This window comes from Schistocerca americana, chromosome 5 (genome assembly GCF_021461395.2).
Source record: "Schistocerca americana isolate TAMUIC-IGC-003095 chromosome 5, iqSchAmer2.1, whole genome shotgun sequence".
Classification (NCBI taxonomy): Eukaryota; Metazoa; Arthropoda; class Insecta; order Orthoptera; family Acrididae; genus Schistocerca; species Schistocerca americana.
The window spans coordinates 16,612,917-16,757,095 of NC_060123.1; positions in this window are offsets into that span (position 1 = coordinate 16,612,917).

Sequence of the window (144,179 nt, forward strand, 5' to 3'; positions counted from 1 at the left end):
AAGATTTCAGTGAGCCAATTTTCCACACCTCGTTTTCCTTATCTCTTCTCTCAAATGGCACAGGAAGATGCAACAGTATAAAGCATTGATAGTTGCAACCTTTAGCAAGTAATCCACCATAATTACCCCTTTTGCACCACAGGAGACCAATGCCGTCACCGTACCAGCTGATTTTTGCAAGTGGATTGTTTTTATTTTTTGTGTATGTGTAGGATGTTTTCATTGCTGTGACTCTTCTTCTGTCTCAGGATCAAAGTGGTGAACCCACATTTTGTCCATTGTGACATACCTTGCAATAAAGCCATCTTCATTCACTTCAAATTGGTGGATAATTTCTTCACAACACTGCACGTGTTCCTGTATCTCATCTGCACTCGAGTCTTTGTGGACCCACCGAGATGAAACTTTCAGCATTCCCAAAATATCCACAACAGTGTCATGAGCACACTCGTGGGAGATTCTAAATGTGGTTCAATGATCCTGCAAAACTGTATCGTGAATTGTAGTCACTGTTTCATCAGTGGCAGGCTTTCCATTCCTTGGTGCTTCTCTTGCACTCATTCTTCTGTGTTTGAAGTCAGACGCCCAGCTTTTCACTGTTGCACAAGACGGAACACTGTCCGTAAGTGTATTCTGCGTGTCCTCCACAATTTCCTTGGACATAATTCCCTTCAAATGAAGGTATTCAACCACTACACAGTCTTTGATTCTCCCAATATTCACCACTTTGCTTACAATGCATCTTAGTGGCTACACTAATGAAGCTGGAGCTGCGACATTTGACTTGCATACCCATAAAGGGTCACCATAAAAGTAGGTGGTTGTGTTTGTGTGAGACATTACAGTAACTATCTGGGGCTAGAAACTGTTGAGCCACCCCTCATATGCCAATCGGGCAAAATTATGATGAGAACTGAGGCAATCATCCTACCAGTGCACTAGGGTGAAGATGCCCATTTGTAGAACACTGTGTTCTGCTTTGTCAAGAAGTCCATCACTGCTTGCTGCACACCCTCTTGCAACAGGAGTCATTGATCCTTCAAGGCCTTTCTAAGGGACCAAAGGCATGATAACCACACAGGTAGAGAGATCAGGACTGTAGGGTGGCTACTCGAGTGTCTCCCACTTTAGCTGGCGTCTGCAATATGGGGATGTGTATTATCCAACTTGATGCACCATTACACAGTGGTGGTTTTCAACAGATGTGCTGCTTCATACACATTGTTCAATCTATGATGGATGTCTACCAGTGTTTGGCCTCCAGCAGCTGAGAAAAGAACAACAGTATGTGATCCTGTTTGGACGTATTTGGTAATAACGCTGTCGTAGCTCAAATTTGTACATGCACTTCAGAAAAGCACAAATACCACACATTGCTTACATGTCAGTGCTGCTGTAACCACACTGGAGTCATGCTATGTTGCTTTTACTATGGGAACTTTTTGATTGTCCATTACACGAGGTTTGTCCGGAAAATACGTATAAAAGTTGAATAATGTCTTTATGTTACAGGTTGCAGTCACCCCCGGGTGGGACTACTGCTGTAATCAATCCCATCAACGCTCAGTTTGGGTCAGAGCACTCTGCATGAAGGTGGGAGTGTGCGGCAGCTTGTTGACAGTTACCCTTTTTCACCTGCCATCGGCATGGAGCTCTCTCTCATTGAGGAATAGCGCGTCAACATTAAGTTTCTTGCAAAGGTAGACAAGAATAGCCATGAGATTTTTGAGGGTTTGTAACAGGTTTACGGAGACAATTCTCTGAGGAAACCAACCGTGAACAAGTGGTTAAAAAGATTCCGGGATGGCCAAGAAGAAGTGAACGATGACTCTCGCCCAGAACGCCCATCGACATCGAGTTCCGATGCAAATGTTGAACGAATTCGGGCTTGTGTTCTGAAAGACCGTAGATTGACAGTCAGAATGATTGCTGATGAGCTGTCAATCCCCAAAACAATCGTTCACGAAATCCTGACACAAAAACTTGAAATGAAGAAATTGTGTGCGAAAATCGTACCGAAGCTCTTGACGCCAGAACAGAAAGCAAAGAGGGCTGAGTGCTGTGAGGATTGGTTGGAAGCAGAGGAATGAGGGGACTTTCTCAACTGAGTCATCACTGGAGACGAGTCCTGGTTTTACAGATTCGATGTGGAGCTCAAATCTCAAAGCAAGGAATGGAAACTAGCAGGAGAACCGAGAACAAAAAAGTCGTGAAAATCAAGGTCCGATGTGAAGACAGTGTTGATTGTTTTCTTTGATTCTAGGAGCATTGTCTCTCCCAGCCAGAGAGTGAACAGAAATTTTTACGTTGAAGTTCTGACACGTCTCAGAGCTCATGTGGCCCGAGTTCGACCGGAGTTGGCAAAAGGGGGCAGGTGGATCCTTCATCACGACAGTGCGCCCCTGCTCACATGTTGCTCATTGTGCCCAAGGGTTTGGCCCAAAGCTCAATAACCATGACAGACCACCCGCCTTTTTCACCTGATTTAGCCCCGTGCGACTTCTTCATGTTCCCGAAATGCAAAATGGTGCTTCGGGGGCGGCACTTGGGAGATGTGGAAGCCATCAAGGCGGAAATGACACGGCAACTGAAGACTTTCAGCAATGTTATCAACAGTGGAAATGGCATTGGCAGAAGTGTATAACATCTCAGGGCGAGTATTTTGAAGGAGACCATACTGTAATACCTGAATAATTGTGAAATAAATTTATTATTCAACTTTTATACATATTTTCTGGACAAACCTCGTAGATTAGGAAATGAGACACTGAAGATAATAGAAGTGTTTTGTTATTTGGGTAACAAAATTATTGATGATGGCTGACACAGAGGATATAAAGTGCAGGCTGGACTGTCTGATGGAAAGAATATCTGAAAAAGAGGAATATGTAAATTTAAATGTTAAGGGGTCTTTTCTGGAGGTGTAGCCTTGCTCCCAAACAAGATGTGAACAACAAGCAGTTCAAGCTAGAAAAGGATAGTATCTTTTGAAATGTGTCTCTAGAAAGAAATTTGGATGATTTTGTGCATAAAATGTAAAGGTAAACTCTGTCCATTGGTACTGGCCGACCACCGTGTCATCCTCTGCCAATGACGTCCAGCACACCACTATCCTGCCTGGTCAGTTTTCTTGACCCCAAGCCCTGATTGCTTGAGTAGCTTCTCAGCTGGCATCACAAGGGTGAATGGACACTGTTCCAATCCTCTCACCCAGGAAAAATCCCTGGCAGTACTGGGGATCTAAACCTGTGTCCTCCCCATTTTTTTGTTTTTTTTTTTTTTGTTTGTGGCTTTAGGGCGCAAAACGTCTATGGTCATTAGCGCCCAGCCCGTGACGTAGGAAACAGGAAAAAAAACGAAATTTAAAACCAGCAGCAATGGGAACAGTCATAAAATTTGAGAAACTAAAGGCAGAAGGAATGCTTAAAAATCCACTATAGAAAGGGGTTGGTTGTCCCCAAAAAAGCTTCAAATGACTGACGTCATTTCACTGTCACTAATAAACTGGAGAACGCGGTCGGCTGAGCGCGTGTCATCTGCTAAAATCGACGATAGATCATGCGATAGCTGTAGACGGGAGCGTAACGGATTAAAATAGGGGCATTCAATTAAAAGGTGTCTGACCGTCCACAGCTGAGAGCAGTGGGGACAGAGTGGGGGAGGATCACCGCTTAAAAGATGTCTATGGCTAAAAAGACAGTGCCCTATCCGGAGTCTAGCTAAAATTACCTCCTCCCGACGACGCGTTCGGGAGGAAGAGGTCCAAGCGCAAGGAAGGGCTTTCACTTCCCGCAATTTATTATGGGGAAGTGTTAACCAATGCGCATGCCATAAATGAGCAACTTGGCGACATAAACCGCTCCGTAGATCGGTAATGGGAAGCGACTGAATAGCTGGCCGAGGAAGAGAGACTGCAGCCTTGGCCGCTATATCGGCCGCCTCATTCCCACAGATACCAGCGTGTCCCGGGAGCCAGAGGAACGTCACCAAGACGCCCCCCAGGTGGAGCAAGCGCAGACAGTCCTGAATCCGGTGGACCAGAGGGTGCACAGGGTAAAGAGCTTGGAGACTTAGGAGAGAGCTGAGAGAATCTGAGCAGATTACGTACTGTATCCGCTGATGGCGGCGGATGTAGTGGACAGCCTGGAGAACAGCGTAAAGCTCCGCAGTATAAACAGAACACTGGTCAGGAAGCCGAAAGTGATTTGGGGTGTCGCCAACAATATAGGCACTCCCTACACCTAACGATGTTTTCGAGCCGTCGGTGTAAATAAATGTGGCGTCCGTCATTTGTGCACATAGAGCAGCAAATGCCCGACGGTAAACAAGTGTAGGGGTACCATCCTTGGGAAATTGACAGAGGTCTCGGAGCAAGTCGATCCGGGGACGGAGCCAAGGCGGTGCTGTACCCCAAGTTGTCAAGAAGGTTTTAGGAAAGCGGAAGGAAAGAGAATGGAGCAGTTGACGGAAGCGGACTCCCGGGGGTATTAGGGAGGAGGAGCGGCCTGCATACCCTACATCAAAGGAGGCGTCGAAAAAAAGGTCATGGGCTGGATTAGCAGGCATGGAAGACAGATGGCTAGCATAACGACTCAGAAGGACTGCCCGCCGATTGGACAGCGGAGGTTCAGCAGTCTCAGCATAAAGGCTTTCCACAGGGCTGGTGTAAAAAGCTCCAGACACTAAACGTAATCCACGGTGGTGGATAGAGTCGAGACGCCGAAGAATAGACGGCCGAGCAGAGGAGTAGACTATGCTTCCATAATCCAATTTCGAGCGCACTAAGGCGCGATAGAGGCGGAGAAGGACCACTCGGTCCGCTCCCCAGAAGGACACGGAGGGTGTTAAGGGAACGCAGACAGCGAGCCGTAAGATAGGAAACGTGGGAGGACCAGCACAGTTTTCTGTCAAACATAAGACCCAAGAATTTAGCGACGTCGGAAAACGGAAGGTTGACAGGACCTAGATGTAAGGAGGGCGGAAGAAACTTCTTACGACGCCAAAAATTAACACAAACGGTCTTACTGGGTGAGAAACGGAAGCCGGTTTCGATGCTCCACGAGTGGAGGCGATCGAGACATCCTTGAAGACGTCTTTCAAGAAGGCTGGTCCGTTGAGAGCTGTAGTAGATCGCAAAATCGTCCACAAAGAGGGAGCCCGAGACATCAGGAAGGAGACAATCCATAATTGGATTAATGGCGATGGCAAACAGTACAACACTCAGCACGGAGCCCTGGGGTACCCCGTTTTCTTGGGAGAAAGTACGGGAGAGAGTAGTGTTCACCCGCACCCTAAATGTGCGCTCTGCCATAAATTCGCGAAAAAAAAAGAGGCAGCCGTCCCCGAAAGCCCCAAGAGAACAGTGTGCGGAGGACGCCTGTCCTCCAACAGGTATCGTATGCTCTCTCCAGATCAAAAAATATTGCTACCGTTTGGCGTTTCCGGAGAAAATTGTTCATGATATAAGTGGAGAGAGCAACAAGATGGTCAACTGCAGAACGATGCTTACGGAATCCGCATTGGGCTGGTGTTAAAAGACTGCGGGATTCCAGCCACCAAGCTAAACGGTAATTCACCATACGCTCCAAAACCTTACAGACACTACTCGTGAGAGAAATGGGGCGATAACTAGAGGGGAGATGTTTGTCCTTTCCAGGTTTCGGAACGGGAACGACAATAGCTTCCCGCCATCGCCTGGGAAAGGTACTGTCGGTCCAAATTCGATTATAAAGGCGAAGGAGGTAACGCAGACTATGGGTTGATAAATGCAGCAACATTTGGACATGGATACCATCCGGTCCTGGGGGCGGAGGAGCGAGAAGAAGAGAGGGCATATTGGAGTTCCCGCATGGAGAAAACAGTATTGTAGCTTTCGTGATTGTGAGAGGAGAAAGCAAGATGTCGCACTTCCGCTGCACGTTTCTTCGGGAGAAACGCTGGCGGGTAATTTGAAGAGCTCGAAATCTCAGCAAAGTGCTGACCCAATGAGTTAGAAATTGCGACAGGGTCCACTAAGGTATCATGCGCGACAGTGAGCCCAGAGACCGGGGAGAAACTAGGCGCGCCTGAGAACCGTCGAAGCCGACTCCAAACTTCCGAGGAGGGAGTGAAGGTGTTAAATGAGCTAATAAAGAATTTCCAGCTTGCCTTCTTGCTATCGCGGATGACGCGACGGCATCGAGCACGGAGCTGCTTATATCGGATACAGTTGGCCAAAGTTGGATGGTGACGGAAAATGCGAAGAGCACATCGCCGCTCACGTATTGCGTCATGGCATGCCTCGTTCCACCAAGGAACTGGGGGGCGCCGGGGCAATTCGGAGGTGCGTGGTATTGAACGTTCCGCAGCGGTGAGAATAACGTCGGTAACATGTGTGACCTCATCGTCGACGCTGGGAAAGCGACGGTCATCGAATGTCGCTAGAGACGAAAAAAGTGTCCAATCGGCTTGGGCAAACTTCCAGCGTCGCGAGCGCATATATGGCAGTTGAGGCTGCAGTCTAAGAACACATGGAAAGTGGTCACTCGAGTGTGTATCATCAAGGGCGAACCATTCGAAGCGCCGAGCTAGCGGAACAGTACCGACCGCAAGGTCCAAATGAGATAAATTTGTCATTGAGGCAGACAAAAATGTGGGGACCCCAGTGTTGAGGCAGACTAGATCCGCTTGGTGGAAGACGTCTAGCAATAGGGAGCCACGTGGACAAGGATGCGGAGATCCCCAAAGCGGGTGGTGGGCATTGAAGTCCCCAACCAGCAAACAGGGGGGTGGAAGCTGATCAAGAAGATGAAGGAGATCAGCTCGTGCCATTGGTGTGGACGATGGAATGTATACCGTACAAAGAGAGAACGTGCATCCAGAAAGGGAAAGACGGACGGCGACAGCTTGGAAGGAACTGTTTAAGGGGATTGGGTGATAATGGAGAGTATCATGGAGCAGAATCATGAGTCCTCCATGGGCTGGAGTGCCTTCAACAGAGGGGAGGTCATATTGGACGGACTGAAAATGAGGGAGAACAAAGCGGTCATGGGGACGCAGCTTTGTTTCCTGAAGACAGAAGATGACCGGCGAGTAGGATCGTAAGAGGATCGACAATTCATCCCGATTGGCTCAAATGCCGCGGATATTCCAGTGGATAATGGACATAGGGTGAACAGAAAATGGAGGAACGTGACCAAGGGTGCTGTCAACTCAACGACTGCTCAGAGCTTGTGACCGACAGCATGGAATGGCATTCAGTCGAAGGCAGAAGATCCTGATCCATAGGTTGTTCAGGAGCAGCTCCTGCCACCAGCGATCGGCCGGTTGACCGGCCACCAGCAGTGCGCCTCGGCGACACAGAAGACGGCCGAGGGCGATTTCCGCCAGGTGGTGCTGTAGATGGGACACGCCTTGGCGGAGAAGGAGAGGAACTGTGTTTCTTCGTAGCCTTCTTGGAAGTGTGATGTTTAGATGAAGGAGGAACCGATGGTTGTGAAGTTGCGGTACGTAAAAACTCTTCACGAGAATGCTCTTTTTTCGAAGACTTGGCGTCTGACTTTTGGGCTCGAGATTTAGCAGAACCCGACGAAGGGTGAGCCATTGAGTGGGCAGGCGAAAGTGGTGAGGTTGAACGGGCGATCTTTGCGCTGGCCGATCTGACGACCGTGGTACTAAAGGTGAGGTCGCAAGTCTGCGTGGCCGCCTCCTTTGTTGGCCGAGGAGAAGCAAGGACAGTGCTGTATTTTCCTTTCTGAGGCACGGTGGGCTGTCGACTGGCGAATAATTTTCGAGCAGCAAAAGTCGACACCTTTTCCTTCACTCTTATTTCCTGGATGAACTTTTCGTCCTTATAAACGGGGCAATCTCGAGAGGAAGCAGCGTGGTCACCCATACAGTTGATGCAGCGAGGGGATGGAGGTGGACAAGCACCCTCATGGGCATCCTTGCCACACGTAACACATTTGGTGGGATTGGAACAGGACTGGCTGGTGTGATTGAACCGCTGACATCGATAGCAACGCGTAGGGTTTGGGACATAAGGGCGAACGGAAATTATCTCATAGCCTGCTTTGATTTTTGATGGGAGTTGAACTTTGTCAAATGTCAAGAAGACAGTGCGGGTTGGAATGATGTTCGAGTCAACCCTTTTCATAACCCGATGAACAGCCGTGACGCCCTGGTCAGACAGGTAGTGCTGAATTTCTTCGTCAGACAATCCATCGAGGGAGCGTGTATAAACGACTCCACGCGAGGAATTTAAGGTATGGTGCGGTTCCAGCCGGACAGGGAAGGTGTGGAGCAGAGAAGTACGCAGCAATTTTTGAGCCTGGAGGGCACTGTGTGTTTCTAACAACAGGGTGCCATTCCGTAATCTGGAACAAGACTTTAAAGGACCCGCAATTCCGTCTACACCTTTCTGAATAATGAAAGGGTTGACCGTGGAAAAGTCGTGACCTTCGTCAGACCGAGAAACAACAAGGAACTGTGGCAACGATGGAAGAACCGTCTGTGGCTGAGACTCAGTGAACTTACGTTTGTGAGCAGACATAGTGGAAGGTGAGGAAACCATTGCGGAAGAATCCCCCATGATTACCGGCGTCTCCGATGGCGTGCTCCTCCCTTGTGGGGGCCCTCACCGAGGGCACACCCGCCTTAGGTGATTGTTCACGCCTCAGGTCACACCTCCCGACAAACGGACGGAGGGACCAATCGGCACTTTCGGAAGGTATCAGCTCGGGTAATCACCCCTCCCTGGGCCTGGCCGTTAGCAGGGTGTACGTACGTGTCCTACCTGTCTACCCGGGGCAGGGAATTACGCGTTACCCCGTCACCGGCTACGCAGTGAAGTGCGTGGGTCGGCCTTCAGACACGCACAGGGAGGAAAAATAGAAAGGGAAAGGAAAGAAGAGGGGGTCTCAAATGCCGCAGCGGAGAAAAGGGCAAGGAGAAGAGGGAAGGAAAAGAGAAGGACAGAGGAAGGACGAGGACTTGTAAGTGTAGAAAGCAAGGAATTTGGAACAGTTTCGAGCGTCCGTCTCCGGACGTAGGCACAAACCATACTCCCAGAGGGGGAGAAAGGGAAGGAAAGAGCCAGAGGTGAGGGGGGGGGGCAAAGATGGGGGACGGGGAGGGATGTGGAAAGGGAAGGGAAGGGAAGGTATGCAGCCCGGAAAAGAAGGAGGGCCACATTAGCTCGGGGTCCCGTGCTCGCTATGCACGTGTCCACAAAAGAGTTGTGGACCCCCTGGGGGGTGTGTCCTCCCCATGATAGGCAGCAGCAGTGAACACTAAGATACAGAGGTGGTCAATAAGTGGATGGATGACTAGGACTGGTACTAGATACCCTCTGTGTGGCACCTAGAGGTTGCTTATGGAATAATTTGTAGTTGCAGATCAAATTACTAAGGAGATGGTACTGAATGAAATTGAGGAGAAAAGAAATTTTCAGCACGACTTGACTAAAAGAAGGAACTGGTTGATAAGACATACCCTGATGCATAAAGGAATCATCAATTTGGTATTGGGGAGGAGAAACTGTTGAGGGGGGAGCAAGGGGTGATACAGTAAGCAGGTTCAAATGGATGTAGGCTTGCATCAAACCAGTCTTTGGACTGAAGACCACAACAAAAACAGTTGGCTATATGTAGGAATTTTCTGTGGTCAGGAAACCAATGAGAAAGGATTTTCTGATAAAGATAACTGCAAACACTATACATTAATGTGATGTAAAATGTTTCTTGAGCTGTTTATGAAGCCAGAGAAATCCTATATTAGTTCTTTTGGCATGAAAAGCCTGTAGAGGATGATTAAACTACCCCTACCTATGAGTTTTATGCAACTTGCAATGCCTACAAATGTCATGGGCAAGATTTTCATTTCTCTCACTCACTGCATGCAAATTACTAGTCCTACATAAAAAATGAACAGGATCTTAGGATCTTTTTGTGGGAAATTTAATGTAGTCATTTTTTTGGGGGGTGGGGGGGAGGGAGGAGGAGGAGGAGGAGGATTGTCATACTGTGAGTTCCTTCACTCCATAGATTGTTGTTTTTATTTTGGAATGTCATGAAAAAACCCAAGTTTCATCACCAGTCATGATTCTATTTAAGAATTCATCTTCCTCATCACTGTATTCAGTGCTGAAATGTCAAAACCCTGCCAAGGCACATAATTTTGTAGGCATTTTTGGAACACAATTCACAAAAATTTGAGCAATTTATCAGTGAGTCATAAATACATTCTTATTGTGAACCATCTGTTTTCATGAATGTTCTAATTCATTTTCTCACACATGCCATCAGTGACAACAGAAGGCTGTCCAACACATGCTTCATCATGAATGTTTGTTGAACTGTCTTATCCACTTTCTCACCATAAATATCTACAAGTTGATGAATTTCAGTTGGCTTAATGTTCTGTGTGTTGAAACACAACATAACATAACATAACATAGCACACTTCACAGTCACTGGGCTCAGAGGTTGTCTTAAACATTTTGAATGATCACTAACAAATAGAAATACAACAAAATCCCGCTCCAGTGTCGACTGTGGAAAGACAATGAATCAGAGAAATGTGTGAACCTACAACACAAGTGCTGCAGTGGCAGTAGAATGATTTGGTACTTACTTTCAGGATGCTCCTCATACTTTGAACTTCAATAGAAGTGCCCGTCACCTGTTAATGTAAATTTTTGCTTATGATGGAAACTGTTTAAACAGTGTGTGTGGGTAGCAAGGGGGGTTATTTAACAGTTGAACTATCTTTGGTTTGTTTATCTCTCTCTCTAGTCATGACAGGTAATGCAATTCAAGGACAGAGGTACTTTCTGACTTACCTTAGTCAAGCTCCAACTATTCTGTCCTGTACAGCTACTTGCTTTTATCCTGAGGTTGTTACTCTCTGGCCTGCTTGGGCATGAAACTACTCCTAAAAAATTGTATACATTGTGTAAAAAAAAAAAAAAGAAAACTACATTTACAGAGAATTTGTGGGGTCAAAGGTGTGCACCATGTTCCTGATATGGATCCATTAAAGTTTTGATGTTAGTAATGCTCAAGAGATGGTGTGATTATTGTTATACGGGCATTTCTGAAAATATCGCCCGTCTACATTATGGCACAACTGGAATATGCTTGCTCAAAACAACCAAGTGTGAATAATGACAGTACATTCAGCTGAACTGGTAACTCGTTCTTCTGCAGTGCTTAATACACCAACATTGTCTCCCCCTATAATGAAAGAAATTTAGAGGCAGTCACACAAAAAAGCTTCTTTTTCTCTCCTAAACACTCGAAAATTGTGTGTATGTAGTTTTTTTGTTTTGTTTTGTTTTGTTTTAATACACCCTGTATATGAAAAGAGCTGTTACCATTACCTACACTGCTTAAATGGTGTTAATTTGCACACAGATTTCTGGTTGTTCCACTGGAAAGCTTACCAAGACATTTACAGTATAAAGCCGATACTCACTTGTAACTTAAAAATGTACACAGCTCAAAGGTAGTACAACTGCAACTCTGTAGAATTACCATGTCTTTCATGCAGTACAACATTTTTAACCATGCAATTATAATATTCATGTAACTGATATTATTTAAAGATGAGGCTTCTGGGATATGCTATGAAGTAATTACTCCATGTTGTACAGTAAAACAAAACAGCCTCACTGTTAATATTTCTCATATAGGTAATGGAAACAAAGGAACCAACAAAATTAATAAGAACATTAACATTTTTTTTAATTCATCTATCTTTTACAGAAAAAACAGTAAATTTCCACCATAAATGTTTTGTAGGCACGTTACAACATTAACAAACACTGCATTATAATTTGTGACCATACATGATATATATTTTCACTGAAAATGTCTTTAGTAACAATGCACTACACTTGTTACAAGAAACATTGTGTCCTGTCTTATTAAGTGGTCTTTGTTTTACTTCTTTAATTATTTGGCACTTCAGTTCCATGGAACACTATTTAATGTGCAGCTATATACTTGATTATTTTTATTACTTAAAGGTTCATTTTATCATCAACTTACAGAAACAGGTTAAGAAACACTGATGTATGCCAATGGTCACTTGGTGGTTGTCTATTATCTACCTGCAGTCTGTCACTGCTACATAGTGTTGAAACCATAGGCTAGGTGGAAGACTCACTGGATGAAAAATTGTTAGAACTACCTACCTACATACATGGGTGAAAAGCAGTTCTGCTGGTCTCAAAAAACTTTATTGTGCGCTTCTGTTCCAAATGACAACTTAAATGAAACTTCATATCTACAATAATTTCACCAATAAGGTGGGCTACAAATAGGTTGTAATATTCTGACCTGAGTAGCTCTTCAGCAAGTAGAGCTACATAATATGTGCTACTGTTTTTATATGAACACTAACACTAGTCACGTTTACAATAGAAACAATAATTAAGTCCAATACATTTAAAATTGTATGCCTACAGCAAGCAACACTACAACCAGAATGTACTGCTTGTTGAAAATGAAAATTCATCAAAATATTTGTACACACTGAAATACCTTACATTCATTCTCTCTTGCTGCAATAATGCTAAAACTCATAGCCAAAGGCAATTTTACATTGTTGAGGGGAACTAGAATAGTTAATAAATATAACTAAATAATATCTGTATTCATTTGAGTTTGTTTCACTAAGATCCAGATTATGTTGTCACAGTGGATACAGCAACTTATGTCCCCTTGTTCTCGCATTAACCAATTACAGTTTTCAATTTTGGCCAATCGATACAAGACAGACTTATAACTCCTTCATGTTCATTGGTATTGGCAATAAATTTATTAGCTGTTAATCATTAGCTCTTATCTTTGATGACAAAACAAAACTCAAGAGTTTGTAACCTTCATTAGTGTACAACTCAATGCATTCTGTGCCAGCACTTAACCATTAAAACAAAACCTCTTTCAAATTTTGTTTACATTCATTGCTATTCATTTTGTTCTAAGGCTTGTGTGTAGTGCATCTGTAGGCCTTATCAGTTTCAATATTAAAACTGTAACATTTAAGTATTCAGAGCATTTACCTCAATTTGATCCCATAGATTGCCACTTTACTGATGTGGCATTTCATAAATTAAAAAGAGCATCTCTCTTGAAATACTTACAAACTGAATACTGTTGAACAACACGTATGTACATTTCGACACCAGTTATACAACTGAAAATATTTACAGATGCTCCTAAATTTTCTTTTGCAACCTGAATACTGAAACATGTTCTAGGAACTACCTTAAAATGTTAAAATTCTACAAGAGGCTCTACACTAGAAGACATTCTATTTCATGTTTATATTAGGGCAGAAGCAAGATAAGGTGCTTTCAGGGAACGACCACCAAATACAAGGAATTACCAATATCTTGCAGGTTCCAGTACTGACCACGGTCTTATTATCATCCAGTTAGAAGCATTCACAGCAGAAGCACTTCCACTACAATGGTTGTGCCAAGTATGTTCCTAAACCCTGTTGTTCTCATTTACTTTTATGTGGTTTATATTGTTCATTGATAAACAATGGCATCCTAGCAGACACTGTATAAATAAATTTGTTTGGACCAAGTACAGTATAACAGATGTTAACTCTTTATTAGTATTTCTGTCACAACAATAGAAGGTAAGTAAGGTTGCTCCACACCAAAATTATAAAAATGTTTACTGCCAACGCCAGTTGTTCTACTCCAAAATCAAACTAAATTGTCAGGTCTTCTGTGTGGTTCCTGCCAAGCAGAGTTCCTTTATGTTGGGAGCATACATTTTACTGAATTTTATGAAGCAGTGCTTAAGAGACAAGTTTTCTAGAACTTGTGATTTAGTGGAAAGCAAAGAGAAAACTAAAAGTCAATGCAATGAGAAATTAGAATGTGTGAGAATCACTCCAGTCAGGCCAGTGGCTATATAATCTAGGTGGTGCATGGAACTGGGTTCTCAAGGCTGAGAAGAGACAGCAAAATTAAGTGAAATGTTTATGTTCCTTTGAAAGATCTAGTGGCACAAAGTAAGGATTACGTATACCAATCAACGACTATTTAAGACCATGACAGTTGGTCCTCTTGACTAGAGGCACAAGAGAACAAGCCACACACACCAGAAGAAAGGGAAAAAATATTGTGAACTGCCATGCCAGATAGACAAATGTGTAAATTCGTTATCAGAACACGTAACAGGTATTGCTAACAGGAGTGTCTAAATCCATCTCAAACCTTAGAGGAATTCTTGCCTCAGTGAGTAAAACGTTCAAATGACTGCATTTGGAATTAATTATCTTTAAAGACATATTTTGCTCACTAACTGGGAGTTTTCGTTAGGTCAATACATGCCTAAGATGTCATTTTTCATGAGCAACACTGTGTTGATCACTAACTGCATGAACAAAGAACAGCTCTCAAGCATACTAAACATCAATGACCCACTGCCTACTGGAATAATGAAGCTTTCTTTATGGACCACATTTTGATCACTTGGGAGAAGCAATCACTAGTTTATAAATATCTCACTTCACCTCATACAATTTATAACTTTGGCATTCTGCTGTTATTAGTGCATTGCTTAACAAATCAAAGAAGTAAACAACAGTTAGCCAAGATATGGGACCTCTTTTCCTTTCCGTTTTTTATAATACCTGCCACTCTGCTTGTGTCACGTTAATAGAAACTGACAATCATAGCACCCGCAATGGTTCAATTTTCACTTTCACAAAAAGAAAACCAGACTGTCTGTGGGTTCAGTGATCAGCAGGAGGCAAAACCTTGTTAGTGGTCTGGCTGCGAGACTCGAAAGCATTCTAACCCCCGTGCTTACATCACCGGGTTTTGAGAGAACTGTCGGGAGGCGGCAGTGTTCTGCTTGGCAGGTCCTGAAACACACAAAGTGCGGCAAAAATTATTATTGGGACAGTAATGCATTAAGTCACTAGAAACTGCTGTCAGGTAGAACCACTGTACTGAATGACAACCAAAAGCATTTCTATAAGTATTGCATATGAGTGCAGCTTATGGACACGAGTTCAGAATCCCTTTCTTATGTGCAGGAATTTACACTAGATTATAGCGCAACAGCTGTAGGGACATAGATTAAGTTTGTTCATTGTGGATGTTTATTCAGTGTAAATACAGAAAATTGCAACACTCTTATTTCATTCTTTTCAACAGAACAACCAAAGGAAATAAAAAATCTAGCTGAAGAAGTTAATAAATTACACCACAAAATTCAATTCACTTCACTGTAGAAATGAAACACCAGATGACATTAACAAAGCCTTATATAGAAATGCTACAATTACCAGTGTTACCATACATAACCCTTCTTGCTATCCAGATCAATATAAAAAAGCGTTCTTCAGAAGAATGTTTAATCACATGCTTAAAGACCCAATGGATACAAGTGAAAGATAAAAAGAAACAAAAATTGTAAAATCAGCTGCCTCCAGTATGCATACAATCCTGCTGTAATACATAAATTAAACCAACCAATTTCTGGACAACCACCCCCAAACAGGAAGACCATTTTTTTAATAAGCTGACCTTCCTTATGGAAGATTTCATACCAAATTGCCAACCTCTTCAAGTTGTATTGTAAACTTGTTGCGCTTGGGGCACACAATACTCATTAAAGCCTGTACTATGGTAAGTTAACGGGCTTCATCTTATGAGAAAGGATATTTGTATAGATATTGACCGCGTGTACCTGAATGGAGGCAAATCAGACTTACACCCACTGTGTAATAACAATGATACGTCAAGCAAGTTCGAAATGCAACTACATGTCAGAACGGACAAAAAGCAACACAGAAGATGTTACCAATTTGTTCATAATATGGTCGCCAGCCTAATTAGGCATTAACTGAGTTTCTTTCCTGTACAAGTTGATGTACATTCATGCAAAACAACATGTAGTAACACTGCATAATATAGTGAATTTTAGAACCAGAAAAATCTATTGAACTGATAATTTCACTTTCTGTACTTATATGGATAATCCATATATACATAACACTACACTATAATGTCTACTACAAAATTTTGTACTGTCTATTGATCTGATTAAAATCGGGCATAGGTTACCCTAGAAATAGCAGTTTCGAGCCACAAACAAAATGTCAGTTTTAATAAAGATAAAACACTGATAAATTTTTTGCTTTTATATTGACTTTAACTTTTGCTGGTCAAATAAATTTAGAACACTTCAGAATTCAAATGAATAAAAAAAAAAGAAAAGGGGTGGGGGGCCTTGAAACTGTTATGATCACTGTATGAAAAAAAATTAATTACTGACACCATTATGTGCTCAAGATTTCCAATATATGAGTTACTACTCTTTTTATCTTATTTCCTACTCATTTAAATACCTTTATATCTGTCTTGAAATAATTAAACTTCATTACTAGATCAATATTAAAGTTATCTTCCAACTTTGTCAGACCTTCGTTATTCATTTACTGGTTCATTAACAAAACAATTCTTTAAACACCATTCTAACATAGTTAGGTCTGCAGGTAATTATTATTAACACAAACTTTAATTTTTCATCTCGGGACACTCGGATTGCACAACATTTGGAAAGGACTCTGTCTAGTTTAGTTGTGAGGATAATTAAATGATAGGAAAGTTCTGGTAAAATTTAAGTTGTTATTGAACAGTATGGAACAAAAGTAACACTGGTCCATACCAATACAGTACTAAAAGTTTCAACCTGTTTGTATCGAAGCGGCGGTTGGCGGGCGGCGAGGCACAGAGCACACATACAACCACAGCTATGGCTCTTGATGTATCGGCACTTTATTTCTTCATAGCGTCGCAGTACTTTTCCATTTAGTGCCTATGGAATTTTGCCATGCTGTATAGGCATTGGAACGGCATACCCAAGGCTCAATGAAACTACACTCCTGGAAATGGAAAAAAGAACACATTGACACCGGTGTGTCAGACCCACCATACTTGCTCCGGACACTGCGAGAGGGCTGTACTAGCAATGATCACACGCACGGCACAGCGGACACACCAGGAACCGCGGTGTTGGCCGTCGAATGGCGCTAGCTGCGCAGTATTTGTGCACCGCCGCCGTCAGTGTCAGCCAGTTTGCCGTGGCATACGGAGCTCCATTGCAGTCTTTAACACTGGTAGCATGCCGCGACAGCGTGGACGTGAACCGTATGTGCAGTTGACGGACTTTGAGCGAGGGCGTATAGTGGGCATGCGGGAGGCCGGGTGGACGTACCGCCGAATTGCTCAACACGTGGGGCGTGAGGTCTCCACAGTACATCGATGTTACCGCCAGTGGTCGGCGGAAGGTGCACGTGCCCGTCGACCTGGGACCGGACAGCAGCGACGCACGGATGCACGCCAAGACCGTAGGATCCTACGCAGTGCCGTAGGGGACCGCACCGCCACTTCCCAGCAAATTAGGGACACTGTTGCTCCTGGGGTATCGGCGAGGACCATTCGCAACCGTCTCCATGAAGCTGGGCTACGGTCCCGCACACCGTTAGGCCGTCTTCCGCTCACGCCCCAACATCGTGCAGCCCGCCTCCAGTGGTGTCGCGACAGGCGTGAATGGAGGGACGAATGGAGACGTGTCGTCTTCAGCGATGAGAGTCGATTCTGCCTTGGTGCCAATGATGGTCGTATGCGTGTTTGGCGCCGTGCAGGTGAGCGCCACAATCAGTACTGCATACGACCGAGGCACACAGGGCCAACACCCGGCATCATGGTGTGGGGAGCGATCTCCTACACTGGCCGTACACCACTGGTGATCGTCGAGGGGACACTGAATAGTGCACGGTACATCCAAACCGTCATCGAACCCACCGTTCTACCATTCCTAGACCGGCAAGGGAACTCGCTGTTCCAACAGGACAATGCACGTCCGCATGTATCCCGTGCCACCCAACGTGCTCTAGAAGGTGTAAGTCAACTACCCTGGCCAGCAAGATCTCCGGATCTGTCCCCCATTGAGCATGTTTGGGACTGGATGAAGCGTCGTCTCACGCGGTCTGCACGTCCAGCACGAACGCTGGTCCAACTGAGGCGCCAGGTGGAAATGGCATGGCAAGCCGTTCCACAGGACTACATCCAGCATCTCTACGATCGTCTCCATGGGAGAATAGCAGCCTGCATTGCTGCGAAAGGTGGATATACACTGTACTAGTGCCGACATTGTGCATGCTCTGTTGCCTGTGTCTATGTGCCTGTGGTTCTGTCAGTGTGATCATGTGATGTATCTGACCCCAGGAATGTGTCAATAAAGTTTCCCCTTCCTGGGACAATGAATTCACGGTGTTCTTATTTCAATTTCCAGGAGTGTATGTCTTCCAGGAGAGCCTCCTCGCTCCAGAACGTGTTGCTCAGACCAATGCCAAACTCCAACTACTACTGCTGAGCCCATTGTGCCCGCGTGCATTTTCCCGCGCTCGCCTGCCATCCACCTTTTACCGCTCCTTTACAGACAGGGTATTCACCCAAGGTTTTGCATTCTACATATCCTAATACATTGCCTATGTATGGACCAGATGCACAATTACAATTGTAACATCTTACAACAGTCTCAACATTTGTTACACTTCAATTCTATTACAATATTGCTTGAAATTTGACATATACATTAATATTCACATTAAAAATTGTTTACAGTTTTCTTAACACAATGGCATGAAACAAGAAAACAAATGAAATCAGAACATCAATTACTCAAGTTTAACGAAAAATCAGATGGAAAAAAATATTATTTATGTGTACAATAGTACAACGTCGTTGTTGTTGTTGTTACAGTATGACATAAAAATAAGCTTCTTCACAACCAACAAAATACAGAATAATATCATCCACAGTACTGAAAGCACTAAGCAAGAATATCAAAAGTCAGGTATGTCCAAACTTCTTCAATTAACAAACTGGTAGAAGCACAGGGATGCACTCTGTCTTAACATCCAGAATAAATCCGACTTTGCAGAATGACTTGCTGGGCAAGAATTGTGGCAAACAGTGTAGAAAAGAACCAGGCAAGAAATTTGACTTTCTTGAAGGAACTGAAATATCTTTCAACACAGATACAGCACCAGTCAGTCTACCTACTCAATGACAAATCTTGCCTTCACAATTATGAAGACTTACTATTTAAAAAAAAAAAAAAACCCTGCCCCCTCTCAATCTCTCTTTACATCTTACCTACATTGATATCACTATAAAAAATCTACCAGAAAATAAATCTTGCATGATATATCTAAGCCTTCTTCTCTTGTTTTTAAAAGTAAAGTTCATGTACGTATCAAGGGCTGCAAATATTGGAACTTCACTCTATTTTTGGGCATTCATCTTCAGTTTCGATTAAAGTATTCACCCACACATAACTTTTATTGTATGCAAACAAACACAATAAAATTGTCTCTGAGCAAAGTATGTAAGATCTTCATAACACGCGTCAGTTGTACAGTGCATGCTCGATGCTGGCTAAGTTTAGTAATCGATTGTGTGTCTGAAGTAGTGATGGAAGGAATTGACACTGTGAATGCTGCATGCAGGGCTATGTGAGGGTCTTTTCTGAGCAGCACATTGCAAATCATCCCAGATATGCTCAATGTTCAAATCTGGGGAGTTTGGTGGCCACTGGAAGTGTTTAAATTTAGAAGAGTGTTCCAGGAGCCACTTTGTAGCAATTCTGGACATGTCAAGTGTATCATTATCCTGCTGGAATTGCCCAAGTCCATCGGAATCTCCGATGGACAGGATGCTTATGTATGTGTCACCTTTCAGGGTCATACCTAGCCATATCACTCCAACTGCACGCCCCCTACACCATTACAGAGCCTCCACCAGCTTCAACTGTCCCCTACTGACATGCAGTGTCCATGGATTCAAGAGGATGTCTCCATGCCTGTACGTGTCCGTCTGTGCGACACAGTTTGAAATGAGACTCGTCCAACCAGGCAACATGTTTCCAGTCATCAACAGTCCAATATCGGTGTTGATGGCCCCAGGTGAATCATAAAGCTTTGTGTCGTGCAGTCATCACGGGTACACAAGTGGACCTTCAGCTACAAAAGTTCATATCGATGATGGTTCACACTCTGACACTTGTTGATGGCCCAACATTTAAAGATTTGCAGAAGGGTTGCACTTCTGTCACTTTGAACGATTCTCTTCAGTTGTTGATCCTGTTTTTGCAGGATCTTTTTTCGGCTGCAACAATGTCGGAGATCTGATGTTTTACCAGATTCCTGATATTCACTGTATGCTCATATGGGAAAATAACCACTTCATTGTTACCTTGGAGATGCTTTGTCCCACTGCTTGTACGCCCACTATAACACCACATTCAAATTCACGTAAATCTTGATAAGATGCCATTGTAGCAGCACTAACCAATCTAACATCTGTGCCAGACACTTGTTGTCTTATAAAGGCATTGCCGACTGCAGTGCCATATTCGGTATGTTTACATATCCCTGCATTTGAATATGCATGATTGTGCCAGTTTTGTTGGCAATTCACAGTATATACGTATCCTGTGAGAAGATAATGATATATTACCAACTGCTGGCACAACCAATCCACATACTGTGATGGAAGAGGTACATTATAGTGAATGTGTTGTGTTGTTGGGCGGTTGATGGTATTCTGGGACCATTTTTTCCTCAGAAAAAAACCGTTACTTTGATATGCTCAGGCTGTTACTATGACTGGCTGACTCCTGAGACACAGTCTTTTTCCAGTAATAGGGTGCACTGCCACATTGGGCTCAAACTGTTGTGGACCAGGTGTTATGAGGTATGCTGAATTGGCAGGGGTGGTCCTATTCCCTGGTGTTCTAGGCCACCAGGCATTAGAAAGATGGGCTTGTTTCTATCAGCATATATGAAGGACAGAGTCTACCAAGCAGCTGTCAACCACATCAAAAATTTTATGAAAAAAATCATTTCTGCCCTTGCCACAGGTGATGGAGACATAATGTGCTGAATGTGGATAGATCCTGATAACAGACTGGAAATGTGTGCACCAGTGGTGGTGGGCACAATGTTGAAATTGATTAACCTGCATAAAATCTTTGTGACACTATGTCACATAAGCCAAACATGGTGTGAATACCTTAGGTCTAATTAGTTTGGATGCTGTAACTTTTGAGACACACTGTATATCCTCTGCCCATTGCAGGTTAAAAACCTTATTGTGCTGTCAGAGCCCTTGATATGTTTCCAGAAAGAGGCAAAACCACCATACATCTCAAGTCACCTACTGTCCAGTTTATGTGGTATTTGCTCCACTGACAACATGTACATTTTTATGCCTCAGTAGTCTTCTGCAAGGGACCCATTGCATGGAACTTGCCATCACAGTATTTGGCTGAAAACTAGTAGACATGGGTCTGCAGTGATCCCTGTTGTGTTTGGGACTGACTGTCAATGGAAACTTATAACGTTCATCTCTATGACTAACTACGAGTTAGGATCTTAATGTGGCCACTTTTATTATTATGTGGTACAACATTCCTTGTAGACAAGCTGGATAGTCTTCACTGATGCACCAACAAATTGGGCAACTTAATTCGTTGGCACATCCAAAGACAATAGCTCTAATCTGTGGTTTCAATCCATTGTACTACACTGATTCCTTATAATCGACTGGCACATACACACCTCTTCAATGATGTGGCTTATGTCAGCAGTGAAGGCTCAGATAACTGGCAGGTATCAGTTCCACTCCATCCACAGCATTTCAAAGGGGCCTGTGTGCTCTTTTAAGATGGTGAACTTATAAGGCTGTTTACACAATTTTTTAAGTACACTCTAAGGAAAGAAGAAAGTTGCATCACACAGGAATTATCCAAAGGGTTGAAACGAGTAGATGTGATGTTCATGTGCAGAGAAACAAATGATTACAAGTTCAGAACACTTGGATGAGTTATTCAACAGGAAGAGCATCACAAACTGAGGGAGTCATTAATGCATTGATAACCTGCAGCCCACACGCAAGCAGTAATTCGGTTTGATACAGTTGTTGGATGTGCTCCTGGGGGATGTCATGCCAAATTCTGTCTAAATTGTGGACTGGAGCACTGAAATCCCAATATGTTTGGAGGGCCCTGCCCATAGCACTCCATTCTCAATTGGGCATGGCAGGTCTCGGAAAGCATAAAGACAAGCAGTAGAAGCTCTTCTCATATGCAGGTAGGCATATCTGACTGAAATGTTAACTCAATGTCGTCTGCAATGAAGGGCAATAAAACGGGGTGTAGCACATTGTTGACATAGCACTGTGGATGAAAACTGAAGGGATCTTGCTACAAAACTAATGGCACCCCAGACAAATGCACTTGATTATCGGGTCATCTCCAGGAACTTCTTTGGACTGGAATTTCAATGACGGGAGTGGATTGAACTGAGACCAATGGCCAGCAAAGACATGTCTGCAGATGCTTTGGACAGCAGTGTGATACCAACCTGACTATTGCCTGATAACCAGGAGTGATTGACTGGGATTCCATTTGTATTTTGTAGAAGGACCTCTTTTTGGTTTTCATCTGTGGCTTTCTTACAGCATACAACAATGTTCTAAGTACCATTATGTTGCCTTTCATAGCAAGCCATCCTTGTGAGGAGTGGCGCCTTATATTGCCCCGGTGTATCGGGAGAGTGACTCACGCCTGTACAGTGACAGACGGTCTCAAACAGTTCAGTCGAGTACGTAGTTCTAATTTTCACCCACCAGAGTCAGGTAGTGCGCAGACTTTCAAGAAACAGGTCAAGAGAATGTTTTTGGGAATTTTTCTGTTTATTTCTTAATGGCTCTTTTGTTTGTACTGTTTTGTATAAGCTTATAGCAATGTGAATGAGGTCTATAGTAAATATGTAGATCATTGTTCTGCTGATGTACACTGTACAGTGGGGAGTTAAGTATCATAATATGTTAAGTAAGTTTATGCTGAAAGGAAAGCCAATTCGAGTGCAAATGAAAATGGTTCATACTTTGTTAATAATGTAAAGTATCACAATGTTTAGTATTTATTTTGGGAAAGTCATGAAAAGCGTGGACTAATGTGGGAGAATAATGTTTTTCTATTGGCCTTAAAAAAAAACTGACCAATCAGAAAGTACCATAGTATTCTTTATGCATCTTTTCTCTTGGATATATAGAATGCTTACAGCAGTGTAAGGATTCAGAGCCCTGCCTTTAAATGGTATGGTCACATGTAGTATGAGATGCAAAGGGAGTTACAGTTTGCCAGTTTTTAAATGTGTAGCACAACTAAAAGTGTAGGCATATATATTCTGGTGTGTTTTTTAGAAAGTTCAGTTTTCTAAGTAACTTTGCGTATGAGAAAACACAGTAATTCCACGTGGCAGATTGGTGGCTAAAATCATGAGTGCATTGCACACTGATAATCTTAAATGGAAATGCTTGCCATACTATTAAGAACAATCCATGCTTAGTAGCTCTTCAGATTTCGGGAAATATGTCAACATAAACTTGCTAACATAAATGAAAGGATCTGTGCATGACAATGTTGAGATTAGCACGGGCTTGGCAGTGAACGTCTACATTATCAGTGTTCAGAATTTACAAACGTTTTTCCAGTATTTCCATATTTCATTCAAAATTAAGATTTTTTCCTGATACATAAAATAGTTAAATTGTATGCAGCCTGATGCGAGTTGCAGTACATTAGGTCTCTGCTCGGATTTCCTGCTGGCGAACTGCTGCAACCAGTTGACAGGTAGGTGCTGGTACAAAGGATCTGCGCCACCAAACTTGGCTTACATTTCAGCAATATAATGCCAGCATGTGCATGGTAAGAATTTCTAGAGCTTCTTTCATGCTTTCCAAACTCTACCTTGGCCAGCAAGGTCACTGAATTTCTTTCCAACTGAGAATGTTTGGAGCATTATGGGCTGGAGCCTCCAACTAGCTTGGGATTTTCACAATATACTACACCAACTGGACAGAATTTGCCACAATATCCCTCAGGAGAACTCTGTCAATCAATACCAAGCTGAATAATTGCTTGCATAAAAGCCGGAGGTGGAACAATGTGTTATTGACTTGCTCAATTTGTGAAGCTCTTTCTGTGGAATAAATAATCCAGTTTTTCTGGGAACGTAATGATTTGTTTGTTGGTACTTGTACATCACTCCTACTGGTTTCCACCCCATTCAGAAAATTCCTTTGTAGAGCCTTTTTTATGTCTTAGAGTGTACAAACTGCATCTGAACATTTGATGAATTGTCTCGGAAAGAAACAAGAGTTATGAACAAAATGCTTTTATCGGCCTTCAGAGTAATCACCATTACCTACAACAGACTTCTGACCTCAGTTGTCAAGCTGTAGGAAATGGTCAGCCAACACTTCTTGTGGAATCACTTAAAGCACCATGGGCACACAATGCTGGATGTCTGCATCATTGCCGGAGATGATACCTGATGTTATCAGTACTATCCACAGACCTTGCAGCAGTAAGTGATATGGTGTTCATTGTCTTCCCAACATCCCACAGGTAGAAATTCATCATGGATCAAGCCCTTTCCATCAAAAATTGTGATTGATATGTCTTAATCCCAGAGTTTTTTATCAAACTTCTTTTGGGAGGCAGGGAAGATGATGAACACTGTTGCTTGATCTGTGGATTGTACTGGTGGCTCCGCCTCTCATCTATAATAGCGCAGATATCCAACAATGCATGACAACTGTGTGTTCAGTGACTACACAAGAATTGTTTGTAGACAGTTTCCAATAGCTTTACAACAAATGTCAGAAGTGTTTTGTAGCTAATGGGGATTACATTGTAACTTGTGTTCCCTTCATTTTCTGAGACCATTCACCAAACTTTCCAGATACACCTTGTACAAGAAGCAATACACACATTGTTCTCTTACATATACCATCAAGTAACATGTGTATGAAGATAGGTCACATTTTGTCCAAAGAATGTGCTGCTGAGAACTGGACAGGCATGTAGAACAGGTTGGACATGGGTTAGCTTTGAGGCAACAGTCATTGTTGTCTCCCGGTATTGGCATATTAGTTGGGAGAGAATAGTCCCATGTGAGAAGGCTTGACGAAAGAGCATGTAAAAGGCACATTATAAAATATGTGAGGAGGGGAGGCAAATAACCTAGAGTAGCATCTATCGACCCACTTCACTGAGTGGTCAGCACATCTGACTGCCATGTCACACATTCTCTATGCTCAGGGAGTGGGTGATATGTTGTCCTTATCATTGATTCATCATCGCCAGCATGAAAGTAACCCACCATGGGGTCAACAGAAAAGACCTGCAACTTACCCAGCAAGTGACTCCTAGGTATCAATGTCCATACGATCACTTCATTCCACCTAGAGCAGTAGAAAGGGAAACGTATCAAAGAGGGAGCAATAGCCAAGTATGCTAAATGTGATGGGCTATACACAAATAAGGATATTTTTTCAAAATTTAAAAGCTTTTGTCCAGATTGGTCACCAAAGTCTGAACATTATGGCCTTTGCTCAGAAACATACAGTGATCAGAAGTCCAAAGTAGCAACTGGAATGATATCTTATCAGTGTACATCAGATATGAGGCTCCTCTGAGATTGTTTATGGAGGTTTTTCATTTTCTCCTACATAAAGGGTGAAATGAACTCCACTGACAAAATTCAGGTGGTGGTTCAAGGAGGTTTTATGAGTATTTTGGTACAATGGACCCTTGGTCTCCTGTGGCTCACTGTGGAGTAATTATGATTTATTTAGTTTGCTACCTTCATTTCTTCTGAAAATACACTGTCCAGACACGTTAATGTGACTACCCGTCAAAACCTCGAATAACCTCTTTTTGCGGTGCACACCATTGCGAGACATGCAGGAAGAGATTCAATGTAATGATCATATGGCATTAATGACTGGCAGACCCCATCTGGGCTTGATCAGTTGCCTACTGCAATTCTTTTCGTTTTATGCTGCTTTTGAGACTTGCTTGTTGAAAACAAGAACAACACAACACCCACTTTCCGAGGAGACAAAAATCCTGTATCCAGCTGGGAATCAAACTGCCCCCCCCCCCTCCCCCACGTGGCTGTGAGGTTCTGTTCTAACAGGGGTGTGGAGCCATACTGATTTCATTGCCAATTCAAGCTGTTCTAGGTTTTTCATGTGAGGATCCACGGGGAATACAGCCTGGCAGAGGGGTTCCCACAGATTCTCAATTGGTTTACATCCGATGACTTCAGTGGCTAGGGGCATATGATAAACTCGTCCTGTTGCTGTTTGAACCACACATGTACACTGCAAGCTGTGTTACATTGTACTGCTGGTAAATGTCACTATGCTGAATAAAAACAAACTGTGTGTATGGGTGAACACGGCTCTCGAGGACAGATGGATACATCTGTTGATCCATTGTGCCTCCCACAATAGCATCAACACCCAGGGAATGCCACAGACCCCCTCCCCTGGTGTGCCCCCTTCTGACAGTTGTTGCAGTGTGTTTTGCTTTCAGACATTTAACAATGTGCACGACAATGGCCATCTGTCATTTGAAAAGGCTCTCGGTTCATCTGGGTGGTCAGTTGTTCAACAGCTGCATGTCTCTGCAGCTGACATTTACCCCTGTCATCTACAGCCCACGACTGCACCACAGTGGCCTCAGCACCGATTCTGAATAGCGCCATTTTGCTGAGCACAGTATACTTTAACCACACTGACATGCGAACAGTTTACAGACTTAGTCTTTCCAAAATGCTTCCACCCTTTCCCCAAAAGCCAATGACCATGCACATTTTGACATCATCTTGTCTCCTACTTACAATGACAGCTGCACTATTTTCTGTGGCTCCCAACATGCTTTATATACCGTTCACTGTGAGTGGTTACTGTATGTCGATTTTGGTAACATTAATGTGATGGACCAGACCGTGTATCTACACAATAAAGAAAAAACCCAGTGTAGCATACCAACTGTATTCCGTCACAAAATATGCAAGTTTTTTTCCACAGAAACTGAAAATTTCTAAAGTCGTTCCCCTGCTGAAAAAGAGTGATAAGTTTAAAACAGGAAACTATAGACCTGTCTCACTTCTCCCAACTTTCTCTGAGGCTTTAGTGATGCTAATGAAATGTAGAGTCACACATTATCTTAATTGTGGAATGTGATAAACAGTAATCAGCACGGATTTCTAGCTGGGAGAAGTACCGAAACAGCTGTACTGGAATACACAAAAGACATAATTAGTAAATTTGGAGAGGGAAAAAGTGTTGTCGCGATAAATCTAGATCTGTCAAAAGCCTTTGACACTGTTGACCACAGCATACTTTTGGAAAAGCTTGAAGCTATAGGTATCAGAGGACAGGAAAAAAAAGTGGCATGAGTCTTATCTGGAAAGAGGATGCAGGTGATTGAAATTACAGCACCAAAATATTACACTAATATCAGATCCAAAGAAGTGTATTAGGCCCCTTGCTGTTCCCCATTTACATTAATTTTATTCGGGTGTCAGAGAGAAAAGCTAGAATTGTGTTATTTGCTGATGATACTAGTTTAATTGCTTGTTATATGAAGCAGTCATTGCACAGTACTGTGGACTATCTCCTACAAGATACACAGAAATGGCTCAGTGCAAACAAGCTAACACTGAATGCAAAAAAAAAAACAAAAAACTAATTACGTGCAGTATGGAAGAATAAGTGAACATGACGACCTACATCCCACTATGTAGGGAAACAACCTGAAAGAGTACAGTGTGCAAAATTTCTGGGTATGCACATAGTTGAGAAGATAAACTGGAAGGACCATGTGGTGAGCTTAGCACTAAAACTAAATTCAGCATGTTTTTACTTAGAATAATTGCAAGAGTTTGTAGTAATGGCTGTACCAGATTAGTATATTTTGGCTATTTTCAGCCAATTGCGGCCTATGGGACACTATCCTGGGGAAAAACAAATTGTCGTCTAAATGAGATTTTCAAATTACAAAAACGTGCTATTCAGTTAATGACCCAGAGCCCACATCAAACACGTTGTAGGTTCCCTTTTTAAAGCATTGAAAATTTTAGCAATTCCATCATTATACATTCTGAAATGTCTGTTTGTGATCAAAAGAAATCAGGACAAAATGAAAACCAGTACCGATTACCATACACGGCAATGTACAGATCTCCCCCTTACAAGCTGTAACAAGGACCCAAAGTCAGAAACATGTATGTAATCAAGGCATCAAACTTTTTAATGCACTACCAAAACATATCAAAGAGCTGGAAAATTAGGATAAATTTAATACTGTTATAAAGAACCACATGCTTGACAAATGTTATTACAGCATAGGTGAATAGCTCTGCGCAACTGTATATGAATTTAATTTCATCTGACAAATGAAATTTCATCAAGGAATATGCCTGTCCAGCACATAATTCCTTGTGTTATAAAAACAGTTAATTGTTGTATATTGTATTAAACATAAGATAGATTCATATTAATACCGCACAAATGTGATCATTGGGATGTTGCATTGGTCTTCAGTCCTGAGACTGGTTTGATGCTACTCTATCCTGTGCAAGCTTCTTCATCTCCCAGTACCTACTGCAACCTACATCCTTATGAATCTACTTAATATATTCATCTCTTGGTCTCCCTCCATGCTGCCCTCCAATACTAAATTGGTGATCCCTTGATGCCTCAGAACATGTCCTACCAAACGATGCCTTCTTCTAGTCAAGTTGTGCCACAAATTTCTCTTCTCCCCAATCCTATTCAATACATCCTCATTAGTTATGTGATCTACCAATCAAATCTTCAGCTTTCTTCTGTACTAACACATTTCAAAAGCTTCTATTCTCTTCTTATCCAAACTATTTATCATCCATGTTTCACTTCCATACAGGGCTACACTCCATACAAATACTTTCAGAAACGACTTCCTGACACTTAAATCTATACTCGATGTTAACAAATTTGTCTTCTTCAGAAACACTTTCCTTGCCATTGCCAGTCTACATTTTATATCCCCTCTACTTTGACCACCACCAGTTATTTTGCTCCCCAAATAGCAAAACTCCTTTACTACTTTAAGTGTCTCATTTCCTAATCTAATTCCCTCAGTATCACTCAACTTAATTCGAATGCATTCGAACATCCTCGTTTTGCTTTTGTTGATGTTCATCTTACATCCTCCTTTCAAGACACTGTCCATTCCGTTCAACTGCTCTTCCAAGTCCTTTGCTGTCTCCGATAGAATTACAATGTCATCGGCAAACCTCAAAGTTTTTATTTCTTCTCCATGGATTTTAATACCTACTCCGATTTTTGATTTTGTTTCCTTTACTGCTTGCTCAATATACATATTGAATAACATTGGGGAGAGGCGACAACCCTGTCTCACTCCCTTCCCAACCACTGCTTCCCTTTCGTGCCCCTCAACTCTTATAACTATCTTGTTTCTGTACAAATTGTAAATAGCCTTTCGCTCCCTGTGTTTTACCCCTGACACCTTTAGAATTTGAAAGAGAGTATTCCAGTCAACATTGTCAAAAGCTTTCTCTAAGTCTACAAATGCTAGAAATGTAGGTTTGCCTTTCCTTAATCTAGCTTCTAAGATAAGTCGTAAGGTCAGTATTGCCTCACGTGTTCCAATATTTCTACGGAATCCAAACTGATCTACCCCGAGGTCGGCTTCCGCTAGTTTTTCCATTCATCTGTAAAGAATTTGCGTTAGTATTTTGCAGCCATGACTTATTAAAATGATAGTTCGGTAATTTTCACATTTGTCAACACCTGCTATCTTTGGGATTGGAATTATTATATTCTTCTTGAAGTCTGAGGGTATTTCGCCTGTCTCATACATCTTGCTCACGAGAAGGTAGAGTTTTGTCAGGACTGGCTCTCCCAAGGCTGTCAGTAGTTCTAATGGAATGTTGTCTACTCCGGGGGCCTTGTTTCGACGCAGGTCTTTCACTGCTCTGTCAAACTCTTGACACAGTATCATATCCCCCATTTCATCTTCATCTACATCCTCTTCTATTTCCGTAATATTGTCCTCAAATACATCGCCCTTGTATAGACCCTCTATATACTCCTTCGACCTTTCTGCTTTCCCCTCTTTGCTTAGAACTGGGTTTCCATCTGAGCTCTTGATATTCATACAAGTGGTTCTCTTTAATTTTCCTTACATTTGTCCTCTAGCCATCCCTGCTTAGTCATTTTGCACTTCCTGTCGATCTCATTTTTGAGATATTTGTATTCCTTTTTGCCTGCTTCATTTACTGCATTTTTGTATTTTCTCCTTTCATCAATTAGGTTCAATATTTCTTCTGTTACCCAAGAATTTCTAGCAGCCCTCATCTTTTTACCTACTTTATCCTCTGCTGCCTTCACTATTTCATCCCTCAAAGCTACCCATTCTTCTTCTACTGTATTTCCTTCCCCATTCCTGTCAATTGTTCCCTTATGCTCTCCCTGAAACCCAGTACAACCTCTGGTTTAGTCAGTTTATCCAGGTCCCATCTTCTTAAATTCCCAACTTTTTGAAGTTTCTTCAGTTTTAATATACAATTCATAACCAATAGATTGTGGTCAGAGTCCACGTCTGCCCCTGGAAATGTCTTACAATTTAAAACCTTGTTCCTAAATCTCTGTCTTACCATTATATAATCTATCTGAAACCTGTCAGTGCCTCCAGGCTTCTTCCACGTATACAACCTTCTTTTATGATTCTTGAACCAAGTATTAGCTATGATGAAGTTACGCTCTGTGCAAAATTCTACCAGATGGCTGCTTCTTCCATTTCTTCCCCCCAATCCACATTCACCTACTACATTTCCTTCTCTCCCTTTTCCTACTACCGAATTCCAGTCACCCATGACTATTAAATTTTCGTCTCCCTTCACTATCTGAATAATTTCTTTTATCTCATCATACATTTCTTCAATTTCTTCGTCATCTGCAGAGCTAGTTGGCATATAAACTTGTACTACTGTGGTAGGTGTGGGCTTCGTGTCTATCTTTGCCACAATAATGCATTCATTATGCTGTTTGTAGTAGCTTACCCCCACTCCTATTGTTTTATTCATTATTAAGCCTACTCCTGCGTTACCCCTATTTGATTTTGTCTTTATAACCCTGTATTCGCCTGACCAAAAGTCTTGTTCCTCCTGCCGTCGAAATTCAGAAATTCCCTCTATATCTAACTATAACCTATCCATTTCCCTTTTTAAATATTCTAACCTACCTACTCGATTAAGGGATCTGACATTCCACACTCCAATCCGTAGAACGTCAGTTTTCTTTCTCCTGATAATGACGATCTCCTGAGTAGTCCCCACCCGGAGGTCCGAATGGGGGACCATTTTACCTCCGGAATATTTTACCCAAGAGGACGCCATCATCATTTAACCATACAGTAAAGCTGCATGCCCTCGGGAAAAATTACGGCCGTTGTTTCCCCTGACTTTCAGCCGTTCGCAGTACCAGCACAGCAAGGCCGTTTTGGTTAGTATTACAAGGCCAGATCAGTCAATCATCCAGACTGTTGCCCCTGAAACTACTGAAAAGGCTGCTGCCCCTCTTCAGGAACCACACGCTTGGCTGGCCTCTCAACAGATACCCCTCCGTTGTGGTTGCACCTGCGGTACAGCTATCTGTATCGCTGAGGCATGCAAGCCTCCCCACCAACGGCAAGGTCCATGGTTCATTGGGATGATGATAAATAAAAGTTGTAGCTGCGAGTGGATGAGTGTGTTATGCATTGCAAGGCAAAACACAGACAACTGAGCACGGTATAGCAAGAGCCAACGCTGCAGCACACTACTGGAACAGAAACCTTTCATCATTTGCCACTATGGAAGTGTTTAGAGTACGTGAGCTAAAGTCCTAAACGAACATAGATTAGATTAGATTAGATTAATACTAGTTCCATGGATCATGAATACGATATTTCGTAATGATGTGGAACGAGTCGAATTTCCCAATATATGACATAATTAGGTTAATTTAACAACATACTTAAGTTAATATAACAACTTTATTTTTTTGTGTTTTTTTGTTTTTCTTTATTTTTTATTTTTATTTTTTTTTAATATATTTTTTTTCTTAATTTATATCTAAAAATTCCTCTATGGAGTAGAAGGAGTTGTCATTCAGAAATTCTTTTAATTTCTTCTTAAATACTTGTTGGTTATCTGTCAGACTTTTGATACTATTTGGTAAGTGACCAAAGACTTTAGTGCCAGTATAATTCACCCCTTTCTGTGCCAAAGTTAGATTTAATCTTAAATAGTGAAGATCGTCCTTTCTCCTAGTATTGTAGTTATGCACACTGCTATTACTTTTGAATTGGGTTTGGTTGTTAATAACAAATTTCATAAGAGAGTATATATACTGAGAAGCTACTGTGAATATCCCTAGATCCTTAAATAAATGTCTGCAGGATGATCTTCGGTGGACTCCAGCTATTATTCTGATTACACGCTTTTGTGCAATAAATACTTTATTCCTCAGTGATGAATTACCCCAAAATATGATGCCATATGAAAGCAATGAGTGAAAATAGGCGTAGTAAGCTAATTTACTAAGATGTTTGTCACCAAAATTTGCAATGACCCTTATTGCATAAGTAGCTGAACTCAAACGTTTCAGCAGATCATCAATGTGTTTCTTCCAATTTAATCTCTCATCAATGGACATACCTAAAAATTTGGAATATTCTACCTTAGCTATATGCTTCTGATTAAGGCCTATATTTATTAATGGCATCATACCATTCACTGTATGGAACTGTATGTACTGTGTCTTATCAAAATTCAGTGAGAGTCCGTTTACAAGGAACCACTTAGTAATTTTCTGAAAGACAGTATTGACAATTTCATCAGTTAATTCTTGTTTCTCAGGTGTGATTACTATACTTGTATCATCAGCGAAGAGAACTAACTTTGCCTCTTCATGAATATAGAATGGCAAGTCATTAATATATAATAAGAACAACAAAGGACCCATGACTGACCCTTGTGGAACCCCATTCTTGATAGTTCCCCAGTTTGATGAATGTGCTGATCTTTGCATGTTACAAGAACTACTTATTTCAACTTTTTGCACTCTTCCAGTTAGGTACGAATTAAACCATTTGTGCACTGTCCCACTCATGCCACAATACTTGAGCTTGTCTAGCAGAATTTCGTGATTTACACAATCAAAAGCCTTTGAGAGATCACAAAAAATCCCAATGGGTGGTGTTCGGTTATTCAGATCATTCAAAATTTGACTGGTGAAAGCATATATGGCATTTTCTGTTGAAAATCCTTTCTGGAAACCAAACTGACATTTTGATAGTACTTCATTTTTACAGATATGTGAAGCTACTCTTGAATACATTACTTTCTCAAAAATTTTGGATAAAGCTGTTAGAAGGGAGATTGGACGGTAATTGTTGACATCAGATCTATCCCCCTTTTTATGCAAAGGTATAACAATAGCATATTTCAGTCTATCAGGGAAAATGCCCTGTTCCAGAGAGCTATTACACAGTTGGCTGAGAATCTTACTTATCTGTTGAGAACAAGCTTTTAGCATTTTGCTGGAAATGTCATCAATTCCATGTGAGTTTTTGCTTTTAAGCAAGTTTATTATTTTCCTAATTTCAGAGGGAGAAGTGGGTGAGATTTCAATAGTATCAAATTGCATAGGTATGGCCTCTTCCATTAACAGCCTAGCATCTTCTAATGAACACCTGGATCCTACTATATCCACAACATTTAGAAAATGATTATTAAAAATATTTTCAACTTCTGACTTTTTGTTCGTAAAGTTTTCATTCAATTTGATGGTAATACTGTCTTCCTCTAGTGTGGATGTGTAAGCCCTCAGCCTTCGTGCACTAAATTCTTCTCGTATCAGTATCACAGCCTTCGCCATGGGCGTAATCGTGGAATGCAGTAAGGGGTTGGCTGTTCGACCACAAGAAACGGCAGCCTGCCCTGAGTTGCAAGGGGGCTGCCCGCTTGCTGGCGGAAATTCACGGCGATCGTCAGCTGCACTGTTTTGCTGCTTTACCTACAACACAGCCTATTGTGGTCGTGACATTTCTTATACCTACTAAATGTTGCAACAATGTATTTGTATGATTTCAGCTGCTACAACTGCGACTCTTTGGCATCACGGTAATAGGGTACTGCATTTTTTCGCTTGTTTAAGTCCACAGTTTTATTTTTCGCTATCGATTTGTTGTAGTACCTTAGAACATATTCTGAGGTCAAACAGAATGACCTCAACGCCAGCCAGCATGTATTTCGAGAATACAGATCATGCAAAACCCAATTCACTTAATAAGCACAGTTGTGCTTGTGAGTGAAATGCGTTTCGGAAATCAGTAAACACCGTTTTCCCCCGTCTGCCTTGATCCGTGGCTTTCAGACTGTCGTTGCACGTAATCGACGTTTTCGGAATCCGTGCTGCTTAGCAGGGGGGAGGTCATTCAGTCTGAGATACCTCGTTACGCCTGAGTTCAGAATTATAAATTTTCTGCTTGCACCAAGATTTCGTGCCACCGTGAAGACCAGCCTAGACTTCAGGGGGGCTCTAATGCCACTCTTGATTCCTTGTGGATGGCTTGGAAGTTAATGCTGATAATCTCTGAGAACTGTACAAAGTCGAATGTGTGCATACAAGATGCGCTGATAAAAAGTAAAACATTTATCAACTGTCGGCTGCTACTTGGATAATCAGCACGTGGTGATTACCGACGCAAAAGGTAACACAGAGTTTGACAGTAGGCGTACAAAAAATATCTCGTGACCAAAGACGTAAGCGTAGCTATGGCGATTAGCGCGTTAAAAGTTTACACAAGTACAGATGGAAATTGTGCTCGAATATGTGATACAAATAAAGCAATATACTGAGTTTCTGATGCGAGTTGGGCGTTTTGCTGCCCTGTAACTAGCAACACCAATTAAAATAAATCCTCCTCCCTTCCCCCCCCCCCCCCGCCCCCCACCTCCATAAGCATAAAAAAGCAAATGTCGGGCTTAAGTTACGTTGTGCTAGACGCGACAGTTGGCTGCGACTGCGACGCTGCCCCCTCCTCTTTTCACGTGCGTCTCACGGGCCCCGAGGAATCGCTTCATGACGTCATCAGTAAGGCTGAAAGCGTGACAGCGCTGCCTGGTGACTAGACCCCGCAATCATACACAAATCCACAAGGCATCAGCATTCCATGTTCAAAGAATATCCGCGTTTCGAAAACTACCAGCGATATTGGCTTGCATAAGAGACGACGTCATGCCATGATATGACGTCATGATTCCTCGGGGCCCGCGAGACGCTTCTCCTCTTTTCCCACCCTGGCAGACGGCGACACGGCCGCAACACGACTGGAGTCGTCGCTGTTTCCCAAGCTCCGGTCGGCGGCGGCGGATTCAAATACATAAGGAAAATAAGAATTCCGATTTTCTTGCTGTAAAAAATACTGTATGTTAATGCAACAAAGTTACATCGGCTCCCAGAGTTAATTTTTCGATACAGATTCTCCTTTTACTTTAAAAAATTTAAAAGTATCTCTTCCGGTTTTGCGTGTTTTTTTCGCTGTATATTACTTCTCTGTTAATTGTGAGGAAAGTAAAAGGCACAAAAAATTGATGTTTCAGTATCTTACAGTTTCACATCACAGCTTGATAATGAGGTGTCTATTTTTCCGATATTCGTCACAGTTATTCCGATACTTAATTTACAAGTATCCTACTGCATAAAATTTGAATTGTGTACAGTGAAAAATGTGGTCGCTGGCTACTTTACGTATAGTTCACGTTAGGTCATACATAGTTGCCGATGAAAAGAAGCTAACATATCGAAATTATTTTTAAAGTTGAGATCAGAATGACATCGATCTCCGTTTCCGAGATTTGGGCTCATATCTCCGGGAGCGTCACGACTAGCCGCCAGTTCTGTCGACGCGCAACGAGAATCGTGTGGTCATCACACGATAGAGAATGCATTTGTTTTGTTTCGCTGACACATTTGGACCTAATGAAACCATTTTATGTCATATTTCTCCGGTATGAGTTACTAGTATTTCTCCATATGCTCTTGACAATTTCATTTAAAATGCCACGAAATGTAGGTTTCTTAAGGCCAAGTGATCAAGCAGAACCCATTTTCTTGGTTTTGCTGGTGGCATCTGAACCTGTTCCAAGCTTTCTTTCTCGTTTATTTCTCTGATACGAGTCCAGAATATTCCTCCATCTATTTTTGCACATTTCACCTAAAATTCCAATGAAAGATAAGTTTATTAACAATAAGCGCACGCTAGCGTCATTGCATTGTTTCAAGTTCTTGACAACAAGATAGGGTTACACCTTAAACATTTCTAGAATTTTGATTCTGAACGTCTACAGTATACACTGGCAGAAATGTGGAAGAAATAATGTCCGTGCTTGTTCACAAAATTTCCCCAAATTATACTTGTCAGTTTCTCCCATGCAGAAACTTTTGGAAAAAGCTAAGGCAACTTTCATAGCCGACTGAATCTTTATTCCCATCCAAATGAACTTCCATATTCTTATATTCTGACAGTATACATCGTTATGGATGACATGAACATTTAATCTTGCCAAGCTGCACTCAAAAGATGACTCCAGGATTTACAAAAGACGAATATCAATTGTGAACTGTGTCAGACCAGAAGGGCCTTGTAAAACAGTAGTGCACTTTTGGCACAAGTTTTTTGAGCACCATCTTCTACCAATGAATTGAAGTGAATGTGACAAATTACTTATTGCAGCATACTGTTTGCGCAATCTGTTGAGAAACGCCTTCCCCAAAAACGAACATCTATTGATTACAGAAAGCTGTACAACAATCTGGTGGTGGTTTTTCACAACTAGAAGGTATCATCAAGACACCAATCTACCGTTTACTTTCAAAGTGAAGGTATTGTAAAATGTAACTTTCTCGTTGTACTTTAGATTGTTCATTTTATAATGTACTTGCCGTTTTCAATTTTTATCGTCACAAAAAAGAGTAATGCGAAAATTGACCTTCAAGTTCATTTTCATCATTCTAATTCTACAGCTGCATGGATTATACTGATTTTCATAACAGGCCTGAAAAATTTGCATTAATGGGAAAATATTATATATTTCACTCACCTGCCAGTTTCAACTGTGCACCAATTTCTTCCCAAATTCTCTGAACATAGTGTCTCTACATTTAGGGTTCTTCAAATCGTAAAGGCAAGGATGTTGCGAGACCAGCTCACAGAGCATCACATCCTGTGAGTGGCTCATTTCACTTTTCCTTGACTGGCTCGATATCTTTCTGGCAGCCGTACGTCTTTGTGTCGTGCGACTTCCGTCGCAACACTGCTCACTGGTGCAGTGCTGCGGCAGCAGCCGCAACAGTCGCGACAGTCGCGAGTCGCATCCCAAACTCGAACTGCGCATGCGCCAGCAAGCAACTTCTGACGTCACGTAGCGACCCGTCGTAGTCGCTAGTGTGCGTCGCGTCTTGGACAACGTACCTTTAGTAGTCTAGCGATAATGAGCGTGCAGGAATAGTAGAAGTCGCGAGTTCGAATCTCGGTGCCTTTCTTTTTTGTATTTTTAAGAGTAGTGTGCCATGTTTTTGTCTAAATATACCACTTAATCTTTTATAACTGGGCTACCATATGCTCTCAACCTAATAATGCTTTTTCTCTTTCTTCGATTCCGCTCCTCAATCGGAAAAAAACGGAACGCTTGTTTTTCGTCTGTCTGTTGCAGATCCTTTGCTTCAGGAATGGGGAGATGTATCAAGTTGAAATTTTTGTCACATACTGAGGTTGCGTTCCATTGACGGTGTAAAAGATACAGACCTAGAGGGCATATTCTGTTGACCTACAGTTATCATAATTGGCAAGAAGCAAGGTTTTATGGTACACGTAAAGGAAAAGTCCGAAAACTGATAATTTGTAATTACATCAAACGAAAATTGTTATCGAACATCGAACTTGAAATTACATCAGTAGTTATGCGTTCATGTTGGCTGGGTCGCAATACTAAACGTCAAATATTGCGCAAGGAATGGCTGTATTGCGTTTGGGAATTTAGCCGTCACCAGATATCCAGATGCGATTACTGCATGTGCATAAGTGGTTCAAAGTTGCACGTGAAGCAAAAATACGCAGTCAGCCTCAGTTCAGAACCACTAATTACTTTAGTAATAATACTTAAATATCTTCAACATTTCGCGGCCCCGTCAACAACTGTATCATCATCATCATCATCATCATCATCATCATCATATAAGACTGATTATGCCTTTCAGCGTTCAGTCTGGAGCATAGCCCCACTTATAAAATTCCTCCATGATCCTCTATTCAGTGCTAACATTGGTGCCTCTTCTGATGTTAAACCTATTACTTCAAAATCATTCTTAACCGAATCCAGGTACCTTCTCCTTGGTCTGCCCCGACTCCCCCTACCCTCTACTGCTGAATCCATGAGTCTCTTGGGTAACCTTGCTTCTCCCATGCGTGTAACATGACCCCACCATCTAAGCCTGTTCGCCCTGACTGCTACATCTATAGAGTTCATTCCCAGTTTTTCTTTGATTTCCTCATTGTGGACACCCTCCTGCCATTGTTCCCATCTACTAGTACCTGCAATCATCCTAGCTACTTTCATATCCGTAACCTCAACCTTATTGATAAGGTAACCTGAATCCACCCAGCTTTCGCTTCCATACAACAAAGTTGGTCGAAAGATTGAACGGTGCACAGATAACTTAGTCTTGGTACTGACTTCCTTCTTGCAGAAGAGAGTAGATCGTAGCTGAGCGCTCATGCATTAGCCTTGCTACACCTCGCTTCCAGTTCTTTCACTATGTTGCCATCCTGTGAGAATATGCATCCTAAGTACTTGAAACCGTCCACCTGTTCTAACTTTGTTCCTCCTATTTGGCAGTCAATCCGTTTATATTTCTTTCCCACTGACATTACCGTCGTTTTGGAGATGCTAATCTTCATACCATAGTCCTTACATTTCTGATCTAGCTCTGAAATATTACTCTGCAAACTTTCAATCGAACCTGCCATCACAACTAAGTCATCCGCATATGCAAGACTGCTTATTTTGTGTTCACATATCTTAATCTCACCCAGCCAGTCTATTGTTTTCAAAATATGATCCATAAATAATATGAACAACAGTGGAGACAGGTTGCAGCCTTGTCTTACCCCTGAAACTACTCTGAACCATGAACTCAATTTACCGTCAACTCTAACTGCTGCCTGACTATCCATGTAAAGACCTTTAATTGCTTGCAAAAGTTTGCCTCCTATTCCATAATCTCGTAGAACAGACAATAACTTCCTCCTAGGAACCCGGTCATATGCCTTTTCTAGATCTATAAAGCATAGATACAATTCCCTGTTCCACTCATAACACTTCTCCATTATTTGTCGTAAGCTAAAGATCTGGTCCTGACAACCTCTAAGAGGCCTAAACCCACACTGATTTTCATCCAATTGCTCCTCAACTAATACTCGCACTTTCCTTTCAACAATACCTGAGAAGATTTTACCCACAACGCTGATTAAAGAGATACCTCTGTAGTTGTTACAATCTTTTCTGTTTCCATGTTTAAAGATTGGTGTGATTACTGCTTTTGTCCAGTCTGATGGAACCTGTCCCGACTACCACGCCATTTCAATTATCCTATGTAGCCATTTAAGACCTGACATTCCACTGTATTTGATGAGTTCCGATTTAATTTCATCCACCCCAGCCGCTTTATTGCACTGCAATCTATTGACCATTTTCTCCACTTCTTCAAATGTGATCCTATTTCCATCATCATTCCTATCCCATTGTACATCGAAATCTGAAACATTACTGATCATATTTTCACCTTCATTGAGCAACTCTTCAAAATATTCCCTCAATCTGCCCAAGGCATCAACAAGATTCACCAGCAGTTTTCCTGACCTGTCCAAAATACTTGTCATTTCCTTCTTACCCCCCTTTTGAAGACTGCTAATTATACTCCAGAATGGTTTTCCAGCAGCTTGACCCAAAGTCTCCAACCTGTTTCCAAAGTCTTCCCAAGATTTCTTCCTGGTTGCTGCAATTATCTGTTTGGCTTCGTTTCTTTCTTCAACATAACTTTCTCTGTCTACCTGAGTTCTAGTATGTAGCCATTTTTTATACGCCTTCTTTTTCCTTTTACAGGCTGCCTTGACTGTCATTCCACCAAGCTGTTTGCTTCCTCCTACTTTTACACACTACTGTTCCAAGACATTCTTTAGCCACTTCTAGTACTGTGTCCCTGTACCTTGTCCATTCCTTTTCCAATGACTGTAATTGACTACATTCAACTAACTGGTACCTTTCTGAGATCGCTGTTATGTACTTGTGCCTGATTTCCTTATCCTGAAGTTTCTCCACTCTTATCCTCCTACGTATGGACCTGACCTCCTGCACTTTCGGCCTCGCAATCCCAATTTCACTGCAGATTAAATAATGATCAGTGTCATCAAAGAATCCCCTGAATACACGTGTGTCCCTCACAGCCTTCCTGAATTCCTGATCTGTTATTATATAGTCAATGACAGATCTGGTTCCCCTGCTTTCCCAAGTATACCGGTGAATGTTCTTTTGTTTAAAAAAGGAGTTTGTGATTACTAAGCCCATACTGGCACAGAAATCCAAGAGTTGCTGCCCGTTCCTGTTGGCCTCCATATCCTCTCCAAATTTACCCATAACCTTTTCATACCCTTCTGTTCGATTTCCAATCCTGGCGTTAAAATCACCCATGAGCAGAACACTGTCCTTGTCCTTTACTCTAACAACTACATCACTGAGTGCCTCATAAAAACTATCCATCTTATCTTGATCAGTCCCTTCACAATGCGAATATACTGACACAATCCTAATTTTCTTGCTGGACACTGTCAAATCTATCCACATCAGTCGTTAGATTACATACCTTATTGCAACTACGCTGGGTTCCATTTCTTTCCTGATGTAAAGCCCTACACCCCATTGTGGTATTCCTGCTTTGACTCCTGACACGTAGACCTTGTATTCTCCCACTTCTTCTTCTTTCTCACCCCTTACCCGAATGTCACTAACAGCTAAAACGTCCAGCCCCATCTTACTTGCAGCCTCTGCCAGCTCTACCTTCTTCCCAGAGTAGCCCCCATTGATATTAATAGCTCCCCATCTCATTACCATTTGTTTGCCAAGTCGTATCTTAGGAGTCCCTGGTTTGTCAGTTAGAGGTGGGACTCCGTCACCCCCAAAGGTCCGAGGCATTTTGCTCTGATTGTTGCCAGCATCATATTCAAGGTACCAGGGAAGCAGGTTGCTAGCCTTACTTGCCCCGAGTCCCATTGGGTTTTACCCCTAACGGCTGAGGGACTAACTGGTGGATTTGATAGTCTTTGCCGTATGAGCACAGAGGTGACCACGACTCAGAATATGTCCGAGATGCCCAGCCTTATTCCAAAGTAACTGGTATCCCGACTGTCGGGGCCACTTACTTGGCCACTCATACGTTGCCCGTGGTTCATGAACTAGGACATGACTACAGGAACCCACACCATGAACCACAACAACTGTATAATTAATATTTATAACAACTGTATAAATATTAATTTTAATAATGAACAGCCTTAGTTGCACCGTTTATCTAGAATTTACCTACGTTTCAGTCGGGATAACCCATCCTTCTTCAGAATAACATTATCTACTGTCTGTCCATAGTGGGCATCGTCAAGTTAAAACTACAAATTCATAAATTATCGTCAGACTGTAAAACTTACGGTACCTGGCACTGTCTCGGCCCCACGCGATGCGGCAGCCACGAGTGCTGTGCTGTACTGGAACTCCACTATGGACAAACAGTAGGCACTGTTATTCTGCAGAAGGTTGGGTTATCCCGTCTGAAACCTGCGTAAAGTCTAGGTAAGCGGTGCAACTGAGGCTGTTCATTATTAAAATGAAAATAATAATACTGGTCACCTGCTTCCTGCATGACTTTGTCACATTTATACTATTAAAATGAAAACATTCTCGAAAATCTCTTAATCCCTGGGATCGGTATCTTGCCAGGACCAATGTCGATAACATGTGAAAATAATCGAGATTCTCTATTCCCGGAACGTATGAACTGTCTACATACATAATTAAGTTTGTACAACATCCTCACTGAGCGAGTCCATTTTTTCGTTTTTTTTGTGTTATGCTATGTACCTTTTTTCCCTTTCGAAAATGTGTCTGAATGGCGCGTAAGATTTTGCAGTTCATGGATGACTGACATGCAATGATTCAAACCCATTACATTCTTATACCTTATCTTAATAACAATGCTGCAATGAGACTGAAAATTGAAACTTATTACAAGGTCGCCACAACTTTCCACCAAGTGAAATTCCCTTTTTTCCAGACAAGTTTTAGCATTTTTCCCTGACAAATTTTGAGGTATCAAGTCTAAGTGCAGACCTAAGTTGTAAAAAAAATGTAATGACTTCTGTATTTCTGAATGTGTGAACAAAAATCTTAAGTACTAACATCAAAATGTTGTGTAATGAACTGCTTTTAGAAGGAGAAAAGAAACCCAATGGTAGATATGTTTCATTAACATCACTGATTTTATTTTCATAAAGTGAAACACATTTGGTGACAAAAATATGCATTTTCTTGGAGTTGCGAGACACATTCCTGAAAGCAGTGAAGGTATTTAAAATAACCTCAGAAAAGAGTAGGCCTCTTGAAAGAAATGTACAAGGTGGGGAAGAGATGTGTCAACCAACACTGTAGGTGACTGCAAATAAAATGTTGCTTCTACTATGTTCGTAAATGTCGGTTATTACCCACTGCGTTATGTCTGAGATTTTTTCCTTTCATAGTGTACAAACTGCCAGCGATTGTCACAATTTTTTTTCTTATCGTCCATACTTTCAAATATATAAACTACACTACTGGCCATTAAAACTGCTACACCACGAAGATGACGTGCTACAGATGCGAAATTTAACCGACAAGAAGAAGATGCTGTGATATGCAAATGATTAGCTTTTCAAAGGTTGGCGCCGGTGGCGACACCTACAACGTGCTGACATGAGGGAAGTTTCCAACCGATTTCTCATACACAAACACCAGTTGACCGGCGTTGCCTGGTGAAACGTTGTTGTGATGCCTCGTGCAAGGAGGAGAAATGCGTTCCATCACGTTTCCGTCTTTGATAAAGGTCGGTTTATAGTATCGCGACATTGCTGCTCGCGTTGGTCGAGATCCAATGACTGTTAGCAGAATATGGAACGGTGGGTTCAGGAGGATAATACGGAACGCCGTGCTGGATCCCAACGGCCTCATATCACTAGCAGTCGAGATGACAGGGATCTTATCCGCATGGCTGTAACGGATCGTGCAGCCACGTCTCGATCCCTGAATCAACAGATGGGGACGTTTGCAAGACAACAACCATCTTGACGAACAGTTCGACGACGTTCGCAGCAGCATGCACTATCAGCTAGGAGACCATGGCTGCGGTTACCCTTGACGCTGCATCACAGACAGGAGCGCCTGCGATGGTGTACTCAACGACCAACCTGGGTGCACGAATAGCAAAACGTCATTTTTTTGGATGAATGCAGGTGCTGTTTACAGCATCACGAAAGCGTGTATTCGTCATCGCCATACTGGTGTATCACCCGGCGTGATGGTATGGGGTGCCATTGGTTACACGCCTCGGTCACCTCTTGTTCGCACTGACGGCACTTTGAACAGTAGACGTTACATTTCAGATATGTTACGACCCGTGCCTCTACCCTTCATTCGATCCCTGCGAACCTACATTTCAGCAGGATAATGCACGACCGCATGTTGCAGGTCCTGTACAGGCCTTTCTGGATACAGAAAATGTTCGACTGCTGCCGTGGCTAGCACATTCTCCAGATCTCTCACCAACTGAAAACGTCTGGTCAATGGTGGCCGAGCAACTGGCTCGTCACAATACGCCAGTCACTACTCTTGATGAACTGTGGTATCGTGTTGAAGCTGCATGGGCAGCTGTACCTGCACACGCCATCCAAGCTCTGTTTGAGTCAATGTCCAGGCGTATCAAGGCCGTTATTACGGCCAGAGGTGGTTGTTCTGGGTACTGATTTCTCAAGATCTATGCAGCCAAATTGCGTGAAAATGTAATGACATGTCAGTTTTAGTATAATATAATTGTCCAATGAATACCCGTATATCATCTGCATTTCTTCTTGGTTTAGCAGTTTTAATGGCCAGTAGTGTACTTGCGAAGTGCCAAAATATACTAGAATAAATAAAATTTGTATCAAACGCCGCACTGTACAATGTACTTGCGGTGAGACAGTCACGATTCCCGAAATACATCGCCTGTGGCCGAGGAGGTGCACCACAGTCCTAGGTCCATGGTAGTACGCCACACACACAGACCAAGTCAGAGGACAGAGCCCGCACATTAGTGGGAAACTATGGGCTTTGGATTGGCAGGCCCTCTCCATTAGAGATGGCCTGCAGTTTTGGCCCGCCACGGAAGTCCATTCGTGTGGCCAGCCATTCACGTGTCACAGACACCACGTCGATGAAATGAGACCGCGGTGATCACCCACGCAACAGATAACTTGAGCAAATACTCTGAGAGTAGTCAGCAACTCACCGTAAGGATGATCGCTCAGGCACATAGAAAAGACGATCACACTCTATAACTAAAGGTTTGGCCACAGCCTTTGTCAGAAAACGAAAGTGTAGACACAACTCATGCACACACGACTGCTGTCAACAAGCTCTGAGAATCACATCCAGACAGACGACTGCTCTCATCGGCCGCTGCTGCGCTAGCAGTGACTGCAAGCTGCGGGAAGGGCAGAGGCAGGGATGCGCCGAACGTACACGGCAACGAAGCATGGCATCTCACTGAACGAACAATTTCATGCTACTCAGACAAAAACGAGATTTTTTCCAGAAGTCGTGACAACCCTGTATTACTTTCTCAATATCTTTTGCCACAAGAAATTCCTATTATTGCAATGAGCCTCATGGCACATTTAAGGGGTGCTGTACCGCCGAAAATGACATTTTTACTTTTATTTAAATTATGAAAATATTAATGCTTTATTTGGTGTTTACTCTATTCGAATATTTATTATTATAAATAAATATTTGAATATAATCACGCACTGACATTTCTGAGAATTGCTGCACAAAGTGTTCCACATCATTCCTGATTCATGGAAGGTTGTCTCATCTGAGAACACACATCTCAGAGTTTGCATTTTCTAAGCATCCATACGCAGACGATTGTCTACGACACGATGCCTGTCGCTCAGGTCCGAGTCTCACAGGATGCGGTTGCCGGTGCGCACTGACCAGTTTTCGTCCAAAGCTCTGGGCGAGTTCGTTCGTTCGTTTGTTCAGAAGAGGAGGGCGACCGTGTCCGCCGGTCTTCGATTACAGCATTGAGGCGCACGTCCTGGAATTTCTCTCAAACGATTTTACAGAAACAATTCGGTACAAAAATTTTGTTCGTTTTATAGCTTTATATGTCAGCTTCACGATGACATGCCAATCATTTTATTAATGGCCAGAATTATTGTAATATTTGCTTGCAAGGAAGACACCACGCGAAATTCGAAAAAGCATGCAGTGAAAAATTGGGGTCGGTATGATTTTGCGTCTGGTGGATATTACACAAGATGTTGCTGTTTATGAAATTTGGCTGACATACTGAATTTTTCTTTATACTTGGTTTGAGGTCTCGAGAAAATTGATCTGACGATCGCGCGCATTTGCGATCTCACGCGAGGCGGACACAGTGAGATATACACAAGATTTCTCATATATTTTTGAGATATCGGCAAATGATAGCATGTAATGGGGAAAGTATTTTACTGTACGGTTGTTATGCAAAACTTCATTGCCTACCCTGTTATCCAACTTACTACAGACTTTTTCGATGAAATAACGCAATTTTTAAGGGTGTATCGATAACTGGTGAAAGGAAAAATGCCATGGATTTTGAAACAATGTCCCTGAAGTCACTACTCATTTCTTTTTGTACCGTGGATGTGCTTTTTCATAGGCTACTGACCATATTTTCCTGAGTTCCCCACTTAATAAACTTAATTGTTTGACAATCCTGTCGCAACTGCCTCTACATTTAGTGAGGTGACACTGTGCAAACTCCGCCGCGTTTTGGCAACAGAACCGAATTTTAACTTGGCAAAATGAGAAGTGTGTAGGGTTTACTCAAAATTCGCCATTCACGACGCTTCGCCGAAAGTTACAAATGGTTAACAAAAATACTAACCACAGCAGAGGTGAGAGACCTTTTTGAATGATCACCTCATGAATCGGACGTCAAGACCGTCCCGGTGCCAGTACACAGAATATCGAGTACCAACTACAATAATTGCTACCCAGCTTGCCTCAGGGGATGATAAAACACGATGGTGACACCTTTTCTAGTGGCATCAGATCGTGCATCGAGGACAGAGGAAGGCATACTGATAAGAGAGCTCATAATGCCAAATTCTTTATAAATTTGACTCCATATTGTCACCACAGAAATACAACCACATATCCTCTCAATCCATAAGGTTTCATTTGTGTGTGTCTGGCATTGTATTTGCTACTAGTGAATGAGTTTCCCAAAATTTGAAATGGTTATGTGGAAGGTGGTATTTAGCAAGTTATGCAGAGTTCTTCGTCTACATCCAAACAGTGGCGATCTCAGCGCTGTTCTTAAGTGAAACATGTCCTCAGTCCTTGCCTGTCGCTTCCTGATACAGCTCTTAGCGAACTGCTGATTAACTGGTGCCGCGATTCCAAGACCAATTCCCAGAACGACGTGATCATGGCAGCAGTGTAAGTGCCTGTCGCCAAACCCAGATCCCCGTAAGGATGCCTTCTCTCCTTGCTGCGCAACGAGCCAGCCACGGTGGCCGAGAGGTTCTAGGCGCTTCAGTCCGGAACCACGTGGCTGCTACGGTCGCAGGTTTGAATCCTGCCTCGGGTATGGATGTGTGTGATGTCCGTAGGTTAGTTAGGTTTAAATAGTTCCAAGTTTAGGGGGACTGATAACATTTGAGCTCAAGTCCCATAGTACTATGAGCCATTTGAACCACTTTTTTTTCTGCACAACGAAATCACTATAGTATCCTCTCGTTTTCCTGTGAACGAAGAAGACCCATGATGGATTGCTGGATAATACATTCATCTTCACATAGCGGACCTACTACTGTGCTCTTGGCGGAACACACCCTTGCTTAATCTTGGGGGCTAAATAGACACTTGAAAAGAGGCAATATCGTTTTCTGCTGCAGAAGAGAGGGGGAAAATTGTGAAATCGAAAAGACGTCCTCTCCAGGGTTTGGAATCTTTTCAAACTTTATCGGACGCAATACAGAGCTGCGAGTTCTACCACCCAGTTGGTGTGATTGCACCATAATGGGGTTGCTTTGCTTTCAGTAATAGTCGGTTCCATCAGCCAACTTGATGGAGATTTTGAGAGATTTCTCACATTGAATGATGCCCCTGGAGTCCAATTTCCAACCAACCCGAATAACACATTTTGAAATCTATGTTTTATTCAACTGTAGTTACGTCATTCTACATAAAAAATAGAAGTAATGCAATAAATTCATTGAAGTTATCAGAGGTGAACTTTCGTAAGCGAGCAAATTGTCGTAGAAGTCATCAAAGTTGAATAAGGTTTTTTTAAATTTATTCTCTGTTTATCCTCTTTGTGGAAGTTAAAAATAGCATTTTTTTGTTCGTTACTAACCACAAACCAACAGGACCTTTTTCAGTCGTTCTGAATTTTTGTATTTGAGATTTTTAATTAGAATTAGCCTACCATTAAACAAGTGTAAAAAAACCATTTCATAGCTTGTTGGGTACTCAGTAAGCAAACAGAGTGGACATAGGAAGGGAGTAAAGAACAGGGACATGAGAGATGGGATGATTGAGTGGAACAAAGGGAAGAGACTAATGTCACAAGGAAGAGAGAAACAACATTTCAAAATCCGATCAAAGAAGAAGAAGAAAGCTTGTGTTTCAGCCACAGACGAGAGGGCGCTCTTGTAGAAGGTTATGACGAACTCAGACTAAACACCAGCAGTCAGTGGAACCACTGATCCAATTTCCTTATCCTGAGTTCTTCAGGCAAGATAGTTTCAATGTTCGCAAATGTGGTCGAGATGTGCAAATGTATGATAGACTCAGGAACGCTCAGGACCACCCCATCTGGCCTGGCTCCCCGTTCTAGAAACATAGACCTCATGAAATTAGGTGATCACAGTCAGCCACAAGATTTTCTGTACAATCCTAGACAACCCACACCTCCTTATACACCGACCTAGCATCCACAAACAAACTTCGTCATCTTTGGAAGATCGACGAAGAACTGCAATGCTTCGACTCTATGGGCTGTAAGTGGACATACGAACAAATACTTGGTAGAGGACTAAAAAAAAATCGATGAAGTCAACCTCCTGAGGAAATTGTGGTCAACTTTGACCGTGTCACGACGTGTGCTGGTAACGTATAAGCAACTGAAAAACAAATTGGGCCTGTGCGACAGTCCTGAGTGTGAGTTTTGTGTGAAAGGTATGGCTGCGATGGTCTCCTGAAGGACATACATAGACTCCCCTGTCTCAAGAATATTTGTGATTTTGTACAGTATTATATATAAAGAATATTGTATCTCAGTATAGATTTCACAGAATATTTTAGTTAGTACAGTGCGTCATGAATGCCTTTGTAAATGGCGAACGAATAAATAAAGGTATCAGTATCAACTGCTGTGACTCACCTCACGGGTTGTCCAACAGCAACGGCTGGGGGCCAGATGTGGCGTTTTGGCCCGTGCTGGACAGCCCTGAGTCGTCTCTGCCTATGGCGCTCAAGTACTACTCGTTCTCTTCGCGAACTGCAACACAGGAGCACAAGCAAATAGCATCAGTACGCTGTATGTAGTGGACGTAAGCAAACACCGTCAGAGAGCATATTTTTACAAGGCAAAAGTGCTATTAGGCCGCCTCAAAAGACACTACCTGCTGCCTTTGCGGGTGGAACATCGAAAATGAAACACTTGTACATTCGATAAAATTTATATTTTTACATTTCAAGACGGATACAATTATCGAACATGGTTGTAATGACGAAGGTACGAGCACAAGTACACCTATACTCAGCAAACACCCTAAGGTGCATGGCAGAGGATACGTCCCACCGTACTAGTTATTAGGGATATTTCCCACTCTATCTGCGGAAGGAGTACTTGCATAGTGACTGTTTAAATGCATCTGTGCGTGCTTTAGGTACTCTAATCTTGTCTTCACCATCTCTGTGGGAGGGGCACGCAGGCGGTCGTAATATATTCCTGGAGTCATCACTTGAAACCAGTTCTTGAAACTCTGTAAATAGGATTTCTCGGGATAGTTTGACAGGTGTCACGTATAATTTTGGTATCTGTATCGCAGAAGTCTGAGCTGCGGGAGGGCGCAGTGGAGCAGACAGAGCTTAAGCTCTGGTAGAGACAGGCAGTCACAGTTCAGCAGTGTTTGAGTAAGGATGCAGACATTGTTGTGTTACAATGAGGAAGCAATGGCAATAATATGTTTCAATTTGTACAATCAATACGTGAAGCAGCAAGTGTAATGGAATGTCCAAGGTAGAGATAATAATGACGTTACTTTTCCTTTTACTATAACTGCGTCATCGAACGAAGTTGGTTATTGAAATGAAAGTTGCTAGATTTGCGGGATAGGAAAGAGTATTCTTTGTATGTTAAGAAGTACATTAAATTTAAAATATGCCCTTAGCACCTTTTCACAGTATACAAAAAACAGGAGTGAGGTCATTTATGCGCATATTTCATTTTCTTACCAACCTTTGTCTTACAATTCTTTTTAATGGATCATACAACCAGGTGTATTCGATAAACAGTTCTATCTTCAGTTAACGGAGAACTCATTGTACCTTTCGAGTGTGTGTGTGGATACAGTAATCTGCAGCTTTAGCACAGTGGCGCGCAAGACAGAGCAGTATTGCAATACGTTATCCAGATTTGCGCAGAATAGAGGTAAGGAGAAAAATTATGTTTTTTTTTATTTATTCAATCAGGGCCAACTTATGTTATTCAGAGACAGTTTTTGTGATTCATTTTGCAAAACCAATTACTCTAGGTTTCATGTCAAAGTTAATTATTCAGACAGTTTACACTGTTCAAAATTCTTGCGGTCAGATTACTAACGTTTGCAATATGAAAGCTCCCCTTTTCATTAGGACAATTAATTGTTATTACAATGCAGCTTTGCCTTCTCATTGCGACAGTTGATTTATTATTACAGCTCAGAGCTTACAATCAGAAACAGTACGTCAGTTGCTATATTTTTATTCATTCAGGTAACTTTCAAGTTTATGTCTACCTGGAAGAGTCAGCCAGTTCAATTTCTTCAACACCTCTATGACGCTTTCTCACGAACCGAAGAAACCTGTGACCATTCGTGTTGTCCTCTGTATGTTCAGTATCATCTGTTACAGGTCCCACACACTTAAGCAATATTCTAGAACAGGTCGTACTAGTAATTTATAAGCAATCTCCTTTGTAGACAGACTGCCTTGCCCACGACTGGGTCTCTGTGATCGTTCCATTTCATATCGCCCCAAAGTGTTACACCCAGGCATTTGTATGAATTGGCAGATTCCATCAGTGTCTCACTGTTGTTATAGTCACAGGTTACTACGCTTTTTTCGTTTTGTGGAGAGCGCAGTTTTGCATTTCTGAAGATTTAAAGCAAGTTGATAATCTTTGCACCACTTTGAAATCTTATCAACATCTGACTGAATATTTATGCACTTGCTCTCAGATAGTACTTCATCATAGATAACTGCATCATGTGCAAAAAGCCTGATTTTACTATTGATATTGTCTGCAACGTCATTAACATACAAAATGAACACCAAGGGTCCCAACACATTTCTCTAGCGCACACCCTAACTTAATTCTACGTCTGACTGACATCCAGGATAACATTGTGTCCTCACTACCAAAAATTCTTAAGCCCAGTCACAAATTTCACTCGATCTCCCCCCCCCCCCACCCAATACGATCAAACTTTTGACAATAAGCGTAGGAGTGGTACTGAGTCAAATGCTTTTCGGAAATCAAGAAATGCTGCATCTACCTGATTGCATTGATCCAAAGCTTTCAGCATGTTATGTGAGGGTTGGATTTCACATGATCGATGTTTTCGAAATCCATGCTGGTTTGCATTGAGATGCATCACGATTTTGGTACGTATTTTGTTTTTCCAAGAAAACGGTATATTGGTACACAGTCAACACGGTGAAACACAACTAGCTGTTCAACCACAACAAGTGCTGAGCACTACTGCAAGGGACTTTTGTCTAATTCCGTATGTCTAGATTTCCAGAAGGCTTTTGACGCCGTACCTCACAAGCGGCTTGCAGTGAGATTGCGTGCTTATGGAATATCGTCTCAGTCATGTGACTAGATTCGCCATTGTGGATCACTTCTACTACCCTTCTTGTAGGGGTGTGTGACCTGAGCCTTTTTCCAACAACGGGGCACGGCTTTTTGTTCGAGGGATCTACGATAGATTGCAATTAGCTCCTTCTTCTAACTCCACCACAAATTCAGTATAGAATCTGACAGTCATTCCATCGGGCCATGCAGCTTTGTTCAATTTTAACGATTTCAGCTGTTTCTCAACACCGCTGACGCTAATAACTACTTCACCCATCTTTTCAGTGGTACGAGGATTAAGCTGGAGCAATTCTCTTGGATTTTCCTCTGTAAAGGAACATTTGAAAACTTTAATGTTGGTCGGAGTACAAGTGTTTCTGAACAATGAGTACGCCGAACTATGGGCCTCTGCAGCTGACGACCCGTGCATTTGCCAGTGTTAACACCATGACATAGGCAACTACGACTGAAATGCCCACGTGACCATCGGCACTGGACGCATTGGCATAGCGTTGCACGGTCTGATTAGTCCAGATAGCGTTTTCTTCGTGCCAATGGAAGTGCAAGAATCCTTCCTCATCCAGGGGAAAGCTCTTTGACACCCATACTGTGGTACGAAGACAAGCTCCATTATGCTCTGGGGAACATTCACGTGAGCATCCACGGATCCAGTAGAGCTCGTGCAGGGCACCATGACGGCCAAGAAGCATCGTACACCCCTTCATGGTGGTCATGTTTCCAGACAGCAGTGGCATTTTTCAACGTCACAGGCCAGAAATATGGCGGAGTAGTTCGAAGAAAACAGTGTCGAGTTCCATTTGATGTGTTGACCCCCAACCAGATCTGAACCCAATCGAAAACATCTGGCATGTGGTTGAACGTGGCGTCAGAGCTCATCGCGTCCTTCCCTGGAATTTGGTGACTTGGTCGTCTCCAGCGGCCTACGAAGGCCTCACTGCTTCCATGCCGCGATGCGTCGCCGCTTTCATCCGTGCCAAAGGTGGACATACCGGCTATTAGGTAGGTGAAGCATGCCTGCGTGTATCTGGTATATGAATTCACAGACCAATCAATCTTGGAGTCCTGAAAATCCTCGACATGGAGTGTGTAGTGCAACACGAATTTTTGTCAGGGAACTAACAACTTGGCGAAATGACGTATGGTTATTTCACGTACAATGATGTGAGTGTACATACCGCCAATGCGCCTTTGACGCCATTACGGCAGGTTTTCTCTAATGGAAACTATCGTCGTCCATAGACCTCCTTTTACTTTTGTTGATTTTCAGCTTAAAACCTCTTTTACGCTGCTGTTCCAAGTCCTTTGCCGCCTGCCAGAATTGTAACCTCATCATCAGACCTTCAAGTTTTCTCCCTGATTTCTGACCCTATTTCCTCATTCTCCTTGGTTTCTGTTACAGATTGCTCAATGTACAGACTCTAATGTTCTGAACTGTAAGAAAAGTATAAAGTATGAATTTCCAGGTAGTAATTATGGTCCAGTTTGACTCCTCAAAACTCTCGCGTACCCATCTAACAGACGTAATTTTTTCGCTTGGGACATCGCATGTAATCAGCAATGTGTCACAGGTACGTAAATCTACCTTGTTTCGTCTCATTATACTCATTGCCTCTTATATCCTTTTCCCACTTTCTTACACCTCTTATCTTAAGGAACTACACCGAGTGCGTGGATTCTGTAAATCGCTATATTTATCCTTAATCACGCCCATGGATACACCTCTATGCTATCCACTGCCGAATTCTCATCATACTCTTCGGCCCTCGTCTTAAATTTTATGAATGAAAGTTTATATGCCTTGTTTTAAGACGAAATAAGATTTATATAACTGGTTTGATTTTCCAAAATTTTAGAACACGTTCAAAGTGGATGCTGTTTATGTTTCTCAGTACTGTACATATTTAGAAGACCCAAAAATTGTGCAAACAATGCCTCTGGAATGTCGAAGTACAGCTCGTTGTTGGAGCGCTACATCGATAAAAATACATCGCTGATTCCTTGCGAGGAAATAAACGATCACTTATTCGAAAGTATAGGTTCTATCAGCATATTGCAACTTGTCGTAAACGCGTTCTAGTTCACAGTTACTAGAAACAAACAATAAATTCCTGCATTTCTCGGAGGCACGCTGACACTGCGATAAACAGCTTTCTTTAAGATAATGATACCACCTACTGGGATCATATAGATACCGGAACAAGGGAAGCACTGATTAGCGCATGTTGTAAAATGTATGCTACAATAAGGCAAAGCGACTTTGATTCCCTGAGATGGAAAGAAATAAAGCCTTGTATGGAGCATACGCGCTACATAACGACTGGGGGCGCTAGCTGTCAACACAATTTACGGCTTTCCTTGGACTGAGTGGATTTTTTCCCATTCGAGCGCCACAACAGCAGATTCCGAGGGTAATTCCAGTAACGGCTGTTACGTAAACACGACACGTCTGTTTATAGTTGCGTCCTTGACCGGGTTATCCCCAGATAATAGCCCGCTTTTTGCTCTTAGTAATTCAAGTAGTGTCCAAGAGTGCAATGTAAATTCGACAACGAAAAATAGGAATTTTAGGACATGAGTGAATGACTGTCAAAAGTATCCACAACTAACTACGAACAGCTTGGAAAACAATTTTTATCTGTAATTATTCGGTAACGGTAACTAGCAAGGGGAGAGGCCGATAAGTGGGTCGCCTGTTTTGATCAACTTTCTGTAAGGACGTTCTGTAATGAAAGTAGAGGGAAACGTGTTTCGGCTTTTTGTTACACACTATTTTTTTTAAGAAAATCAAAGTTGATGACGGAAAATCGTATTTTCAGTCCTTTACAACGAAACATCTTCTAAGCGCATACATTTTTTATCAGTATAATATGGGATACAAAGTCAATAATGTTCGAGTTATTAACGTTTTTGTGCTCGCATGCTGTAGGTTGGGCACCTCTGATTCGGTGATTTGGTATTAGATTGCTGGACGGTGTTCGATTCTTGGCTGTAGCTTTTTTAGCTGTATCTGATAATAATCTGATAACTGGAATACTTTTCTTTCCCCTTCCTGAAGTAAAACATCGGGAGATGTGATTAATTAAGTAAGTATATGTAATGTACTGACACCTATTTTCAATGTGATACAGACTGTAAAAATAAATCTAAAGAATATTACTGTTAATCGTAGATGATCATCTATTCGAGGGCCTTTTTGCAATGAATGAGATGAAACTTAGCGTAAGGACAGGCAAAACGTACTTACTTATGGCACCATGCGCAAAACACGCACAGGATCTCGCCACGTTGACATATTTTCCGGTACACTGTTCTTGGAATACTTATCCGAGTCACCTTGCTAAACAGAGATGTGTCAGATATCGATTTAGATGCGTGCAAAGCGTCTATAAACATATCTAGAAAGACAGGCGCGGACAACTAGTTATGGGCGGAGGCATGAATTTTGATAGCATACGTCCTATCCTATAATTCTCTGCTCTGCTGTGATGTGATGTGATGTGATGTGATGTCGCAAGATTTTCAAGTCGTGCTCCTAAATTCTTTACTTGTCCGAAAACGTTGCTATCACACGGTTGACAAAGAAAGGTTGTAACCTCCCCACCGTAATTTTAAAATAAAGAAAATGAACAATACTTAATAGAAATGGGAGCCAAGTGTAACCTCCCTACAAAAATTTTAAAAGAAAAAGGACGATACTAATTAGAAATGTTGATGGACATGGCTCTATGCGTAACCTGCCTACAATCAAATGTACTGACAATGGCAACAAATGTGAAATTCGCAATCTGACTCAATTATAAATCCTTCAAAAATTAAAGTCCATTCAGTGACAAGAAAATTCAATTAAACCGAAATATCGGTTTTTTGGCCCTGTGTAAAAACAATCAGAATTAAAGTCTTACCTCAGAATAAATGGATGTCACATATCTGCTCTTGTTGTTGCGCACCACTTGGAGGAACTACATTGCAAATAATAATATTCTCCTTTTTTTTGTAATTCTAGTGAAATTTTTCTTCAAAAAGAAGTGGAATGAAATGGGAAGTGCAACGAGATCTTTAGTTCAAAAAAATTAAACTTTTGAGAAAATGCTTTTGAAATAAAAAATTATTATTGGGAGACTTGTTGGAGAATAATTACAATAAATAAAATTTTTCATTATCTAATGATTATATTAATTAACAGTATACCTTATTCCTCATCTTGACCATTGTTGCCGACCGCCTACATCACACAACCGCACTGGGCTGCTACTACTGACCGACCGCTCTGCATGACGACTACAGACTGAGTACTGCTCTCAACTAGACAGAGCTACAGACTCGCAACGACTGAACTGACAGACTCGCAACGACTGACTGACTGCTACTCTGCATAGCGACAACTAACTCGCAAAGACTGCTACTGACTGAGAACCGCTCGCAACACTCGCGCGGTCAAGCGCATACTCTCTGGTCACAGATGCTACAATGCCTCGCCATCGCTGCTGCGTTACATACGTGTTTCATAACCCTCCACTCGGGGGGTAAAAATTTGGCAGCGATGGTGAGTCATTTGGACTTGCCAAGCGCGGCAAAATTTTTCTTTAATTAACAAAATCCTACAACTTACAGAATATTTAAATGTTGTGCACACGCACTAAGTACAAAATATATCAGACAAGGACAAAATGTGAATACTAAACATAGTAGCAAATCAGAAAAAAAGTATATACAAACTTTTTGACAGATAAAGTGCACAGGCACTGAAAATTCTTTAGCATATGCAGAACAAATAAACAGACTGGCAAGAATAATTAGATGTAGTACATAAAGTAAATGTTGTGCACACGCACTAAGTACAAAATATATCAGACAAGGACAAAATGTGAATACTAAACATAGTAGCAAATCAGAAAAAAGTATATACAAACTTTTTGACAGATAAAGTGCACAGGCACTGAAAAAATTCTTTAGCATATGCAGAACAAATAAACAGACTGGCAAGAATAATTAGATGTAGTACATAAAGTAAATGTTGTGCACACGCACTAAGTACAAAATATATCAGACAAAGACAAAATGTGAGTACAAAACATAGTAGCAAATCAGAAAAGTATATATAAATTATTTGACAGATAACAAAGTGCACAGGCACTGAAAAAATTCTTTAGCATATTCAGAACAAATAAACAGACTGGCAAAAAATATTATGTTGACAAGTGTACATGCACTGAAAAATGTCTTTAGCATTTTCACAACAAATAAACATAATGGCAAAAAAAAATTCATGTCCAAAGTGCACATGCACTGAAAAATGTCTTTAGTATTTTCACAACAAATAAACATAATGGCAAACATCATGTCGACCAGTGACATAAGTGTACTCACACTGGAGTTTAGCGAATCGAAAAATGTATAACCTATGAACATAAATGATGTTACCAAAAAAAATTTTTTCTTTATGTGACAAGAATCAGGATAGGAAAGGGAAGGATTGCATCATGGTTGTAGCACTTTAGATTGCACACAGCTGCTCTGAAAGTCCATATCTTTCCACAGTAGTACAACACCAAGTGACACAACTTGAAGTTCTTTTCCCATCAGAATTTATCAGTGTAGCCAAGACACTGAACTGTCGTAGTAATGTTCCATGTTTTCATTTTGGCAGTACATTAGGTACACCAAACAGTGGGACCATAATAATGTCTTCATCGCTCATGGTGGTGGACAGCATGTCGTGTCAACACCACACTCTTACAAGGCACACCAACGTAGAATTAGTGCAAAACCAAATATAGTGCTCCATGATCACTGGGATAAACAGGACAAATGGACATTGCAGTAATTCAGGGTAGTCAGCTTATGAGGTGAAGGACATCAAGTCACATAATATTGACAATTACAGTCTTCATGAGTAGTTTGTGGCATTCACAGCCTAGTTATTGAACATTTCTGTACCAAGTATGTAGTATTACAGAAAAATGTTCATTAATTGTTTTACACAGAATCAGTAGCCTTCTTTTCCTGGTTACAAAGCATTATGAAATAATCGCATTCTTTTCAGTTACAGAGTATAATCAAGAATCATTAACCTTCTCCTAATTACAGTTAATTAATCATTTGTCTTTAATTAATCATTTGTCTAATTACAGTTAATTAATCATTTGTATAATTACAGTTAATTAATCATTTGTCGTTAATTAATCATTTGTCTAATTACAGTTAATTAATCATTTGTATAATTACAGTTAATTAATTGATCATTTGTCATTTCAATATATTAAGAATCATTAGCCTTCTTCTAATTACAAAGCATTATTAAACAATCACATTTATTTCCAATTACAAAGTATGAACATTGAAAACAAGAGTTAATTAATGGCATAATTAATAACAATTTCGTTGATTGACATTAATTATTGGCACTCAGTGGCCATCAAGTATTGAATAGAATAAAACATAGTTCATCATTCAGTATTATTCAGATCATTACAAAGTCATTATTAAAAATCAGTTAATTACAGTCAAATCATTAGTAATCACAGGCATTACAATAAACAGTGGCAGTTATTAGCTAGTGACAAAGCATTATTTTGAATATAGTCTCATTAAGAGGTCATTACTCGAGTGACATGCTATTCAGAGTTGATCAGTATTATTCAGAATTATCATAAACTAGTGACATTATGTGGGACTGGTAATACATTTTTTTTTTTTGGTAGCAATGCATTGCGTTGGGATCGATAATTAATTGCTGAGGCATAATACTTTTTGCTTTTGACCTATTGCTGCAAATGAGGATAGGTAACGTCATTCGTCATGAGTCAGCTGTAGCAAGATTATGTAACAAGGCAGTACATGTGATCACATTTATAAATGATAAACACAAATGGGTAAAAAATATAAAAATGCAAGTACTAGAACAGGTATAATAAGTAACAGGTTTAGTAAGTGTCATGAAAAACTTCTCCTGGAAAAAATACAAAAACGGATTATTGACCTGAAAGAAGAAACGCACACTATGCTGAAAAGTAGTAAACTTCGAATTAACAAGTAGTGAAATGTGTATAAAATGTGTTCCATAGCTGTCCTTTCCAAAACTTTCAGTCATCCTACTATGCAATGTAACACCTGCTGTCAAAGCAAACTGCAACAAATACTTAAATAACTACGTAGCATAAATACATAACTTCAACATTATCCTCATCTGTAAAGAAAAAACTTCATTATCCATCACTTCATTATCCATATTATCATAACTTCATTATTATCACCACCTGTAAAGAAAAACTTCATTATTCATAACATCATATCCTTCATCATTATTCATCAGTATTCATTATCATCTGCAAAAAATCACTTCATTACTCATTATTCAACTATTCCTTATCTCTAGCATATTTCATCACTAAAACTAAGATGTGTAGTTCTCTCTGACAGCCTGCATCAATCACCTTGTATTCTGAAAGAAAAAATTAGTTAAGACTGCTATTCTGTGGTGAGTATAGTATATTCTTGTTAATGTTTGTTAATCCTGATCCATTTACTCTTCCTCATAAAGTTATTGCATCTCCTTTCGTTTATTCCGTAGGTGAAATTCCCATTTATGTTAAATTTATTTCTTAGAATCATCATTCCTTTCTGAAATTGATGAACAAAGATTAATGTCTTGCATTTAAATCCTATACCCACTAAATAATGACTGGTTTATGGTGACACAATTAACCATACAGCATAACATGACAGAAAACGTAATATGTCCAAGATATTGACAGTGTTCGGATGCGAAAAAATGTACACAGAATAATACAATGCAGTAGCAAAAAAAAATGTGAAACAGTCACGATGTTGAGATGTCATAAGGCAAAAAAAAAAAATGTCAAAGTCGACTGATGTGTGTTATATCTTAACTATTTCATAGTGCATACAAACAAAACTGGAGTACAGTCATATACACAAAAAAATGGAAAATGTGCACGGTCTGATGTGTAACGACAAGAAAAGCGACCTGCTAACCTTACCTTGCCGGGCACTTGCCAAGAAAAAAAATACGATAATCATCAATAAGTAGTCACATAAATATAATTGCAGAAATAGTCGTAAATGTGTAAATTCATCTGGAAAAATATGCATGGTCTGATGTGTAACGACAAGAAGAGCGACCTGCTAACCTTACCTTGCCGGGCACTTGCCAAGAAAAAAAAATACGATAATCATCAATAATTAGTCAGGTGAATTAATTGCATTAGTAAATGGCATCATAGTGTGTTGAATCATACAGTGGTTTCACTCAATAAACGGTTTAATGTTTGAGATATGGTGATTGCCTTTCGATTTTCTGGTTCTCAAAGTTTCGACGTGTACAACATTGGGGTGAGGGATACTGCGAATCCAATACGGACCTGCGTATAGAAGTTCAAATTTACTGCACTTACCTTTTAATTTGCTGGATAAATAGTGTGTACGTACTAATATCTTCTGTCCAACGTGAAAGTCGCGGCGTGTACAAACCTGTTTTTGCTGTCTTCTCCGGCGCTCTGCGGCACGTTTGATGTTGTTCAGCGCAATGTCAATTATTTCGTGGTGTCGTAGGCGACGATTTTTGGGGAATTCTATTAATTCTTTAATTTTGTTCAGTGGTTCAACGTTTTTCAGTATAACAGTCGGAGATAGCATAGTGGATTCATTTGGAATGGAATTAATTACATCTTGGAATGAGAGTATGTGTGTATCCCAATCAATATGTCTTTTGTGGCAGTATATTCTGCACAGCTTACCAATTTCCTTCATTAATCTTTCACAAGGGTTCGAAGAAGCGTGGTACTTGGATATATATAGATCGGAGAAATGTTTCTAGCTCGTAACATGCGTGTCCATACACTACTACGAAATTGAGATCCATTGTCAGAAATTACTTTCATTACATGCCCTACATGAAATAGAAAATGTTTTACAAATGCTTTCGAAACAGTTTTAGCAGTAGCTTTGCGTAACGGAGTGAAAGTAACAAATTTTGAAGTGAGCTCAACAGCGACAAAAATGTAGCAAAAACCTCTGTTAGTTCTCGGAATCGGACCAAAAATATCTACTGCGGCCATGTGTCTTAATTTCACAGGTATAATGGGATATAAAGGAGGAATATGTGAAGTGGTGTCTGATTTAGCTTTCTGGCAAATTTTACAAGACGCTAAAACTCGTCGTATACGTTTTTCCATGTTGGTAAAATAACAGTTCTGTCTCAGTATAAGAAAACATTTTCGTGCTCCGTAATGTGCGTAACTTAAATGAGTGTACCAAATTAGTTTGTTAACCAGTTCGTCAGGAATGCATAATAACCAAATGTTGCTGTCAGGATGAGAGCGGCGAAACAGAATGTCATTGCGTACAGTGTAGTGGTTCCTAATCGTAACATTTTTCCTATCTTGCCAAAGGTGTTTAATTTCTTTCCACACATTGTCCTTATTTTGTTCTTGTGCTATGTCCTGTAATGACGATGAAATAAAATTTTCAAATGCAACCTGCTGAATGTACATGACACTGAAATTTGCTTTGCAGAAGTTGGTTGCTACGTCTTGCTGATTGTTACTGAGAGAACGCGATAGAGCGTCTGCTATAACATTTTGCGTACCGGGAATGTGAACTATTGTAAAATTAAATTCCTGTAAATATAGTTTCCATCTGTTTAACCTGTCGTGAGTAAATTTAGCTGAAAGCAAAAATTGTATAGCTCTATGGTCTGTGTAAACGGTGGTATGTCTGCCATAAAGAAAGTGCCGAAATCTCGTAAAAGCCCATACAACACATAATGTTTCCAGTTCTGTAACGGAATAATTTCGTTCAGCAGGTGACAAAATGCGACTTGCAAATGCGATGTTTTTAATTACTGTAGAACCATCTTCTTCAATTTCCTGAAAAATATGTACACCTAAAGCGGTGTTAGAGCTGTCAGTGGCAATGGAAAAATTTCTGGTGAGATCTGGGTGCGATAAAAGTAGAGCATTCAATAAAGCATGTTTCAAATAACATTCTCGTGAACAAAATTCTGCGTGTCAAAAGTAATGTTTGCGTTACTGTAGTATGCAATCTGTGCTGTATCTGGTTAAATTCTATCGTTCGTCCTGTTATTTACGGGAGGATGCTGTGGCATATCCACTATATGAACTGTTCTGTTATTTCTTACTGACGTGTTACGCTATGGATGACACCTATTGTCTGTTCCATTCATGATTATTTGTTGTTGCTGATGTTGTTGCTGCTCGTAAGATCGACTGTTATTAAATGTACGCTGAAAATTGTGCTCATCATTCTTTTTACGTCTGTCCTAATAATCATTCCTATACGGTGTATTGCGATAGGAATTGAAATAGAGTGTTATCTGTACGTAGTTATTTCTTTGCTGCCATGCGTTACTATTTGTTGGAGCTGAGACTATACATGCACGCGGCGAAACATTAAAGTTTGGTTGACCTTGTAGACTGCATTGTTGGTTAGGTATGCTAAGCGGCTGACTTTCATGCTATTGTGGTGAAAAACATCTATTGTTACAAAAATATGGTTCCGACTGCTCAAAATTTTATACATACTGATGATTACGATTTTATCTGTAATTAAAATTACGGCGGTACTGGAGTGCCTACTGAAAATTGTCACATTCGGTAAAAGATTTGTCGTATCCGGTTTTCATTACATACGTTTCTTAATACTAGGTAGAGCAATAGTTAAAGAGCAGTTTGGATAGATATAAAGGATAGTAGAAGAAAAGGCAGCAGTGCAGAAAACTAAAGATGAAACAGCACTACTACAGCTCGGGGCCCTATGCTCGCTACGGCACATATTCATTAAAGCGTAATGAATCCCCTGAGGTCAATTACGCACTGCAAATAGATTTTAGCTTTAGCGTTGCACGCAATAGCGGTAAAAATTCAAAAGCAAGTAGTTGTATCCATGTTAATTCTTGTTTCTGCATTATAGGCAATGCTGTTGTAAATACAAAAATAAATTGTCGCATCTGGTTCAAAGCTAGTTTCTCCATTACCGATAATAGCGGTGAATGTACAAAGATAAATTGTCGTATACAGTGCAAATCGTGTATCTGTGTTCTGTCATTATTAAATTCTTTACATTTGCTTACAAATGCAAATTGCTCGAAATCTACGTTCTCGTCACTCAGTTTGATAACACGTTCAGGTTTGTGTGTGAATCTGTTCGTCTGTGTCGTTTCGTACTTCAAGTTACGTAGCTCTTCAGATTTTAAGTCGCGTGTCTTTTCGGATTTTAATTCGCGTAGTTGCTGTAAATTGCTCACATTATACACGCTGCGTGAGTCTGACACATGTTCATAAAGTGGCGGGTTCTGTGACGTATTGGTGACTGAAATAATTGTTAATTCTGTTACTTTAATACTTTCGTCAATCTGGTTGTTGTGTCGTTCACTTTTCTCGTCAGCCTCTGTATTCGGAGTGTGTGAAACTTCCACTGACTCCAAATCATCGCGAATCTGTACTGCGTTTTTAGGGCATTGTTCGGTGACTGCATTAATTTCGTGTATCTGTGTTTCGTTCGCCAAACATTGTTCAGTGATTGCATCAATCTTGTCTTTATGTGACTCTGTTGTGCCTACACGTGTGCTACTTAATTCTTGTGCAACAGTGCCAACTTCTTCATTACTGTTATTAGCACAAGTCTTAGTATCCTCACGTAATTGTTCTTTACTGTCCTGACATTGTACGGTAACAGCTGTAATCTGCTCACTAACTTGTTTGTTCTGTTCTTTATGATCGTCTTGTTTTTCGTTTGTGAATTTGAAACTTTTACCAATTATTTTGCTAAGTTGTTTGTAGTGGTTGTCGAGAATTTCACTGACTCGTAGTAAAAATGCGATAGCTTGAGCCTCAGTAACATTACCCATTTGTTGTGCCAATACTCTAATTTCATCCTTAGTAACATCACCTACTATATTCTCTGTGCTGTTTAGTGGTGGATCTGGAACTTTCTCGCTTACTGTAACCATTTGGTTATTCTGAGCAGTCGGATGTACATTGTCAGACATTATTTCGGAATTAAATAAATCCGTCGTACTTTCAGTATCCTGTTCATTTTCATTAGACAAATTTGTCTGTACATTACTTAGATTTTCTAAATCGGGTGTGTTAAGCTCGGCAGCGCTCATTACTATAGAGCGTCCCGCGTCATCAATTGTCGTCAAATTAACAGACGAGACAATTGAGTTCGTTTGTTCATCATTAAGATGAAAGTCATCATTAGTGGTTGGAATGCACTGATTGTTAGTGAACGCAGGATTGTCATCATTACGTTGCGTATCACAATTACTATCGGTCACGTTGTTTAAGTCGGTAATTTCATTCACAATACTTCGCGATACACTATTCACAGTCTTTCGCGGCATTTTTACAATAGTCAAAATTTTTCACAAAACAAATAAGCACAATGCAAAAGCAACACACAAATACAACAAAGCAGCAAATTGCCGTTGACCTGTAGAAAGAAAGTCACAATATTATTAAAAGCGTTGCGCCAAATCCTAATTATCTAAGCAAATAAGAGCAGATATCTGACTGTCGCTCAAAAGACTCTCAACGAAATACGATCCTGGCAGGGTCGCCAAGTGTAACCTCCCCACCGTAATTTTAAAAGAAAGAAAATGAACAATACTTAATAGAAATGGGAGCCAAGTGTAACCTCCCTACAAAAATTTTAAAAGAAAAAGGACGATACTAATTAGAAATGTTGATGGACATGGCTCTATGCGTAACCTGCCTACAATCAAATGTACTGACAATGGCAACAAATGTGAAATTCGCAATCTGACTCAATTATAAATCCTTCAAAAATTAAAGTCCATTCAGTGACAAGAAAATTCAATTAAACCGAAATATCGGTTTTTTGGCCCTGTGTAAAAACAATCAGAATTAAAGTCTTACCTCAGAATAAATGGATGTCACATATCTGCTCTTGTTGTTGCGCACCACTTGGAGGAACTACATTGCAAATAATAATATTCTCCTTTTTTTTGTAATTCTAGTGAAATTTTTCTTCAAAAAGAAGTGGAATGAAATGGGAAGTGCAACGAGATCTTTAGTTCAAAAAAATTAAACTTTTGAGAAAATGCTTTTGAAATAAAAAATTATTATTGGGAGACTTGTTGGAGAATAATTACAATAAATAAAATTTTTCATTATCTAATGATTATATTAATTAACAGTATACCTTATTCCTCATCTTGACCATTGTTGCCGACCGCCTACATCACACAACCGCACTGGGCTGCTACTACTGACCGACCGCTCTGCATGACGACTACAGACTGAGTACTGCTCTCAACTAGACAGAGCTACAGACTCGCAACGACTGAACTGACAGACTCGCAACGACTGACTGACTGCTACTCTGCATAGCGACAACTAACTCGCAAAGACTGCTACTGACTGAGAACCGCTCGCAACACTCGCGCGGTCAAGCGCATACTCTCTGGTCACAGATGCTACAATGCCTCGCCATCGCTGCTGCGTTACATACGTGTTTCAAGGTACATTCCGGTGGTGTCCACTTCAAGATGCATGTCTGTTGAGCATTATCGTCTCGTAGCGCGTCATGTATCCCGAAGTACTGGGTGATCAAAAAGTCCGTATAAAACCCCATGTCATTCCAAGCATGTGTGTCAATTTGTACCTCTCTATCTACATTATTCCGTGATTTATTCAGTTTTCAAATCTATACTGACTTTTTGATCACCCGGTAAATCAGCTGTCACATTATGTGCGCTCGATTATTAATTACACCTGCCGATGTTTTACTTAAAAAGAGGAAATAAAGGTACTTCCAATTATGAGAATATTATCAGATTCACCGAAAAAATATCGTACTAAAAAAAACCACGACCAAGAAGTGAACATGGTCCAGCAGTCTGATAGTTTAATGTCTCGACCGATGATTTCGCTCTGCTAGATATCTACAATGACGCATGCACAAGTTACAACACAATAATGCTAATAACTCCGACGTTATTAACTTTGCACCCCATATCATACTAATAAAAAATGATAGTTTTTAGTCGGTCTTTATATATAAAGCGTCGAAAATACGATTTTTCCGCCGTTAACTATGACCTAGATTTTGTTTCAAAAACTAGAGAGCGTCTAGCAAAAAGGACGAAACACCTGTTTCTCTGTTTTTCAATACAGAACAACGTCCTTCAAAACTTGATCAAAATTGGCGACCCACATGGCAGACCCCTCCCCATGTGAGTCCATGTGTGGCACAGACTTCATTTTCTTCACTGAAAATATGTTTCAGAAGCTTTAAGCATATCATCCCTCAGTGAAAGAGAGGAATGAGGGCGAAATGCGGAAGAGTATTACACGACTGCGCCGAAAACCTGTGTCCTAGGACTTCATAGCCTCGAGCGTAAAGCAAAGGCGTACGGCCAGATGGCTGTAGCGGAATTTTCTCGCGTGCCGTGACGGTTCCACAGACTAGCTTGTGCCGCTAACCCCCGGGCTTAAATAAGTCTCTGCTTTCTCTGTTATTAACAAACAGCTCTCAAATAGATTTCTCTGTTTGCAGCCGGGCCGAATGTTTACTGAGGTCCCTGCCTCTCGCACAGCGGCGTGCCGTTTCTTGTAAATATTACGGCTGCCGGTTTTAATTTTTCCGTAAATATTACCCCCCCCCCCCCCCCCTCCGAATCTTTGTGCCTGGACCGCTCGCTTGACGTGTTTCCAGAAACCGCCTACAAGCACGGTGCGTGGAGAGGAGAACGTGCGGGCGTAATTATAATCATCACCGCCTTAACTTCTCCAACTCTAGCACCCTCTCCTCTAGTTCACTTCGTTTCCTCTACTAACTGGCTCAACGTTCTAGGCAAGCCTAAAGAGACTGCCTGTACTACGCTTGTCTGTCCTTTTAGGGTGTGCGAGGGTGGTTTGATAATTCTGGTAACAAAGCAAGAAAAAAAATGTAGACGAAACAAACAGCTCACCTAACTTCTCAACGAAGTCTCTTTTGAGGTATATACACTTTATTCAGCGGTCCTCCAGCTTTTTCGTGCCATCGGAAAAATAGATTCTGTCGAACTCTGCAAAATACCCGTTGACTGCAACCATCACATCTTCATTTGATGAAAATTTCTTCCCAGAAACACAAAGTTTCAAGTTGGGGAACAGGAGAGAGTCTCTTGAGGCTAAATCTGGTGAAAGCGGTTGATGAGGAATCAGTTCATGCACCTCCGCCACTGTTATCGCTGATGTGTGGTATGATGCATTACCCTGGTAAAGAGCACTTTTTTGCGTGTCAGTCCTGGTCTTTTTTCAGCCAACGAAAGTTTCACACGATCAACAATGAAGCATAATAGCGTACCTTTCCCCCTTTCCAGGTAATCTATGAGGATCATTCCTTGCGGGTGCCAAAAGAACAGTTGTCATCACCTTCTCAGACGACAAAATAGTCTTCGCCTTCTCCAGTGCACCCGATATAGTGCGGCGGCTTTAATCAGTGATGTCATAGTTCACTTGCAAATATTAATGTCTTTATTTTCGAGCCATTGATAACAATCGTTTATCTTCTGTGGCGAGGCGTCATCATTGTAAACTGGAATAAATAAAAGGTTCTTAAAAGACAAGGCTAGACATTGTGGATGATTTCTGTCGTTTGTATTAATGAAAATCATTTGTTCATTCCTATTCATTCGGTAGCTACTCTAATTCTTAGGGAGTTTGACATATTTTGGAACAATTTTTTTTCACTCTGGAGAGTTTTTACTTTTTGATATTCGTTTGTAGGTATGGATTTATCTATTCCTCTGAACATGGAAGACTAGAAGCAGTTCTGCATTACGGAATGCAAATTTTACTGTTGTTGCTTTCTTCCGCCTTCACTAGCAATAGTATTATTACGATATTTTTTAGCCGATACTAATACTATCGAAGGCGGAAAGGCCGACATTCGAAAACTTTGTAGCCCCTACTTCAGTCGACCTATATAGGTCGGTGAAGAATAGGAAACTAGGATTCAAAGAAGCAATATACTTAATATTATGTTCGAAATATGGATGTACGTGATATGTTTTCTCCATCCCGCACTCCTTTGTTTCTCAACATTGGTCTTTGCTGTTAAATCTGTTCAATACATCATATGTGGTAACTTCTGACGTCATTGGTCAAAGCGGGACTGCTTGTATCCCATTACTTAGTAATCCCAATTTCACTAGCGTTTGTCCATTGCCTAAAGGCAAATATACGACACATTAACTCATTTGTAAAGTAATCAGACGTCTGAACGTGTTTCATATGTGTGAGTTCAGTTCTTTAAGGAATTGGAGGTGGGCAGGATGACTAGTTAATAATATGTAGTACGCTGTCGTTTCACTTGTTGTTTGGACTTTGATGTGTAATAATGGATCCAGGTTTCGTCGACAGTGACAAGTCGATGACAAAAATCTTGCCGACTGCAATTAAACAGATTAAACAACCAGTGATTGTGCTGAAATATTGTGCCGAATACGCTTTTGGTCGACTGTGAGCAATCGCCATATCCATCTGTCACATTGATTTTTCATAGCCAGTTCTCCGTGCAGGATATTATGCACTCGCTCATTTGAGATGCCTACAGCCTCAGTAGTCAAACGAATTTTTATTCGACGTCTAGCATTACCATACCACAGGTTTTGGCAATGGGTTCATTAATACAAAAGTGAATGATATTCGCAGATAGTGCAGCATCGGTGTGAATTACATCCAATTATGTTTTGATCTATGCAGCACTTCAATCCTTCATATGAAAATGTTTAACAACAGTACGAAACTCGGTGTTCTCCATTTTCAATCGCAGTCGACACACTGACTATTTGAGACGGTTGTCAACGATGAACTGTGCATTGAACAATGTTGAAAGCATTTATACGATCCTTGGAGTAATCAAGCTTACCAACGATGAAGGTGCAACGAAAATGTTCCATTCCTTCATAGAAATTCACCAGACTTACCGAACAACCCTAGTATTGCTAGGCGGTATGGAATCGTTATGGTACCACATAGGGTTTGCGAAGAATATTGAAACAAGGGCATTTCGTTTTGTATTATCCTGAAAAAAGAGTGTGTCATGGATGTGATACGTGCTATGGTGTGGCAATCATTAGAAAAGGGCGGTTTTCTTTGTGGTGAAACCTTTTCACAAAATTCCAAAGACAATTTTCTGTTGCGAATTTGAAAATATTTTGTACATATGGAGAAACTGGAACAGTCTTTCTTAAATTCTGATGGCGGCATGGGTTAAACCCAAGGAGCGAAGGGCTATTAACAAATAGTACAGAAACCAGTCGTCAGCTATAAGAGTCGAAGGCCCTAAAGGGAACCAGTGATTGAGATAGGGTTGTAGTCTGACCCCAATGTTGTTCAATCTGGACACTGAGGAAGCCAAAGAAACTCTTCCATGTTTTCTGATGACAGTGTAATTCTGTCAGACACAGCAAAGTACTTCGAAGAGCAGATGAACGGAACGGACAGTGTCTTGAAAGGAGGATATAAGACGAACATCAACAAAAGCAAAACGAGGATAATGGAATGTAATCGAGTTGAATCAAGTGCCGCTGAGACAATTAGATTTGGAAATGTGAGACTGTAGTAGATGAGTTTTGCTATTTGGGCAGCAAAGTAAGTGACGATGTTTGAAGTAGAGAGGATATAAAATGGCAAGGAAAGCGTTTCTGAAGAAGAGAAATTTGTTAACATCGAGTGTAGATTTAAGTGTCAGTAAGCCTTTTCTGAAAGTATTTGTATGGAGTATTGCCATATATGGATGTGAAACATGGACGATGAACAGTAGACAAGAAGAGAATAGAAGCTTTTGAACCGTGGTGCTGCAGAAGAGTGCTGAAAAAAATGGTTCTGAGCACTGTGGGGCTTAACATCTGAGGTTATCAGTCCCCTAGAACTTAGAACTACTTAAACCTAACTAACCTAAGGACATCACACACATCTATGCCCGAGGCAGGATTTGAACCTGCGACCGTAGCAGTCGCGCGGATCCGGGCTGAAGCGCCTAGAACCGCTCGGATACCGTGGCCGGCTCCACGCATGGATCTGACGTGCATTTGTACAACGGTCGTTCAATGAGTAACGCAACACATTTTTTTCTGGAAGGTTGTTTTTATTCAGGACTACAATATACCAGATTGTTACCCACTATTTTGGCCACAAAAATCTATTTTTCAGCAGTATCTCCGTTCGAAGCGACGGCTCGAATGCCCTCATGGTGGCACTCTACTGGTCGACGCCGGAGCCAACGTCTCGCTGCATCAGTAACTTCCCCATCATCCACGTACTGCTTCCAGCGAAGCGAATTCTTCATTGGGACAAAGAGCTGGAAGTTGGAAGGTGCGAGATGCAGGCTATAGGGTGGATCAGGATAAACAGTCCAATGGAGTTTTGTGGGCCCCTCTTGGATGCACAGACTTGTGTGAGGCCTTGCGTTATCATGGAGACAGATAAGTTCGTTTGCATCTCTGTGGCGACGAACACGCTAAAGTCGTTTCCTGAGAGTAGTACAATACACTTCAGCGTTGATCATCGTGCCACGAGGGAGGACATCAAACAGAGCAACCCCCCCGGAGTCCCAGAAGACAGTCGCCAGCGCTTCACCAGCTGAGAGCGCAGCCTGGAACGTTTACTTCGGAGGAAAGGCGGTGCGACGCCACTACATGGATTGCCGTTTTGTTTTCGGTAGGAATTGATAAGCCGGCCGCTGTGGCCGAGCGGTTCTAGGAGCTTCGGTCCAGAGCCGCGCTGCTGCTGCTACGGTCGCAGGTTCGTATCCTGCCTCCGGAATGGATGTGTGCGATGTTCTTAGGTTAGTTAGAACTACTTAAACCTAAGTCTAGCGGACTGGTGACCTCAGACGTTAGGTCCCATAGTGCTTAGTACCATTTTTTTTCGGAAGTGTGTTTATTACCTGCGATGTTGTTCGAGAAAAACTTGTCACGATCAGCCTCATAACGCGCAAGCAATTCCGCACAGGTGGTCCTCCGTTACTCTTATGGTCGTTTGTTCGGCGGTGAGAAACGCAGAGGGCACACACCGTCGAGCACCCTATCTGGAAGACGAGTGGGTCAGAACTACCAACAGAGACGTCCAATCGAGCAGTGAGGTGGTTCGTTGTGATTCATCTGTCACCTCGAATGAGAGTGTCCGCATGTTCCAACATTGCAGGAATCACAGCCGAGTGCGAGAGGTCGGATCGGTTTGCGCGACCTTGTTGCGATGATAACGAACGCGTCGCCCAACGACTCACCGTGCTTTTGTTCACTGCCAGGTCTCCGTAGACATCCTCCAAGCGCCTACGAATATCTGCGATGCTCTGGTTTTGCGCCAAAAGAATCTCAGTGACAGCTCTCTGCTTGCAACGCACCGCCATTACAGGTGCCATTTTTAAGGCTACCTGCAGTGCCGCCACCTATCGGAACTTCATGAAACTATAACGGCTGAAGTGGGAATATTCCACAACAACTTCGCATTTTTTTATACGATACTGGCTGAGGAAAGATGTGTGTCACATTACTTATTGAACGCCCCTTGGACCATCTCCGAATGTCCTTCAATCACCATTTACTTCGTCTTCCACAAAACCTTTTCCTTTGCATTTTCCCTTCATTGATGAATTGTAATAACTACTATCTCTTGCCTACTTGTAATGTGCCCTAGATATTAAATCTTCCTTTGCTTTATAGTGACCAATAGTTCTTTTTGCTCTTTCATCCAATGGAAGACTGCTTCGACTCAAGTTTTCAACAGCCAAGGTAAGGGGCAGTGATACAGATACATTTCAAAAGCATTAAATTTTTTCTCTAGACATTGGCCAAGGGTCCAAGTTTCGCATCCATAGAGAGATGTGGAGAACACGTGGCAGCGAATCGTTCTCATTCTCAGTTGTTAACCAAGATCCGACCTTACGAATAGTTTTTTCATACTAACGAACAATCTATCTTGCTCTATTCTAGATCTGATCCCTTTCTTACAGTCACATTGCTCATACATCATAGTGCCCAAATTATTCTAGGAGGAAACACCGAACAACTAATTTACATTTGTTGACGAGATCGCCTGTATTGTTCTCTGAGAGCGGACTACCGTATTTTACGGACTATAAGACGCATATTTTTATTCGAAAAACTGCCTCCAAAATTCAGGTGCGTCTTATACTCGAAATGAATATAAAAATGTCCAGTGTTTGATTTAAAATTCCCACCAGTCTTAAAAATGGCCACATATTCGATGCCGCGGGAAACCTGGCAACATTAGACAAAACGCCTGTGACATTAGATGTGTCGAGTAACAGAAATTTTGCCATGAAAGGTATTAAAACAAGTGGACATGAAAAAAATGAACTACACTGCTGTCCATGCGGTACTAAACTTAATCCAGTGACCACTTTCAAGCCCAAAACTTTCTGAAATACTGCCAGGTGTTGATGCTGTTCACGTACATGACAATGGTTGGATGGACGAGGCTGGTATGAAATTGTGGACTGACTGAGTGTGTGTGTGAGAGAAGAGTGGTCTTCTTGTGCTAGATCAGTTTAGCAGTCATTTGAAAAACTTTGAGACAGAGAAACACAGTGTTTGCTGTTATTGCGGGAGGACTTACTTCACTATCGCAATCTCTTGATGTCTCGATAACTATACCATTAAAAGAGGGTAGGAGAGAAGGATGGGACAAATGGATGATGGATGAAACCTAACATGAATTCAGGCCGAAGGTAGCTTTAAAACGGCCTACATTAAATAAAGTGTGTCGGTGCATAAAACAGTCGTGGTCTAGAGTGACAGGAGGCATCACTGTTAAATCTTTTAGAAGTGCGGCGTAAGTTATGCTCTCGATGGCAGTTGAAAACCATTTCATATATGGTCAGGACGACAACGACGACGATGAAGATGAAGAAGTAAGTTCAGATGACTATTTTCAGGGATTTTAAAGGTCAGTTCGGTTTTATAAACCAAACCTTTTTTTTGTCCAGATTTGCAATCTAATAATAAAAATTGAAAAAATGTTCTTTTCTTAAAATTGCTTAAATATTAAGGTGTGTCTTATAGTCCGTAGGGTACAACTTGAAAGTGTTGTTAAACAGGCCAAACTGGTCCCTGCAGTGGACATTGTCTATTACGTACTTCACTTGTATAGCCATAGTGTCCGTAGTTGCTTTGCAATTCTTGAGGGTATTTTTCATCTGTCGTTGCAACTACAGAAATGTGTGATTTTCTTTCAGACGCGTTTCGCTTTGTTAAGGTAAAGCATCATCACTGTTGATGATTTTCGTTTGATTTCTCGCTTACATCGCGAAATGCCATCTGCTAGCAAATTGTCGTTTTTCTGCGTTAGAAAGTGATAGTTTTGATCTAATATTTAGTTGTTGTGCAGCACTACGAATTTTATGCATACCATTGTATTCTGTTTGTTTTTGTACTTCACAGTACAAAAACAAACAGAATACAGTGGGTGGTGTGCATAAAAATGTGTTGTGAAAACAAAAAAATTCGTAGTGCTGCAGAACAACTAAATATTAGACCAAAATTATCAGTATCTAACTTAGAATAAGGACGATGTGCTAGTAGACGGCATTTTCCGATGTAAGCGAAAATCACCACCATTGTTGATGCTTTACCTCAATAAAGCGAAACGCGTCGGGTGAAAAAATCACGCCTTTGTGTAGTTCCAATGGCGGAACAAAATCACCCCCACGAATTTTCTACTATGTGTTGATGCGGAGGCAGATCATTTGCGACGACAAGCGCCGTCTGCGAACCTAGTATTGTTAATTATTTTTTCGTTTATAATTATGTATGACAATGAGAAATGCATGCTTGGACATAATAAAGGATGCCAGCCAAGCATTCCGATTGCGTTGTTGTACTTGCACAGGTGCCGTACGTGGTCGATGTCCCCAATTCGTTGCAAGTGTTAGCCGTGGTCACAACAGTGCATTATGACGTAGCTGACTGAATTCGAACGATGGCAAACTGTTGGTGCGTGCTTCTGTAACCATGCCAGCGGAAATGCCTGGCAGAGGGTTCATCGAATTACCTTCACAATAATTCTCTATAATTCCAGTCCTAAACAGCGCGCGGAAGGAACGAACACCCGTATCTGTCCGTGCGAGCTCTGATTTCCCTCATTCTATTATGTTGATCGTTTCTCCCTGCGTAGGTCGGCGTCAACAAAATATTTTCGCATTCGGAGAAGAAAGTTGGTGAATGAAATTTCGTGAGAACATCTCGCCGCAACCAGGAACGCCATTATTGTAATGACGTCCGCCCTAATTCCCGTACTCCATTAATCCTGTCCGGTAAGGATTCCAAACCGCGCAGCAGTATTCCAAAAGAGAGCGGACAAGCATACTGTAGGCAGTCTCTCTACTGCACCTGTTGCATCTTCTAAGTTTTGTGCCAATAGAACGCAGACTTTGGTTTGCCTTCCCCACAACATTTTCTGTGTGTTCTTTCCAATTTAATTGGTTCGTAATTGTATTTCCTAGGTATTTTGTTGAATTTTAGGCCTTTAGATTTGATTGATTTATCGCGTAACCGAAGTTTAACGGATTCCTTTTAGCACTCATGTGCATGACCTCGCACTTTTCATTATTTGCCAATTTTCGCACTACACAGATAATTTTTATGAATCGTTCTCCAATTTTTTTGTTTTTCCGAAGATTTTGCTAGGTAATAAACGACAGCATGAGTGCAAACAAGCTAAGACGGCTGCTCAGATTGTCTCCTAAATCGTTTATGTGGAAAAGGTACAGCTGAGGGCCTATAACACTTACCTTGGGGAACGCCAGAAATCACTTCTGTTTGATCGATGATTTTCCGTCAGTTACTATGAGCTGTGACGTCTCTGACAGTAGATCGCGAATCCAGCTGCATAACAAACTATATTCCATAAACACGCAATTTCACTACAAGCCGCTTGTGACGTATGGCGTGAAAAGCCTACTTGGAAATCTAGAACTACGGAATCAGTTTGAAATCCGTTACAATAGTGCTCAGCACTTGGTGTGGTTGAAGAGCTGGTTGTGTTTCATAAGAAAAATGTCTAAATCCGTGTTGACAATGTGCCAATCGACCCTTTTCTGGGAGGTAATTCATGTTGTTCGAACACAATACACATTCCAAAATGCTGCTGCATATCGACGTTAATACAAGGACCTGTAATTTAGTGCACTACTCCTACTGCCTTTCTTTAGTATTGATCTGACCTGCGCAACTTTCCAGTCTTTGAGTACAGACATTACATCGAGAGAGTGGTTGTACGTGATTGGTAAGTATGGAAGTATTATATTAGCATACTCTGAAAGGAACGTGAGTGGAACACAATTTGCTTCGCTAAACCGAGGATATCTGATGTTAAGTTACTTACATAGGCAGCTGTTCTCGATTCGAATACTGGAGTATTTACTTCGTCTTCTTTGGTGAACGAATTTGGGAAGGCTGTGTTTAGTAACGCTACTTTAACAGCACTGTCATCCATTGTATTTCCATTGATAGTGCGCAGAGAAGGCACTGATTCTGTCTTACAGCTAGCATACTTTACATACGAGGAGAATCTCTTTGGCTTTTCTGAGAGGTTTCGAGACGAAGTTTCATTATGGGAACTATTGTAAGCATCTCGCATAATGACGATAAATAAGAGGACTATAGCCACAAAAGCCACTGCAGAACTGAATGTCGCACTTGCGAACACCATCAGCATCAAAACACGAAGGGCGGTCCAGAAACAATGAATAACAGGGCGGGATGGAATTCCAAAACCACTTACCCATGAAGCGCAAAAGGAAATCGTGGCACATAGTTTCAAATGGCTCTGAGCGCTATGGGACTTAGGTTTAAGTTCTAGGGGACTGATGACCTCAGAAGCTAACTAACCTAAGGACATCACACACATCCATGCCCGAGGCAGGATTCGAACCTGCGACCGTAGCGGTCGCGCGGTTCCAGACTGTAGCGCCTAGAACCGATGGGACACTCCGACCGGCTAGGCACATAGGTCATAAAAGCTGAACTAATTAGTAACGGGGAAAAAGTCCTCGGGTCGAATGAATCTCGTTTACACTGTTCCCAACCTCTGGCCTACTTTACGTCCTAAGAGTGAAACATGGAGGGTTTCAGTGCCGATTTGGGGCGCGGTAGGTCGCGTTTCTGCTAAAGTTCATACACACATCAAAAAAAGTTTTGCATCACCTCATGTGCCAGAACTCCTGAAGATAGACGTTGACTGCGGATATTGTATCAGAGACACAGTCTCTCTGATTGTTCGGAGATGTCACTAAACCCGCCCAAAGATGTAAACAGCCACGCATGAGCAGCGTCTAGTAGAAGGATGGGGTCCGACAGCCGATCAGTTCCAGTCATTCCACCAGGAAGGAGGTACACGGCTAGAGTTGTCTGTAGTTCAACCGTGCCTAGACGGTCAATACTCTGACAGCAACGCCACCGTGTTTAATAATGCTTTTCGTGTTACAACTCAAATTGTGCGCAATAGGCTGCACGATGCGCCACTTCACTCCCGACGTCCATCTTTACAAACACGACGATGTAAGTGTGTACGGGTTGCACGCTGCTGTAACACGCGCTCGCCAGCTGACAGTTTGCTCGGTCAGTACACGTGTGTCCAGCTGCAGTGCGACGCAGCAAGTCAGCCTCTGGCCGCAGCGCGCCGAACTAACTAGCGCCAGATCGGGCGCGAATGTGTCTCTTTCCTTAGATCACAGTGGAGCCTTTCGATACGACCATAATTAGGATGTCAGACACAGTGATAATGGGTGCGCATAGCGAGCGTGTTTTATAATCCGCCTTTGTTAATGAAACTGTTTAAACTTACTTCTCGTGTTCGCGTATTTGCCGTACCTCGAGGACCCACAGCTTACAAATATTTCGTCTAATTATTATCCGGGGGAACAACACCCTTATAGAAGTGGAGTCAGAAGTGGGATAATTATGGAAAAATCCACAGTCCTGAAGAGGTGCAACACAACGTGAACTTAGAGCAGCAGCACGAACATTTTCCGACTACGCGGGGACACCCAACGCTGGAATTCAGGTTGCTCTACTCCAGTTTGGCTAGAATACCAAAGGCAGTGATGGATTTTTATTTTACATTTGATTGACTCACTGGCGTTAAATTACACGAAAAGTCGCAATCCAGTCAGAGTAACGTTGTCGATTTACAACCTGTTATTAATGAACTGCAAGAAGAGATTCGGCAGTTAAAAGCAGAAAGAAGCGAGTGTAACATTGCGAAAGACTTGTCAAATTATAGTTCGTGCAGTACAGGTACAACTACGGTAAAGAATTTTTCATTATTGCCGTTAGTACCAGTGTTTAGTGGGGAACCCGAAAATGATGTCAAGGTTAGGATCGTGGTCAGATTCTGATAAGCTAGTGGTTGTCAAATTAAGAATTCGAGGAGCAGCACAAGATTTATTTAGCGCGGAGCGTACTTGCGAGAAAACAGGAGATTACAATGAGTTTAGAACGGTTGTTGTTCAGAGATTTAAACGTAAAAACGGATAAGATTCTACAGAGAGCAGCTTCACAGTTTGCGAATGCGACGAGACGAATCTGTCGAGCAGTTTGCCGACAGAATTCGAAACATCATCGCTCAAACATACGAGTTACTAGATAACGAAAATGAACATCGCATTCAGTTGTTGGAGGCCGGCCAGAGAGCACTCACTAAAGCTATACAGATCTCTGCTGCCAAGTCATCATCACTTGTCATCGATGAAGGGTGAAAAACAAAGGAAAGAGTATTCACTCTCTTTTGCCTGGTGGCGGATTTAGGGAGTGGGGATGCATGGCAGAAGCGCATTCTTACGCAACTTTGGTAAAAGTAAACGTACGTTTATACCGTAACAGCGTTGCTTACGTTGATTAGTACTCTATAATCATACTGATATACTAAAAAGGGCAACCAAATCAGCATCCACTGCAACGTGGATAGTAGCACGAGAAGATTTGTTTCTACTTTTTAGACATTACTGCAGACTCTAGAAAATTCGAAGGTCAGGGGACCGTTACAATCGAGTTTGCACAATTCGAAGTTCAAAGGGTCTAAGAAAAAGTTCGAATAATTCATTCTATTTAACTCGACTTTATTCTAGATGAAATCAGCAAAAATCGAAATAAAATTTAGATTTTTTTTACTATTATATTCCCAGTTTTCTTACATGTTATTTGCTTTAGTATTTGAAACGGAAGGCACACACAAATGTTCGAAAATACATAAACTCAGCTTCATTCATTTTTCAATGCTGAACAAACTGTCACGAATGGATGCATTTTGTGAACTAAATTTCTCATAAACGACCTTACGTCTTTGGAGTTAGCGTGTGGCTCCTTATTTGTATCTGAGACTTCGGTTCCCAGACTAACCGTTAATGATTTAGCGTTCCGTTAAGCTATAACCTCCGACAAATACCTTTTGTACCCTGCATCGAGTAAGCCAATTCCATAAGCTTTCAGCAAGAGGCGGGGACTCGGCTCGCCCGGTCTGCTTGCTCCCGCCTTTTAATACTTATCGGCAACATTATCTTTCCGCTCGATGATCGTTTGCAGCATGAATGGTGGAATCCCGAAACAATTCGTTACCTGCTACTTCTCGTTGCATTCCACAGCGTCGAAACTCGTTTCTGTTTTACGAAAGTCGAAAACTTCCTGGAAGTTATTCTGACGTGAAAACGTCTACTTTCTCCTTGGCCGAAGTTTCTTGTGTGACAAAATGGCGTCAAATTTGAATCACTAATAACTACGAGACCGACAGTGCGCAAACAAAGGTTAAGTCCACGCCCTCTGTACGTGGTTGTCGCTTGTTGCCTGTGTTGTCATCGTACCACTGTAGGCATATGTGCGTCATTGTTACAAATCATCTTTGTGTAAAGTTATAAACTGGTGTAGCTGTAAGCTAGGATACTGATTTGGGTGTCATTGCGATGAACAGCTTAGGGAGCGTCGGAATAGAAAATAAAAATATTCGCCGGAATATAAGCGAAAATCTATATTGAGTTTAAACCTATGACACAAAGGAAGAGTTCGTCTCACAGGACTTGTAAATATGCTCTAAATCACAGAAAACGCGAGAAAAGCCCTCCCAGGAGCCTAAAAAGTGCAGCGCTGGGAGAAGGCGACAGCTCCCGCAGAGTCGGAAAAAAAGGAAGAAACGGTGCGACGCGATAACGTACTCAAAGGCTATATCGTACACCGGCCACTGAAAGTCCTACATTGTGAGTAACCGTGTGACCACTGTATTACAGATAATGATAATTAAATTACATATTAATATGAAACACATGTTACGATTTTATCCCGACGTTTTCACAAAAAATCTACGGCGCAGACCTGAACTGCACACACAGGCATTTATTTGCAACTGATTAATATGCTGTGGTATTTCGTGCATTGTAAAAAACAGACGCCTGTCACAAGGTGCTGAATGACAGTATAATTACCTGAACAACTGATGAAACAAATAGAATTATCCGGTGTAATCTAGGCGTTGACTTGTAATTATAGAATGTCTGCGGGTCGTTCTGCTATGACAGTCGCCTCGATTAGTGAAGAAGTTTCTTCAGTTTCCTCGAGTCATTTGGGAACAGGTTGAAACAAATGATTAACGAGTGTCGACTGCATACAGTCGCAGAGGCCGATTTCAAATGTCTTTGATAACTGTAAAGCAACTACAGCCACGCAATAAAACTTCAGCTGGGTAAGGGGGACAGCTAGCAGTCGGAGGTAAACACTTCCCCCTCACAGCGATCTAATGTCGCCGGCCAGAGTCCGCCACTCAGCGTCCGATGTAAACACAGCCGACAACAGGCAGTGCTGTACTGTGACACGACTACCAGATCGAGTTCAGAGAAGGAAACGGCCGGGGTCCCCGGTGGTCTAGTGGTAAGGGGTCTGGAACGTTCCCCGGCCGGCGCTGGAATTTTCAGACTTCCGAACACTAGCCTCCACCTCTGCCCTGGCATGTGGCGCATGCCGGGCACCCCCGTGGGGTCCGTGCTTCGGATCCCACGTGGAGCTCACTCCCACACTACAAGCTAAACCTGATTATGCTGCTGCAAACACTTATTTTAAATTTCTACATATATTTTCGAGGTAATTTCTACATAATATATCTCACTGTCAAAAGAAACTCCATAGTATCATGAATATTTGTAGGATTACAACAATGAAATAAAATCTTTACTAAAAAAACTAAATACGTTTTATTTTCGTTTTTGTGCTAAATGCTGCTAATATATATATATCAAAACAGCTTCTATTTTCTTGTAGTTAACAATCAGTAATTAGAAAAATAAGTTTAACTGCAATACTGATACATATATTACTTATTTACTTAGCACATTCTCAGTGCTGAAACAGGATAAATTATTTCTATGTCGAAAGAAATGCAAAACATTATATCAGTACCATCGCACAATTGAACAGTGAAAAAAAATTTCAGGTGTCTCAGTCTGCCTTTTCTTTTCACTATCCTGATTGATTATATGATAATAAATACATTCTGTATCACAAATTGTTTCGTAACAGTTCACACTCAATGCCTTTTATAAACGTATATTGTCACTAATTGTATTTTCAAAACGAACACACGCCTTTTTTTTCAAATTATTCAAGTGTCAAAATGAGATTATGATAGGACACAGGTCACTAATGAGATAAACTCTTTCTTTGTATGAAGGAGGATAATTCTCCTGGTCTTATGTGAGCTGAATGCCAAATTACACCGATGACATTTAACATTTAAAAAACGAATTTCTTGACGACTTTACTGACAGGTCTACATGTTTCATATAATATTTCTGTTGGTAGTTACATGACAACCTCTCAGGCTCAGCTTTATATGAAAGTATCTTGAAGGTCAGAAAAGAAATTGTATTACTACCTCTACAGATTCAGTTGGTCTATTATTGTTATACTATAGTATCATTGACGTTGCATTGCAAGAGAGAGACTGCTACTATGGCTGTTTTCTTTTGCTACTAAATTCCGTGCCATATCTCCATTCTAAATGCTAAAAGGCGTGGATAAAATTTTTAGCAATGCTATTTTCCTATTCATCACATCGCTGCCAGGTGTCGCTACTAGTCCCTCACACAGCCAGTCGTCCATAGCGCAGGGCTTCGCTACCAGAGGGCTCTAGCGGAGCTGGCGACGACTCACTCTGCCGGGATTTGCTGCTTCACTCCTGAACGTCTACGCCAGCTGAAATAACCGCTAAATCCTCTCACTAAACGAGAAACGTATTAGCACCAAAGGCAAATCGTGGTCAGTGCGAATACTGCCAAACCACCACTATGATAACTCCTAGCTGAAAATACTGGTACAAACTATTTACAGAGGAATGGAGCACCTTGCAGAAGCTGATCTAGAGGAAAATCAATTTGGAGGGAACAGAACCCATATTGATAACATCTTTATATACAGAAAAATCTTTTGACAATGTTGACCAGAATATACAGTTTGAATTTAAGATGCTACCAGGAAAAAATTACAGCGCGCGAAATATTACTTAGAACTCCACCAGAAACGAGAAAGCAGCTGTACGAGTTGAAGGACATATAAGAAAGGAAATACGTGAGAAGTGAGTGAGACAGCGTTCTAGTCCATTCCCTGATGTTATTCATTCTATATACAGGGTGTTTCACAAGTCGTGCTTCACACTACTCGGGGCTGTACAGGGGACGTAACTGATCAAGTTTTACATAGGAATCTACTTTTGAAAACGTCATCTAGCGACGCTACAGAGCGTCAAAGTTATAGGCACCGGCGCCTGTCTATGTATACAGGGGGATCACAAGAAGATGTTACAAACTTTCTAAGATGATGCAGATGGATAAATGTATAAATTTGAGATTATGTCCTTGTACCGGAAAATTATAACAGAAAACCTTTCTGTTACCTCTGACAATATGTACCGTTATCGTTGTTGCTAAGATGTAGGACAGGAAACTTCCAGAGGCGGTGGTGTGGAGCGGGGGCGGTGGTGTGGAACGAAAGAAGAAAACAATGTGCAGTACACATAGGCTGTAAAATGCATACATCATGAACCATGAGCACTTGTTCATCTTCGCTAGCGTGAAACCCATCTCCACTATTGAACAAGCGCTTATAGCTCCAGGAGCATGCAGTTTAGAGTCCATGTTTTCTGCACATTTTTTCTTGTTTTGGTCTATACTGCCGTCTCTGAAAGTTGCCTACCCTACAATCCTAGCAACAACAGTACAAGTACTTGTATTCCACTGTCAGAGGTAGGATAACGATTTTCACTTACAACTTTCGACACGTTTGTTTCCGGTACAGGGGCCCTTACCTCAAATCGATACATTTGTCTGTTTCCATCATCCTAGGAAGTTTGTAACACAATCACGGATCATCCTGTATATACATACATTTACCGGAGTTGGCGCCTGTAACGTCGTTGGGTGACGTTTGCAGGCACGAGTTTCTAAGTAAAACTGCCAGCTCTAGAAATGTGTAACGTGAGTTATGAAACACCTTGCATAAAGACAGCAACATACAAAAAGGACGAGGAATTCGGGAAATTAATCAAAGGTGAAGAAGAAGAAATAAAAGTTGTTCCCTAATTGAACTCTCACTTTGCAGTGGAGTGTGCACTGATTTGAAATTTCCTGGCATTTATTCGCACCGAAGAGGATCGCTGAAAAGATGGTCGAAATGTCGGCATTTTCAGTGTTTTATAATGATATGGCCTAGTACCCAAAATGATTTTCTTCAAGTTCTTTGTAGGAACTATATCGCTTCTCTCCGATATTTTGAGAATGATACAATTATTTTTTGCTAAAACCTAGCAACTGAAATAGTGCTTGAAATGATATAAATGGTACTTATGCTTTATGGTATGGAGACAGAAACGGTACTTGGCTTTAATGATAACAATATACAGGAAAATTAAGTAATGTTTCTGCAAAGTGCCATAACACCGAAATCCTGAAATGAAATCGGATATTTCGAATGTGGTACGACACCAGCTGTAGAGTTTACTGGACAGATACAGAGTTTTCCGAAATTCTAGCACTTTTAGAGGGAACTAAGCGACAATATTTTAAATTGGAACCCACGTACGGAAACGTATACTTTCCGTGCTACAGCCGTTTGAATACATGCTTGCTAGGTGGGTATGCAACAGGGTAGTCATCGTGGGAGGCGGAGGGGGTGCGCGGAGGTGCTTACGTCGGATGTCATTTACCGTCTGTCCCACCACTCTGACATGGCTCGTGCGTCACTCACGTGTCTGTCAGTATTAGAGCAACATTGCGGAGTGCACTTTTGCCGAATACACCGACATGATCCTTCTGTATGGCGAAGCTCGTTCTCCGCAGCGTCCGACTTCATGGCATACGCTTTTCTCCACAACTGCGCAACGACTTTGAGAAAATGATGCGTTCACCGTCAGCAGGGGTGACTGTAGTGCTTCAAAGAGACGCAGCGCACCCGAGTTGGAGAAGGCCGTATTGTAAAGAACAGTGTTTCTGAAAACTTATTAAGTTTCCTTTTAATGAGTGGAATTGTGGAACTACTAATGTACTGGGTCATACCTAATAACTTACGTGTACAAGTGGTCGCGTTACCAACATGTTTTCAAATGGCTGTAGCGAGGAAACGGTGAGTTACAGCAGATGGGTTCCAATTCAGAATACGAGTATTATGTACTCAGTCCCACTCTACACTACGAGTCTGTAACGGGGATTTCGGAACATCCTGCATGTTTACGGTACATTGTACAGTTGTTATCCCAACATAATTGAAATCTGCGAAAACCTTTCATAATTTCTGAGAGCTTATCAGGCGCGACTACGGTGTCCGCAGTGTAAAACCCAGGGGGCGTCATGGCTACGGCGGCTCTGACGCCCACGAGAACAACTGTAGGTAGAGAGCGCAACACACCTACTTTGATGGACATTTTCCTCTAATGCTGGCAGATGTCTCTACTTTTAGAGGTATCTTGACCCGCCCCGCACCAGCCTTAAGCGGAAAGCCAAATGTCCCAACTTCTGGCCACTGCTAACATTCTGAAATATACTATCCGATCAAAAGTATCCAGACACCTAGTAGTGGACTTCAATATGCGGTATGCCCACCTTTTGTCTTTACGAGGGGTTAAACTCTGCTGGGAACGCTTTCAGTGTCGTACCAGACAATACACTGGCGAGCAAGATCGCTGCCTCTCTCCCCAATTTTGGAGCAATATGGGCAGCTCCTTCCAGCCACGTCGGGATTTTGACGATGTAACGAATCAATTGAACTGAATATGGTACGACATCCGTCAGGAGGACATCCACCAACTTTATCAATCGAGATCAAGCCGAATAGCTGCTTGCTTAAGGGCCAGAGGTGGACCAACGCGTTATGACTCTCTCCTGAATGAATCACCCAATTTTCCTGCAATTGTTATCATTTGTTTGCCTCTACACGTACATCACATCTACCGATTTCCTTCATACTGGGGTAATTTCTTGGTGGTATGGTTTAGACTGTAAATATACAGGGTGTATCAAAAAGAATCAACCGATTAAAAAAAAGTAACTATTATGTTATTCGACATATGTGCGTGAATAGCGTACCGCTGGAAAGAGCAAACCCTCGGGCTTTACACGGTCACCGCTTGGCAGCAGCACTGACCGCCCATCTCAGTCCTAGTAAAACTGGTGTCGCGACGACAGAGAGCGTTTTGTGTTCTGCATTTTGCCCCGTGTGGGCAGTAACAAGTGTACGGCGTGACTTTGGTACAAGGTACGGTGCGGATCCTCCTACATCACAGAGCATTGGACGATGCCATCAACGATTAAGAGAAACAGAATGTTTGCGGAAAGGCAAATCGCCGGGCCGTCCCCGAGTGCCTGACACAGCCGTCCAACGCATCCGCCACAGTTTCACGAGGGGGCCGCAGAAATCCGTTCGCCGTGCAGCTGGACAGCTCAGCACGCCCCCGATGTCCGTCTGGCGTCTGTGCGTCGACGTCTATGCATCAAATAATATTAAATTCAGCTACTGCGAGCTCTTCGTGAGGGTGATAACATCGTGTGAAGTTCCGTAATTTCACTCTTGGCAAGGTGGAGGATGGCTGTTTTCTCCTACAGTTAGTGTTCAGTGACGAGGCAACATTCCATTTATACGGCCAGGTGAACTGTCGTAATGTGACAATATGAGGTACGGGACAACCACATGAAGCTGTACAACATAAAATAGACCCTCCTAAATTTAATGTGTTTTTTGCAGTTTAACGGGAACAGGTGTAAGGTTCATTTTTCTTTGCCGGAAACACTGTTATAGGAAGCATATATCTCGATATGCTTGAAAACTTTCTTTTCCTACAGTTTGATTCGAACGACTTCATTTACCAATGGGATGGGGCACCGCGACAGTGGCATCTGGAAGTGCGGGAATTTCTAAATCAAACGATTACTGAACGATGGATCGGTCACACTGGACTAATTGACTCGGCCGTAGATTACTGGCCTCCAAGGTCACCGTACCCGACTACATGTGATTATATATGTATGATTTTGTAACAGACTCTTTATGTACCTACGTTACCAACAGCAATAAATGAACTGAGACATCGCATAACAGCACCTGTGGAAACGCAAGACATGCTTGCTGCAGTGTTGGTACAATTTGAACACCGCATTGACACATTCCGTGCATCTCAAGAATGCATATTGAACACCAATGAAAAGGATGAAAAAATCTTTTTCAGTTTCCGTTCATCAAAAAAAACAAAATTCATTGTATGTGTTTCTTAGTTCCAGAAATGTAGACGGCCAAGATCGGATGATTGTTTTTGATACACCCGGTATAGATAACGCACTTCAAAACCTACCAATAATTAGGCAACTACCAAGATGGGAGATAAGTACTCACACATGCGTCTTTGCATGTGTTGGATAAAAAGTAGTAACACAATGCTGTAACATGAAGGATGGGAGTCATTTGGTACGAACGCTTTCTGTTGCTGATAGATGGTGGTCTGAAGTAGTAAAGTCAGCGGCATAGGTCGTGTTTGAGTCAGTTGCGGTGTGTACTATCTCAAAGTTGGAGAGGCTAGCTCAAGTGCCTTAATAGTATGTTTGGGAAACACGAAAAACGTGCTTGGGTCAAGACAGAAAGGGCAGGCAGGTGGTCGGAGCGCGCAACTATCTTTCCTTCCGGCGCTGCATTCCACCAACTATCACGACAATGCACGACGCCAAACGACGATCCCTGTGCAGGAGCTCCGCGCATGTGGCAGCGGGACGTACTGGAACATCCACCGTATTCATCCGGTAGAGTCCCCCCAATTACGACCTGATCGCCCAAATGAACCACGTATTTCGTGGCACGCGTAACACCAAATGATAAGACACCCTATGGCGGTCCTAGCGAGACATCGTCACAGATGGATGCACTGACAGTGTATGACATCTTTCACGTGGGTGTGGAAAGTGATCGAGACGCGAGACGGAAATGTAATAAAGTGAATTTTAGTCAGTGAAGTGTGGCATGAATTATAACCGAACTGCTACTACTTTTCATCCATCCCATGTATATTACCATACCCGTTTATTTTTACTCATAAAAATTTGTCAGTAGTCTTGTATGAAATGTTTTCACAATTTTGGTTTGTTTTCTAGATGTATAGCAATTCGTTACGAAAGATGGAAGCGTTTGATTTTCACTTAGAGCATGAATGTCCGATTTCCACTTACAGTACTGCCCTGGCTGCACATTTTTCTGGATTAGGAATTGATGCCCTTAGCACGAATTTACTTTGGCTTGCACCACAGCACATTTACTTGACGTAAAATACGATGAAATACTCCACCAATACAGTTCGATTACCATCTCGTAACTGTTGGACCTGGTGGTCTACCGGCACAGCGCGTGGCTGCAAATCGAGAATCGCGGGATTGAATCCCAGTTGAACCAATAAATATTTCAGTCTGCGTTTAATCCAGCCTTGATATGAGGAATCGGTAGAAACAACACGTGGTGCTGATTCCACGTTAAACTGCCGATTCCCTTTCCCCGGTTGGACAACTGGTGTACGTTAATGATAAGCAAGTCGCCAAAGTGCCGTTCAATTGAAAGACTTAAAGAAGGGGCACTGAAATACGCGAAATTTGTTAGTATTATTACACTGTCGAAACGCAGTAATGTGACCACGTGTTAAAATCCCGAATAAACACCTTTTTCAGCATGAGATGTACAGGAATAGAGTCAATGAGGCAATGACAGTGATAAGAAGCCATTCCGACTCCAGTACTTGTCCAGCTGCGATAGAATTTTATCGATTGAGAATCCGTGGCACAAACTAATCGATCGACATGGTCCCTCAGATTCTCGATTGGATTTAAAGCCGGGAAATTTGGCGGTCAGGGCAGTACGGTAAATTCATCCTAGAGCTTTCAGAACCACGCACATACACTGCGAGCTATGTTACACGTGCATCTAAGGGTGGATATGGTCCCCAAGGATAGGTGCGTACTTGGGTTGATCCATTGTGCCTTTCAGAATGACGAGATCACACAGGGAATGCCGCGAAAACATTCCCCACACCATTACGCTCCCTCAGGGTTGCAGGGCGTTTGCTATCAGACGTTACACGCCAATGGAAATCTGTCCGATGGGGCATAAAATGTGATTAATATGGAGAGGCCACCTGGAGCACTCAGTGGGCTTTCAGTTGTGGTACCGGCGTGCAAATGCAAGCTTTCAACGCCAATGAGCAGCAGTCAGCAAGGGTGCAGGAACCAGGTGCCTACTGCGGAAGCCCATACGTTGTCGAGGAAACATTGGTGGTAGCCCTTGGTACGTCTGGGCGGTCAGCTGCACAGAAGTTGCACGTCTATCCGCCAGCACACATATCTGCAGCTATCGTTCACCTGTGTCGCCTACTGCCCGTAGTGCAACACAGTTGCCTCGGAGCCGGATTAGAATACCGAGATTTTGCCACGCACGGTTTACTTTACATACAGTGGCACGTGAAAAGATTACAGATCTTGCCGTTTCGGAAATGCTTCCACCTTTGGGAAGAAAGCCAACGCTTATGCCCTGTTGGACGTCACATAAATCGCCCCTTTTACGCATTATGACAACGATTTCACTGTTTCTATCCTCCCACCTCCTGCCCCCCCCCCCCCCCCCCCAATTCATCACCTACTAATGCTATCACCTGGCGTCTATGAGTTATTACAAGTTGACCTCAAAAATAGGAGTTGGTCACATTAATGTGACTGGACCTATTATTATTATTGAAACTTCCTGGCAGATTAGAACTGGGTGCCAGACGGAGACTCCAACCCGAGACCTTTGCCTTTCGCGGGCAAATGCTCTACCATCTGAGCGACCCAAGCACGACTCACGTCCCGTCCTCACAGCTTTGCCAGTACCTCGTCTCCTACCTTCCAAACTTTACAGAAGCTCTCCTGCGAACCTACTATTATTATTATTATTATTATTATTATTATTATTATTATTACTTCATTATTATTTCGTTGTTGTTCAGTTGTCTAAATGTGTGTGTAGCGTTGCCAGGTTACTTGCTACAGTAAAATTTACTTTGCCGTTGCTAGAGTCGTCTTTCAAGTTTGCAGGGGCCACCGCTAGTTGGCGCTATTGGACTGCGACATTACTGTTCTTTCAAAATGTGCCGTTTGTTACTCTTAAAACTAACAAGGAGAGCTCCCAGCGGTGGGATCGACTTTCTGAAACCAAATAAGCGGTAGTGTAACTTAAGATCCCCTGTATCAGACCCCAGGTGAGCCTCCGTTCGCAAGTAACTGACGGAAAAGATTTCCGAATTTTGCGTGATGATAGCGGTAAGGAAGTCGTATTCCATAGTCTGGTTACGTGTCATAATGGTTAGGATAGAAGCTCAACCATGCCTCTTCAGGTGCAATAATTTCTTTTATTGTTAAATCTTTATCGAAATGACTTTGTTGCCTATTTTTAGTCAATTTATTGGTTTAAATGTAATTTCTTTCGTTCCATTCCTTTGTCACATCGTTTTAATCACCGTATGAACTTTTCCATCTGTTTAATTTTTCTTTATATCATTCTTCTTCCAATCGAAATTTTTGTGAATGTTTTTTTTATTATACCTGTCTATTTGACTATTCAATTATTTCAAAACTCCGATATATTAATTAGAAAACAAAAGACGAAATAATCTATTTATATTGACTGTGCATTAGTGTGAAAAATGTATTTTTCATTACAAGGCCTGCCTTTTTTTGCGTGGTAATCGACATACAAATATTTAAAACATAACCTAAATTCTTTGTGCACTATGGAAATAATTGTGTAGATGAAGATTTAAATGAGAGAAGGTTTTATAAGTAAAATAAAATTCAAGCAAAGTGAGAAGTCGATATAATGAACACAATAACGTAGACGAAAATACAGGGTCATAAAAAACAGGAGAAATTAAATCGGAATTGATACTTTAAGATAATTAGAAGTTCACGAACAAATATTTCCAGTGGAGAAGGGATGATAAGAAGAAAAATTACACCAAATGAAGAAGTTCATATCACTATTGAATCACGTGACCGAGAAGTGGAAATAAAAAATATTTACATCAACTGAATGAAAATGATCATCAATGTCACTTCGCTAAAGACCTAAAATAGATTTCTTTCTCTGGTGAGATTCATGCATGTGAAGTATCATTTCCATTACCATCACCATCACAACCAACTTATGTCATTCGGCTTTCTTCATGCTATAGAGTCTCACACAAAATTCCGAATTTCTTTTCTGGTCAGTTCCTCGCAAACGTCGACCCACCAGGATGAAAGGCTGCAGTGTGTGATACTTGGGTGCTTAACTTATATAACCGTTTAGATGGTTTCAAAAAGTCGATCCTACCGCTGGAGAAATCTCGTTGTAAGACATAACGAAAGATGGCCGCCGTTTCATTATATCTATTGATATGGTGATGGACACACATATAGTATGGTAGCCATAGTAACACAAACGGTCTGAAACCTGCACGATCTAAGCAAAGAAGAACGACTTCGTACTTAGTCCAAAGGAAAATCTCCAGAATTACTAGGAAACTTGTAGCCAATGCACCAAGTCCCCGGCAGTCATTTAGTCCGCGGCGACTGCTGAGAACCTTCAGACCAGTCATTAGGATTCGCACCCGACTACTTTGATGTTACACGTTCGGTGTCCTACTCTATGGAGCTGAGTCATGGACGGTATTACGCATTTGAAATGCGATCATGTCGAAAAATATTAAGGCTACCATCGACGGATATAGACAAAAATATGGCGGTACGAAGACGCAGAAATTCTCAACAGCATCCAGAGAGCAAAACACGATTGTTTTGGTAGCGCAATTCCGCAACAATAAATAAAACCTGTTGAAATTAATAATTCAAGGAAGCATTAATGGCCGGCCAGTGTGGACGAGCGGTTCTAGGCTCTTCAGTCTGGAACCGCGCGACAGCTACGGTCGCAGGTTCGAATCCTGCCTCGGGCATGAGTGTGTGTGATGTCCTTACGTTAGTTAGGTTTAGTAGTTCTAAGTTGTAGGGGACTGATGACCTCAGATGTTAAGTCCCACAGTGCTCAGAGCCACTTCAACCATTTTTTTGAAAGATTAATGGCATACGTGATCCACGACGCACAGAATTATCCTGGCTTAATAACTCAAACCAGCAGTTTCGGTTCAGCACTGAATCAATGTTCCGAAAAACCATGGACGGACAACAGATCATGCTACCGATCGGCAGTGTTATTGGAGGACGAGGCACTTGGAGAGGAAAAATGACAATACAGACAATGCTTAAAAATTACATAAATGCTCACCATTAAATCTAATATTCCACTCATATAATCGCGCTAGCTGCAAATAAAATTAATCTGCAACTGCCATACAGTTAAAATTTTTTGAACCTAGTGCTCTTAACAGCATTCATGTCAACACTTATTTTGATCAATGTACGTATTTTCTCAGACATCCACTGTACGAGGACGTACTGAAAAGTAATGTCGACAGATGTTTTATGTGAAAACTCGCAACGCTTTTTAAATAAAACAAACTTCATTAACATTCTACATTGTATTCTTCACGTCTATAAATTTATTTCTCAACACACTCACCCTGGGAACCAGCACAATTTCACCAACTACATACTATTTTGTTGATACCGTCACAGTATAATGTTTGACTATGTTAACAGAGCCACAACCTTACCTCTGCTTGCACCGCTTGAAACAATTGAAGTCCTCGAAGGTTTTCTTAGTTTTGCACAAAGACGAAAATCGAGACTGTGTGTAGGATGATCGACGGCAGTGAACCAAGGACGTCGGCTTGCTGCAGATGCCGCAGCGCTCGTGTGTAGTTTGGCACTGCCGTGCTTGCGGAGAGTGCGCTCCACATGCGGACGAAGTCTTCGAATCCGTGCTTTTAGTTTTGTGAGCTCTTCCTCACCCACCAGCATAGTCACGTCACACACCGCTATGTTACGCAAAATCGGAGCCCTCTAGCAGCAGAGGGCTGCAGATATCCATAGTAAAGATGTAGAATGTTACTGACTTCATCAAATAAAACAGACCGAGTCATTATCTTCTCAGCACGCCGTCGTGTTATACGCACAAAAATCAAAACAATTGTTTCTGAGCAAAGTATGCTGTATTTTTAAGTGAAGATCTTTGTAATGTACATCTGTAGTAAACGTTATGCTGGTGATATATGGTGACAATTCGTATTTATATTTGCAATGAAGAGAGATTGACCAGTGGCCAACAGACAACTAAAACGCAAGTTGCCAGATGGATATTAACTGCAATACCGCCCACGCTGCCACGGTAAGTATTAGGTTTTGTTTCCCGATACATGTCGCCGTGTAACTGCCGCTCGTGGCGATACATTAAAGAGTTCTCTGTCTTCTTGTCAGAGAGCCAGTACCCAGATTCACTCTAAAGAAATAAAGAAGCGAATTCTGTGCGCCACATTTGAAGATGATCCTGAAACGGCTCCAAAACTAGTTAACTCGAATTAAAATAAATTCAAAAAGTGAGTTGTTGCAGTTTTCCGCATTTATGTTCAGTACACATTCACAGGCACTTGAACATTGGTTCCCAGCCTTTCTTAGACTATTGCTCCTGAGTGCCATCAGACATTTGCCAGTACCCCCTGCCCTACCCCCCTTGCTGCCATCTGTGGCCGAAGCAACTCTAGGCACGAAGAAGATAATGATGGGTCCCTCCGAGAATAATTTTGCCTGGGCTGTAAGCGGCGCACAGCTCAGCATTTACAGAGTTGCCAATTACGTCTCACTCCGGGATTATTATTATTAAGCCCAGTTTCCACAGCAGCGAATGGAAGCGAACGCAACCGTATGAACATTTGCAGACCACTTGCCAGTATTCACTACCTTTCGTCTACGGGGTCTGTTCAAAAAATTCTGGAACTTCTCCCCCACGACTGATACACCGCTCCCAACACCGTTTCCACTTCCGGGAGCAGACTTGGTTCGCCTTTCGCTGGACCGCGCGTCTACCGTCACAAATCTTCGTCCTCTCAACTTGGTTTTCAACTTTGGAAATAAAAAAAAGTCAGCAAGGGCCAAGCTGACCTGACAAGCTTTTTTTTTTTTGATCATTGAGAACATTTCCGTACCCATTGTGAAGACTGACCCTTGTTCTCAACGTCATAACTGCAGACCCACGTCTCATCACCAGTCGTAATTTTCTTAAGGAACATCTCGTTCTCATTTGGGTGATCCTAAAGCTCTTCTCAGATTGCGAGGCGGAGGTCTATCTGTTCTTGACTCATGAGCCGTGACACGAACTTGGTGGCAACACGATACATTCCAAGATGCTGTATTAGGATTTCACGATCCAACTGCAATGTTACATTCTTGTGCAATCTCTCGGACAGTCAGTCTTCGTTTAGCACGCACAGTTTCGTTGACGTTCCTGACACAAGCGTGGCTGGCAGAAGTCGAAGGACGTCCTACACGGGGGTCGTCTTCCGTCCGGCCGTTTTTAAACCCTGTGAACCATCCGTAACACCGAGTACGGCTTAAGCAGTCATCACCATAGGCTTCCTGCATCATTTGGTGTGTGTGTGTAAAGGTGTTCTTGAGTTTAGCTCTTAAGTTCCTATGGGGCCAAACTGCTGAGGTCATCAGTCCCTAGGCTTGCACCACCTACACACACCCATGCCCGAGGGAGGACTCTAGCCTCGGGCGGGGGGCAGCCGCACGAACCGTGGCAAGGCCCCGAAGACTGCGCGGCTACCCCGAACAGCGGTTTTCTTGAGTTTCAAGCAAAATTTATTGCAGGCGCATTGCTCCTCTAACTATCCCCTCTCGAAGTACGCCAACTGTGCGACACAATGTTCTACTCAATACAGCACTGAACAATAAGCTAACAGACATTCAACAATGAAACTTCCCGCAGTTACACATTAAGCACACGCGTGTGCAGGGATGTCAACTGCATTTCGCCCCAACACGCCATTGGCGCGAAATAACGAATGTTCCGAAATTTTTTTCAACACACCTCGCGTATTCAAAATTTAGGCTATGTTCTAGAAATTTTTAGCAAGTAGGCTTTCTCCGGACAGCTTACGTGTATCTTCAGCCATCTGCCAATTTCTTCAGCATCTCTGTTACGTTCTCCTGCGGCCCAAACAAACCTGTAACCATTCGTGCTGACTTTCTTATGAGCAGTTCAATATCCCCTGCTAGTCGTATATGGGACAGGTCCCACACACTGGAGCAATATTGGAGTATGGGTCACACCAATAGTTCGAAAAAGATCATCTTTGTGCACTGATTATATTTCCCATTAATTCTAACAATGAATTACAGTCCGCCACAATCTTTACCTTTGACTGAGACAATGTGATGGTTCCATTTCTTACTTCGTTATCATCAATGTAAAGATTCTCGCTGCTCTCGTTTATGCTTCATTTCATCACTTTTGTCTTTGATTTACTCTCACCCCAAATTCTACACTCCTTATATTGTATATTCCATTCGTCAGATCCTGCAGTAATTCACTTTCCTGAGGACGATAATATTATCAGCAAATCTTGTCACTGATATCCTTTCACCCCGTATTTCAGTCTGAATCTTGAACCTTTCTTATTTTCTTCGTAGCTTCTTTGATGCGTAGATTGAACAGTAGAGGCGAATGACTATATCAAAGTCTTACTCCCTTTTTAATCCTTGCACTTCGCTCTTGGTCTTCCATTCATATTTCCTCTTGGGTCTTGTACGAATATATTACCTGTCCCTCCCTACAGCTATTTTCTTCAGAACTTCGATCTTGCACCATTTTACATTGTCGAACGCTTTTCCAGGTCTACAAATCCTATGAACGCGTCTTGATTTTTATTCAGTCCTGCTTCTATTTCGTATCCTTACAATGTGTTACACCGAGGTATTTGTGTGAGTTGACAGATTGGAAATGAGAGCTATTGCTGTTGTAGTCATAGGATACTATGTTTTTTTCGTTTTGTGAACTGCACAATTTTAGGTTTTCGAACATCTACAGCAAGCTGCAAAAACATCAGAATTTCTGTTTGAGTCTACGTACAAAAATGCGTTGTTAGAAAAACAAACTGAACCAAGAAGGGACAAAATATCAGTAACGAACAACGTAGAATCTCTACAGCTAATCTGGATTAAACTGCGCCATCATCTTCAGCAACAATCAGGGCACAATCCAAGGAGGGATCTACACCTACATGGATATTCTGCAAAACACATCTAAGTGCCTGGCATAGTGTTTATCGAATCACCTTGGCAATTGTCTATTATTCCAACTTCATGTTTTGAACTGCCCAAGGTGTATTGAAGACTAAAAGGAGTCTGTCACGGAAGACCGTATTAAGTGTGATAATTACTCCAAACAGTGGCATGAAGAATGCACAGTTTGTGAAGGTCATGGTGCATTTTCTTGTTATTCGTGTTAGTGTGTACTCTTACCAGACGATGCGGCTACGAGTGCAAACGAGCAGTCTCATATATATAATGACATGTAAGGTTTGGGTTAAAAGTTACTCTGATAAATGTTGTTCGTAATTAAATGAGCAATGGCTTGCTGTTTCTTTTAACTTTCTCATCAACTTGAAATGACCGATTAAATACTAAGAGCATACTCCTTCCTGACTTTCCCCTGCAAAGGCAAATTGATGAAGTCGAATAGTTTGTAGGAAGAATTTTTGTAGTTTCATGACTTTGGGTTGGCACGACTGAGATGAGCTGAGAGCGGCCGACAAACAAAAAACTGTTTTATTTATAACCTTAATGTTGCAATGAACAATGACGCGTCGGGTTCAAGTTTCCACATTAACCGAGCAACGTTCAGCGATGCGTTTTCCCTTTCAGAAGGTGGAAAACGGCCAAAATATTTTCTCTAATGATTTTTCAGTGTGGTCGAAGCTGTGCGAACGATGGAAATTTTCCATAAATACGTAGGACAGTTCAAAAACAATTTAACTTCAGTGACAAATGAAAAACGCCGTAGCCGGCCAATTGAAGTGTCTCCTCCTTCGGTTAAAGCCGGCTCTGACGACATTACTCCTGCTGTCCGACGTGTTGCAGTGGAACTGAACAGCAAAATAGCTGCAATAGGTAGCGGCACAGTTCGTAACGTTGTCAGTGACATGCTCAAGTACAGCAAAACAAGTCCAACGTGAGTCCCGAAAGAATTCACACAACAACACCAGGAAACAAAGAGTGCTATGAATGTGAAGGTGAACCTTTTCTGATCGAGATTTTAACGTGTGATGAAACTTTCGTTCAAAATGGTGAACCCGACTCGAAAAGACAAGGCGTGAAATGGAAGCATACCAGCTCACCTGGGCGAAAGAAATTCAAAACTCGAGCATCAGCGAGGAAAGTGATGCTGGCCATCATTTGGATGCCACAGTTGTATTTTGGTGATTATTTGGAAGATCAACGTACAGGACGCAGCGCTGACGACTCACACATACTGACGAGCAAAGTAAAGCCAGCGATGAGAGGAAAGGGTCGCCATTGTCAAAGAAAAGACGTGATATTATTACACAACAATGCTCGCCCCCACACAGCGCAGCTGATCCAAGAAACCACTGGAAGGAAAAGAAACCATAATGGGTTGGGAGACGCTACGTCATCGTCCCTACAGTCCAGATTTGACTTCCGTGAATTTTCATTTTCATGTTGCTGATATTACGCAGAACGGAAGCTGTCTGCAGTGTAATTAACTCATAAGAAAAACTTCAAAAGTCAACCTCATTTGTAGAGCATTTGTTGCTACCTGTTTGACCCGCTCATGGACGCATCGCGTGGAAAGGATTCAGCGACAGCGAGGAGGTTAATACAATTTCGGTTTTACTTACTTCATTCGCATTTATCGCCTATCTCTTGCCTAGCAGTATGTCGCAAACGACTGGAAAAAGCGCAAGTGGCACTCGTATATAACGAGATCAATATACATTTGCCTTCTGAATATTACACCCGTAATGGGTCCAACCTAAGGCAGTTTAAAAAATTTCAGGTGACACTCGTGTACAAGAAGAGTAAAAGAAAGATGTGCATAATTACAGACCAGTGTCGTTGACATAGATTTTCTGCAGAATTCTAGAACGTATTCTGAATCTGATTATAATAAATTTCCTAGACACCGGAAAGCTTACGTCCATAAATCTAGCACGGTCTTAGAAAGCTCGTGTGAAACGCAGCTTGCCCTTTTCGCACATTATATACTGCGAACCACGGATGAGGGGTGTCAGGCAGATTGCACTCTCCTAGATTTGAGAAAAGCCTTTGACACGGTGCTCCACTGCACACTTAACGAGGGGCCTCGTATAAGCATACGGAGTAGGTTCCCAGATATGTGAGTGGCTCAAAGACTACAACAGATACCAGTACGTTCTCGACGGCGAGAGTTGATCAGAGACAAGGGTATCGTCAGGAGTGTAACAGACAGCTGTCATTCTGTATAGACATAAATGATGTGACAGGCAGAGTGAACAGCAGTCTGCGGCTGTTGATGATGCTGTCGTGTACGGGAGAGTGTCGTCATTGAGTCACTGTAGGAGGATACAATTAACGCGAAGCGCGGACAACTGAGAAAGGTGCAGGAGTCAGTGAGGTACTGAGCCATGCCGACGCCGGTCCCTCAGTCAGCTGCGCTACGTTTGTCGGTTGAGGACCCAGGACACGAACAGCCTGAGCCAGGTGGTCCCACATATTCTCGATTCCGTTAAGCCCGGGAAGCCTGGTGGTCGGTGGAGTACAGCAAACTCATCCTGGTGCTTTTCACACCACGCACGTACACTGCAAGTTGTGTCACACATTCAGGTGTTCTGCTGGTAGATTCCGAGGGAAAACAAACTCCATGTAGGTGTGGCAACGGTTCCGACAGATATTTCTGCTCATCCACTGTGCCTTCCAGAACGACGAGATCACGTCGGGAGTGTCACGATAACGTTTCTGAGACCGTAACGATCCTTCGTCCTGTCTTAACCCTGCCGTCGACTGCTGCAGGGTGTTCACTTTCAGGTGAATCACGCCCTACACGCCAACGTCTAACTGTCACTTGAAAAGCTCGCTTGTCACCGTGCAGTGGACGCCCAGTCGCAGAACTGTCGTGGAAATTCCAGCCTTCGTCGCCGATGAACACCAGTCAGCATAGGTGTATGGACAAGGCGTCTGCTGTGGTGACCCATATACGGCATTTCTCGCCGAGTGGTCTTTGAGGAGACACTGTCGGTATCCCCTTGGTTCACGTGCGTGGTCAGTTGCTTAACAGTTGCACGTTATTCACCTGCAGCCTCCTTTAACTCCGTGGCCCGTGGGGCACCACAGCGGCCTCAACGTCGGTTCTGGACAGCGCCATGCGCGGAATGCTTTAAATATGGCAACGAGCCAATATTTTACGAACTTTACCGTTTCGAAAATGCATCCACCCGTGGCCCGAAAGGCAATCACACGTGCTTTTGGATGTCACATAAATCGTTGAGTTTCCGCTTTACGCATATCCTACAATGCTAGTGCTGCCAGCTGCTGTCTGTGAGTGGTTATTGCACATTAACGTCGGACACAGGCGGTGATCACGTTAATGTAACTGGACCGTGCGGTTAGAAAAAGGAAAGGAAAAGGAAAAAGAAAGGGGAAAGGATGGTAATCGGTACCAGGAGCACCGAAAATGTATACGAATTGCCTGTGCATGAACTCCGAACGAAACAGGAGCAGCAGCTGTTTAAAAATTGTAAATGGTAGGATCACTGCTGAACAGCAAGTTTCTCGCCCAACCTGACGAAACAGATGTGGAGATTGAGAAACGAATGCATAACTGCTGGAAAAGAGTCTGCGGAGAGGAGACAGTACCTGTTTTCCGAAGGTTTAAAGAGCAATTTCAAGATTTGCGAGATAAAGGTTTAGATTACGTCGCAAGTAGGACGAATTATGAGAAAGACTGCACTGTGTAAGGGAAGCTACTGGGATGTCCCATAACCATGGCACTAGTTCAGGGATTCAGCTGCGCGAAGAGATTTTGAAAGTGACTAAAGTTTTTTTGAGAATAGATAATAAATCTGTTCCCGACAAATGAATCCTGGTGATCAGTTACGAAGAAGGGGAGAAAATGTATGAAAATAAATCTCTTCTTACGGAGGGACATTTCAGAGTTGTTCGAAACAACTGAAGCAACTGTACACCATTGCATGTTGATATCTGAAGCACGGAAGACTAGCTTTTTTACCAGAGGAACGTCGAAATAATTGTGAAATATTTTTTTTCTGGATCGAGAAATGTCATAACTGGGTTGTCATTTAAAACTGCATTGCTACGCTTCGAAATGGCCGCAAATTAAGCTATGGAAACAGTGTTCTCCGAGACATCTATTTCCAGTTGTAATTTTCAGTTCAAGCAATGCCTCTGGAAGACTTACAAGAACTGGGATTAGTGGAGAAATACAGGGATGAAGAAGTAGTTCGATTGTCTTGCCGCATGTATGCTGTAGAGCACATTCTCCACCGGACTGCCTTGATGATGCATGGATGGTAGCAGCGTAGCAAATGCCCAGTGGCGAAAAGATCATGAATTCGTAGACTATATAGTCAGTCAATAGATGGAAAATCCCAGTACCCCATCTGAAATGTGGAATTGGTGAAGACAGACAGTCGACCGAAATTATTTCGAAATAAATTCACTCTTAACTTGGCTTCACTTGCGTTAGGTAATACCTCGATACCTAACACAACTGTATCAAAGTTATCTGCGTTCAGAGAATTTATTTCGAAGTGACTTCGGTCAGCTATCTACCGTCATCAATTCGATGCACAGGACCATGAATGCTGGCATAGCAAACGATACTCAATAAGGCGAAGGTATCTGAACCTACAATTTCTGATCAATACGCTAAAGGAGAATGCAATAAAATCAATACCTGAAATTTAAAAAAAATTATCCGTTGGTCAGCCTCTTCAGTGAAAGAGGTAAAAGATACATATGTGTTGAAAAAGAGTTAAAAGATATTTTAAGAATACATAATGACTCGGTGGATTAAAGACGTTTAAAATTTACGACATTCGTACGAAAAATTCGTAAAATAAGACAAGAAGTAATGTCATAGAATGGAAAGGGTAAAAAAAATACTTTTAAAACACGGCTATGCACTATGTGCATAAACAGTCTTAAGCCTAGATAAAATGTGGAGGGGCGTTCTTATTACAAAACGACAGGCAGAGCCTCCCCACTGTCGCGGCTTCCTTTGAAGGTCGGAGAACCCGCAGCTAAAATGTATGTGGTCAGGAACACCGCGATGCCTCACGGGTCGCCAAGTCCACGGCCGCAGAAGCCCATGACATCCTTCAAGAGGCGGCGAGGCACCTCGCACAGTAGTTATTTGAGAGTGAATTTATTCCTCGCTCCTCATGAGACGTCATCAAACTGATCTTCCTGCTTATGGAGTGTCTACAGCGACTATGAGGGAATCCCGAAACGTTACATCTTATTTTTGTTCTGTTCTCCGTTCCACACCTTCAAGGACCCACTTCTTTTCTGTGGTACTCGAACACTTGTACTTCTTCGATGTCATTTTCGCGACGGATTTATGTACTGTGCTTATGCTTTATTGAGAAAACACGGGAATTTTTCGAAGTCGCTTCCGTTTATGGAATGTACCGAACACATGAGGTTTCTTCGATAAACAGAAGTTCTTACATGGGTCTTGACAACACGATCGAATTACAGAGGTTCAAATAGTGAGACTCACCTGCGTGTAACTGCATAGGCCTATTTTCGGTCCCCGCAAATAATTGTAATGCAACTAAGGACATTATAGCGACACGATCGTCAGCCGGGTAAATAAGTCGTACACTAAGTGGACATCCAGCGGACGCAGGTAAACACTTCCCGTTATACCATGCCACTGCTGCCTCGGTGTAAACACAGAGGACAGCAGGAAGTGCTCTACATCCACTAGCTGGACTCCAGAGCAGGAAACAGCCGGGGTCCTCGGTGGTCTAGTGGTAAGGGGTCTGGAACGTTCCAGCGCCTCGGCTGGGGCTATTCGCCCCAGCCGGGCCGGGCTTCTATCCCCGGCCGGCGCTGGAATTTTCAGACTTCCGAACACTAGCCTCCACCTCTGCCCTGGCATGTGGCGCATGCCGGGTACCCCCGTGGGGTCCGTGCTTCGGATCCCACGTGGAGCTCACTCCCACACTACAAACTAACCCCGATTATGCTGCTGCAAACATTTTAATTCGCACACTTTCTTCACCAGACTTCAACTATATGTATTTTAAGGTTCTTAATATATCTCAGTATCACACGAAACTGCATGGTATCATTAATATTTGTAGGATTACAACTATGAAATAAAAACCTTACAAAAAAATAAATAAAAGATTTTGTTTTACTTCGTGTACTGAATACTGCTGAGGTAAATACCCAAACATCTGCCATTTTCTTGTAGTTAACAGTCAATATTCTAAAAAAAGTTTATCATACTGATTCACATATTACATACTGTATTTCACACATTATCAGTGCTGAAACAGCAGTAATTATTTCAAAGTCATAAGAAAACGCAAAATATTATATCAATGGCAACACACAAGCCAACAATGTGTCCTTTTTAGTATTATGATTGACTATGTGATCAATAAATTCTGTATAAGAAATAGTTTCGTAACAGTTGACAATACCTTTTAAAAATACATTGTTTTCACTAATTGCATTTTCAAAAACGAACACAGGCCTTTTTTCTCAAATTATTCTATCGGAAAAAGTGAGATGTTTGATATGACACAGGTCACTAATGAGATAAACTCTTTTTTTGTATGAAAAACGATATTTCTCGTGGTTTTATGTGAACTGAATGCTGATTCAAACAGATAACACTTAACATTAATAAGAGGAATTTCTTGGCGATTTTACTAACACGTCCATATATTTCATATAATATTTCGATTAATAGTTATATGACAACCTCTCTGCCTCTACTTTTCGTAAAAGTATCTTGTGGATCAGAAAAGAAATTATATTACTACCTCTACAGGTTAAGTCTAGTTGAATGAAAGAGATTGTAAAGGCCGTAGATGAAGATGCATAATGTTACGTTCTCTGCAAGGCCTTTGCCATCAGTAATGAGCGAAACTGTAAAATAAGAAAAAGGGATGACAAACGTCTATTATTGCTGTACTACTATATCACTAACGTTGCATTGCAAGAAACTTACTTACAGTTCCCCTTGCTGTTCAAAATTCTTTAACCCACAATACCGTGCGATTATTTTGATACCATTTAATGTAACAGTAGCCCCGACACCTCATTGCGCAGAGGAAATTGAACCTAAATTTCGTATTTTTCGTAATGAGAGAGAGAGACTGTCTGCTAGTATGGCTGTTTCTTTTGCTATTAAATTCCGAGCCACATATCCATTTTTAATGCTTAAAAGTGTGGACAAAACTTTTAGTAATACTAAATTACAAAGACTGAATGATGAATGTAACATGCTGCGTACATTAACGTCGCTGGAGATGTAGTTTGCATTATATGTTACGAGAACAGAATTATTTTGTAATGTGTGAAATACACAATGATACGGTAACAGACAAACCGAGCAGTGATGCCATAGTCTGTTTTGTAATAATAGTGTAAAGGAAGAAATAAGCAGCAACTAGACATTTAAGTCACTCAATTTTCGCGGTTCATCATTTTGCTGCTAGGTGTCGCTACTAGTCTCTCACACACTAAGTTATCACTTCGTTGCTAGGTGTCACTACTAGTCCCTCATACACTCAGTTGTCTGTAGTGCAGGGCTTCGCTACCAGAGGGCTCTATCAGCACCGGTGAGGACTAACTCCGTCGGCGTTTGCTGCTTCACTCCTCAACATCTATGCTAGCTGACGTGACTGCTAAATCTTCATACTAACCGAAAAAAATAACACCAATACCAAATATGGCAAATAGTGATAAGTGCGAATACTACCGAACCATCACTTTCATACGTCCTGGCTGAAAATACTGATCCAAAATATCTACAGAGGAATGGAACACATTAGAGAAGACGAGCTAGAGGAAAATCGATTTTGAGAGAACACACTAGCCGCTAGAGATCGGTTGAAGAAATTCGACCTATATTTATAACATCAATAGATGTAGAAAATAACTTTTGACATTTTTGACCAGAATATACAGTTTGAATTTAAGATGCAGCCAGGGATAAAATACAGTGAGCGGCATGTTACCTAGAGTTCTGCCAGAAATCAGACAGCAGTTGTAAGACTTAAAAGACATAAAGGAAAGCTGACGGTTGATAGTTGAGAAGAGTGAGTGAGTGAGTGTGTGTGTGTGTGTGTGTGTGTGTGTGTGTGTGTGTGTGTGTGTGTGTGTGTGTGTGTGTGTGTGTGTGAGAGAGAGAGAGAGAGAGAGAGAGAGAGAGAGAGAGAGAGAGAGAGAGAGAGGGCTCTAGCCAATTCTCCTATGTTATTCACTTTGCATGCGTCGTGCTACACACTTATCGAGTCTGTAGAGCGAACCTAGCTGATGAAGTTCTACATGGGAATCGATGTCTGGAAACGTCATCCAGCGACGCTACAGTGTATCAAAGTTACAGGAGCTGGAGTCTGCAAAATATGTGTATACAGGGAGATCCAATGAAGATGTTAGCAATTTTCTATGATGATGGAGATGGATAAATGTATCAATTTGAGGTTATGTCCCTATAACGGAAAATTAGAAGAGAAGACATTCCTGTTACGTGTAACATTATGTACCGGTAGTGTTGTAGCTAAGATGTAGGGCAGGAAACTTTCAGAGGTGGTAGTATGGACCGAAAGAAGAAAACAATGTCCAGTACACATGAGCTGTAAAATGGATACCTTAAGAGCTGTGGGGACTTGTTCATCTTCGCTAGCATAAAACATATCTCCACTATTGAACAGGTGCTCATAGCTCCTCAGGTATGCATTTTGTAGCCCATCTTTAAGGGACATTTTTTCTTACTTTGATCCATACTACCACCTTTGAAAGTTAGCAACAACAGTATCAGTACTTGTATTCCACCGTCAGAGGTATGATAACGGTTTTCCATTGTAACTTTCGACTCATTTGTTTCCGGAACTGGGGCCCTTACCTCAAATTGATACATGATCACGGCATCACACTCTACTTACATATATTTGCCGGAGCTGGCGCCTGTATTTTGATGCTCCGTAGCCTCGTTAGATGACGTTTGCAGGCATGAGTTACTAGATAAAATTGCAAGCTCTAGAAATGTGAAACACCTTGTATGAAGAAAGCAACATACGAAACAAACGAGAAATTCGGGAAATTAATCGAAGATAAGAAATAGAAATTGTTTCCAAATCGAACTTCCATTTTGCTGCTGCTGATTTGAAATTTCGTGGCATTTATTCGCTCTGAAGAGGATCGTTCAAACGATGGTCGAAATGTCGTTATTTTAGTTGTTTCACTGTTTTATAATGACATTGCCTAGTACCCAAAATGATTTTCTTCAAGCGCTAATAGAAAGCAAAGAAGCTGAAATCGTTATAGGTACAGAAAGCTGGCTAAAGCCTGAAATAAGTTCTGCAGAAATTTTTACGAAGTCTCAAACGCTGTTCAGAAAAGGCAGATTAGGCAGAATTGGTGATGGAGTGTTTGTGTCTGTCAGTAGTGATTTATCTTGCAGTGAAGTCGAAGTAGATACTCCGTGCGAATTGGTATGGGTGGAGGTTATACTTAACAGCCGAACTAAGTTAAAAATTGGCTCTTTCTACCGACCCCCAGACTCCGATGACATAGTTTCTGAACAGTTCAGAGAAAATTTGAGTCTCGTAACAGGTAAATACTCCACTCATACGGTTATAGTTGGTGGGGACTTCAACCATCCCTCGATATGTTGGCAAAAATACTTGTTCAAAACCGGTGGTAGGCAGAAAACATCTTCCGAGATTGTCCTAAATGCTTTCTCCGAAAATTATTTCGAGCAGTTAGTCCACGAAGCCACGCGAATTGTAAATGGTTTCGAAAACACACTTTACCTCTTAACTACAAACAATCCAGAGCTAATAGAGAGCATCATGACTGATACAGGGATTAGTGACCACAAGGTCGTTGTAGCTAGGCTCAATACCGTTTCTTCCAAATCCGCCAGAAACAAACGCAAAATAATTTTATTTAAAAAAGTGGATAAAGTGTCACTAGAAGCCTTCCTAAGAGACAATCTCCATTCCTTCCGAACTGACTATGCAAATGTAGACGAGATGTGGCTGAAATTCAAGGATATAGTAGCAACAGCAATTGTGAGATTCATACCTCATAAATTGGTAAGAGATGGAACTGATCCCCTATGGTACACAAAACATGTCTGAACGCTGTTGCAGAGGCAACGGAAAAAGCATGCGAAGTTTAGAAGAACGCGAAATCCCGAAGATTGGCTAAAATTTACAGACGCGCGAAATTTTGCACGGACTTCAATGCGAGATGCCTTTAATAGGTTCCACAACGAAACATTGTCTCGAAATTTGGTAGAAAATCCGAAGAAACTCTGGTCGTTTGTAAAGCACACAAGCGGCAAGACGCAGTCAATACCTTCGCTGCGCAGTGCCGATGGTAGTGTTACAGACGACTGTGCCGCTAAAGCGGGGTTATTGAACGCAGTTTTCCGAAATTCCTTCACCAGGGAAGGCGAATGGAATATTCCAGAATTTGAAACACGAACAGCTGCTAGCATGAGTTTCTTAGAAGTAGATACGTTAGGGGTTGCGAAGCAACTCAAATCGCTTAATACGGGCAGGTCCAGATGGTATACCGATTAGGTTCCTTTCAGATTACGCTGATACAATAGCTCCCTACTTAGCAATCATATACAGCCGCTCACTCACCGATAGATCTGTACCTACAGATTGGAAAATTGCGCAGGTCGCACCAGTGTTTAAGAAGGGTAGTAGGAGTAATCCATCGAACTACAGACCTATATAATTGACGTCGGTTTGTAGTATGGTTTGGAGCATATACTGTATTCAAACATTATGAATCACCTCGAAGGGAACGATCTATTGATACGTAATCAGCATGGTTTCAGAAAACATCGTTCTTGTGCAACGCAGCTAGCTCTTTATTCGCACGAAGTAATGGCCGCTATCGACAGGGGATCTCAAGTTGATTCCGTACTTCTAGATTTCCAGAAAGTTTTTGACACCGTTCCTCACAAGCGACTTCTAATCAAGCTGCGGGCCTATGGGGTATCGTTAAAGTTGTGCGACTGGATTCGTGATTTCCCGCCAGGAAGGTCACAGTTCGTAGTAATAGACGGCAAATCATCGAGTAAAACTGAAGTGATATCAGGTGTTCCCCAGGGAAGCGTCCTGGGACCTCTGGTGTTCCTGATCTATATAAATGACCTAGGTGACGATCTGAGCAGTTCTCTTAGGTTGTTCGCAGATGATGCTGTAATTTACCGTCTAGTAAGGTCATCCGAAGACCAGTATCAGTTGCAAAGCGATTTAGAACAGATTGCTGTATGGTGCGGCAGGTGGTAGTTGACGCTAAATAACGAAAAGTGTGAGGTGATACACATGAGTTCCAAAAGAAATCCGTTGGAATTCGATTACTCGATAAATACTACAATTCTCGAGGATCTCAATTCAACTAAGTACCTGGGTGTTAAAATTACTAACAACTTCAGTTGGAAAGACCACATAGATAATATCGTGGGGAAGGCGAGCCAAAGGTTGCGTTTCATTGGCAGGACACTTAGAAGAGGCAACAAGTCCACTAAAGAGACAGCGTACACTACACTCGTTCGTCCTCTGTTAGAATATTGCTGCGCGGTGTGGGATCCTTACCAGGTAGGATTGACGGACGACATCGAAAGGATGCAAAAAAAGGGCAGCTCGTTTTGTATTATCACGTCATAGGGGAGAGAGTGTGGCAGATATGATACGCGAGTGGGGATGGAAATCATTAAAGCAAAGACGTTTCGCGGTGAGATCTATTTACGAAATTTCAGTCACCAACTTTCTCTTCCGAATGCGAAAATATTTTGTTGAGCCCAACCTACATAGGTAGGAATGATCATCAAAATAAAATAAGAGAAATCAGAGCTCGAACAGAAAGGTTTAGGTGTTCGTTTTTCCCGCGCGCTGTTCGGGAGTGGAATGGTAGAGAGATAGTATGATTGTGGTTGGATGAACCATCTGCCAAACGCTTAAATGTGAATTGCAGAGTAATCATGTAGATGTAGATGTTTGTAGGAATTCTATCGATTCTCTCAGATATTTTCAGCATGATACTAGTATTTTTTCCTACACCTAACAACGTTAATAGTGCTTGAAATGATGAAAATAGTACCTAATACTTTTTGATATGAAGACAGAAACGGTGCTTCGTTTTAATGATAACAATATACAGGAAAATTCAGCCATGTTTCTGCGAAGTTGCATACCGCCGAAATCCTGAAACACATCCGTATATTTCGAATGCGGTACAACAGCTGTAGGTAGTGTAACCTCCCCCTCACTTATCGACCTTAATGACAGTGAAAAATTAAACCGCGTGTACCTAATGGTAATTTTGGAAAAGCAATCGTCACCGAAGTTAACCTGTCGGTAAAGAGGGAGGAAAGGGTTACATCTAAATGAAAGGAAAAATGCAAATGAAACTGGTGGAAATTAATTTTGAAAAGGGGTAAAGTTAATAAAGAAAGTAAATGTGCGGCCGTTACGTTAACAATTAACTAGCGGTAATTAGATATTTGAGATTTGGGGGAAATCACGGTCGCCAGTCCTAAGGACAATTACTATAGTAACTGAAAAAGAAAGGTTATTACACATATAATTAACACTAGAAGCGTGGCAACTGAAGGTTGACACGTGTAGTGTGAAAACTGAAAGTTTGTCAGAAGTAATAAATTTCGCTACACCCTGACTTAATTTAGCAAAAGAATTAATAACCGGAAAATCGAAAGTTAATTTAGTGACTGAAGTTAATAGTGAGCTTTCTTTCTGAAGCACATCGAAATTCAGTAAAATACGGTTAGTCTTGGACTACCTCAACAATCATTTCAAAAACTACTTGAATCTACGCGATTTAGAAATAAGAGATTTAACTTTGAACTTGAATTAAACGATTCTGAACAATTAACAATAGTAAAATTTAGTACGTACCAAGCTGAGCTGCAGTCACAGGTAAGCTAAAATACGGTAACAAAACTCGCACTCTTAATTTGTGCTTGTGTAATCTAACTATTGTAGCCAGCTAATGCTTGAATTGAACTTTGAAATTAAAGCAGTGAAATGGAATTATGCTGGCGTTTGAATTTCAACGACACTCGGGTTCATTTCGGAAAAGGAAGGGACCCTGCTTGGCAATGCAACTGGGACAATGAGCAACAGAGGTTCATGCTAAGTTGCTGTAATTTTGCGAGGCAAATGGAACAATTTGAAAAGCTGAGGTCTGCCATACAGTTCTGAAACTTTACGTGCTTTTAGTCTTCCTTGTTGGTTGATTGAAGGTTTGAAACCGTCGATCGAGGAGGTGGCGACAGTCACTCATTGTCGGCCGTCGCTGTTGCAGAAGCTGGATGTTGGCGCGCCTTCTTCTCGACACGGTCACCAGGCGAAACGGGCTCTTGATGTGCGCCAGCTAATGCTTCCCGTCCGCGACACCATGTCAGAAACTATCATCGCGAGTCGAGCGCAATTACATGCTGCCAAACCCCGAAAGCGCGGCAACTCGCGGGAGCGTCACACAACACCTGCTCCACTCGCTACTCCCGCCACACTCCGACTCCTTCTGCCCAGCCCGCGCTCCACGCGGCAGAGTTAACACTACTAAAGATCCTACACACTTTGATTCTTCACACGACCTATCGACGTAATCGTTCGATAGCAGTTTTCCCTAGGCAAGACCCAGCGTAAAAATACAAATAATATTTACGAAACAAACCAATTATACATCGACATAAATGCATAAATATACAAATAGTAAAACAATTACAATATACAAAGAGACAGAAATGTCATATCTTGAGGTAACAAAACAAGGAAAAAAATAATAGTACAATAGATGGAAATAGGAGGATATGCATTTCCGGCGTTACAGTAGGAGACGAGGCACTGGCAGAAGTAAAGCTGTGTGGACGAGGCGTGAGTCGTTCTTGGGTAGCTCAGATGGTAGAGCACTCGCCCGAGAAAGGCAAAGGTCTCGAGTTCGAGTCTCGGTCGCGCACACAGTTTTAATCTACCAAGAAGTTTCATATCAGCGCACGCTCAGCTGCAGAGTGAACTAATTCTGGGAACAGCTGTATAGTTACTGGAGAGATACAGGATGTTCCAAAATTCCCGTTAAAAACTTCTGGGGAATTGAGTGACGATATTTTGAATTGGAATCCATGTATGGAAACGTATATCCCTGCTACAGCCGTATAAATATATCTTCGCTATTGTGGTATGCATCAGGGTAATCATCACTGGAGGGGGTTACTTACGTCGGATCGTATGATGTCATTTGACGGCTGTCCTAACTCTCTGAACTGGTTCGAGTCTCGTTCATGTGTCCGAGTGTTAGAGCAACATTGCTGAGTACACTTTTGCCGAATACACCGACACGAGTATTCTGTGTGGCCAAGCTCACAGTGCTGGAAGAGCTGCTGGTCGCCTTTATCAAGATCGTTGTCAACAACGTCTGACTCCTTCCCACACGCTTTTCGTTACCACTGCGCAACTTCTTCGAGAATGGGTGCCTTCACCGTCAGCAGGTGCGACTGTGCTGCCCCGTGGAGACGCAGCGCACGCTAATTGCAAAGTATATTTATATGGATATGGTGTCTGTTCTTTCGGACATGTCCGAAAGGACACTACGAATGTAGTGTGTGGATATACAAGGTGAGAATGTGGGTCTCGCGGGAGGCGTGCGCGAGATAGTCCCTGCAGTCGCACTATCCTCTGTGCCCTCGGTGGCTCAGATGGATAGAGCGTCTGCCATGTAAGCAGGAGATCCCTGGTTCGAGTTCCGGTCGGGGCACACATTTTCACCTGTCTTCGTTGATATACATCAACGCCCGTCGTCAGCTGAAGGTATTAATACCATTCTAATTTCGAACTGGAAAAAAGCCCTCCTGTATAAACAGTGTCTCTGAAGAACGATTTTTTTTTGTTTCTTTGGTTATTAACGACTGAAACTGCAGAACAATAGATGTAATGGGTCACATCTACACTGAAATGCCAAATAAACTAGTATAATAATGCGCATTGAAACACAGAGGTATGTAAACAGGCAAAATATGGTGCTGCCGCCAGCAACGCCTGTGTAAGACATGTGTCTGCCGCGGTTGCTAGATTTTGAACGTAGTATTATACTCGGCGCAAGAGCGATGGGACACAGGATACCCGAGGTAGCGATGAAGTGGGGATTTTCCTGTACGACCATTTCAAGAGGGCTCCGCGAATATCAGCAATCCAGTAAAACAACAAATCTCCGACATCGCTGCGGCCGGAAAAAGATCCTGCAAGAATGGGAACTGAAGAAAATCGTTCAGCGTGGCGAAAGTGCAACCCTTCCGCAAATTACAGAAAATCTCAATGCTTGACCGTCAACAAGTGTCAGCATGCGAACCATTCAACGAACCATCATCTATATGGGCTTTCAGAGCCGAAGGCCCACTCATGTACCCTTGCTGACAGCACAGCACGAAGCTTTACGCCTCATTTGGGCCCATCGGTACGAACATTGGACTGTTGATGACTGGAAACATATTGCCTGGTTGGACGAGTCTCACTTCAAAAAGTATATAGAGTGTGGACGTGTACGGGTATGAAGACAACATCATGACTCCATGGACCCTGCATGTCAGCTGGGGACTGTTGAAGCTGGTGGAGGCTCTGTGACGTTGTATGGCGTGTGCATTTGGAGTGATGTGGGACCCCTGATACGTCTAGATACAACTCTGACTGGTGACACGTGCGTAAGCATCCTGTCTGATCACCTGCATCCACTCATGTCCATTGTGCATTCCGACGGAAGTGGGTAATTCCAGCACGACAATGCGACGCCCCACACAACCACAATTGCTACAGAGTGGCTGCAGGAACACTCTTCCGAGGTTAAACACTTCCGCTGGCCACCAAACTCCCCAAACATCCAGTACGTTTCCAGTAGATTGTATAGCATTATCGAGCATATCTGGGATGCCTTGCAACGTGTTGATCAGAGGAGACCCCTACTCCCTCGTACTCTTACGGCTTTATGGGCAGCTCTGCAGGATTCATGGTGTCGGTTCCCTCGTGCGCGACTTCAGCCATTGGTCGATTCCACGCCACGGCGTGTTGAGGCACTCCTGCGTGCTCGCGGGGGCCCTACACGGTCTTTCTTTGGCTCTTCAGTGTAACAAATTACTTGTCAAAGTGACAGCGTTACCAACATGTTTGAAATAGTTGTAGCACACGTTTCCAGTAAATTGTGTAGCCGTTGTCGTATTATAACTGATATCTGCAAATACATTTCAGAACTGGTGACAGATAGTGAGGCGCGACTGGAGACGTCCGCAGCGTTTACCCAGGGTCGTCTTGGCTACGGCAGCTCTGACGGCCACGAGAATAACCGCAGGTAGAGAGCGCAGCACGGCTAGTTTGAAGGCCACTTTCAACTAATGTTGCCAGAGGTGTGTCTTTTTAGAGATACTACAACTCGCCCCACGTAAGCTTTAAGCGGACAGCCAAATGCTCCAACTTCTGGCCTCTGCTAACATTTCGAAATACACTATCCTATCAGTAAGTGTACAGGCACCGATTAGTGGACATTAATATGCGGTGTGTCCACCCTTTGTCTCTATGGCGGCTTGAACTCTGCTCGGGACACTAAGTGAGGTGCCTGCCGACAATTTACGCTCCACACACGGAGATAGTATCTACGTGTTTGTTTTTGAACATGCCAGACAATACAGTGCTCAGCAAGATTGCCATGTCTCTCACCAATTTTGAACGTTTGGAACACTATGGGGAGGTTCTTTAAACCAGGTCGCGATTTTGACGATGTAACGAACCAACTGAACTGAATTTGGTACGATATCTGTCAGGAGGTCATCCACTAACTTTATCAATGTCAAGCCGAATAACTGCCCGCTTAAAGGCCAGAGTTGGACCAACACGTTATCGACTTATCAATTTGTGAAGCTCTTTCTCTTGAATTAATCATCCAGTTTTTCTGCAACTGTAATCATTCATTTGCCCCTACACGTACATGATTTGTATCGATTTCCATCGCACTGTGGTAATTCCTCCGAGATACGTTTATTTTTCTTAGTGTGTAAATATATTTGGAGCAGGTCATTCAAAAACGTTTGAAACGAAATAGAGGGGAGCTGGTTGTTGTTAGGAGAACAGAATGTCTTAGACTCGCGGATCATATGGTGTTATTGGCAGAGAGCGAGAAAAGTATGACTGAAATGTTAAAAGAATTAAAGAGACGTGAGTAAATTGGAATGAGAAATAATAACAAAAAGGCAAAATGTCCGGTGGTAAGTGCAAGAAAAGTAAGAACAACTATAATGTTAGGCAGGAAGATACAGAACAATTTATTGTTTTTAGATAACTGCCGGCCGAGGTGGCCGTGCGGTTCTAGGCGCTTCAGTCTGGAACCGCGTGACCGCTACGGTCGCAGGTTCGAATCCTGCCTCGGGCATGGATGTGTGTTATGTCCTTAGGTTAGTCAGGTTTAAGTAGTTCTAGGTTCTAGGGGACTGATGACCACAGATGTTAAGTCCCAGAGTGCTCAGAGCCATTTGAACCATTTAGATAACTGCGACGCGCTATTATGGACGACACTGGATGTAATAAGGAGGTGAAAACACGTATAGCAATTGCCAACGAGACGTTTCATAACAGGAGACTTTTATGTGGGTGCATTGATAGAGGATAAAATAGGCAGGCACAGTGAGAAATTAGGTGGTGTTGAGTCGGAGAACAGAGAGAAATTTTAAAGGTAGCAGGATGAGGAAACACAATTGGCATGGACACTGAATGAGAAGAGATTGTTTATTGATAGATGGTATGGAGGAAATAGTGAATGGAAGAAGAAGAACAAGTAGAAGAAGTCGCAGAACATACCAAGTGGTGGACAGTGTAGGGACAGAAAATAGTTGGGAGGAAACAAGAGGGTAACAAATGATGGGACTGCATGGAGAGCTACATGTGAAGACCTGCCCTAGGGTAGAACACTCATTATGATGATGATGATGATGATGATGATGGTGGTGGTAGTGGTAGTGGTAGTGGTGGTGGTGGTGGTGGTGGTGGTGGTGGTGGTGGTGGTGGTGACTTATTTAGGACATTTTGCATTACGCCCATTTTCTTGTAATCCAAATTTAAACAAAAAAAATAGGCAGCTTATAATCCGTACTCTACAAACGAAGCGCATGGCAGATGGAACTTGCCATTATACCAGTTATCAGAACTTATTCCCACTCCACTGACACGTATGGAGCGTGCGAAATTTGACTGCTTAAAAGCCTCTGTGCGTGCTGTGCTTAGTCTAATCTGGTCTCCACGCTTCCTACACTTACGATACGTAGGCGGTTTCAGTATATTCTTGCATTCATCATGTAACGTCGGTTCTAGAAACTTCCTAAGTAGGTCTCCTCGCGATACTTTGCTCTTCCACGGGATAGTCTATCATCAACTGTCCGTTAGTTCAGTTCTCTGAACATCTTCGTGACATCCTCCTATGGGTCAAACAAACCTGTGAGCATTTTTGCTGCCCTTCTCTCTATAAGTTAAATATCCCCTGTTCGTCCTATCTGGTACGGGTCCCATGAGTCTGATCAATATTCGAGGATGGGTCGCACGATTATTTTGTAACCAGTCTCCACTGAAGACTGATTACAATTCCCCAGTATTGTACCACTGAACCGCACGTGCTTTACCTACAAATGTCCTTATGTGATCGTTCCATTTCATACCCCTACAAATTTATACATTCAAGTATTTACATGAGTTAACAAATTCCAGCTGTAGCCATCGGATTCTACGTAGTCTCATTTTGTGAAATGTTGATTTTGTTGATACCGTCACAGTAGAATATTTGACTGTGCTAACAGAGCCTCAACCTCACATCTGCTTGCACGGCTTCGAACTATAAAAGTCCTCGAATGTGTTCCGTAAGTAAGTAGACGAAAATCGGATGGGACCAAGTCGGGGCTGTGTGGAGGTGAATCGACGGCAGTGAACGAACGGCATCGCAGTGCTGCAGACGTCGCAGCGCTAGGCTGTAGTTCGGCGTTGTAATGCTGAAGAGGAGGGAGTTCCACGTGCGGACCAACTCTTCCAATTCGTGCTTTCAGTTTTCTGAGCTGTTTCTCACGCACCGACACAGTCACATCACACACCGCTGTGTTACACGGTACAAATCGGATCCCTCTAGCAGCAGAGGGCTGCAGATATGTGGAATAAAGATGTAGAATGTTACTAACGTTTTCTAACTGGAAAGCTTAAGAGTTTTCAAATAAAACATTTGGAGTCATTACTTCTCAGCAAGTCCTCGTGTTATATGCACAAAAATCAAAAGACTGTTTCCGAGCAAAATATGCTATTCTTTTAACTGAACATCTTTGTAATGTATATCAGTAGTAAACCTTATGGTGATCGTGAAATTTCGTATTTATATTTACATTGAAAGGCGATTACTCTGTGGCCAATACACAATGACAACGGCAGTAGCCAGGTGGATATTAACTGCAATACCACCCAAGTTGCCACGGTAAGTGGAAGAATTGTTTTTCGGACACGTGTCGCCATGTAACTGTCGCTCGTGGCGATACATTAAAGAGTTCTCTGTCTCCCTGTCAGAGAGCCAGTACCCGGCATCACTCTACCGAAATAAAGACGGAAATTCTGTGTGCCTCATTTGAAGATGAGTCTGAAAAGGTTACAAAACTAGTTAATGGAATTAAAAATATTTCAAAAAGTGAGTTGTTGCAGTTTTCCGTATTTATATTCAATGCACTAGTCACAGGCTCTAGAAGATCCTTAGGGGATATGCTTAATCGGTTGAGAGCGTGATGTGTCCCTCCGAGATTAACTTTGCCTGGGCTTTAAGCGACTCACCGGTCAGCATTTACAGAGCTGCGAACTACATCTCACATCGGGAATATTATCAATATTAGTTTGCATCGCAGCCTAGGGAAGAGAACGCAAATCGAACGAGCATTCGCAGTCATTCCCTCTATTGGCTACCATTCGCCTATATTCAACAGTTAACGATTTCTCCGGAAATATTCCAAGTAGACTTTCTCGGGATTTTTACGTTTGTTTCCAGGCGCCTAACAGTTCAATTTCATCAGAAACTCTGTGACACTCTCCAACGGGTCAAACAAACCTGTGCCCATTCGTGCTGCTCTTCTCTGTTTACATTCAGTATCGCCTGGCAGTCGTATCTGATTAGGATCCAAGAATCTCGAGCAATATTGGGGGATGGGTCGCACGAGTGATGTATAAGCAATTTCTTTTGTACACAGATTGTATTTTCCTAGAATTCTACCAACGAATGGCAGCCTGCCACCGTCTTTCCCTAAGACTGCGACTATGTGACGGTTCCATTTCAAATCTCTAGAAATTTTTACACCCAGGTATTCGTGTGGGTTGAGCGATTGCGAATTTGACTCGTTGACACTATACTCGTAGGATAAGGTTATTTCGTTTTGTGAACCGAACAATTTTATATTTCGGGAACATTTGAACCAAGTTGTCATGCTTTGCACTACACTGAAATCTCATGAGGGCGTGACTTCTTTCAGACAGTACTTCATTACAGACAACTGCATCATTTGCGCAAAGACTGAAGTTCCAAATAGACCGCGTAACCACCGCCCCCTTCTCCCCCCCAAATTGCTATCTGAAGACTGGAAGTCCCATATGTAAACCACTTTCAGAAGTTCGTTTACTTTCCGTATCAGTTAATGTGTTAAAAACTTGACCTGAAGAAGCATAAACCTTTGCAGTTGAAGACTGCTCTGTTTTAAGAGAAGGTAGTTTTTCGAAAACATCTCAGTGTTTATGAACTGAACTAGGTGGTGTACAATGCTATAATTTTCAGGTACATTCGGCGATGTATGTGGATACTGTCTGACAAATGTGTTGCGAATGGAGTTAGTAGTAAAGAAGTAATGAAGTGAAACATCAAGCCTGATGCTGACACCTTACCGCATGAAGAGCAAACATGTAGTAGTGATAAAAGTCTTATTTCCTTTCATCATTCTGTCAGGGATGGCAGAGGGAAAAAAAGTTTCGCAAAGTTTCAAAATTAAGTGCGAAGTTTGTTGTAAGTCGCCAGGTGCTGCCATTCACAAATGCTCGGTCATTTGCGGTAATTTGCGCGCCATGAAATTATGCTGCCTTAGACGAGTACGCAGTTTTTAACTTTTAACGCCCGACTTATTGCGTTAAACCTATGCCTTTAAATGAAGGACGGAAGGAGGATAGTATTTAATGTGCCATCGATGTCGAGGTCATTAGAGACGGAGCAGGAGCTGGCACTGCGTCAAGGAAGGGTTAAAGGAGTCCACCGTGCCCTTTCAAAGGAACCATCCCATTTGCTTGGAGCGATTGAGGAAAATTACGGAAAACATATCAGGATGGCCGGACGCGGATTTAAACCGTCGTCCTCCCGAATGCGAGTCTAGTGTACTAGTTAACAGCTCGTCGTCTAGAAGCTAGCGTTGCTGCTCTGGATCATGGGATTCCGGGTTCGATTCACGGCTGGGTTGCGTTCTCCGCCCGGGAACTAGGTGTCTGTGTTGTCCTTATCATTTCATCATCATTCGTGAAGGTTGCGAAACTGGACTGTGTAAAGGTTGGGGCTTTGTACAGGCGCTAATAACTGTGCAGTTGAGCGCCCCACAAACCAAACATCATCATCATCATCATCATCATCATCATCATCATCATCATCATCATCGTACCATGTACTAACCACTGCGCCAGCTCGCTCGGTATACATTTAAATGAGTAGATTATGTCAGCATTTTTAGTATTTACATTGACTTCATTCTTCATAAATGAAAGCATGAACTACGAGAAGACAAAGGAATTGGGATAACGAATGAGAAATACCTCATTGTGCTTCTGTTTGTAGATGACATGATTCAAGTGAATGAAATGACCTCCAAAAATCTATATACCACCTGAACAAAATAGGCAACGGATACAACTTTAAAATTTCTAGTAATAAAACGTAAATAAGTGCACTTCGAGGAAAATATTTTCAGATTAAAACTAGTTTTGGATAATCCTGCTTTAGAACAGGTCTCTTAAACCTTCATTTAGGGTACGCTGTAAGATATGATTTTTACTCTGATACTGAAAATAAATTACACAAATTCTAAGCTGCCTGTGGCACCATTATCCGAACATTGGGCAATAAAGTACAAAAAGAGGTTGTCCCGAAATTCTATAAAGTGGTCGCGGTTCCTGTGTTGTGCTATGAAAGCGAAAACATGGTTAAAAAAACAAAAAAAACACACGGCAGAGATGAGGTTCCTTAGAAATTCGAAGAACAAGAAATGATTAGGAATGAAGATACTAAAGAAAAATTAAGTATTTTCAACAGAAACTAAAAAATTCCAAAAAAAATATCGTGAAGACTGGTGAGAATGCTAAGTCCCAGACTTCCCCAGAAGATTCGTAACTACAAGCGGAATGGGAGAGGTGATATTGAAAGGCCTCGGACGTGGGAGTAATTTCGTTTGAGAGACTATCCCGCGCGGCGACTACTGAAGTACTTATACAATTCTTAAGTTATACACCAAAATAAGTAAGTTTTAATGTAGTTTACGTTCACTAATGTAAAAAAAAAACGTTTCTCGCTTTCTAAAGTGGGCTATGTTCTTTCTCAGGGTTCAAACTGTCTCCATGCCAAATTTGAACAGTATCTGTTAAGCGGTTTAGTCTCGAAAACGAAACAGACTGTGTTACAAAGAAGAAAAACAACTGAGAGAAAGAAGCGGCGTCACTTTCTGCAGGACGCGCCCATCATTTTGCAGGACGATGTTCGGGCAGGCTTGGTTCAAGTCGTGACTGATTTGTTCGATGTGTGGGGCTGGAAAGCGCCGCACCACACTCCCCGGACTTACGCCCTCGTGAGCTCAGCTTGATTCCTAACGTGAAGAACGAACTTTGGGGTATTCGTTTCGGAGCTGTTATGGAGATTCGTCGGACAATAGACCGCTCCATTCGAACTACCTATACAACTGGCGTAGCTAGGGGTATCTTGCTCTTTCGACATCACTGGCGACGGCTTATATACGAGGGCTGTTCAAAAAATATCCGACTTCTTTAATTGTTGAAATCAACAATGGTATCAGGGCGTGAGTGCGCACATGTTTTCAGGGATACATAGCACACATACCTGATGTCCTCCACTACTTCGGAACACTTGTAAGTGGTACACGTTGGATTTAGTAATGTCAGCAAAATGACGTCGTTGCATCACATTTGGCTTCAAGCTAGGCGATTCTCAAGTTGAAAGCATCACGTGTTTGTGGACGAAGTAATGGGTACTACACGGCTAAAGGAGTGCTACAACCATTTCAAAGATAGCCGCTAATCAATGAAGACAGAAGCCAGTTAAGGTACGCTCTCAATATCCGCAAATCAGGTCGTTACCCCGCAAGATCCCTGGTGAAGCAGAATAGACGAATCACTATCAGAGAAGTTGCAGTCTAATCTAAAAGCCGTAAATTCAACTAAGTACCTAGGTATTACAATAACGAACAACTTAAATTGGAAGGAACACACAGAAAATGTTGTGGGGATGGCTAACCAAAGACTGCGTTTTATTGGCAGGACACTTAGAAAACGTAACAGACCTACAAAGGAGACCGCCTACACTACGCTTGTCCGTCCTCTTTTAGAATACTGCTGGGAGATTTGGGATCCTCACCAGATAGGACTGACGGAGTAGATCGAAAAAGTTCAAAGAAAGGCACCACGTTTTCTATTATCGCGAAATATGGGAGAGAGTGTCACACAAATGATACAGGATTTGGGCTGGACATCATTAAAAGAAAAGCGTTTTTTGTTGCGACGGAATCTTCTCACGAAATTCCAGTCACCAACTTTTTCCTCCGAATGCGAAAATATTTTGTTCACGCCGATCTACGTAGGGAGGAACGATCACCACGATAAAATAAGGGAAATCAGAGCTTACGGAAAGATACAGGTGATCATTCTTTCCGGGTGCTATACGAGATTGAAATAATAGAGACTTGTGAAGGTGGTTAGATGAACCATCTGCCAGGCACTTGAATGTGATTTGCAGAGTATCTATGTAGATGTAAGTATAGGTGTTCACATTATTTTTCCTATCCCCTGTATGTGCATATCGCTTCCCACGAACTTTGTTACCTCAATGTCGATATCTGTACCATTTTCGAAAAATGTGAGCTTACTTATCTCTAATGTTAATATACAACATGAACAGTAAGGCTCCCAACACACTCGCTTGTGGCCCAAGCGGTTACTTTTACACGTATAGATGAACTCTCCATTCAAAATGAGATGCTGTGTCCTCCCTACAAAAATATTTTACTGGCCGTACTTTATACGATACAGGCAAACGGTCAACTACAATTGCTGTTAACTGTGCGGTAACTTCTAGCGTATCAGAAGCGGTTTAGGAAAATTGTTTCAAATGAGTATACGCACTCGTATTTCGGCAGGTGCACAGTTTTGCATTTAAATTTTTGCACGTTTCCCGGATCCTTTTTCGAAAATTTCGAGCAAAACAAGTCGAAATGTTTATTACATCATGAAACAATGAAGAAGCAAATGCGGGTTTGTTCGCAAACCCGAAGCAACATCTGGTGCAAGAGTCATGGGTTTTAATAAGGTAGCTGTCGACAGGTTTTTTTCGTTGCTAACAAATGTAACTGACATACACAAACTAATGACTTCTCAAATATCTAATTGTGATGAAACAGGCGTTTCGGTTAGTCCTAAAAACCAATCGAAGATCGCAGGTAGCAAGGGGAAACGTCAAGAAGGATCGTTACCACCCGCAGAAAGGGGCGAAACTGTAACCAGCCTCATTAGAACGTCAGCAAGCGGAGCTTACATGCCTCATACAATTATGTTTCCACGAAAGAAGAACCAGAAAGAATTCGAGTTAGGACTGGCAGCAGGAGGTTGCGCCGAGGTCCACAGCACCGCATGGATGGCCACAGAGTCGTTCTTTGCATGGTTTCGAAAATTTGTGGAATTTTCTAAGGCATAAAAGGACTTCCCAGTTCTCTTTATATTAGATGGCCACTCAGCACATACCACATACATTGACGTTATGGACTACGCGAGGGAGAGTGGCGTTTCGTTGCTATCTTTACCACCACATTGCTCTAACAGACTTCAGCCGCTTGATGTTTGTTTTATGAAGCCTTTAAGCCTTCGTTATAGTGATGAGCTTCGAAAATGGATACGAAGCCACGCAGGGAAAGTCGTAACTATCTTTCAAATTTCAACGCTTTTTGGTTCAGCTTTCGTCTAAAGTGCAACAATGAAAACCGCTATTAAATGTTTCGAAGCTACTGGAATATGGCCCACGGACCCACCCATATTCACCGATGCAGACTTCCTCCCGGCAGACACAACTGACATCGAACTAGATAGGCCGTCAGAAGATAAAGAGGTTATTATATCTGAACAATTGGAACTGCCTCCACCTAGCACACCAGCTAAAAAAAGACGACGCCAACGGGCTGGATAATCAAGCGGACGAGGTTTCAGCGAATTGTAACAATGGACTAACGCCTAAGAATGACAAAGTTATTGAGGCTAATTGTTCTAATCCTGGGTGCTCTTGGATGACAACTGACAATACCTCCTCATTTCATATTTCACTACAAATTCTGATGCCCTTGCCGAAAGTTAACGAAAGCAAGAAAAGAGCGAAATGGAAGACTGTTGTTTTAAGTGATTCGCCGTACAAAAAGAGTTAGAAGCCATTATTAAGGAAAAATAGAAAAAACTTTGCTAAAGAAGAAAGAGCAAAGAAAAAAACTATTTCCGAAAGAGAATAAAATTAAGAATTCAAATAAGAAAGAAAGGAGAGGGAATACAATACTAAGGAGAGTGATTATGAGGAAAGTTCTGACTGCGAATGTTTATATTGTGGTGGGTTATATTCAAAATCAGTTGAAGGTTGGGTCGCTTGTTCCACGTGCAAAAAATGGACACACGATTCTTGTGCAGGAATAGATAGCTAAGATTATGAGTGTCTCCTCGTGTGTGAATTTTGTAAACAGCCTTAAGAAAAGGATACAATACATGAAAACTGTAGTTTGACATTAATATTCACTTTAAACTAAATAAATACCGAGCAAGCCAATATTTTCTGCATTTCCAATAATTTTATACGTTTTTGTAATCACTTGTACTCACCACCCCATTCTGCCACTGCATGGGGCAGAACGGGGCAAATGACATTCATTTCTATTTTTGAGTGAAAAAATATTGTTCTTTTATTTTATGGCAATGTTCTTGTATTTCTGTGATTAATACATCACAATGTGTTCATATAAAAAATGGTAACTCTCTTACTTATCACTTTTGTACATTTAATCAAAGTTTTCAACTTTGTACCCCATTCTACCCTGGGTTCCCCAACGTGTCGGATAAGAAAGATAAAAATACAATTGCTACTCGTTTCTTTAACGACAATTGAAGCTGTGCTCTCGGGTTTCTCCCATCGTTCATCACGATATATTCCGAAAAAAATCATAGTTAACGAACATTATAAATTGCTCTAGAAACGAAGTCAATCACAGGTGACATTTAATAAGGCCACTGATATCCTTCTAAACGCAAACTAATGACCGTCATGCTGAACGTCATGGGTCAAATCGGACGAATGGAATCGAAATATGCCCTTTGCCCACGATCGCTTCTTTCTGTCAAGTTGTGCCATTAATTTCTCTGCTCCCTAATCTGATTTCGTATCTCCCCATCAGCTATTCGATCTAAATTTTTTGGCATTCTTCTACACCACCACATTTCGAAAGCTTCTAGTCGTCTCCTGTTTGGGGAACCAGGCATTTAAGTACTGATTCGCAATATATTTATTCCGAAGAGCAGAATGAAAATAAGATTTTTTCTATTGGTGATTGTACCAGTTTGATTTACACTTAGTGCGAATATAAAAGCATTTTAGTCCAAATCCTTATTTCAAGGTCCTAAATGTCGGTTTAAATGGCAGCTTGCTATGTGACACATGCCCACTTGTTTCTCTGTGACAGCTCTTCTTTGAGCTGATAAGCCAAGGGACCTTTTTTCCCGTTGCTTTGAGCTTTCACCTATTGACTACATTTTTTCTTGTCTAGTAGTCAGTTGTTTGCTACAGTAATAACGTATCAGGGGCCTTTTTCGTTTCTGAACAAAAAAAAAGCCCAAGATCTAACCACAAAGTTTTCGAGAGCAGTTCTAGAAGACTTGCAAGAAATAAAATAATGAATATCATGAAACAAATGTTATGTTTTTGTACGGCACACATACTATTGGAAAGGAACGAAAAGCTTTACGAGCCATGTAAAAAATTTAAAAAACTTTACAGAGCGCTGCTTGCAATAAACGGGAGAGAAATCTATGACACATGCAGTGAAAGAAACTATGAATTTAAATGAGTGCATGTACGTTGTTAAGTGCAATACAACTTTAAATTTTCCATAACTTTTTGACTAAATGTACCTTTCCTCTCAAACCATTTATCCTAGAACCATGGAATTCTACCGGTCAGTTGTCTTACTGGAGGACATGAAGAGTCGAGGGGCATGAAATGGAAGCAGTGGTTGGGAAGGGAGTGAGGCAGGGTTGTAGTCAATCCCTGATGTTATTCAATCTGTTTACTGAGCAAGCAGTAAAGGAAACAAAAGAAACATTCGGAGTAGGAATTGAAATACATGGAGAAGCTGTATTATAAAGAACACTGTGGTCTTTTTATTTTTGAAATTTGCCCACAAAACCTGTCTTACTAAATTTTTTCAAAAATTTCACTATTAATATATTATTCATGAAAAAAAGTCAGCTTGTTGGAAAATAGTGGAAATGCATGTAAGAAATGTTTTGTGTTTTACCGTTAATATAACACAGCTTGAGATAAGGGACATGGAAATAGATCAATTTAACATGGTGGAGATAGAAGATACCTTCTCCCCATGAACTCTGACTTTAAAAACAAATGAATATTTTCAAATCAACAGCTCATTTCATGAAATCATTACTGGAAACGTGAATAATCTCCACAAAAATTTGGAAGTTAATTACTTTGGTGCAAGAAAGTCTCCATCATTCAGGAAAACGAATTTTCAATAACTTGCCAGCAGCCATAAAAAGCTTTACTACTGAGAAATTTCACTTTAAGAGGAGCCTAAAGGATTTATTAAACCATCTCCTCTGACCGCATTAATGAATTGCATTTTTTAGTAGAACTAGGGCGCACGCGATTGAGAGTAAGTGAGTGACAGAGGTGGGAGGGGTCAAATAATGCGAGTGCAATTAGAAGTACGTCTAAATTTTCATTCCTTATTCCACGTCCATGATCAGTCCTCTTGCGATCTGTGGAAGGTAAATTAGCATATTAGTTTCCCACTGAGTATCTCCTCACTATGGATCAATTGCAAAAGAAAGTACATATAATCTAATCTAACCCTCTTGTCTGTCCCATTTCTGTTGAAGGTTACACATGAGACAAATACCTTCATATTGTTGCAGCCTTCAGTCCAGAGACTGGTTTGATGCAGCTCTCCATGATACTGCAACATGTACAAGCTTCATCTCACAATACCCACTGCAACCTACATCCTTCTGAATCTGCTTAGTGTATTCATCTCCTAGTCTCCCTCCGCGATTTTTACCCTCCAGTATTAAATTGGTGATCCCTTGATGCCTCAGAACGTGTCCTACCAACCGATCCCTTCTTCTAGTCAAGTTGTGCCACAAATTTCTCTTCTCCCCAGTTCTATTCAATACCTCTTCATTAGTTATGTGATCTATCCATCTGATCTTCAGCATTCTTCTGTAGCACCACATTTCGAAAGTTTCTATTCTCTTCTTGTCCAAACTCTCTATCACCCATGATTCACTTCCATACATGGCTACACTCCATAAAATTACTAGGAGAAAAGACTTCCTGATACCTAAAGCTATACTCGATGTTAAATTTTTCTTCAGAAACATTTTCCTTGCCATTGCCAGTCTACACTTTATATCCTCTCTACTTCGTCCATCTCAGTTATTTTGCTCCCCAAATAGCAAAACTCCTTTACTACTTTAAGTATCTCATTTCCTAATCTAATTCCCTCAGCATCACCTGACTTAATTAGACTACATTCCATTATCCTCGTTTTGCTCTTATTGATGCTCATCTTATATCATCCTTCAGGACACACCATTCCGTTCAGCTGCTCTTCCAGGTCCTTTGCTATCTCACAGAATTATAATGTCATCAGCGAACCTCAAGGTTTTAATTTCTTCCCCATTGATTTTAATTCCTACTCCGAACTTTTCTTTTGTTTCCTTTACTGCTTGCTCAATAAACAGATTGAATAACATCAGGGATACACTACTACCCTGTCTCACTCCCTTCCCAACCACTGCTTCCCTGTCATATCCCTCGACTCTTATAACTGCCATCTGGTTTCTGCACAAATTGTAAATAGCCTTTCGCTCCCTCTATTTTACCCCTGCCACCTTCAGAATTTGAAAGAGTATTCCAGTCAACATTGTCAAAAGCTTTCTCTAAGTGTACAAATGTTAGAAACGTAGGTGTGCCTTTCCTTAATCTTTCTTCTAAGATAAGTCGTAAGGTTAGTATTGCCTCACGTGTTCCAATATTTCTACGGAACCCAAACTGGTGTTCCCCGAGGTCGGCTTCTATCAGTTTTTCCATTCTTCTGTAAAGAATTGGCGTTAGTATTTTGCACCCGTGACTTACTGAACAAATAGTTCGGTAATTTTCACATCTGTCAACACTTGATTTATTTGAGATTGGAATTATTATATTCTTCTTTAAGTCCGACGGAATTTCGCCTGTCTCATACATCTTGCTCATCAGATGGTAGAGTTTTGTCAGGACTGGCTCTTCGAAGGCTGTCAGTAGTTCTAATTGAATGTTGTCTACTCCCGGGGCCTTGTTTCGACTTAGGACTTTCAGTGCTCTGTCAAACTCTTCACGTAGTATATCATCTCCCATTTCACCTTCATCTACATCCTCTTCCATTTCCATTATACTGTCCTCAAGTACATTGCCCTTGTATAGATCCTCTATATACTCCTTCCACCTTTCTGCTTTCCCTTCTTTGCTTATAACAGGGTTTCCATCTGAGCTCTTGATATGCATACAAGTGGATCTCTTTTCTCCAAAGGTTTATTTTATTTATTTATTTATTGTTCTGTGGGACCAAATTATGGAGAAATCTGCATGGTCATGGAACGAGTCAATACATGAAATTATAACACGATAGTAGAAACAGATAAAATGAAATATAAAAACATACTCAGGCGTCAAGTCGTAAGTTTAAACAAAGAAAATCAACAACAGGGTGTATACATCGACAAGGAAAAAAATTCCCGGATTTTTCCAGAGTTTTCCCAGTTGAAAATACTTTCTCCCGGTTGAAAATACACTTTTTCCGTGTTATCTGACCGTATACTTTTCCTCTGCACTGTAAAACTTGTCAATCCTTAGAATGTTTATGGTTTTCTACACAGACGTAGAATTTTCCGGCACCTTAGAAAACGAAACCCAGGGGGGAAAAAAACATGTTTTGGAAAGATCTTTGATGTGCACCAACATGTACGCTGCAGTTTTCCTTGTTACGGAGGTATAAATTCGAATTCCACCAAACACTGCATGTTACTTTCCGAAGCAATGAAATCGAGGTTGCGACGCGCTTTTGTAAGCCAGTCATAGCTCATGTCACGTGATCTCGCCAGCTGATGACAGCATAGGACACGTGATGTAGTCAACCAATAGCAATATCACATGAACACAAAAAAAGAGAAAAGTTAATGGTGGAAGTTAATATACATAGTGTGACTACAAGAAAAACAAAGCTTTTACAAATAATATTCGTCTCAAAGATTAATAAGCTGCAAGAGAAGCTAAGCTTCCACATATAATGCTGATCTTTTAGCGCGTATTACACTTTAAGATACATCACACAAATTTGCCAGTAAAACTTTTAATATCGACATAAATATCTGATCTTCTGGGCTCGAAATTCTTCTAGATGGTCGTCCTCAAAGAGTAGATTTTTGAATGAGAGTCAAACGCTCTGTGATCTAACAAATTCATCGTACATTCTCGCACATAGTTCATCTTGCGTAAAAGGAAATTTACTTTGAAAGTAACCCTTTTCAAATAATCATTCGCAGTATTTTCCCGTGACCTGTTAGAAATTGGTTCGTTTCAGCAGTTGCCAGAGAGCGTGAGGTAACAGGCGTCACTGCGCCTGCGCGGCTACGATGACGCAGGAAGCCCGCATGTCCGTACGTGTAAAACATTAAAAGATCTTGCATTATGTCATAAAAGAAACAAGACATCAAAGGATACTTAGAGAGCATCGGAAATCGTGAAACATACTAAAATGCATAGTTCGGCTTAAGGTGCACAATCATATGTCCAGATTCGGATGTAAATTTTCTTGAGTACTAGTAATCTATTATCTCATGTTTGGTTCATTATTATGACATAATGCCATACGAGCTAGAAGATGGAAAACGTGCTCCTGAAATGCAGCGAACAGTTGAAACTAGCCAAAAGTGTGAAATTAAACACTTCGTTTCAAATTAATTGACTGCCTCAGCGCAAAAGATCAATGAAAGTCAAATCTCTTTAGCAAACAGACAAAAATAACTTCATTGTTCTGCAAGGCGATTAATGCTTGACTGTCAGAAAGGTGGAAATAAAACCTGAAACTAACAACATATTTTAGCCTTCCGTAACTATGCGAACGTATTTTAATTCATTTGGTAGCTCCCGGTCATAGAAATCCTTTTTGTTTTCATTTAATGTGAGAGCGATAATCGAAGAGGAAACAGCAAAATCACTAAACGTAAACACAGGTGACGTGGAGACTACCCACCTCATACTGCTCTGTGCATCAGCCCCGGATCTACAATTTCCGAACCGGAGCAATTTAGATAGTGGCGCCAAGCCACACAACTGTAACCACAAGCGGGAGAGGGTACTACTCTCACGCCACTCAACTGCGCACGCGCAAGAGCCCGCCCGCAACTACTCAAATGAATCTAATGTAAACAGCTGTCACGTCACGCTCATCGGAGGCAATTTGCTGTTAGGAAGCACTGCATATTCTTCCTAAAGCCTTTGACACACTTTGGTTGGCAGACGCTTGTATGAGCACAGTGTTTTGTTGTTGTATATGGCGCATTTCCTTTGCGACTTAAGTCCTATTTTCGTTTTTTTTTCTCTCGTTCATGTTTTCTTGCTGTAGTATTATTCTGCAAAAGCGGGATACAGTAATATCCTTCTTTAGAGTATTGGTTACTACCAGTCAGAATCACAAAAATTTAACTGGTAACTAAAACAATGAGAAATTCCCGGAATTCTAAAAAATTCCCGGGTTTTTCCCGGTTTTCTCCCGGACGAAAAAATTCCCGAGTTTTTCCCGGATCTCCCGGATGTCCCGGGTCGTATACACCTTGAACAATGTAAGATTGGAATTTGCTTATTTTTTTTTTTTGGCTCTTCCAGGAGCTGCTCGACAAAATAGAAGCAGTGAGCCATGAGGAAACTCTTCAGTTTAGACTTAAAAGATTTTGGGCTACTGATAAAATTTTTTGAGTTCTTGTGGTAGCTTATTGAAAATGGATGCAGCAGAATACTGCACTCCTTTCTGCACAAGAGTCAAAGAAGTGCATTCCACATACAGATTTGACTTGTGCCTAGTATTAACTGAGTGAAAGCTGCTAACTGTTGGGAATAGGCTAATATTGCTAACAACAAATGACATTAAAGAAAATATATACTGTGAGGGCATGTCAGAATTCCCAGACTATTGGATAGGGGCCGACAAGAGGTTCTCGAACTTTCACCACATATAGCTCGAACAGCCCGTTTTTGAGCCAAAAAATCCCTTTTTGAATCAGAAGAATTACCCCAAAAAATAATACCATACGACATAAGCGTATGAAAATATGCGAAGTAGACTATTTTTCGTGTTGAACTGTCACTTATTTCAGATACTGTTCTAATGGTAAATAAAGCAGCATTTAGTTTCAGAACAAGATCCTGGACATGGGCTTTCCACAACACAGCTTACTATCTATCCGAACGCCTAGGAACTTGAACAGTTCCGTCTCGCTTATAATATACTCATTCTGTCTGATCAAAATATCGGTCCTTGTGGAATTGTAAGTTAGCAACTGTAAAAACTGAGTCTTACTGTCATTTAGCATCGAATTGTTTTCCACAAGCCACGAACTTATTTCATGAACTACATTATTTGATACTGTTTCTATATTACACACAAGATCCTTCACTGCCAAGCTGGTGTCATCAGCAAACAGGAATATTTTTGAATCACCTGAAATACTAGAAGGCATATCATTTATGTAAATAAGAAACAGCAGTGGCCCCAGCACCGACCCTTGGGGAACGCCCCCACTTAACATTGTGACTGAACATCATTACCACTCTCAATATTGCGGAGAATTACCTTCTGATTTCTGTTCTTAAAGTAAGAGGCGAACCAATTGTATGCTACTCCCCTTACTCCATAATGGTCCAACTTCTGCAGTAATTTTTTGTGGTCAACACAGTCAAAAGCCTTCATTAAATCAAAGAAAACACTTAGCGTTCGCAACCTTCTGTTTAATCCGTAAAACCTCACAGAGAAAAGACAATATAGCATTTTAAGTTGATAAACCATTTCTAAAACCAAACTGTACATTTGACAGCAAATTATGTGAATTTAAATGCTCCAGTAACCTTGTATATACAACCTTCTCGATAACTTTAGCAAACACCGATGGCATGGAAATAGGTCTAAAGTTGTCAACATTATCCCTGTCTCCCTTTTTATAAAGTGGCTTCACTAGAGAGTACTTTAATCAGTCAGGAAACCGACCACTCCTAAAGAAAAAGTTACAGATATGGCTAAGTACAGGGCTAACATACATGCAGCAATACTTCAGTATTCTGCTAGATACCCCGTCATATCCATGAGAGTTCTTGGTCTTTAGTGATTTAATTATTAACTCAATCTCCCTCTTGTCAGTATCATGGAGGAGCATTTCAGGTAACAGTCTTGGAACACTTTCTACCAACGCTGTATGATTCCCTGTTGGGACTAGGTTTCTATTTAGTTCACCTGCTATATTCAGAAAGTGATTATTAAATACTGTACATATATGCGACTTATCAGTAACATGAACATTCCCACTACGCAGTGATTCTATATCCTCGACCTGTCTCTGCAGACCAGCCACTTCCTTTACGACTGACCATATGGTTTTAATTTTATCCTGAGACTTAGCTATTCTATCTGCATACCACGTACTTTTTGCCTTCCTAACAAAATTTTTAAGCACATTACAATACTGTTTGTAATGGGCTGCTGCATTTAGATTTTGGCTGTTTCTAGCGTTTTGATATAATTGCCACTTTGTTCTACAAGATATTCTTATCCCTCTAGTCAGTCACCCAGGCTGCCTGTTTGTGCTAATACCCTGTTTTGAACGTTCTAACGGAAAGCAACTTTCAAAGAGCACGAGAAAAGTCTTGAGAAAAGCATTATTTTTATCGACTACTGTATCAGTGCTATAAACATCTCGCCACTCTTGTTCCTTGATAAGGTTTACAAAGGTCTCTACAGCAACTGGATCAGCTTTCCTACACAGTTAATAACTATATTTAACATGTGTTGCAGCACAAAATTCTTTTAGAGTTAAAATTTGTGCATCATGATCTGAAAGGCCATTCACATTTTTGCTAACAGAATGCCCTTCTAGTAATGAGAAATGCACAAAAATGTTGTCTATGGTTGTTCTACTGTTCCCTTGCACTCTAGTTGGAAAGAATATGGTTTGCATAAGATTATACGTATTAAGAAGGTCTACCAGCATCCTTTTCCTTGTACAATCACTTATATAACTAATATTGAAGTCACCACATAACAAACTTTTTGTATTTCCTATAAAGTGAACCAAAAACCTCCTCTAGCTTTAGCAAAAATGTTGTGAAATCGGCGCCTGGGAATCTATAAAAAACAACAATTAGAAGTTTAGCTCCATTAAATTTAACCACACCTACACAACATTCAAACACCTTTTCAGTGCAGTACTTTGAAACATCAATTGACTCTAATGGGATGCCGTTTTTCACATACATGGCTACTCCCCCACACCGCAAAGAGCTCCTAGAAAAGGTGCCAGCCAACCGGTATCCTGGTAAAGGAAGCCTCTGAATTATCTCCTTATTTAAGAAGTGTTCAGATATACCAATAATTTCAGAGTCAACATCTATAAGCAGTTCACTAACTTTATCTCTAATACCTTTTATATTTTGATGAAATATACTAATTCCCTCATTACTCGGATACCTAAGCTTTGTCAAAAGTGGTTCTTTTGTCAGAGAGACTTCCCTTAAGCAGGAATACCTATCAGCTGACTTCAATCTAAAAAAGGTGCAGCTCTAACACCCACTACTGCAGGAATTTTCCCATGAGTGATCCCACCACCCACACCTATGCTGCCACTTTTATTTTCCTGTAGGCAGTATCTATCTTACCCCTAGTGATATGCGCCTCTACATCCTTACATTTGTCCTCTAGCCATCCCTGCTCATCCATTTTGCACTTCCTGTCGATCTCATTTTTGAGACGTTTGTATTTCTTTTTGCCTGCTTTATTTACTGCATTTTTGTATTTTCTCCTTTCATCAATTAAATTCAATATATCTTCTGTTACCCAAGGGTTTCTACTAGCCCTCGTCATTTTACCTACTTGATCCTCTGCTGCCTTCACTATTTCATGCCTCAAAGCTACCCATTCTTCTTCTGCTGTATTACTTTCCCCCATTCCTGTCAATCGTTCCCCAATGGTCTTCCTGAAACACTCTACAACTTCTGATTCTGTCAGTTCATCCAGGTCCCATCTCCTTAAATTCCCACCTTTTTGCAGTTTCTTCAGCTTTAATCTACAGTTCATAACCAATACATTGAGGTCAGAGTCCACATTTGCCCCTGGAAATGTCTTACAATTTAATACCTGGTTCCTAAATCTCTGTTTTACCATTATATAATCTATCTGAAATATTGCAGTATCTCCAGGACTCTTCCACATATACAACCTTCTTTCATGATTCTTGAACCAAGTGTTAGCTATGATTAAGTTATGCTCTGGGCAAAAACCTACCAGGCGGCTTCCTCTTTCATATCTTACCCCCATTCCATATTCACCTACTACGTTTCCTTTTCTTCCTTTTCCTACTATCGAATTCCAGTCACCCATTACTATTAAATTTTCATCTCCCTTTACTATCTCAATAATTTCTTTTATCTCATCACACATTTCATCAATTTCTTCGTCATCTACCGACTACTTGTACTACTGTGGTTGCCGTGGGCTTTGTGTCTATCTTGGTCACAATAATGGGTTCAATATGCTGCTTGTAGTAGCTAACCCGCATTCCTATTTCTTTTTATTCATCATTAGACCTACTCACGCGTTAGCTTATATTAGCCTTCCTAATACTTAAATCTATATTCGATGTTAACAATGACGCCGGTGGATAGACTATCATGAAATTACTGACCGTCGAGAAATTCACGAATATAACCGACAAGCTAATGGGCCCTTCGCAGGAAAAGGTTTTTCGCCGCAAAAAGCTGATAACTAGAATCCAGAAAATGAGTAAAAAATATATATTCACTGACAAAAAATTAGTGTATGTACACAACATACACTTCAATAGTTTGGGATTTCTCTATTACGTGACAGTTTTTGTGACTGTATCTTGCAGCTTTAGTTATTTTTAATTAAAAGAGATTTTAAAGGGACCGAAAGAACGTTTTGGACTACGCTACAGATCGTTCTGTTTGCACAGTTTTTACTTGGTGATCACTTTCGTTGACTTCGGCAACTCTCAACCAAAATCTCCAACCTAACCGAGACAATGCGCTACGATACAGCCGAGATCATGACAAGAGAATGGGCTACATTACACTTGAAGTAATTTTATATACAGAAGGATCTCCATGAGCTGTGTACGTCTAATATGAAAAATCTCCGAACTACTCTCCTCAAATACTTCGCAATCTTGACCTGACCTTCTGTTACTATTTCAGAATTAAAAACCGAATTCAAAGAAAATTTGGCTACCAGTCACAAAACTAGAAAAATAAAGATGAAAGTGAGAACGTGCAACAGGTTAGCAATAACCATAATCGGGAGACTCTACAGAAAATAAAAGTGAGAAAGGAAATTATTAATATTATCGACCGTTTAGGAACTCTAGGCTACGAAAGGGATGAAACCACATATCGAATAATTGGTGGAAGAGTTAGCGTGTTTTAAGATTAAATCCAAACAAGAATTTGAGAAAAATATATCGAAGCTAGACCTATATTACGAAAAATTGCTAACTCTCGAGACAAATTGTGTTGTCTTGTATTAGATGAAGAGTTTGTGCCCCTAGTACGGATAAAACAGGATCTGCAGCATCAACAGAAACTTCGGACATGTGTTTCATATTTCATCCAAGCCTGCAGTCTATAAATACTTAAAATACCACTATAGGGAAATTACCTACGAATAAGTTCTTGGTAAAGAAACACAGGGCACAAATACGTTTGTAGGCTTAATATGCACTACAACTGTGTTTAAAAATCGCTATAGTTGCCTTGGACTAACGACGAGCGAGTACCAATATAACCTGTACACTTTCCAAAGCTGTTATCCATGAAAAAGCTAAACTGTGTATCGTGAAAAAAATACAATTTAACACCGAAACAATGACATTAGCTGACAATGGGCACTGACTTTAGTCAATGGGCACTGTTGAAAATTTGTGCCAGACCAGGATTAGAACCCGAGTCTCCTGGTTACTAGGCAGAATTACGCAGTTGTCAAGTCAATTGCATGAACTGCCCGAGCATGCCGTTCGTCTGATCCAACTTCTCAATTTCTCCATAGACTGCTAATGTAGTGCTCCTTGGGCATTATCCTCCTCGCCTTAATTATACAGTACGTGCCCAAAAGAACAGACACCGAATATATGCAAACTTAGCCTTACGAACATTGCAGACGCCGTCTATGTAACACGTCACACTTCGAAGAATTTACCAATACATTGCATTGTTTACTATCGACCACGAATCAAGTAACTTAAAAAAAAAAAAAAAAAGCTCTGCGTCCATTGCGATCATGATTCAGAGTTAAAAAACACTAATTATAAGTCCCCTACGTATTATAGTTGCTGCCGAAAGAGGAGAACCACTATTTTCCCACAAAAGGAAATATAGTTAAAATTACGCTTCTATTTCGGCTAGTTTCGGCGCTTACTAAAAATTGTAGTGAAAGTTACATAGGGGACTCTCCCCTCCCCCACCAGAAACGTAGTTTTCGTGGCTGTTGTGCGACTTTTGTACACAGCTAGAGAAAGTGTGTTATGTATGGTGCGGAGAGAAACACTAGGCTACGCTACAGGGCTTTCTGCTCGCACGACGTTTACTCGGCATTCATAATCGTTAACATAAATAACTTTCAATCGAATTATCCCCTTCCAACCTAACTTAGATCTCGGGCTACACTACCCATCGACCTGTTATCACAACGAAAATTTCATTGGGGGGGGGGGGGGGAGGATTTCCTGTATCTCTCTCTCTCTCTCTCTCTCTCTAGGCAAAACTGTCAGTTATTGTAGATTGATTGTCAGTCTCAACTACAAGATTTACTAGTGGTAAACATTTTTGAGACGGCTCACAATTTTAGAATAGTTCTCTTCGTCTTACTTGGCATAAATTGTTCGCTGGCGTCCCTACAGCTAGCTCCCTCAGTGTCTGCTTCTGCCATCGCACCACGGCAGTCTGTTGTTGTCTTAGCAGACCGAACGCACCGCACATCCGACACCTTCGGAACCACTCAACGGCCAGTTAGCAACTGAGCCGAGCACTGTTTACATCGTGAAAGGAAAACTATGCAAAGATGTACACTCAAATGGCACGACTGAGTGGTGCACACCATGGAGGTAAGAATAGAGGGAGACGCCGAGACGTCACAGCTGTGAAGCTATGTGAAGCCGAGGGTAGCCATCTCAATCCGACCAAAACATTGCTGCTGTAAGCTTGTGTGCATAGGCTTGTCGCTCGCTTTTGGAAGGTTTTTGCGCTATTGTGGTGACTTGTGTGGTGTTCGGATGTACGAATCGTTCTGATTGTGATGCGAAATCGAAGGGAATAGCATTTCGTGTGTAAGTTGTCTCGTTAAGTGTGATTTTACAACTTCATTAGAATGAACGTGTGCTACAACGGTACTTGTACTATACCGTGTTTTTCTCCTGTATGATTTTAGATTTCCTAAAAATGAAAGTCGGAAAGCTCTGTGGGAGAATGCCGTGAGGAGGAAGAATTGGCGTGCGTCTGAATGGAGCGCTATATGTTCTCAGCATTTCCGAGAAGAGGACATAGACCGAACTTCCCTTTCAACAGTAAGGCTCCGAGAAAATGCTGTACCATCAGTTTTCCCTACACACCCAAAACATTTGCGAAAGGTATGTTAATTCAAAGAATTAAATTCTTAGTTAGTTTTCAAGTTCACGTTTCAGTATAATACGTACGTATCGTCGATAATCGAAGTGTTGAGTAACTCACTTTGTCTTCATCATGTACCAAGTTAAAAGCTAACACTACATAAACTGGCGTAAAGTATAGGCCTAAACAGGACACTGTAGATTTGCCATTCTATGTACCTTATTTCAGTAAATATTGGTGGTAATGAACAGTGTTTCCCAGTAGTGTAACGTAACTTCAATGTCCCAGTACGTATTACAAACAAGATGTATTTATGGGGCTTTGGAGGGAGGGTATAGCTAACTTAGTTTTCAGTTTCTATTATTTAGTTTGTGATACACGTTAATTACTGAATTAACAAAATTGTATCGTTTACATTGAAGGCTAGCTATTCGTAATATTACATTAAAAACTATTTTTAATCAGAAGAAACGCGGAATTTCGCCTTTACGAGATTTTATTTTAAACAAAAACTTTGAAACAACCAATCTGATGACGTTACATGCGCATATGGTGCAATTAGCGACTGTAATACACGCAGCGCTATAGCACACTGGCAATGTTTTGGTCAGAGTGTCATGGCAGCGAGCCACGCCCCCATGGCTTCAAAACGTAGTACGGCTGGGATACGTAGCTCCATCTCCCCTTATTCTTACCTCCATGGTGCGCACACACACACAGTAATATCTGTGGAATGTCGATCGACACGCGCAGAACAAAATTCTTCTCGCGAACGTACAGCGTCTCTGAAAAAATCTCGTGACTATATTCCGGCGTTAGGGCCAGGTTCTCATTCAAATGAGCAAAAAATGGTACATTTGTAAATTTTTTTGAGACAATGAAAATACATTCGAAGGATCTGTTTGGGAATTACGAGTGATCATACTATGAGCTTTATTTTAGATTTTCAGTACAAAAAAAAAGAACAAAATGGCGCCTGTAATTATGATCTGATCAAGGGCCTGCGAGTCTGAAGTACGCAGACTGCGTGCAGTGTGGCCTCTCAGATGTTACCTGAAATCAAAAATGGATATCATCAGTTGATACTACATTAAATTTATGGGAGCTCATACTTCTCTGAAATTAAAAATGGATAACATCAGTCGATATTACATAAAATTTATGGGAGCTCATACCTAACCGCAATGAAACAACCTTAAATTTAACGATACGGTGCAAATTCGAACTTTGAGTTCGATTTTTTGGGGGTTTGTTTCACTCCTTATGCCTTCACAAAAATTAGTTAATATTAATCAATGTCATATTATAGGTATAAGCTCCTAAGAAAAGTGTTTACTTTTCTGGGTCAGAGGTTGAAGTTAAGAGATTGAACCATTTTTAGTTTATGCTGCATGCCGTTCTGAGAAAATCTTTTCTCGAAAAAAAAAAGTTTAAAATTTAGGGAAAATTTTTAGTTGTATTGTTACCTCAATTTGCATGAACTGAGTGTTACATATATATTTTTAATGTCGCTGAACACGAATCTGAAGTTAGATTTTCAATATTCAAAACGGCTAATCCAATACGAAGGGCACAGGATTATGTTTTGACCAATTTTTACCAAAAATGCATTTTCGTTATTTACGTTTAGTCTGCAATTCAAGGAGTACTTACCAACCCTTCCTCTAGCTTAAATTGTTCCTGGACAGAAATTCCCTGTTCTTCTTGGCAGGAAAAGCCGATCTGTCTAAGCTGGAAGTGCAGCACTCGGCAGCCTGCACTCGATATTCGTCCGTATTGTCGGCGAGTATGTTTGCATGCATTCTGCAGAATGAATCATTTTGTGCACGTGCGTCACGGGACGAGCTTTCATCTACATCTATATGGATACCCTGCAAATCACATTTAAGTGCCTGGCAAGGGGATCATCGAATTACCTTCACAACTGAAAATTAATTGAAACCCTCAGCTGTCGACAGGTGTTGTTGATATACTTCGATGGGGACAGCTGAAAATGTGTGCCCCGACCGGGACTCGAACCCGGGATCTCCTGCTGACATGGCAGACAATCCATCTGAGCCACCGAGGACACAGATGAATTGCGCGACTGCAAGGACTTATCCCTTGCACGCTTCCCGTGAGACCCACATTTCCAACTGTCCACAATCTACATACGTAATGTACCTAATAGGTATTTGCCCATCCACTCATTACTGGCGCACACTAAGGTGACGATTCCCGTAAGAGTTCTGGCAACCTGTGCGCATTCGCACAGACGAAGGTCAATGGCTGGGTAGCCATTAACCATATATATGAAGATAGTAACTGTTCTCGAAAGAAAGGCGCCACTGATGACCGTGCAGCTTCTCTAGAATACATGATAGACCGGCCGATATGGCCGAGCTATTATAGGCGCTTCAGTCGGGAACCGCGTGATCGCTACTGTCGCGGGTTCAAATCCTGCCTGTGGCAAGGGTGTGTGTGATGTCCTTAGGTTAGTTAGGTTTAAGTCGTTCTAAGTTCTAGAGGACTGATTACCTCAGATGTTAAGTCCCATAGTGCAAAGCGCCATTTGAACCAATACATGATTAATTAATGAAACCCTCGGCTCCCGACTGGTATTGTTGATATACCTCGATGGGGACAGCTGAAAATGTGTGCCCCGAGGTATATCAACAACAACAGTCGGCAGCTGAGGATTTCAATTAATTATAATTTATTCTAGAGAAGCTGCATGGTCATAAATGGTATCCGTTCTTTCGAGAACAGTTACGATCTTCATATAGCTTTACAATTCTCTATTATTCCAATCTCGTTTAGCGCGCGGAAAGAACGAACACCTATTATCTTTCCGTAAGAGCTCTGATTTCCCTTATTTTATCGAGGTGATCGTTTCTCAATATGTAGGTCGCTGTCAAAAAAATATTTTCGCATTCGCAGGAGAAAAATGGTGATTGGAATTTCGTCGCAACGAAAAACGCCTTTGTTTTAATGATGTCCAGCCCATATCCTGTATCATTTCAGTGATACTCTCTCCAGTATTTCGCGATATAACGTGCTGCCCATCTTTGAACTTCTTCGATGTAGTCCGACAACCCTATCTGGTAAGGATCCCACACCGCGCAGCAGTATTCTAAAAGCGGACGGACAAGCGTACCTGAGCAGAGCGTTTCCGACTCAAGAGTGTCCCATGGCAATCGCCTGTCTATGGCAAGCTCCTATGGAACCAAACTGCTGAGGTCATCAGTCCCTATGCTTACACACTACATACAGTAACCTGTGCTAAGAACAAAACACACACACACACACACACACACACACACACACACACACACACACACACACCCATGCCCGAGGGAGGACTCGAACCTCGTAGCCAATCGTAGCGACGGGGGGAGTCGCGCGAACCGGACAAGGTGTTTAAGACAGCGCGGCTGCACCGCGCGGGTCATGGCAACCGTGACACTGCTTCAAACAATGGGCTGTAGAAACTTTTGTAAAGCACGGAGTAAAAAAAAACCTTTCCGTTCCAAGAGTCTAGACAAGTACACCTTTAAAAAGATGCAACCACAAATAAGTTGAATTTTCGAACGTTTTGAATTAGAACCTGTCCTTAAGGAACACCGTTGATCAAATGTCACAGGGATTATGTACTCAGGTTTCAAATGTGGGTTAACAGTTTCTAATCAATATCCGCAATGAGCAGGGCTTAAAACTTTGAAGCGTTAAATTTCAAGGGCCGTTCTCTTGTTTGCAAATAGTTTCACAGCGGAAATTTCTCTAGTTTTTTTGCTATTGGAAAAGGAGGATAGCAGTGGGTGGAGGGGGGAGGGGAGACGGGGCGAGGAATCTTGCGTCTCCCACCTTGGAATCTTCAGTACAGAATTTTTATTCATTACGAGATTCTCAGCAACTTGCAGAAGTGATTTCCCATGATTCTGCAAAACGTTTCCTTTAGCCAATCGTAGCAACTATAGGATTTCGTTCCTGCTGCATGGCATGTCTCAGAACGTAAACTTACCAACTCATTTGCGTAAAGAGCTAGCTTATCATCCGCTTCTTTACTTGCGTAGACCGTATGGTCTGCAAAGAATTTTTTTCTTTAATCGTTTTTCATGTCTTTTATGAACTGCAACACTTTCTAAACTTTTCAGGCTAATTAACGCCATTGAAGCATGGTCTTTTACTGAATGTACTTATGAGCATTGCCGATAGCTGGAGTCCAAGGTTTTTGTTAATCAAGCCATTTGTATTCTTGTTGTGATATCTCCGTAGAATCTTTCATTCCCTAACGCATATATCTTTATATCTAATTGAGAAGTGAAATACCGGTTTTCATAGATGCAGATTTAAAATATTTTAATATAACTCAATAAATATTTCATTAAAATTTTTCATTTGCTTAGAATCGAAGTTCCAAAACCAGTGAAACACTTATTTTTTTAAAATTCTAACAGAGGAGCCCAATACGAATTCTCAGATATATTTAGTAATGCTTTCGTAATGAAACATTTTGAGAAACATATCTCACCCTTTAGTGGTTGACTTTTCAAAAACAATTAAACACGTATTATTCTATTTAGAACCGAGGAGCCAAATGCAAGTCTTCATCGATTTAGTTCTAAAAATGCTGTCATAGTGTAATATTTCATGAAACTTCTCGTCCCCTATTTCACTCTATTAGTGAGTTAAATTTCCAAAAGTAATGAAACACGTTTTTTAGATCCAACCAAGAAGTCAAATACCAATTATCATAGATGCAGCGTTAAAAATGCTTTATTAGTTCTGATTTATTTTCAAAAAACCTTCACTAATTATTTTATCCCCCAAATGGAAGAATTTTGGAAAATGCTAAAAACCTGTTTCTTTTTTGTTTCTGACTGAGAAACCAAATGCCAATTTTTTGGTTTTGTAGTTCTAGCTTCAAAAGGGACATTGGGACATATTTTCAAAAACCCTTTCAACCTATATTTCACCCTCTTAGGAGTGGAATTTCGAACAATCTCTTCTCAAATGATGCTTACTGCGTAAGATTTACACCTTCATCAAATTTCAAGTTCGTGTACTTTGCAGGTTGGGCTGGAAGGCGATGAGTCAGTGAATACGGGTGCCCCTATTGCACCTCCTTGGAGGTTGTAGTTCCAAAAACAGTGAAACACAAATTTTTCAATAACACAATTTTCACAGATTTAGCTATAAAAATTCTTTCACACTGAATTATTTTCATAAAATTTTTCATCCTATATTCCACCCCCTTACGGGTTGAATGTATCAAAAACAGTGAGACATGTATTTTTTTTTTACTTCAACCGTGAAGCCAAATTCCGGTTTAAATATATTTAGCTTTAAAAATGCTTTCATAATTAAACATTTCATGAAACATTTCATCCTCTATGAAATGGGTTATGGTAGTGACACACCAAAATCACAATAGTAATCCGTTGTAGTTGCTACATATTTTATTACAATCAAAAGCATTATAAAATCACAATCACAATAATACAAGAGACTGCCTTACAAGGCCAGATCAGTTGGACAAATAATAAATAAATTTCTTTAAATGGAACAAGAACCGTAAAACTTGAAATTTGAATATGACTAGGTAAATATACTTAGGTAAAGCTTTACTTAAATAGCCCAAATGTCCATAGAATTCCCAGCAGAACTCTCATTACTTCCAATCAGCAAGGAACAGATTAAGCGTAAGAACACAGATTTTTTAACGTTTGGCTAGCCAACTTTCCTAAACAAAACTATATACAAATGACTAAAACAATTAAGGAGGTGCTTTAATTTTGACCAAACCGATCTTCAAATTTGCTTACTCAGTTGATTAATCGACAATATTCTTAGAATGATTACAACTAGAACATGACCATATGACAATACCCCTAAAATGAGGTTGCTTCAATATTTCGTGTGAATTGGCGATAGACGCGAGCAGACCAAGGATTCAAATCAATACGAGAGATCAACGAGACAGGGACCTCAACTTGGCAATGCAACTGAACTTCGGATGCTATAGTTGTCCACCGGAAAGATGGAATCACACAAAAGTGACAACATAACCCGAGATGTAAAGGAGAGGACATGGCCTTAAATCTCTCTCTGCCCCCGTGGTGCTCTGCTCCTAGCATGCTAGCGTCGACCGCTGCGTTATCTCTAACACAACACACATCAACGGCAGACAATATTCTGGGACATAAACTGCACAACCTTATCTGGAGAACAGGTGAGCAATACAACTGAACTGAAACAAATGAGCCTCCGTGAGTTACTGGGCCAGTGCCAGCCCTTAAACTTTGATTAATAAGTTCGCTAAAAATTATGCCGAAGTTAAGATAACACGATTTATCTCCGGGTTCGACATATCAGTGGCCGACGCTCTCAGCCGTATGTTCGCGGCAGAGTCTGGGGAAGTCAAGGGCCACGTGGAGCCGGATCTTGGGGTGAATTTCCTTCTCTCCGAGACACCCGGTTTCTTCTGCGACTTAGATGGCAAACAGGCTGAGGACCCTAGGTGGGGACCGATTCGGCAGCAGTTGGCGGATGGCGACGTCGTTACTGGCTATTGCCTTCGTGGGGGCCTCTTGTGTAAAGGGGGAGACAACCGTGGTGAAGTGAAGGTCTGTATTCCACAGGAACGAGTTAGCGTGGTACTCATGATTCGGCGGTCGGGGGTCATTTGGGGTTCTACAAGACCTTGAACCGAGTTCGGGAACACAAGTTTTGGCCCAAACTATATCGCTATGTCAGGTGATTTGTTGGTAACTGTGTCCAGTGTAAGCGCGGTGTGGGGCCGCGCAGAGAACTACTACAGTCGGTTAGGGATCAGTGTCCTTTGCACCGCGACTCAAAGATCAAAATGACGATCGATGGAAACTGGCGCCAGAAACGCACCAGCTCACTCTATTTCATCCCCTTAGGGGTTGAACTTCCAAAAACACTGAAACACGTATTTTCTTATTTGTAACCTTGAAGTCAAATACCAGTTTTCGTAGATGTAGCCTTAAAAATACTTTCATAGTTCTTCCATAATTATTGATCTCAAAATAAAACGTTCACCCACTATTTCACCTCATAGCGGTTAAATTTCCAATAATACTGGAACATTTCTTTATTTCTGACCTAGAAACCAGATACAAATTTTCGTATGTCCAGCTTCAAAATTAAATTAATAGCTACATGTTTCATAAATCCTTTCATTTCCTGTTTCTCCCCCTTAGAGGTGGAATTTCGAAATATGCAGTATAAGCTGTATAAGATCAACACCCTTTCCAAATCTCAAAGTTTCTCTTCCTTGGCGGTCTGGACTGGGTGAATTTCATAGTAATAGGCCTCCACACACACCCCCACCCCTACCAATGCCCCCACCACCTCCTGGGGAAATTTCTGCGGACGCCCTTGTTCCACTGCACTCATATTTTGCCGACGACCTCAATTTAGCAGCGTGGGAGGGATAGTCTCGTGCAATAGACAGTATACTCAGTAGACAACGAACTGTTCGTTGTGAAATCAGCGACATAGGAACCGAGAGTGAAACAGAAGGTGCTGAAGGTGAAGCACACTAGACTCGTGTCTACCACGGCTTCAAATAGTATCGATTTACCACGAACGGAAGTTCCGAAAAAGTGAGCAAATAATTTTACAGTAAAATCAGTACCGATGGAGAGGACATACAACGAAAAACATTTCTATAAAATTTCAGAAATAATGAAACATTCCACCTAAGTCGCGCGGCAGAAAACGCAATGGATATCCTTGCACTTAAGACGGAAGGCCCTACGTGCTTACGCAGGCTTACGACAGATCGCAAAATTCGCCAGTAGGCGTAAGCCAACCTTGTGTACTGCCATCTGTTGTTGATGCCAAGTATCAAGGTCTCAGTAGCACGGCCATGCACTAGAGAGTAGTTGCTTTGTAAGCACTCCGTCTTCAGGCCACGAGTGGGCTACTGGGACGGGACCATCCGACCGCCGTGTCATCATCCGTGGAGGATGCGAACAGGAGGGGTGCGGGGTCAGCACACTGCTCTCCCGGTCGTTATGATGGTATTCTTGACCGAAGCCGCTACTATTCGGTCTAGCAGCTCCTCAATTGGCATCACGAGGCAGAGTGCACCCCGAACAATGACAACAGCGCATGGCGGCCTGGATGGTCACCGATGCAAGTGCCGACCACGCCCGACAACGCCCTTAACTTCGGTGATCTCACGGGAACCGGTGTAACAACTGCGATAAGGCTGTTGCCGCAGATATTTTAGAGTAGTTGCTTACGTTTCATAATCATATAGTTTGAGGGGAAATGTAAAAAAGACGATCGTCACCGAAGCTATAACTAAACTGGGGTTCTGGTTAGTTATCAAGTGGTCTTGTGTGCGAGCCTGAGTTTTTAATCCTTTGCGGTGGGAATGATTCAAACCCGTCATGTTCTTCTGATGAGGTATGCTATTTATTTTGCACACAATGATCGTTTGTAGTTATGTTGAGTTACTACCTTGATAAATTTTTGGATGGTACACGTATCATAACTAACATCTGCGCTTCCGCTTAATGACTGAAGGTGAATTAGCTTAATGAGTAGTAGCGAATGTTATAGTAACATGTTTGTAATTAACTTCAGCTGAATTACGTAAGTCGTGTAATACTATCCGTTTACGACTACATCTTGGTAACGAATTTCAGGTGAATTACGTTAGTCGTGTAATATTATCCGTATACCAGTACAGTATGTGTTGTGGACTGGCAAGACAGCCAATCCACAGTTACGGGTAGCCGAAAGGCACGCGCTTAAGCTCACGCAGGCTGGCGCGAGGTCTGGAACAGTTAAGGGAATTAATAGTAGCAAATAAAGTACGTAGTTGATGTAATACCTAACTTTAATCCATAATTGGTGCACATCGGTCTTGTTGATACATCAATAATAGTCTCAATATAAACTGGTAATGGCGCCTTGCTAGGTCGTAGCAAATGACGTAGCAGAAGGCTATGCTAACTATCGTCAATGAACCATCTCTAGCAAAGTCGGTTGTACAACTGGGGCGAGTGCTAGGAAGTCTCTAGACCTGCCGTGAGGCGGCACTCGGTCTGCAATCACTGACAGTGGAGACACGCGGGTCCGACGTATACTACCGGACCGTGGCCGATTTAAAGGCTACCACCTAGCAGGTGTGGTGTCTGGCGGTGACACCACAGTATGTGGGTCAATTACGTTAGTCGTGGAATACTATCCGTATAAGACTATGTTACCTTGATGTCCCGGAATTTGCTTCAATTTTGGAATCCACGAAAGAACTGGAAATTTTCCTTTACACAGCTTTCCATATAATTTCTATTACAGTGATTCAGTCTTGTCTGTCACTCGACTCTTCTGACCGTGAAATGAATTATACCGCTCATGTGCTTATTACCTCTTCGCGTTTCCATTTGCCGATATTGCGCATAAACACTCACATGTCTCGAAGTTGCTATGGACAACGATGTAACGACACACTTTTCTATGGCGACATTGCAGTTTAGAGATAGAAAAACCTATCAGTTAAAACGATATCGGTATTTTAGTTCTGAATAACCGGTGTTTTTCGGTATTTGTTTGCTCTCGGTTGTAGCAAGTATCTTTATTTTTTTCCTGATAACCACGTAAAAAACAGATATATCAATTAGCCACAGCAGTCGCAGCAAAATTTTTAGTTTTCAAATAAACCTTTTTTTTAAAAAGCGAGTAATTTTTATTTGTAAGACTTCCATAGCTTTGAAATACTGCGCTATTACAGAAAAATGGGAAAAGTGATCTGTGCCACTTTAATAACACTGCTGACAGAAACGAGCAATAAATGGATTGGTCCAGCATTGCCGAGATAATATTGTGCCTGTTATACACGCAGTTTCTCGCTGTTGTCGAACGTCAGTTGTAACACAGAATGGCATCATCTGGAAATCTGGAAGTATTTTACGACATGCAGTACGAGTGAAGCACAATGGTCGATTTGGTCGACTTGCGACATCATACAAGGAAAAAGTTAAAATTTAGCAAATCGTTCATAGTTCGGGATAAAAATAGAAAGTGCCTGATCTGCTACCTGTGTCTACGTAGTACGCCGTTATCTGCTTGTAGCCCTCGAAAACAGAGGAATTAAAACGAAAAAGAGAGTTCTCCAGCCGCAGTTTTCACCTTTTGTCGCTGGATTATACGTAATGCCCACATAGTGCTGTGATAACAGATTACAATATAATTTTTGAGCAGAGCTTCTAAAAACTAAGGTCAATAGGAGAATACTGGCAGTTTTTTTGTAGTATAGAACCACTCGCCATATTTCGAGAAAAGCAGCGAACAGCGGACAAAGTTTTATTTGACTATTTAATTTAAAGAAATTAGAATTATATTAATACCGTTTATATTAACACCCCCCCCATGAACCATGGACCTTGCCGTTGGTGGGGAGGCTTGCGTGCCTCAGCGATAC